At 44.5% G+C, this 144,179-nt stretch overlaps 1 protein-coding gene across 1 annotated transcript; it reads left to right on the top strand.

The window, feature by feature from the left end:
* Positions 1-80,482: 80,482 nt before the first annotated feature.
* ADAMTS8 (ADAM metallopeptidase with thrombospondin type 1 motif 8) lies at positions 80,483-123,611 on the top strand. Its single transcript, XM_040432149.1, has 9 exons — positions 80,483-81,737; positions 103,298-103,537; positions 110,240-110,372; positions 111,142-111,309; positions 114,732-115,030; positions 115,495-115,678; positions 115,821-115,984; positions 116,687-116,862; positions 122,067-123,611. The coding sequence occupies exons 1-9, from the start codon at positions 81,027-81,029 to the stop codon at positions 122,791-122,793; spliced, it is 2,802 nt and encodes a 933-aa protein (XP_040288083.1). The 5' UTR covers positions 80,483-81,026; the 3' UTR covers positions 122,794-123,611.
* The last annotated feature ends 20,568 nt before the right edge of the window (positions 123,612-144,179 follow it).

Below are 144,179 nucleotides of genomic sequence, written 5' to 3'. Positions count from 1 at the left end.
AAAAATAAAAAGTTCTATGAACTCACTATGCCCATCAGCGAATACCTTAGGGTGTGTACTTTCCGAAATGGGGTCATTTGTGGGGTGTTTGTACTGTCTGGCCATTGTAGAACCTCAGGAAACATGACAGGTGCTCAGAAAGTCAGAGCTGCTTCAAAAAGCGGAAATTCACATTTTTGTACCATAGTTTGTAAACGCTATAACTTTTACCCAAACCATTTTTTTTTTACCCAAACATTTTTTTTTTATCAAAGACATGTAGAACTATAAATTTAGAGCAAAATTTCTATATGGATCTCGTTTTTTTTGCAAAATTTTACAACTGAAAGTGAAAAATGTCATTTTTTTGCAAAGAAATCGTTAAATTTCGATTAATAACAAAAAAAGTAAAAATGTCAGCAGCAATGAAATACCACCAAATGAAAGCTCTATTAGTGAGAAGAAAAGGAGGTAAAATTCATTTGGGTGGTAAGTTGCATGACCGAGCAATAAACGGTGAAAGTAGTGTAGGTCAGAAGTGTAAAAAGTGGCCTGGTCTTTCAGGGTGTTTAAGCACTGGGGGCTGAGATGGTTAAAGGGGTTCTGCAGTTTTTTTAAACTGATGATCTATCCTCTGGATAGATCATCAGCATCTGATCGGCAGGGATCCGACACCCGGGACCCCTGTCGATCAGCTGTTTGAGAAGGCAATAGCGCCGCGGCCTTCTCGCTGTTTACCGCAGGCCCAGTGACGTCACAACTAGTATGAATGGCCTGGGCGGGGCTAAGCTCTGTTCACTTGAATGAAGCTTAGCCGCGCCCAGGCCAGTGATACTAGTCGTGACATCACTGGGCCTGTGGTAAACAGCGAGAAGGCCGCGGCGCTACGGCCAGCGCCGCTGCCTTCTCAAACAGCTGATCGGCGGGGATCCCGGGTGTCGGACCCCCGCCAATCAGATGCTGATGATCTATCCAGAGGATAGATCATCAGTTTAAAAAACTGCAGAACCCCTTTAAGGTGGGATGGGGAGGCGGTATGTCTTCTCCCTGTGGATTGGTTAAAGATCATGTGTTAGGGACGGGTTTAGTTATAAAAGCCTATGCTGCGCAGTCCTCTTCCTCTTTGGACCGGCTGCAGCTTGGTTTTACATTCCCATTCACCCCTTCTTGTTTTTATGGCATCTAGCTTGTTTCATCATTTGTTTTTTATCTTTGTAATATTTATGGTCCTTATTTGTGTTTCTTCATTGTATTATTTTCATTGGTTCATGTTGTTTTCCTCTTTTCTTCATAGATGTCACAGCTGGTGGTTAGGAGGATCTTGTCCCACTTGTTTTGTGATGTCACTCAGAAGATCATGGACCACATACTCATCATGGCTGCAATTATATGATATGACATCCAGGGGGTGATGTATGTAATATTAATGGTCCCCTACTGCGGCCAAGGTCTTATAACTAGTTGTTTTTATTAATAAAGCGGTAGCTGCACACCTTTTCAACCATATATGGGCTTGGTGTCTATTTATTTACATAGATATAATTGGTTTTGTGTACATATAGTCAGGAAGGGATGCAGTACTGATATCTTGCCAGTCTTGTATTCTTTACAAACCACCCTCTATGGAGTACATTCACTGGAGTGATAATGGTAAGATTTTCATAAAATAACTATTTTTACTTTTACTTTACTTTCTATTTTTATACTGTAATGATTCTTTTCAAAGTACCCCCCCCCCCACCCCCTTTTAAAAGCATTGTCATTACAAGTTCTAGTTGGACAAATATGAGTAAAACATTATTTTACTTAAAGCCATTCAAACTCAGCGAGGGGGTGTCCAGAGATATTTCCGAAGGACTTCTTTGTTTTTCTTTTCTTCTTATATCTGAACCCCACTAAAATCCCACACAAAAAAAAAACAACATTTTAATAAAGATCTAATGGAGTCTCTGGCAGAGAAATTAAGGCTGGGTTCACACTTGAGCGTTTTACAGCGCGTTCAAACGCGCAACACATGAAAACCAATGCTTCCCTATGGCCCTGGTTCTCACTTGAGCGTTTTACAGCGCGTTTAAACGCGCTGAAAAACGCCCTAAGCTCAAACAAGTTCTTGAGCTTCTTTGGGGCGTTTTGACGCGCGTTTGTGGCCATAGGACACTGCAGTCAATCACACAAACGCGCGTCAAACGCGCGTTTACTATTGCAAAAAACGCGCGACAAAAACGCGCGTTAAACGCGCATATCAAATACGCTCAGGTCTGAACCCAGCCTAAGAGAGTTCTGCAGCTTTCCAGCCTGAGGCACCAGCCAAGGGCTGCATTGTAAAAAAGCAGCAAATGTCCATGGGCCTGTGCCACCCTCTTCTGGACAATTATTATTTGGATAATGACAGTTTTTTTTAAGTCAGCTGATGTGATTGTGCCGTATATTGTATTTTTTGTTTGTTTTTATTATGGATCTGAACAATAAAATATAACAAACTGCATGGGAAAAACTCCCACATAAAAAGAGCAGTGTCAGACCATATGTTTGTGTTTTGAATGCTACTCAATTTCTAATATTTACTCAAGTAAGAAAAATAAAAAATTTACTGCATCCTATAAGAATAAAAGAAGGGAAAAAAAGGGTTAAGAAAAAAAGAAAAAGAAGGGAGAGGTGGGAAACTTGGGTATCTTTAATCTTCACATTTCATGTGATCCACCGTGTCAGCATAGCGGCACCCTGTTCACAATCCAGGAAGAAAACAGCTTTGAAGAACAGAACTGAGACCAGGGCTGCCATGCTTCACTATAGGCTACCATCCTCAGATGCCTTTAATTCATCAATTCTTATCATAAGGTTCACGCCATCAGCCCATTGAGCGCTGGAGGGGGCTTAGGAGACCTCCATTGCCTAAGGATGACCTGTTGTGTAGCCTCTATAAAGTGATGTAAAAGGCCCTCTGAAGACTGTCAATCCCTGGAGGAAAAGATAAAACTGCAATCTCGGGCATAAGGTTCAGGGACTCATGACATAGGAAATTATACAGAAAAGTAACATCATGCTATAAAGGTGAAAACAAAGGGCAATTCCACCAAGAATGTGTCATGGTGCTCAGGGCTAAAGAGCACCTCCAACACTCCGCGGAGGTCGAGGGGGATATACGGTGTAATTTAACCAGGGTTATATACCAGCCCGTGAGAATTTTATAATTGAGTTCCTGAATCCAAGTAGACACAGAGAGCTTATGTTATGAAATAAATGACCAATTCCATTGTTATAATGAGTTAGTCCTTCTCAATTCCCTCTCCCAACTTAATATAAATTCTGGACTTTAATCCCCCATCTCTTCTTCAAGTAACAATTTATAAATACAGGAAATGGTACGAGTTGGTGCTAGTTCTGCAAAGCACAGACATTCAACGGGCTTAGAGTTTGAAGATAGAACAGACATTGGGGCCAATTTCAACAATCTCCCCCAAAGGCGAAAATATTGAAGCCAAGCTCCGGGTGGTAACCTATCTGGGCCTACCAGTTCCTGAAGGGACAGCAACAAGGTACCACATAGCACATCCTTCACCCTTGGAACAGGATAAATGCCTAACATCCGATTGTGGCAGAGAAATATTAGGACACCGTTTACCCGTACTCGGCAGAGGGGTTACAGTAAAGCATCATAATTCTTTCCTGCATGTGGCAGCCTAGGCCAATCTGGACCAACGTGGATTCCAAAAATTCACATCTAATGATTTTCAGTGGAGTCACTGTTGGATTTTTAGTTGTGTCACACGCAACTTTGCCATCACAGACCACAATGCAAGTCACATATGACTTGCTGGCGACTTTTCTGCCACTTGGCTGTTGTGACGGACTGAACCGTCACTGGGGCTGCTGAAGAAGCCTGAGGGCCAGCCTCCTTCCTACAGACTATGGACCGAGAACTATGGAGACCCCCTAAGACCTTTTGGGGTTACAAGGAACTATGAACCCTGATTTATGTGTGTAATTTATATGCCACATATTTCCTATGGCCCATTAAAAAGGCATGGTGTGGATTCAGCAACACAAAAAAGGGTTAACTCTGCACCAAGACTCCCACTGATTGTGTTAGTGATGGGATTAAGATAGTTGATTATAATAGCAGCCAACTCGTAGATGAATAGATCACCATATGATACACTAAGGAGATAATCCCATCACATGTGTCTCCTCATCCCATTCATTAATTATGGAGGGGGTGAAGATGTCTGTTTGCATGCTCATTGTTGATTGCGTCAAAGACAATGCCAGTGTGTTTGTTAATTGCGTCACAGACAATGCCATTGTGTTTGTTGAATAGGGTTAGTTTTTGTGTTTAAACTGTACAGGATTGGCTGCTATGTCATGTCCTCAGTTCCCAACCAGGTCCACGGGGGTGGTACCCTTGTTGTAAAATGTGTATATAAGTCAATACTGTGTGTTCAATAAACAGTTCCTGTTTTACCCTTCATCATGTTGAGGCTGGTGTTTGGGTAACTGATCGACACTGGGGATTGCTATATGCTGAAGATTTGCTATACTCCTATGGCTATAACTACTAGCTCTTGTAAGAGCTGTTCCTGCTGTCTGCATTTAGGAGAGGTTCACCCACTGGAGCCTGGAGCCTTGTCGTAGGTCAAGGGTGGGTAGGAGACGGCGAGACCTCAACCAAGCTTCGGCGGTTCGTGGGGTCTGTGGCGGTTATGGTGTCAAGTGGAGTGCTTGGAGTCCTCGGGAAGCGCTAGGAGCATCCATCGACGGAGGTACCCGGTCGGGGTGCCAGGAGATCCGTTACAGCTGTGTTTTTACATCCAAATCACAGCTGTTAAATAGCCACGCAACAGCAAGTGGCAGACATGCCACAGAAATGTTTTTTGGTCGCACAACATATGTCACCATGTAGTCCCAGCTTAGGGTTGTCTGGTTTCAGGAGAAAAACAGATTCCAATAAAGGACCAGTAAGAACTTACCTGACAGATCCAGCACCACAGCTCTGGTCCTCCTGGCCTGGCTGCAGTGGTGACATCACGCTGACGACTCGTGACCACTGCAGCCAATTACTGGCTTCAGCAGTGCACCCAAGAAGCCAGTGATTGGCTGCAGCTGGGGAAATACATGGAGAAACGCAGCGCAGGGCAGGATCTGCCAGATAAGTACTCACCAGTTGTTTGTTGCAGGCTGATCTTAAGGGTTATTTGGTTTCCTCCATTAATAATAAGTGTCTGAGATTGTAAGCCCTCACCAGCAGGGTCCCCCCCCCTCCCCCCGTACGAGTTAGTTCATGCTTATTGAACTTATATTATGTATGAAAAGCCCTTTTCATATGTACAGCACCCTGGGATTAATGGCGCTTTAAAGGAAATAATAATTTAGAAAAATAACTAACATTGTTCTTTATAGGCATTTACTAATATTCTTGCCTTACTTCCATGATAGATGGCACAGTGACAAAAAAAAAGTTTAAGAAACACATATTATTACAGACATTACATTACAGAGGCCCAGGAGGTGGCTGCTAAATCACCCTTTGGTGATGGTGAACCCCTTAGGGAAAGAATCACAAGTCTGGGAATGCTGTGTGAGTAACAGGGCCAACATTAATGTTACATTAGTGTGGGGTGAGTGAATTAATGAGATGGCAAATTAAATAGAAAAACCGCACACAGACCATTTAATCCCTAGTCTAATTGCTCAATTACGGAAAAATTACACAAAAATAAACAAAACAACCTTTTTTTTTATTTGTTTTTTTTGGCTCCTGCCCATGTTTGCTTATGTTCTGTGTAAATCAAACAACATTTGGAGGCAATTTAGAAAGTTTATGTGTATATTGGAAAAACATTAAAAGAGACCATTATCCTCTCCCCACCCCTTCCCCGGGAACTGAAAGAGGCTCATATTGTGCCAAACTTGTAGACTGTCTAAAAGTACGTGTTTGTGCTCCATGATACCTTTAGGTCTCAGGCACATGACTGTATTTTCCATCCGTGTGCTACCTGCATTTTTTGCAGATGGTATACTGACCCATTCATTTCTATGGGGCCATGCACATATCAGCAATTTCTGCGAATCCGTGTAGCTGTTCCGCACATTATAGAATGTGATTATTCTGGTCTGCATTACAGAAGAGTATAGTCGTCTCTATTGATGGGGTGAGAAAAAATCCAGAATGCATATAGAAGATATCTCCTGGATTCCCATAGAGATGAATGGTTGGGGGGCTGCAGGAGGTACGAGTGTTAGGAACCCCACCGATCTAATAGTTAGGATAGGATGTTACTACACCTGCACAGGTGCATAAATGTATGGAGAAAATCCACATGAAATATGCACCAAAGTCACACAAAAAACACACATAATTCTGCACTATTTATCACAGTTTTGGTGCATTTTTTGTGCAGTTATTTGGTTTTTGGTGCAGATTTTCTATTTATGTAAACAACCCAATTGAGGTCTGTAGGGAAAACCACTTTACAAAATCACACAAACAATTGACATGCTGGAGATTATAAAATCCATAAAACTAAGTTTACAAAAGACATGTAAAATCTCATGCACTTTGCTAGTACAGTATTAGGCCACATGCACGACTATTGTGTGTTTTGCGGTCCGCAAATCGCGGATTCGCAAAACACGGATGGTGTCCTTTTGTCCGCAATTTGCAGAACGGCACCGACAGCCTTTAATATAACTGCCTATTCTTGTCCGCAAATAGGACAGGTTATATTTTTTGCGGGGCCACGGAATGGAGCAACGGATGGGGACAGCACACGGAGTGCTGTCCGCATCTTTAGCGGCCCCATTGAAGTGAATGGGTCTGCATCCGAGCCGCCAAAACTGCGTCTCGTATGCGGACCAAAACAATGGCCGTGTGCATGTAGCCTTACACTGTGTTTTTTCCACATAAAAATCTATGCAGAGTCTCTGTAACCCGCAGTATTGCCGTGACTTGTGGGCCCTAGCATGGAGCCCTAGTCTGATGACAGAATTGGCCCCCGAATGAAAACAGAAAGCAAGGCTGAGGACGGCAAAACAACGCTCAGGATGTACTCAGGTAAGGGTGCCCACACATATGGCAGATTTTGTTGCAGACAATTCCTATGGTTCCAGCCAAACAACCCCATTCAGATAAAAAGAACAGATTGGCCACTTTCACACGGTCAGTATATGGTCAGTATTTTGCATCAGTATTTGTGAGCCAAAATCAAGAGTGGAAACTACAGAGAAGAAGTCTAATAGAAATATATGTGCCTCTTCTGAGTTTTGGACCCACTCCTGGTTTTGGCTTGTGTTATCACTGCCTACTTGTATTATAATAATAATAATAATATATATTTATATAGCGCCACCATATTCCGCAGCGCTTTACAAATTCATAGGGTTCATGTACAAAACAAAAGTAACTGGGTAATATACAACTGAAACACTAGGAGTCAGCGCCCTGCTCGTAAGAGCTTACAATCTATGAGGAATTGGGGGTGACACATAAGGTAGTTGGTTGTGATAAGTAGGATTTGAGCCATTATTGAACTGGCAGGAGTGGTGCCGGCCGATCTGCTTCGGGTTTGGGACTGCTAGAGGTTCGAGTTCAGGCCAGAGGAGTTGGTGAGGGGAGGTTTAGTCGGGGAAAAGTCATTTTAGGTAGCTTGATAAGCCTGCCTGAAAAGGTGTGTTTTTAAGGCACATTTGAAGGTGGAGAAGTTGTGAATTGACCTGATATTCCGGGGCAGAGTATTCCAGAGAGTAGGTGCAGCTCGAGAAAATTTTTATCTTAGGTCGCTAACAGAACGGAGAGCACGAGTAGGGTGGTAGATGGAGATGAGGGAGGAGATGTATGGAGGTGCGGCACTGTGGAGAGCTTTGTGGGTGAGAAGTTTGAACTGTATTCTGTGGTGGGTGGGCAACCAGTAAAGCGACTGGCACAGACTAGTAGCATCAGTGTAGCAGTTGGATGGATGGATGATCCTGGCTGCAGCATTTAGGACAGACTGAAGGGGGGAGAGTTTAGTGAAAGGGAGACCGATTAGTAATGCGTTGCAGTAGTCAAGACGAGAATGAATAAAGGCAACAATAAGAATTTTTGCTGTTTCCACCGTAAGAAAAGGACGGATTGCTCTACCTTACGTTTTTTCCAGGGCCACTTTAGGGTGCTGCCACACAGCCAGGTTTTTTATTTATTTTTTGAAGCCCAAACAAGAAGTGGATTAAAAAAAAAGGGGAAGACGTTGTATCTGTCCTTAATACTTTCTCTCCTGTCGTGATCCACTCCTGATTTGGGGTTCAAAAACTGCATCAAAAAGCCTGAAACTTTGGCAGCAGCCTTAAATTCCCTGTCCGCCCCTGTAGGCTAGGATCACATATGTGTTGGAGGCTTCGGCTACTTTCACACCAGCGCTTTTGCTTGAACCGTCATGGATCAGCAGAAACGCTTCTGTCATGATAATACAACCGTCTGCATCCGTTATGAACGGATCTGATTGTATTATCTTTAACAATGCCAAGACGTATCCGTCATGAACACCACTGACGGATCCGCTTTCTATCATGTCAGATTGTGTCAGAGAAAACGGATCCGTCTCCACTGACTTAGATCCCTGCTTGGAGCGCTTTTGTGTGCGTCATGTCAACGCAATAAAAAAGAACAGAATGCATTCTGGTGCACTTCGTTCCCTTCAGTTCAGTTTTGTCCCCATTCACAATAATTGGGGACAAAACTGAAGCGTTTTCCTCCGCAATTGAGATCCTTTGACGGATCTCAATAGCGGAAACGGAAAACGCTGGTGTGAAAGTAGCCTTCCTCTGTTCAGAGCCTCCATTGCAGATTTTTGTGCATTAGACAATTGTACAAAATTCTGCAACTTTTGTACGCACAACCCCCACTAAACACCTAAAATATGTTAGAACCGTAGTAAACTCAACCACAATCTCTCTGAAATCTCTCTGAAAATCAGCATTAAACAAACTGCAGGAACAAGTTTCAAAAGAATGTTTTTACGGAAACACTTTATCAACAGTGTAATTATCTACCCCCCATGTCTGCGATTTCCTGCATTTCCCATTGTTAATCCCAAAACTAAGAGCATTTAGAGATGAAACTCTGCTGGGCGCTTAGGAATCGCTGACAAGAATATCAATGTACAAACAGCAGCAGGATTGTTATAGCAGAGCAAAGATTCGGATCGTTTGTATAAACGTGCACAGGGTTCAGATCCATTATCAAGGAATACAGTTCAGGACTTTTTTATTATAATGAAAATAATTTAAAGGGTAACTACACTTTTTTTCAATTGTTAATATGTCATAGGGACATATCAGAAGTGTTGATCGGCGAGGGTCCCAGCTCTGAGACCCCCACCAATCGCTAGAACGAGGGGTCAGAAGCGCTCAGCTGAGCGCAGCTTCTCCTGCTGCTGCGCGCGAGGCTGTAGACGAACTCAATAGAAAGTCTATGAAAAAAAGGCGCCTGATTTCAGCTGCAGGAAAGAATGATGTCACAAAGATACAGGACTGGCCCGAAGATACAAAGGGGAGGAGTTAAGTGCGAGTAATGCCAGGGGGGGGGGGGCCTGGACACTTGCAGCAAAAGCGGAAAGCGCTGCCCCTGGGCACTTGCAATGGCTCATTTGCATATCTTAAAAACTTCATTTTTTATGCTTTGGTATCATCAGGCAACATCTGTGCCATGTATTTCTGTCCCACAGAGCTTTATAATCAGTTTAAAACGTGTGAAGTAGGTGACAGACTCCCTTGAAGTGTACGTTCACAGCCAGCGGATTCGGCAGGCTGTTCCAGAAGTGAGAGCCCACTGCCAGAACAGCCTGCCAGATATTACCGGATTTGGCATTGCCGGATTCTACAGTTCACAACCAGAGCCCCATTGACTGTAATGGGATCCGGTGATGATCTGGGGCTTTCTGGCATAAATGCCTGGTTTCGGCGGGACAAAAACTCTTGCATGCAGCGTTTTTTATCAGTCCGACAGCCAGCATTTGTATCAGATCAGGCATGCCGCAGATGCAAATGTACCCTAACATGGACTTTAGATTGTGAACCCCAATAGGTCAAGGACTGATGTGCAAATGCTATATAAATGAAAAAAATAAATAAATGCAAGCCCATCACAATGATAATATAGTACCGTATTGGTTATCTTCACATATGGCTACATCATGTAAACAGCAGGGACCAGGATAAGTTAGGCTTTAGAAATGTACCCATATTCTTTATTTACTAAGTTTAAAATCATTAATTACCAAAAAGATTTTTTTTTTTTTTTATAAGTGAGATGAGACCGCCACCTGGTGGCCAACTGATGCTATAATCATACACGTATTTCAGGACAAGTTCTACTTTGCCTCATACATTACATAAATTTTATTTCTGTAACAGAAAAAAATATGTTGTGAAAATGATTGCACGGGTCAATGTGATTAATGCAGTCACATATGTGGATGCAAATAATCCTTGTCCGTGTCCTCTTAGGCTAAAATGCTGCAGATTTGCATGCAGCAAGTCCACAGAGTTTTATAGTACCAGCAATGTGGATGACATTTCAAGAAATCTCATTCACAATGCAGCGTAATTTGACCAGCAGTGAGGATTTAAAATGAATTTATTTAATTTATGCTGCAAATTTTCCACTTCCAATTTCACACTTCGCCAGACGCAAATCTGCAGCATTTTACGGTATCAGAAATGTGGATCAGATTTTAAGAGATAAAAAAAATGACCCACAACTGACCCACAATACAGATTTTAAATCCAGAAATCTGCCGTGGAAAAACTGCTACAGAAAATCTGCCCCGTGCACTTACAATGTATACGGTGAAATCTACAGTGGGTTTTCAGCACATTTTACCCTATGTATTGCATGGGTACAGCTACATGTTCATTCTTGGGGAAGATTCCGTATGGAAAATCACACTGAAACCAATGAGAAGTCTAAAAACTAACTCACAATATGCACCAAAAAACACTTTAAATGGAAAACTGCATTTTAATAAGAAAAGACAGATAACACATGGAACTTTTTTGGGTGTGAGAACATACTCTTATTCTATTGTTCTATTTAGACCCTTGTGCTGTGTTTTATTATACTTTACATACAGTATGTAGCTACACTACCATAGAGAAAGTCCGTTCCGTATATAGGACACACATCTGGTCGTGTACTGTATAACTTTTACATATGGACATGCACATACATCTCAATAACACTGATGCTGATGGAGCCGTGCATGACACATAATGGGTGGTCATATGGCCAGAGTTATACGCGGTGTACAGGTAGAGTTACCACCTGGCCAGTAAACCACAATAGCTGGTATTGTCATCAGGAGACCAGTGGAGGTATTTTAGTTTTACTGACACCTTAAAGTGCTGGTAATTTTCAGTACCCAAGGAGCTATCAGACACCATCTTGACACTAAGGCTAGGGCTACATGCGGTATGCCAGACCTTGCAGGGGAATTATGTGTGAGGTCACGGTGTGAGCAATAGGTGGGCCAAGGTAAATACAGTTCTGGTTACTCATGGTTACGTCGTCCCTGGGTAGGCTCGCATAAGTAAAAAGGAGAATGGCACAAGGATTCTCTGGGGCACAGTCTGGTGTAAGGGACACTGGCCAGATGTTGGTTTGAGGTGCCCTTGGTGGTCTGTATTAATGTGCCAGTGGCAAGGTCCCTTGTAGTCGTGACGCCAGTACCTTTTATATGGAGGTACAACCATTTACTATAGTGTTAATAGAGGAACTGAGTCTGAGGCAAGCAGGGTGAAACTCCAAATGGCACTTTACTGATGATGACTCTTGATTACAATACATCCATAGGCATTAAACAGTCTCTTGATACAATCCGGCATTAAGCACAATCTCCCATGCATATGGGGAAAGGGAAATGCAAATCCTCAATGGAGTACAGGCTCTTGTAATACATAAGAAACTACTGCTCAGACTAGGCTGGTAATAATGAAAGTCTTAAACTGGTAACAACTCCGGCCTGATTCTAATCCTTGAATAAAAAGGTGCTTTTCTGAATCCTGAAACTTCTACTCCAACGCTGTTCTGACAGTTGGCCTGACTGTCCTCAGGATTTAAACTGGAGATGTAGATGCTTCAAGCTATCTCCTACACCTATTACAAAGGTGCTTAATAACTCCTCAGGTAATGATTATCTTGCTAATCCTCTGTCTTGCATAAACGTGATAATTCCTTATATACTCGGCTGCATACAGTTTAGACATTGGTCACCCTGGAAGAGCGATCTATAGTAGTGGATTGCTCACCTCTAGGAAGAATACTTGCAGGCCTTAACCCTGGGTTATGGAACTGACAGGGACAGAGCAGAGAGGCTAGAAAGAGGCCTCCCTCCAGATATTCAGCTACATCGCTGTTGCTTTCTTGAAGGCTCATGAGAGAACTGCATTCAACTGAACTCTCACTTGGATTTACCTGAGCTCATCTGCACTGGTTTGGATTTACCTAAACCAGGAACTGAACTGCTCTGCACAGCACACAACTGCACAGGACTGGACACACGGCACATGACTGCACAGCCTAACTTAGGTCTGAACTAAGCTATTTATACACACTGACACTGCTCCATCCTGTGGAGAATCGAGTGTAGTGCACCCTGACTAGGCCTGTATAAAGGATACTTGCATGTAAAATCACATTGTGACATGAAGAATATGATAGGACATAAAATACAAAATACAGGCATATCACATGACATTAATACATGATAAAAACACGTTTGCGACTTCCGGTTCCGGCGCCACCATGCGCGGCAACAGGCGATAAGAGCTCCGCTTCACCTCCCCGAAAAAAGCAGACGGCACCCCCGCAAAAGGAACCGCAAGCCCCATAAATACATCGGGCGATAGTAAAGCACGCCCAGAGGTGTATGGACCGCTTCCTGGTCAGCATGGGGAGCAAAAATAAAGCGAGAGCCCCAGATAAGGCGCCGACGCACGTGGAGGAAGCGCCGGATGCTCTGAGCAGCAGGTCAGTAATGGCCACCGGGATGGAGCTCTCACAGCCCATAGCAGGAGAAAGAGATGAAATGGGCTCACATCAGATTGACTACCTGGAGGTAGCGGCGCGCATATTACCTGACCTACAGAGTTCACTGGCCTCTACGGTGACACAGTCACTCCAACAGTTGCAGGCGGAGGTTACTTACAACACGCAGCGCCTGGATACGTTAGAAGCCAGGCATACAGACATAACATCGGAGGTGGAAGCATCAGGTGCGGCTTTAAGATCTGCAGAAAGAGAGATTAGGAGGCTGGGGGAGAAAATAGATGATTTGGAGAACAGATCGAGGAGAAGCAACCTGCGTATAGTGGGCCTTCCAGAGGATATACCGCAGCGGGACTTAATACAAATATGTGAAGAAGAACTACCAGCAGCTCTGAATTTACAAAAGGAGTGCACTGTCGATAGAGCCCACAGAGTGGGCCCTGACCTCAGATCAGCACGAGCCCCAAAGCAGCATGAAAGTGAGGCTCAAGCCCTGCGCCACAGACCCAGACAAGTTATCACAAAATATCTCAACTTTACAGAAAAAGCTGAAATGTTGAGAGCATACAAGGCACTCAAGGCGGATATCAAGATTAGAGGCCATAAAGTCCTTATCTTCAATGACTTCTCTGCAGAAGTGCTAAAACGCAGACGGGCATTTTCATCCATTTGTTCTGAGCTGTACAACAGAGGAACGAGATTTACCCTACTCTATCCAGCAACTCTCCGGGTCTCCCTGAAAGATGGCACCGTAGAGACTTATCTCACGCCAAGGGAGGCAGCCGCCATATTGGATATAGAGCAGGAAGAAAGAAGCGCAAAATCACTGCCACTATCTCAACGGACGCGCAAGAAAACAGCACCAGCATTCTCGTCAACCACTGCTCCCTCCTCACAGTCTGATGAACTACGCAAAGCTCCCAGAAGCCAAGCGACATGACATGACATGGAGAAGATCTATATCTACATCTATGCAAGTTATGCAAGGATGACGAGGAGGATTAACAAACGCGTGAGACTTGTATAATATGCTGAAATTTTCACGGAGATAAGGGGGATAATGTGATCTCATGATTAAATACCGTGTGGGGGGGGTACAATAGCCTGGTATGCGCCAAGATCTGATCAAGGGACATGACTAAATGCCTTGGCGGCGGCATTGATAAACAGTAAGCCTGATATAGGACGGCCCAAGGAGATAGCAAAGAATTTAACACAGTTGCTTATAAGTAGAAGAAAAGGGAACAACGCCAGCCGCCAATGCATTGGTCATTATAGAAGGGATGACAAGGGATTGTAGTTGGTCAAAGAATAAAAGGGGCATACCTGAATAACTCAAGAGGGGAAGTGAGGGGAGTAGGTATAAGCTGATGTATGGTGGGAAGAAGAGGAGTCACAAAGCAAGAGGCAGCAACCATAGAGAGTAGTTGGGGTACTACCTATGTTGGGATTGTAATGTGGTTGTTATCGCTGACAGTTATAGTCAGCCCATGTTATGTGTTAATGTTAGTTAAGTATATTAAGTTGGGGTACAGTTATGCAAGATTGAACTCCCTCAGCATGCTATCGCCAGGACCTATAAATATCTCTAAGATAGAAAAGCAATATAAAGCACCAGTTATATTAGAGAAATCTCTTGGAACGTAAAAGGGCTACGCTCGCCCCACAAGCGCATGATGATCCTCAGGCAATTGCAGCGTTTGGGGGCGGACATAGCAATGTTGCAGGAGACTCACCTCCTAGTGGATGATTTTGACAGAATGAAAAAGCTATGGGTAGGAGAAGTATTTGGAGAACCAGCAGTAGGACGCAAGGCAGGGGTACTTACCCTGATAAAGAAAAACCTCTCATTAGAGGTTTGCCATCAAGAGGCAGACATGGAAGGCAGGTGGCACAGATTGGGAATAAGAAAACACAATGAGTCGATAAGCTTATACAATGTATATGGCCCTAATATATCAAATAAGTGCTTTTTCCAAAACCTGACCCAAATTATCCTTACAGATGCCACACCAATTAAAATCTTGGCAGGAGATTTAAATACTGTAAAAAGTATAACCGCAGACAGGAAGACCACTCAGCCACATAGCCCAACTCTGAGAAGTTCTGACCAAGTGTTAGCACCCATGCTGCGTACGCTAGGCATGCAAGATGTATGGCGCTTGCTACACCCTGAAGACAGGGAGTATACGTATTACTCCCACTCACACAAGTCATGGTCAAGAATTGACTATGTCTGCATGTCTAGCCACTACACAACCAGGGTAATCTCCGCAAAAATAGGTGAAATGGTGATATCAGACCACTCACTGGTCATGATAACCTTAAGAGACACTGTCCCGAGAGGTACAGATCGTATATGGAGATTTCCTGCATATCTGACCAAAAGTGACACATTCTGTGACAAACTCAAACAATGGTGGCAGGAAAATAAAGATGATAACGAGGCCACGACAGATACTCAACTTCTCTGGGATGCCCGGAAGGCGGTGGTTCGAGGTAAAATAATTTCACACGTGTCACATCAAAAAAAGAGTAGCCTATCGAAATTCAAGACCTTAGTCAAAAGTTAGAACTAGCATACACAAAATATAAAAGTGATCCTGCAATACTAAATAGGAAGGCCTGGGAGAGTGCAAAGAGAGACTATGACGATTGGCTATACCAGAAAGAGGTAAACAGTCTTACAAAAATGGAAGCGATTTACTACAGACACGGGAATAGGGCAGGGAAATTATTGGCGAGACTAGCAAAGGGACGCACCTCCAACCCTCCAATACTGGCCCTGAAAGATGCAAAAGGTGTGACGCACAACAATCCACAACAGATAAACAAAATACTACAAGAATTCTATGTCCAATTATATACCGACACTCCCGAAGCGAACACCCAGGAAAAAATGTGGTTGAATTCAGCGCCCCTCCCGAAAATAAGCCAGGAGGAATTAGTAATGCTAAATGCACCTGTAATGAAGGAAGAAGTAACAGATTGTATAAAAAAAACTATCGAATGGCAAAGCACCAGGCCCAGATGGGTTTATGGGCGAGTTCTACAAAATCATGAGTGAGTCGGTAGTCCCCATTTTGGTAACCTTGTATAATGGATATATGTCTGGTAAAGGCATACCCTCGCAGGCAAATACGGCGTATATTAAAGTATTGCCGAAACCTGGAAAAGACCCAGTATCACCGTCATCTTATAGGCCCATATCACTTATTAATGTGGACTTAAAAATAATATCAAAGATATTGGCAGACAGACTGGCCAAGATCCTTCCACGATTAATTTCCACTCACCAGGCGGGCTTTATACAGGGTAGGGCGGCAGTCTCAAACATACGCAAGGTATTGGCAGTGTTGGAATACGGTTCAGGTAAACCCCACAGTTCACTCGCGGCCAGGAATATTAAGTATAGATGCGGAAAAATCTGTGGCCAGTTCAGGAATTTTATTAAGACGCTATATGCCAATCCACAAGCTAGGATATTTACCCAAGGATTTTACTCACCATGCATTCACCTACAGAAGGGAACGAGACAAGGCTGCCCATTATCGCCCCTATTATTTAACATAGCCTTGGAACCATTATCGAGAGCAATAGAAAAGAATAAAGACATAAAAGGCATAAAAATAGGAAAGAGGGAAGTAAAGCACGCTCTTTTTGCGGATGATATCCTCTTTTTTTTAGAGAATCATGAGGCACAAGTAAAGGGGATTCTTCAACAATTGGAACATTTTGGTAAGGTCTCTGGGCTGAAAATAAACAAACAAAAATGTGAACTCCTTGACATAACGCCCCACACGCAAAAACAAAAAAAGGACCGCAAAGACCACAAAATTCTCAAGAATAGCCCGGTAATCATTGCAAAAGAGTATATTAAATACTTAGGAATATTAGTAGGGAAAACCCCGAGCACGATTAACACACTTAATTATCCTCCATTAATAAAAAAGATAGCAGGGGAACTGAACAAATGGGCAAAACTTCCTCTGTCATTGGTAGGGAGATGTAATTTGCTCAAAATGATGAGTGTCCCTAAAATATTATATTTAATGCAGACTATACCGTTATTAATAAAACACTCGGATATTAAACTGGTGGAATCAGCTTTCAGAGATTTTATTTGGGCTTCAAAGCGACCGAGAATAATCCTAGAGACTCTACAGGTGGACAGGCAGAATGGAGGACTCAATTTCCCGGATATACGCACATACAACCTGGCCAGTTTGATGCGCCACTGTATTGATTGGATAAAAAGAAAAAGCAGGTACTCAAACTATGAGCTAGAGCAAGAAAAGTTGGGTCCTTGGAACCTGACCACTTTGCTACATATGGGATTTTCTGAGTTGCCAATAAAACCTAGACTGAGCCTTCTTTTTAGAGACACATATGCAGCTTGGAAAGCAGTTAGGAAAAAACTAGGACTCTCCTGGCAATGCTCAAAATATCTAAACCCATTGACGCTCATTCGGTCTGGCATACCAAACACCTCCATATTGAAGGGCCCTAAACAAATAAAGGATTTTTGGAATCAAGCTGAAGGGAGATATTATTCATATGCAGAATTTAAACAAAATATAGGCATTAGTAAGACCTCGTTTCTGACATACCATGGACTAGTGGGGAAGCTCAGAGGAAAACTAGCAGACTACTCTCAAGAATATACACACAATGCATTCGACTCCCTGATGGGTAATACAGGCACAGTACCCAACCTGTCAGATATATATAAAGGCATCAAAAGATACACGTCTGAGAAACAGGTGCATCGTTTATTAAAAAAATGGGAAAAAGATATTCCAAATATAAAGACACCAAAAGATATACTAAGGGGGTGGGAGATGGTGTGCAGTTCCACGGTCAGTGAGGTATGGAGAGAAACCCAGTTCCGCATCGCTCACCAAGCAATATATGGGTTCTATACCAGGAACAAAGTGACTGATAAGCTTGTCCTAAATGTAATAAAGAAAACACAGATATGATCCATGGTTTGTGGTCATGTCCCCAAGTGCAGAAGTTTGGGGAAGAATTAGAAGTGCATATGAAAGATAAGCTTGGTCTCAAAATAAAACACGACCCAGCACAAACTTTGTTACAGGCAGGGACAATAGATACGGAAAAGTCTAAACTCAAGCTCGCACACCTAACATTACTAGCATCTAAAAGATGCCTGCTGAGCAAATGGTTAGACCCGCTATGCCCCACAGTGATGGAAGTAATCCTGCAACTAAAACAATGTTTAAAGCTAGAGGTAATTGAAGTAGAACAAACAAGAACTAAGATGACCATGCCCTTCTTCAGAAAGTGGAAGCCCTTTATGGAAGCTTTCATGTCAGATGAGGAGATTCAGAAAACTGTAAAACCATTCACAGACACAGAATGGTATCTCAAAGGGCTAGTTTCAAACTCATTGGGGAGGCTGGATCTGAGAAGAGGAGATAGATAGGGGTACAGCTCGTTGAAAAGTATAACGAGGTTAGTTGCAAACCATGGAGATAAATGACAGTTGCAATATCTGATGCATGCTGAGAGGAAATGAGGGAAGGGGGAAATGTTTTGGGGATCCGTTCTAGAAAGATGTTTGCAAACAAATGCGAAGATAATTATCATACAGACATTGGATAATATGATCACAAATGGTAGATGTAATCAATGTCAATTATGAAGTTGTACTTTACCTTTTCTTTTATTATGACAAGACATCTGAAAATGTTCGAAAAGGCATGTTATATGATTAATTCTGTATGTTAAACATGCTATGAAAATTAATAAACAGATAAAAAAAATAAAAAAAACACGTTTGCGGGGCCCACGGTTACTTGAGTGGGACACTGCATACCCCTGTAGTATAACATGTGTCGCCCCGACACATCTAGTAGTAGGAAGACGGTCATCTGAAAAACACCAATACATACGCCATATACAATCACCTCCAAAAAGAAAGCAAATATAAAATATTGACTTTGCAAATGTAATACAAATACATTATAGGCAAATATGTCACATAATACATATCAGTAGTTTGGGTGAATAATGGGCGTTGATATCTTTCAGTGCTTGATGGGGAAATATGGGCGAAGATCATAAGTAAGAGCAATAAAAGAGTCCATGGCAGGCAATAAAGAGTCCTTAGAAGCATTGCCATATATCAAAGTGCAAATATAATATTATAGCATATAAAACTTTTTTAAATAGTTTAGTGCAATAATCACAGAAAATGTCTTTCTGGGCATTTGGCTTAAAACATTATAAAACACGGTCCATTGCAAAAATCCCTAATCAACCTGAAAAGGGGGGTTGAAAGGGAAAAATGTGCAAAAATAAACAGGCACAATGGTGATTAAGAATATTGTAGTGTTCAGTAGGGAATCCTGAAACAGGCACAATGTGGCATTGGATCAAAAGAGTGACTTCAGGAACTTGTCACTAGCCGTGGTGAACTGGCAGCAGCTAAACATTGTAGCAACAATGGAAATCCCAAACTGGAAAAGTCATGACAAATTGGATTAAAGGGTTTCTATCACTTCATATGACATAATTAGCTCTCAGACACTAGCGATCCGCTAGTGTCTGCTCTGGCCAACCATCCTAATATAACAGCTTTTGTGGCAGCCGTTTTGCTAAAAAAATAACTTTTATAAATATGCTAATGAGCCTCTAGGTGCTATGGGGGCGTCATTAGCACCTAGAGGCTTCGTCTACCTTCATACACAGCCACCGCCCAGCGCGTCCCTCCAGCCCGCCCATCTCCTGCTGAATGCGATCCTCCGTGTGACGCAACGGACGAATTCTCGCGCATGCGCCGTGCGCGGCTGTATTCGGCGCATGCGCAGTGAATGTCTGACCGCTTCCCTGCTCAGACATCTCCACTGCGCCTGTTCCTTGGAGCACTATGACGTCATCGGCGCAGGCGCAGTGGAGATGTCTGAGCAGGGAAGCGGTCAGACATTCACTGCGCATGCGCCGAATACAGCCGCGCACGGCGCATGCGCAAGAATTCGTCCGTTGCGTCACACGGAGGATCGCTTTCAGCAGGAGATGGGCGGGCTGGAGGGACGCGCTGGGCGGTGGCTGTGTATGAAGGTAGACGGAGCCTCTAGGTGCTAATGACGCCCCCATAGCACCTAGAGGCTCATTAGCATATTTATAAAAGTTATTTTTTTTGCAAAACGGCTGCCACAAAAGCTGTTATATTAGGATGGTTGGCCAGAGCAGACACTAGCGGATCGCTAGTGTCTGAGAGCTAATTATGTCATACGAAGTGATAGAAACCCTTTAAGTGAGCAGGCCTATTCATAAAAAAGTATCCATTCTTCCTTGGTCATCAAAGATGGTGAATCCAGGCTCTGCTTTTAGCTGTGGTCGGTAATTTGGATCAAATAAAGGGTTAACCTTTGTAATGGCATTTGCTGGTAAGTAAATTGGGAAAGGACCTACCCATTGCATTGACTCTTTAGGTTGTGGGGCAGGTGCTTCTGGTAGACGGACCCTGCTGGTAGCATAGGATAATTTTCTTGCAGATGCTAAAATCATAGGCTCAGGAATAGCTTTTGTATTTAAAGGTACAGTGTCAATTGGCTCTGATGTAGCAGAGTCCATAGGAGTGCGGTTTTTCTCATGTGACTGCATTTGTTCACACTCACCATGTCGAGTCTGGTCTGCTTGGAGTGCAGCAATGTGGCGTAGATCTTCTAGATGTACAGTCGTGGCCAAAAGTTTTGAGAATGACACAAATATTAGTTTTCACAAAGTTTGCTGAACTGCTTTTAGATCTTTGTTTCAGTTGTTTCTGTGATGTAGTGAAATATAATTACACGCACTTCATACGTTTCAAAGGCTTTTATCAACAATTACATGACATTTATGCAAAGAGTCAGTATTTGCAGTGTTGGCCCTTCTTTTTCAGGACCTCTGCAATTCGACTGGGCATGCTCTCAATCAACTTCTGGGCCAATTCCTGACTGATAGCAACCCATTCTTTCATAATCACTTCTTGGAGTTTGTCAGAATTAGTGGGTTTTTGTTTGTCCACCCGCCTCTTGAGGATTGACCACAAGTTCTCAATGGGATTAAGATCTGGGGAGTTTCCAGGCCATGGACCCAAAATGTCAACGTTTTGGTCCCCGAGCCACTTAGTTATCACTTTTGCCTTATGGTGCTCCATCGTGCTAGAAAATGCATTGTTCTTCACCAAACTGTTGTTGGATTGTTGGAAGAAGTTGCTGTTGGAGGGTGTTTTGGTACCATTCTTTATTCATGGCTGTGTTTTTGGGCAAAATTGTGAGTGAGCCCACTCCCTTGGATGAGAAGCAACCCCACACATGAATGGTCTCATGTTGGCATGACACAGGACTGATGGTAGCGCTCACCTTTTCTTCTTTGGACAAGCCTTTTTCCAGATGCCCCAAACAATCGGAAAGAGGCTTCATCGGAGAATATGACTTTGCCCCAGTCCTCAGCAGTCCATTCACCAAACTTTCTGCAGAAGATCAATCTGTCCCTGATGTTTTTTTTGAAGAGAAGTGGCTTCTTTGCTGGCCTTCTTGACACCAGGCCATCTTCCAAAAGTCTTCGCCTCACCGTGCGTGCAGATGCGCTCACACCTGCCTGCTGCCATTCCTGAGCAAGCTCTGCACTGGTGGCACTCCGATCCCGCAGCTGAATCCTCTTTAGGAGACGATCCTGGCGCTTGCTGGACTTTCTTCGACACCCTGAAGCCTTCTTAACAAGAATTGAACCTCTTTCCTTGAAGTTCTTGATGATCCTATAAATTGTTCATTGAGGTGCAATCTTAGTAGCCACAATATCCTTGCCTGTGAAGCCATTTTTATGCAACGCAATAATGGCTGCACGCGTTTCTTTGCAGGTCACCATGGTTAACAATGGAAGAACAATGATTTCAAGCATCATCCTCCTTTTAACATGTCAAGTCTGCCATTTTAACCCAATCAGCCTGACATAATGATCTCCAGCCTTGTGCTCGTCAACATTCTCACCTGAGTTAACAAGACGATTACTGAAATGATCCCAGCAGGTCCTTTAATGACAGCAATGAAATGCAGTGGAAAGGTTTTTTTGGGATTAAGTTAATTTTCATGGCAAAGAAGGACTATGCAATTCATCTGATTACTCTTCATAACATTCTGGAGTATATGCAAATTGCTATTATAAAAACTTAAACAGCAACTTTTCCAATTTCCAATATTTATGTAAATCTCAAAACTTTTGGCCACGACTGTACCTCTAGACTGGCAATTCTTTCTTGTAGAAATTGGGTTTGGATAGCAGGCTCTGTAGCAGCAGTTTTCATTTTGTCTTGACGCATTTGGTCTAAGTAAGCGCTAAACCGTTCTTGGTTTACAATGTCCTCAGGCGTTTGGACTTTGCGCGGCAGCTCCGGTGATGGATATGGGCTGATAGGGCGCTCCAACACAGGTTGCCAGAATATATTAGGTCCAATAAAGGTGGCTTTCTCTTGGTTGGTGTTATGGATCGGTTTACTGGGAACCTCTGGGGTAGTTTCAGATAGTTCATCAGCGTCCTCCCAGTTTTCTTGTTTAGGCCGCGGGCGCGTCAAAGCAGTGGCATACGGACCTCTCAGGCCCTCCGCAGGGGTAAATTCAACGAGCTCACCTTCTCGGAGATTGTGCATGTATCCCAGCAAGTAGCTCCACTTTACCGATCTGCGGTTTACGAATAAATCACGGCCAGTGGTAAGATCTTTAATAAAGCCGAACCTACGATCTTTGTCAAAGGTGATTACGGTGCCCGACCTCCGTTCCAGGGGGGGCTGACATTCTCTTGGGTCCTTATGTATGGCTTTGGCAACTTCTTCAAAGTAGATTTTAGCTTGTGTCGTTTTGTTTACAGCAGCGGCACGTATTTCTTGCATTAAAGTAGGCCATAAAGGATTCGGCCTAGGGAAATCTCTGTCCATACTTAAAGGGGTATTCTCATCTTAATGATCACTGTTAAATCTGTTAATGATTTAACAGTGATCATTTTTCCAAATATATTTAATTAACAAATTCCCACCCCTTAGAAGTAAATAAACATATACTTACCTGACTGTTGTCTTCCGTCTCCCCTGGTTACGGCCACCGCTCTTCTCAAGACTTCTTCTCTTCTTCTTCTCTTCTCCCGGCCGGCCGCGCGCTGTACTGAACGCGCTTGCCGAGGCCGCGCATGCGTTATGGTGATTTCTTCCTGGCCAGTATAGTATACTTGCCAGGAAGAAGTCACCAGGGCGCAGGCGCGGCCTCGGCGTGCGCGTTCAGTACAGCGCGCGGCCCGGCCGGGAGAAGACTTCAATCAAGATGGAGCCCGCCCCCTGCCGAGTGCCGAAACCAGGAAGTGGACAGCGCGCCGAGAGCAGGTAAGTATCAAATAGCGTGTTGAGAATACCCCTTTAAGCAGGGGCAGGGCGGCCTCTCCGATCCCGTTCACCCATTTTAAATGCTGCGGCTCCGGGCTGTGCATCGGCAGATTCTGGAGTTTCGGTAATTGTTCCGGTGCCAGTCACTCTTGGGAGCGCAGTCTCTGACATGCTTGCAGACCGCAGGACATTCAACAACCCATTCCATTGCTCCGTCAGACTTCCTCTCTGTTTGGGCACGCCCCCTAGGCAATCCAGTATAGAGGAGGTGGTGCACACATGTAATCCATGCTAATGAGGCTTGGTCTGTGGCGCAGCAGAAATATTTCTACCGTTTTCTTTCAAAATGCAGTGGCGCCAAATTTTCACGCTTTGAGAGGGGGAGTGTCTTTAGTTTTTACCGCCAAGCTGCTCAGTGATGGCGCAGCAAACAATTACAAGTCCTTCGGGGGCCATTTTTAAATGCAAAACAGCAAGCAGCGCTACTGACTTCAAAAATCCACAATTTTGCAGTTTTAACGATGCAGTTTTGTAGTAGATGAATAGCGCAACACATGCAGACAGTATTTAAGCAGTTTTAATAGTTCCTTGGCCCAATAGAAGCAATAAACAGTTGGGGCTCATTCGCAATCGGCAATCCACAATAAAGCAGGGTTTTGCAAGTCCAGTTCACACACAGCGCCAATTTCAATTATTGCAGTGCACAACAATACAACAATGCAGAAGTCCAGTTCATTAAAACACATAGGATATTTATCAGAAATCCTGTTCTATAAGGCTCAAAGGCTATTGATCCTGCTCGTAGTGACGCCAATTTTAATTATGCGGTATGCCAGACCTTGCAGGGAAATTATGTGTGAGGTCACGGTGTGAGCTATAGGTGGGCCGAGGTAAATACAGTTCTGGTTACTCACGGTTATGTCGTCCCTGGGTAGGCTCGCATAAGTGAAAAGGAGAATGGCACAAGGATTCTCTGGGGCACACTCTGGTGTAAGGGACACTGGCCAGATGTGGGTTTGAGGTGCCCTTGGTGGTCTGTATTAATGTGCCAGTGGCAATGTTCCTTGTAGTCGTGATGCCAGTACCTTTTATATGGAGGTACAACCATTTACTGTAGTATTAATAGAGGAACTGAGTCTGAGGCAAGCAGGGTGAAACTCCAAATGGCACTTTACTGATGATGACCCTTGATTACAATACATCCATAGGCATTAAGCAGTCTCTTGATACAATCCGGCATTAAGCACAATCTCCCATGCATATGGGGAAAGGGAAATGCAAATCCTCAATGGAGTACAGGCTCTTGTAATACATAAGAAAACTACTGCTCAGACTAGACTGGTAATAATGAAAGTCTTACACTGGTAACAGCTCCGGCCTGATTCTAATCCTTGAATAAAAAGGTGCTTTTCTGAATCCTGAAACTTCTATTCCAATGCTGTTCTGACAGTTGGCCTGACTGTCCTCAGGATTTAAACTGGAGATGCTTCAAGCTATCTCCTACACCTATTACAAAGGTGCATAATAAGTCCTCAGGTAATGACTATCTTGCTAATCCTTTGTCTTGCATAAACGTGATAATTCCTTATATACTCGGCTGCATACAATTTAGACATTGGTCACCCTGGAAGAGCGATCTATAGTAGTGGATTGCTCACCTCTAGGAAGAATACTTGCAGGCCTTAACCCTGGGCTATGGAACCGACAGGGACAGAGTAGAGAGGCTAGAAAGAGGCCTCCCTCCAGATATTCAGCTACATCGCTGTTGCTTTCTTGAAGGCTCATGAGAGAACTGCATTCAACTGAACTCTCACTTGGATTTACCTGAGCTCAACTGCACTGGTTTGGATTGTTACGATCCTCTCGGCAGGAGAGAGTGAAACCGCCGTTCAGAAGAACTCCCCCCCCCCCCCCCCCAAAAAAAAAAAAAAAAACGAGACCAAGCCTGTGTTGAGGGTCGGCACCCCGGGCATAAAAGGGGGTAAACGCCGTTTAAGAGATATTCCCTTTTCCAAATGCAAAGGCAGCTACTAAAGACGCCAATCTCTTGAACTGGAAACCATATGAATACTGCATACAGCCGAATAGGAAAAACCATAGGAAAGGTTTACACTCCTAGCAGTCGAACTAGAACAGCATACAATCCCCCCAGGAACGAGACCAAGCTCTGTGTTGAGGGAAAAGCAGTGGACAGCCAGAGCTGTGTGTTTATTGTTCTTATATACACATTCTTACACATTAGTACCACTCACAGGATTTTGTAAAACAACCAGTAACCCCGTACAATACACTCAGACACTCCCACACAAAATCCTCCCCTCTGCCTGTGATACAATTACATTACACAATGGGTTAATGTAATTATCACAGGCAGGAGAATACACAGTTTTACACAATGTCTTCTGTCCTGGAGACAATTGGGAAGTAATCCAATTTATCTCCAAGGGCAATGGCAAAACTTCATTAGCCACATGGTAGCAAAAGACAATAAAAGACATAAGAATATTTAACTGTGCAGCTATGGCATAAAACAGACATTTAACATATCCCCAGATAGCTCAGGTCTGAGTGCATTCAATTATTAGGTGAATGGCACTCAGACTACACGAATACAGTTCAATTGCCATGGAGCCAAATTCTTTCACATAGTCTTTGCAGGAGAAAATCAAGCGTTTCAACATGGGGCCATGGTCTAAAGGAAGCAGGCGGGCAACCAGGCTTCTCCAATGCAATGTGGCGAGATTGGTCTCGTCACATGGATTTACCTCAACCAGGAACTGAACTGCTCTGCACAGCACACAACTGCACACACGCCACATGACTGCACAGCCTAACTTAGGTCTGAGCTAAGCTATTTATACAAACTGACACTGCTCCATCCTGTGGAGAATTGAGTGTAGTGCACCCTGACTAGGCCTGTATAAAGGATACTTGCATGTAAAATCACATTGTGACATGGAGAATATGACAGGAGATAAAATACAAAATACAGGCATATCACATGACATTAATACATGATAAAAACACGTTTGCGGCGCCCACGGTTACTTGAGTGGGACACTGCATACATGGCGAAATGCGTTGCGTGACATTCATGACACACCAATGTCACATGATATTTATTGTACAAAGGGTACAACTACAGTCGTGGCCAAAAGTTTTGAGAATGACAAAAATATTAGTTTTCACAAAGTTTGCTGCTAAACTGCTTTTAGATCTTTGTTTCAGTTGTTTCAGTGATGTAGTGAAATATAATTACACGCACTTCATACATTTCAAAGGCTTTTATCGACAATTACATGACATTTATGCAAAGAGTCAGTATTTGCAGTGTTGGCCCTTCTTTTTCAGGACCTCTGCAATTCGACTGGGCATGCTCTCAATCAACTTCTGGGCCAATTCCTGACTGATAGCAACCCATTCTTTCATAATCACTTCTTGGAGTTTGTCAGAATTAGTGGGTTTTTGTTTGTCCACCCGCCTCTTGAGGATTGACCACAAGTTCTCAATGGGATTAAGATCTGGAGAGTTTCCAGGCCATGGACCCAAAATGTCAACGTTTTGGTCCCCGAGCCACTTAGTTATCACTTTTGCCTTATGGCACGGTGCGCCATCGTGCTGGAAAATGCATTGTTCTTCACCAATGGATTGTTGGAAGAAGTTGCTGTTGGAGGGTGTTTTGGTACCATTCTTTATTCATGGCTGTGTTTTTGGGCAAAATTGTGAGTGAGCCCACTCCCTTGGATGAGAAGCAACCCCACACATGAATGGTTTCAGGATGCTTTACTGTTGGCATGACACAGGACTGATGGTAGCGCTCACCTTTTCTTCTCCGGACAAGCCTTTTTCCAGATGCCCCAAACAATCGGAAAGAGGCTTCATCGGAGAATATGACTTTTCCCCAGTCCTCAGCAGTCCATTCACCATACTTTCTGCAGAAGATCAATCTGTCCCTGATGTTTTTTTTGTTTTTTTGGAGAGAAGTGGCTTCTTTGCTGGCCTTCTTGACACCAGGCCATCTTCCAAAAGTCTTCGCCTCACTGTGCATGCAGATGCGCTCACACCTGCCTGCTGCCATTCCTGAGCAAGCTCTGCACTGGTGGCACTCTGATCCCGCAGCTGAATCCTCTTTAGGAGACGATCCTGGCGCTTTCTTGGATGCCCTGAAGCCTTCTTAACAAGAATTGAACCTCTTTCCTTGAAGTTCTTGATGATCCTATAAATTGTTGATTGAGGTGCAATCTTAGTAGCCACAATATCCTTGCCTGTGAAGCCATTTTTATGCAACGCAATGATGGCTGCACGCGTTTCTTTGCAGGTCACCATGGTTAACCATGGAAGAACAATTATTTCAAGCATCACCCTCCTTTTAACATGTCAAGTCTGCCATTTTAACCCAATCAGCCTGACATAATGATCTCCAGCCTTGTGCTCGTCAACATTCTCACCTGAGTTAACAAGACGATTACTGAAATGATCCCAGCAGGTCCTTTAATGACAGCAATGAAATGCAGTGGAAAGTTTTTTTTGGGGATTAAGTTAATTTTCATGGCAAAGAAGGACTATGCAATTCATCTGATCACTCTTCATAACATTCTGGAGTATATGCAAATTGCTATTATAAAAACGTAAGCAGCAACTTTTCCAATATTTATGTCATTCTCAAAACTTTTGGCCACGACTGTACATTGCAACATGTGTCACGCAACATTTATTGTAATGATAGTCTATGGTGTGGCAATGCGACGTGCTGAAACTTCGACAAGTCGTAAAAAATCCATCCAAGTTGTATTTTTGTGCAACCATCATGTTGTAGTGGCAGCATGTCGCAATGTAGTTGTACCTTTTTGATGCACGACACATGGCGCCATGTAGCCCTAACCATAGCGCTATAGCTCAGGTTGTTTAGCACTTAAGTAGGGCTGCGGAATTAAACAAATTAATTTGATTCACTTTCTTTCAGCCTGACGATGTTCATTTTTTAATTATTGTGATATTGATTTTTTTTTTTTCTTTGACTGCTGAATCAGCACAGCCCCTGCGGGTCATTTAAGTTCCTGCGCAGACAGTGCAGGCAGTGGGGCTTGATACTTCCTGCTTCCTTGTTAGCCAATAGGTACTGGTTTAGGGAGATGTGGGCCGGCGGGGCTGAGGGGATATTGGTGGTCGGAGCACCGGGAGACATTGGTGGAAACACTTATAAGGTTAATCCACGGCAGTCCAATTTATGTGCAAATTTTTACATTTTATTGTTTAATCCACTATTGGTGCCCGTGAGAGTTGTAGAACAGATATAAGGTTAGTCCACGGCACTCCAATTTATGTTAAAAATTTTAATTTTTACATTTTATTGTTTAATCCACTATGGGTGCCCGTGAGAGTTGTAGAACAGATATAAGGTTAATCCACGGCACTCCAATTTATGTGCAAATTTTTACATTTGATTGTTTAATCCACTACGGGTGCCCGTGAGAGTAGTAGAAGGTGTGCGGAGTACACATCTCTTCAATTGATGGAAACACTGGCATGAACCACAAAAGTAAAAAGCAGATCAAGGGGGTGAAGCACCACACCTGGCCAAAGCTCAAAGGCTCTCAGGAATGGAGCTGGCGTAACTACGCCGAGGTGTACTGCCTCCCGCCTCTCCATCATATATTGTGTCACTATCAGGCAGTGCGTGACCCCCATCTGTTTACTGTGAACCCGGAGCGTGAAGGTGCAATACCTGGTGTACTTACCTGCAGCTTGGCCTACTTTACTGTAATGAGGACTGAAGGAGGACATATAATGTATATAGAGGGAGGACTGGAGGAAGATATATAGTATATATCCCATTTTTTATATATCCCTCTATATATGTACGTTATATACCCTCCTCAAGTCCTCCCTCTATCTATGTACATTATATACCCTCCTCCAGTCCTTTATCTGTATACATCAACTTATTGTCTGCTGAGGCATGGCATCCCACTCTTCTTGAAGGGTGGCCCTCAGGTAATGAGTATCTGAGGTACAGAGTTACGAACCTCTACACGGCAACTCAGATGATCTCATAGATTTTCAGTGGGATTCAGGTCTGGAGAAAGCGCAGACCACTCTATTTGAGGTACCCCAGTCTCCAGCAGCCGTTCCCTAATGATGCGACCTCGATGAACCGGTGATTGTCGTCCATGAAGAGGAAATTAGGCCTGTGTTGTTCATGCAGAGGCACAATGACTGGATTAATAAAGTTATTCATGTAGTATGGGCTTGTCACTGTACCATTCACAAAGTGTAGGGCAGTTCTGTATTGAGTAGACACACCTGCCCACACTGTAACACCACACCCACCAAACGCTCAGTGGCCTGATACATAGCGCTCTCCTTGACGTCTCCAACATCGTTGGTGGCCATCATTTCTGCTCAGTGTGAATCAACTTTCATCAGTGAACAGCACTAAGGCCCAACAGTTCCTCATCCAGTGTAGATGCTCCCTGGCTCATGCAAGACAATGATGCCTGTTCCTGGTGGTATGGTGAGGTACCCTTGCAGGTCATCTAGCATGCAGACCATGCTGATGTAAACAGTTTCAAATGGTCTGACGTGACACTTGGGTTCCTGTCACCTCCCTTTGAATGTGCCTGGAGTTGTGTGGCATTCATCATCCGGTTCCGCAGGGCATTGTTCACAATGAAGCGGTCATCAGTGTGGGATATGGCCAAAGGACGTCCACTTCTATGCCTTTCTGTGACTCTTCTAGTCTCTCTGTTTCTCTTTTGCAACCTGCTGATGACACTCTGTGACACCTTATGCTCAGTGGCCACTTCCGTCTGAGAACATCCCGCTTGAAGCCTCGCAATGGCGGGGTACTGTAGAACAATTGTTAGGGGTCGTCTTGGTCTCCATGATGTCAAAATAGGAACAGCATGATGAGGAGGACCGTTTAAATACCAATTTTAATTGAAACAGGAAATTTGATTGGGCGATTCACGGATCAAACACCTGTTGTGAATTTTGCAGTTAAACGCATTGTTAGAGAACAGTTTGACATGTGCATTCCAAAGTTTAGAGAAGGTCACATTAAGTTCACCTGTAAAGGTTCTAGTGCATGTTAGGTTCATCCTGAATTTTCACCTACAAGCCAAATATCTAACTTTTTGTGAGTAGACCCTCCTCCAGTCCTCTATCTATATACATCATATACCTTCCTCCAGTCGTCCCTCTAAATACACTATATACCCTGCTCTGGTCTTCCCTCTATATACACTATATACCCTCCTCCAGTCCTCCCTTTATATACACTATATACCCTCCTCCAGTCCTCCCTTTATATACACTATGTACCCACCTCCAGTCTTCCCTCTATATACACTATGGAGGTCATTTATCATCCAGAAACACGCCTATATTAGGTGTATTTCTTGTGCAGATTGTGGCACAATGGTTAGTTGTGCTGCAATCTGCGACTTTTCCCTCCTCAAGCCAGGTCTAAAATAGTGAGCGTGGCGTGGGCGGGGAAGGGGATGGGCCGACATGCCCTTCTCATTAATCATTTTCTATGCCTGTTTTAGGCGTAGAAAATGGTCTAAATGTAAGACAGAAAGTTATGTAGAAGCCAGCGCCTCTTCATAACTTTGACGGATCCACCGCTATATAGGGCGTCTAAAACGCCAGTTTTAATAAATGACCACCTATATTCCCTCCTCCAGTCTTCCCTCTATATACTCTATATATTCTCCTCCAGTCCTCCCTCTAGATACACTATATACCATCCTCCAGTCCTCCCTCTATATAAATTACATACCCTCCTCCAGTCATTTATCTATATAAACTATATACTCTCCTCCAAACCTTCCTGTATATACCGTCCTCCAATATTCCCTTTGTATACTCTAAATATACTCTCCTCCAGTCCTCCCTCTATATACACTCCTCCCTTTATATACCCACCTCCAGTCCTACCTCTATATATAATATATACCCTCCTCCAGTCCTCTATCTATATACATTATATACCCTCCTCCAGTCCTCTATCTATATACATTATATACCCTCCTCCAGTTCTCTATATAAATGATATACCCTCCTCTAGTCCTCTATCTATAAACATTATATACCCTCCTCCAGTCCTCCCCCTGTATACACTATATACCCTCCTCCAGTCCTCCCTCTATATACATTATATATCTTCCTCCAGTCCTCCCTCTATATACACTATATATCTTCCTCCAGTCCTCCCTCTATATACACTATATACCCTCCTCGAGTCCACCCTCTATATACATTATATACCCTGCTCCAGTCCTCCCTCTATATACACTAGATACCCTTCTCCAGTCATTCCTTTATATACACTGTATACTCTCCTCCAGTCCTCTATCTATATACACTATATACCCTTCTCCAGTCGTCCCTCTATATACATTATATACCCTCGTCCAGTTCTCCCCTATATACATTATATACCATGCTCCAGTCCTCCCTCTATATACATTATATACCCTCCTGCAGTCCTCTCTCTATACACACTATATACCCTTCTCCAGTCCTCTATCTATATACATTATATTCCGTCCTACAGTCCTCTGTCTATATACACTATATACCCTCCTCTAGTCCTCCCTCTATATACATTATATACCCTCCTCCAGTCCTCTCTCTATGTACACTATATACCCTTCTCCAGTCATCCCTCTATATACACTATATACCCTCCTCCAGTCCTCTACATACATTATATACCCTCCTCCAGTCCTCCCTCTATATACATTATATACCCTTATCCATTCGTCCCTCTATATACACTATATATCCTCCTCCAGTCATCCCTGTATATACCTACCTCCATCCTTCCCTCTCTATACTCTGTCACAAAATAATATTTTGTGAGACAAAATTACATTCTGTGTCACAAAACGATATTTGGTCCCACAAAATGAATTCTGTGTCACAAAATGACATTCTGTGAGAAATTTCTAATTTCTTATATCTTGGGCTGTGGCAGATAGCCCCACAATCCTTTCCCTGTTTAACTGTACATGACAACACAGGAGGGGATTCACATTGGCACTTTTATTTCTGTTGCTCTGATCCATTATAGGAGAAGAAAAATAAAAATCACTGTAGTATTTCCATCAAATTACAGAATCCAACGCCACCTGACAGACCCCAATAAATACAATGGCATCTGGTTTCCATTATAAAGCCCAGCATTTTACAGGAAAAAAGTGCAGCATTCTACGCTATTTTGTCTCATATTTTTGATAGAATTTGCAACGGAGAACACTAAGGCCTCTTTCACACGGGGGGCGAGTTTTCCGCGCGGGTGCAATACGTGAGGTGAACGCATTGCACCCACACTGAATCCGGACCCATTAATTTCTATGGGACTGTGCACATGAGCGGTGATTTTCACGCATCACTTGTGCGTTGCGTGAAAATTGCAGCATGTTCTATATTGTGCGTTTTTCACGCCATGTGATGGATCATGTGATGAAGAAGACAGAAGAGAAGCTGGGCTGCGCGAACAAGTGGATGAGGTGAGTTTAATTATTTTTTTGATTTTTTTTAACCCCTCCAGCCCTATTGTACTATGCATTCTGTATTAAGAATGCTATTATTTTCCCTTATAACCATGTTATAACCATGTTATAATGGAAAATAATAATCTACACAACACCTAACCCAAACCCGAACTTCTGTGAAGAAGTCTGGGTTCGGGTCTGGGTACCAAACATGCCGATTTTTCTCACGTGCGTGCAAAACGCATTAAAACGTTTTGCACTCGCTCAGAAAAATCGTGCATTTTCCCGTGACACACCCGCATCCTATCCGGCCCTCACACGCGACGCCCGTGTGAAAGAGGCCTAAGGCTTCTTTCAGACCAGTGTGTCCAGTGCGGAAATCCCGTTCCATGTGTGAGCGCGATTTCCCGTTATTGACACTGCTCTTTTCGCAGGAGCGCACAGTATTAGGCCTCATGCACACGACCGTTGTTGTGTTCCGTTCCGCAAAATGGGGTTCCGTTGTTCCGTGATCCGTTTCCATTTTTGTTTCCGTGTGTCTTCCTTTATTATTGGAGGATCACCAGACATGAAGGAAAGTAAAAAAAAGTCTAAGTCAAGTATTTTTTTGACGGACTGGAACCACGTATCACGGACGCGGATGACAAACGGTGCATTAGCCGAGTTTTCAACGGACCCATTGAAAGTCAATGGGTCCGCAGAAAATAACGAAAAACTGAACAACAGACACGGAATAAAACAACGGTCGTGTGCATGAGGCCTTATACTGATTTATAATGCTGTGTGTCTCTGAATTACCTGTATCTACTGAATTATATGCAAATGAGCTCTTAACAAGCTCTGCCTCTAATGCCGCAAGATGTAAGGCAGCTATCCTATAAGTCAATGTTCGACCCTATAAATAGGCCTTGAGACATGACTTGGATAATAAATTAGCCAGCACCTTGTTTGCCATGTCTCTAAGCCTATTTCAAGGGTTGAATATTGACTTATAGCAGGGATTCCTAACCTGCTGCCCTCCAGCTGTTGCAAAACTACAACTCCCAGCATTTCCTGATAGCTGTAGGCTGTCCAGGCATGATGAAAGTTGTGGTTTGGCAACAGCTGGAGGGCTGCAGGTTGGGTATCCCTGACTTATAGGATAGCTACCTTACATCTGGTGGCATTAGAGGCAGAGCTTGTTAACATCTCATTTGCATCCTTTCTCCTCAGAATTCCAGAGGAGCATGTATGGCCTATAAGTCTCCTTAAATGGGTTGTGTCACTTGAGCAAATAGCATTTATTATGTAGAGAAACTTAATACAAGGCACTTACTAATGTATTGTGATTGTCCATATTGCCTTCTTTGCTGGCTGGATTCATTTTTCCATCACATTAGACACTGCTCGTTTCCACGGTTACGGCCACCCACAGTTCCAGCCAGAAAAGCGGCTGGCAGGGGCATTACTAGGTTAAAACATTCGGAGCCTGGGCCCCTGATGTTTAGTCCCAGGCCCTGAATGTCCTGCCAGCCAGCTAGATACAACTGTATTGCCGTCCTCAGAACGGCAATACAATTGAATCTAATGCACTGGAAGAGTCATGTGACCAGTAAAACAGGCAGTGGTTGAGAAGGACCTGCGATGATGTCAACATCATGTGACCAGTGAAGGAGAGGAGGGCAGTGAAGAGGAGAAATTCTGGGGAAGAAGCTGTGGTGATGTCTGCTACATGAGGAGAGGTAAGTGAAGGGAGAGGCAGAGCAATGCTGGGAGTGTATGTTAGGGCTGAAGGGAGGGATGTTATTTACATGGGATTGTACAGTCGTGGCCAAAAGTTTTGAGAATTACATAAATATTGGAAATTGGAAAAGTTGCTGCTTAAGTTTTTATAATAGCAATTTGCATATACTCCAGAATGTTATGAAGAGTGATCAGATGAATTGCATAGTCCTTCTTTGCCATGAAAATTAACTTAATCCCCAAAAAAAACTTTCCACTGCATTTCATTGCTGTCATTAAAGGACCTGCTGGGATCATTTCAGTAATCGTCTTGTTAACTCAGGTGAGAATGTTGACGAGCACAAGGCTGGAGATCATTATGTCAGGCTGATTGGGTTAAAATGGCAGACTTGACATGTTAAAAGGAGGGTGATGCTTGAAATCATTGTTCTTCCATTGTTAACCATGGTGACCTGCAAAGAAATGCATGCAGCCATCATTGCGTTGCATAAAAATGGCTTCACAGGCAAGGATATTGTGGCTACTAAGATTGCACCTCAATCAACAATTTATAGGATCATCAAGAACTTCAAGGAAAGAGGTTCAATTCTTGTTAACCGCCTCACGTCCGCCCATAGACTATAAACGTCCTATGGGTGGACGTCTATTTCTGACAGCACGTTTTAGAACGTCCTGGCAGAAATAGCAGCTGCACGCTAATCGTGCAGCTGCTGATCGGGTTGCCCGCTGTCAGTGACAGCAGGGCAACCCTAAGACAAGGCAGGGACAGTTCCCAGGTGTCCCTGCCTTCACGATCGCTGCAGACACAGCGCTCACCGAGCGCTGTGTCTGCAGAGAAGGAAGCGCTGTGCGCTTCCTGTTCCGGCCCGGCGGTCATGTGACCGCCGTGACCGGAGAGTGCAGGGGCTGTGTGAGGTCTCTCAGAGCTGCTCTGAGGCTGTACAGCGCTGGATTGCTGCTGTACAGCCTCTCTAGGGGTGCATTTCTTCTGTAACTGGGGCTACTATGTCAGCCCCAGTTACAGGAGAAATCAACTGTGAAAAAAAAAAGAAAAAGTGAAGCAAATGTCCCCCAGAGGTCTTGTATGACCTTATGGGGGACGAAAAGTGTAAAAAAAAATAAAAAAAAATTTAAAATAGAAAAAATAAAATAAAATAGACATATTAGGTATCGCCGCGTCTGTAAAAACCAGCTCTATAAAAGTATCACATGACCTAACCCCTCGGGTGAACACCGTAAAAAAAAAAAAAAAAACTGTCAAAACAAGCAATTTTTGTCACCTTGCATCACAAAAGGTGTAACACCAAGTGATCAAAAATGCGTATGTCCCACAAAATAGTACCAATAAAACCGTCACCTCATCCCGCAAAAAATGAGCCCTTACATAAGAAAATCTCTCAAAAAATAAAAAAACTATAGCTCTCAGAACATGGACACATTAAAACATAATTTTTTTGTTTCAAAAATGCTATTATTGTGTAAAACTTTAATAAATGAGAAAAAGTATACATTTTAGGTGTCGCCACGTCCGTAACAATCTGCTCTATAAAAATGTCACTTGACTGAACCCCTCAGGTGAACGCTGTAAAAATAAATAAATAGAAACTGTGCTAAAACAACCAATTTTTTGGTCACCTTGCCCATAAAGTGTTATAATGAATGATCAAAAAATCATATGTACCCAAAAATAGTACTAATAAAACTGGCACCTTATCCCCTAGTTTCCAAAATGGGGTCACTTCTTGGGAGTTTCTACTGTAAGGGTGCATCAGGGGGCTTCAAATGGGACATGGCATCTAAAAACCATGTGGAGTTCCTTTTCTTCTGCGTCCTGCCGTGTGCCCATACAGCAGTTTATGACCACATGTGGGGTGTTTCTGTAAACCGCAGAATCTGGGTAATAAATATTGAGTTTTGTTTGGCTGTTAACCATCGATGTGTTAAAGAAAAAAATTGATTAAAATGGAAAATCTGCCAAAAAAGTGAAATTTAAAAATTTGATCTCCATTTTCCTTTAATTCTTGTGGAACGCCTAAAGGGTTAACAAAGTTTATAAAAACGGTTTTGAATACCTTGAGGGGTGTAGTTTCTACAATGGGGTCATTTATGGGGGTATCCACTATGTAGGCCCCACAAAGTGACTTCAGACCTGAACTGGTCCTTATAAAGTGGATTTTGACAATTTTCTTAAAAATTTTAAGAATTCCTTCTAAACTTCTAAGCCTTCTAACGTCCTAAAAAAATAAAATGACATTTCCAAAATGATGCCAACATAAAGTAGACATATGGGGAATGTTAAATAATAAATATTTTATGAGGTATCACTTTCTGTTTTAAAAGCAGAGAAATTGAAATTTAGAAAATTGCAAATTTTTCAAATTTTTGGGTAAATTTGGGATTTTTTCATAAATAAAGGTGAAATATTTTGACTCAAATTTATGACTATCATGAAGTACAATGTGTCACGAGAAAACAATCTCTGAATGACTTGGATAAATAAAGGCGTTCCAAAGTTATCACCACATAAAGTGAGATATGTCAGTTTTGCAAAATTTGGCCTGGTCAGGAAGGGGGCAAAGGGCCCAGATGGGAAGTGGTTAAGAAGACTTCAGGGCGTCCAAGAAAGTCCAGCAAGTGCCAGGATCGTCTCCTAAAGAGGATTCAGCTGCGGGATCGGAGTGCCACCAGTGCAGAGCTTGCTCAGGAATGGCAGCAGGCAGGTGTGAGCGCATCTGCACGCACAGTGAGGCAAAGACTTTTGGAAGATGGCCTGGTGTCAAGAAGGGCAGCAAAGAAGCCACTTCTCTCCAAAAAAAACATCAGGGACAGATTGATCTTCTGCAGTAAGTATGGTGAATGGACTGCTGAGGACTGGGGCAAAGTCATATTCTCCGATGAAGCCTCTTTCCGATTGTTTGGGGCATCTGGAAAAAGGCTTGTCCTGAGAAGAAAAGGTGAGCGCTACCATCAGTCCTGTGTCATGCCAACAGTAAAGCATCCTGAGACCATTCATGTGTGGGGTTGCTTCTCATCCAAGGGAGTGGGCTCACTCACAATTTTGCCCAAAAACACAGCCATGAATAAAGAATGGTACCAAAACACCCTCCAACAGCAACTTCTTCCAACAATCCAACAACAGTTTAGGTGAAGAACAATGCATTTTCCAGCACGATGGAGCACCGTGCCATAAGGCAAAAGTGATAACTAAGTGGCTCAGGGACCAAAACGTTGACATTTTGGGTCCATGGCCTGGAAACTCGGAAAATTATGATTTTTTATTTTTATTTTTTTTCTTACAAAGTCTCATATTCCACTAACTTGTGACAAAAAATAAAAACTTCCATGAACTCACTATGCCCATCACGAAATACCTTGGGGTGTCTTCTTTCCAAAATGGGGTCACTTGTGGGGTAGTTATACTGCCCTGGCATTCTAGGGGCCCTAATGTGTGGTAAGTAGTTTGAAATCAAAATCTGTAAAAAATGGCCGGTGAAATCCGAAAGGGGCTCTTTGGAATGTGGGACCCTTTGCCCACCTAGGCTGCAAAAAAGTGTCACACATCTGGTATTGCCGTACTCAGGAGAAGTTGGGCAATGTGTTTTGGGGTGTCATTTTACATATACCCATGCTGGGTGAGAGAAATATCTTGGTCAAATGCCAACTTTGTATAAAAAAAATGGGAAAAGTTGTCTTTTGCCAAGATATTTCTCTCACCCAGCATGGGTATATGTAAAATGACACCACAAAACACATTTCCCAACTTCTCCTGAGTACGGCAATACCACATGTGTGACACTTTTTTGCAGCCTAGGTGGGCAAAGGGGCCCACATTCCAAAGAGCACCTTTCGGATTTCACCGGCCATTTTTTACAGATTTTGATTTCAAACTACTTACCACACATTAGGGCCCCTAGAATGCCAGGGCAGTATAACTACCCCACAAGTGACCAATTTTCGAAAGAAGACACCCCAAGGTATTTCGTGATGGGCATAGTGAGTTCATGGAAGTTTTTATTTTTTGTCACAAGTTAGTGGAATATGAGACTTTGTAAGAAAAAAAAAAATCATCATTTTCCGCTAACTTGTGACAAAAAATAAAAAGTTCTATGAACTCACTATGTCATCAGTGAATACCTTAGGGTGTCTACTTTCCGAAATGGGGTCACTTTTGGGGTAGTTATACTGCCCTGGTATTCTAGGGGCCCTAATGTGTGGTAAGTAGTTTGAAATCAAAATCTATAAAAAATGGCCGGTGAAATCCGAAAGGGGCTCTTTGGAATGTGGGCCCCTTTGCCCACCTAGGCTGCAAAAAAGTGTCACACATGTGGTATTGCCGTACTTAGGAGAAGTTGGGCAATGTGTTTTGGGGTGTCATTTTACATATACCCATGCTGGGTGAGATACATATCTTGGTCAAATGCCAACTTTGTATAAAAAAATTGGAAAAGTTGTCTTTTGCCAAGATATTTCTCTCACCCAGCATGGGTATATGTAAAATGACACCGCAAAACACATTCCCCAACTTCTCCTGAGTACGGCAATACCAGATGTGTGACTCTTTTCTGCAGCCTAGGTGGGCAAAGGGGCCCACATTCCAAAGAGCACCTTTCGGATTTCACCGGCCATTTTTTACAGATTTTGATTTCAAACTACTTACCATACATTAGGGCCCCTAGAATGCCAGGGCAGTATAACTACCCCACAAGTGACCCCATTTTGGAAAGAAGACACCCCAAGGTATTTCGTGATGGGCATAGTGAGTTCATGGAAGTTTTTATTTTTTGTCAGAAGTTAGTGGAATATGAGACTTTGTAAGAAAAAAAAAAATCATCATTTTCCGCTAACTTGTGACAAAAAATTAAAAATTATAGGAACTCGCCATGCCCCTCACGGAATACCTTGGGGTGTCTTCTTTCCAAAATGGGGTCACTTGTGGGGTAGTTATACTGCCCTGGCATTCTAGGGGCCCTAATGTGTAGTAAGTAGTTTGAAATCAAAATGTGTAAAAAATGACCTGTGAAATCCGAAAGGTGCTCTTTGGAATGTGGGCCCCTTTGCCCACCTAGGCTGCAAAAAAGTCTCACACATGTGGTATTTCCGTACTCAGAAGAAGTTGGGCAATGTGTTTTGGGGTGTCATTTTACATATACCCATGCTGTGTGAGATAAATATCTCGGCAAAAGACACCTTTTCCAATTTTTTTATACAAAGTTGGCATTTGACCGAGATATTTCTCTCACCCAGCATGGGTATATGTAAAATGACACCCCAAAACACATTCCCCAAATTCTCCTGAGTATGGCGATACCAGATGTGTGACACTTTTTTGCAGCCTAGATGCGCAAAGGGGCCCACATTCCTTTTAGGAGGGCATTTTTAGACATTTGGATCCCAGACTTCTTCTCACGCTTTAGGGCCCCTAAAATGCCAGGGCAGTATAATTGCCCCACATGTGACCCCATTTTGGAAAGAAGACACCCCAAGGTATTCAATGAGGGGCATGGCGAGTTCATAATTTTTTTTTTTTTTTTGCCACAAGTTAGCGGAAATTGATTTTTTATTATTGTTTCTCACAAAGTCTCCCTTTCCGCTAACTTGGGACAAAAATTTCAATCTTTCATGGACTCAATATGCCCCTCAGCGAATACCTTGGGGTGTCTACTTTCCGAAATGGGGTCACATGTGGGGTATTTATACTGCCCTGGCATTTTAGGGGCCCTAAAGCGTGAGAAGAAGTCTGGAATATAAATGTCTAAAAAAAATTACGCATTTGGATTCCGCGAGGGGTATGAGTTCATGTGAGATTTTATTTTTTGACACAAGTTAGTGGAATATGAGACTTTGTAAGAAAAAAAATAAAAATAAAAATTTCCGCTAACTTGGGCCAAAAAATGTCTGAATGGAGCCTTACAGGGGGGTGATCAATGACAGGGGGGTGATCAGGGAGTGTATATGGGGTTATCACCCCCCTGTCATTGATCACCCCCCTGTAAGGCTCCATTCAGATGTCCGTATCTGTTTTGCGGATCCGATCCATGTATCCGTGGATCCGTAAAAAACATACGGACATCTGAATGGAGCCTTACAGACTCCCTGATCACCCCCCTGTCATTGATCACCCCCCTGTCATTGATCACCGCCCTGTAAGGCTCCATTCAGATGTCCGTATGTTTTTTACGGATCCACGGATACATGGATCGGATCCGCAAAACACATACGGACATCTGAATGGAGCCTTACAGGGTGGTGATCAATGACAGGGCGGTGATCAATGACAGGGGGGTGATCAGGGAGTCTATATGGGGTGATCACCCCCCTGTCATTGATCACCCCCTTGTAAGGCTCCATTCAGATGTCCGTATGTGTTTTGCGGATCCATGTATCCGTGGATCCGTAAAAAACAGACGGACGTCTGAATGGAGCCTTACAGGGGGTGATCAATGACAGGGGGTGATCAATGACAGGGGGGTGATCAGGGAGTCTATATGGGGTGATCACTCCCATGTCATTGATAACCCCCCTGTAAGGCTCCATTCAGATGTCCGTTTGTGTTTTGCAGATCCGATCCATGTATCCGTGGATCCGTAAAAAAACAGACGGACGTCTGAATGGAGCCTTACAGGGGGGTGATCAATGACAGGGGGGTGATCAGGGAGTCTATATGGGGTGATCACCCCCCTGTCATTGATCACCCCCCTGTAAGGCTCCATTCAGATGTCCGTATGTGTTTTGCGGATCCGATCCATGTATCCGTGGATCCGTGAAAAACATACGGACGTCTGAATGGAGCCTTACTGGGGGTGATCAATGACAGGGGGGTGATCCATGACAGGGGGGGTGATCAGGGAGTCTATATGGGGTGATCACCCCCCTGTCATTGATCACCCCCCTGTAAGGCTACATTCAGATGTCCGTATGTGTTTTGCGGATCCGATCCATGTATCCGTGGATCTGTAAAAAACATACGGACGTCTGAATGGAGCCTTACAGGGGGGTGATCAATGACAGGGGCGTGATCAATGACAGGGGGCTGATCAGGGAGTCTATATGGGGTGATCACCCTCCTGTAAGGCTCCAGTCAGATGTCTGTATGTGTTTTGCGGATCCGATCCATGTATCCGTGGATCCGTAAAAAACATACGGACATCTGAATGGAGCCTTACAGGGGGTGATCAATGACAGGGGGGTGATCAATGACAGGAGGGTGATCAGGGAGTCTATATGGGGTGATCACCCCCCTGTCATTGATCACCCCCCTGTAAGGCTCCATTCAGACGTCCGTATGTGTTTTGCGGATCCGATCCATGTATCAGTTGATCCGTAAAAAACATACGGACGTCTGAATGAAGCCTTACAAGAAGGTGATCAATGACAGGGGGGTGATCAATGACAGGGGGGTGATCAGGGAGTCTATATGGGGTGATCAGGGGTGATCAGGGGTTAATAAGTGACAGGGGGGGTGTAGTGTAGTGATGTTTGGTGCTACTTATTACTGAGCTGCCTGTGTCCTCTGGTGGTCGATCCAAGCAAAGGGGACCACCAGAGGACCAGGTAGCAGGTATATTAGACACTGTTATCAAAACAGCGTCTAATATGCCTGTTAGGGGTTAAAAAAATCGCATCTCTAGCCTGCCAGCGAACGATCGCCGCTGGCAGGCTGGAGATCCACTCGCTTACCTTCCGATCCTGTGAACGCGCGCGCCTGTGTGCGCGCGTTCACAGGAAATCTCGCCTCTCGCGAGAGGACGCGTATATGCGTCTACCCAGAATAGCAGGGCCGCCGCCAGGACGCAATCCTGCGTACGGCGGTCCTGAGGCGGTTAATACTGGAGAGCTCCTCTACTAATGGGGGCACTCTTGGGGAGTGTTATCAAGGTTGGGGGGTAATGTAGGGGACAGTATTACTAATGAGGGCATTCTAGAAGAGAATTACTATTGGTGGGACTATGAGGAGCACTATTACTATGGGGGCGCAAATTTTTCTTCAGGATAGTATTTGGGGGTATTGGGGAGCACAGTGAGCAGCAGAATAAAACTGTGGGGACTCCAGGTTGGGGGATGATGATAGAAATGTGAGGAAGCTAAGATGTCTGTGTGTCACACTCTGCAGAGACGAGGCGGCTGAAAGAAGTTTTACGGACCAAATGGAGAAGATGATGACAGAGAAGATCTACATCGGAGGAGACGCCACCTGGAGGCTCTGGATGTGACAGGTATGTGCTGCTGTATAGCAAGTACAGAAAAATGTGGTGTGTGGGGGGAGGGGGGAAGGCGACTTAGAGAACTGGGCCATATTCATTGGGGCTTGGGCCCCAGATCTTTTGTGACCCTAGCAACACCCCTGGTGGCTGGTGCTATTTCCTATACTATGCAAGCACAATTACCATTGATGGATTGCAGGGTTGTCGTAACCATGGAAACAAGCAGCGTATAATTCGATGGAAGAATGAATCTAACTGGCAAAAGAGACAATATGGATAATCACCATACATTAGTAAGTGCCTTGTATTAACTTTCTCCACATGATAAATACTACTTGCTAAAGTGAGACAACCCCTTTTTGTCGATTAAGGTGCTCTCTCTGTAAGGAGAGATAGTACGCCCCCCTTCCCCAAATACCGAATTATAGGCTCGGTTCTCATTGTGTTTTTCCCATCTGTTTAACTTATACAAAAAACATATGTGTTAAATGGATGCTTCAGATGGATGCCATACAGTTGCATCCGTTCACCATAGAGTTCCATTGTAAAAAAAAAATATATAAGTTGTTGTTATTTTACTGGACCATACTGATAGCAGAGGACCTTTCACTGGTCCGAATATTATCATATAACTAGCGGGTTGTGTAGGGCCTACTGATGGCATGTTACAGAGCTTACTATTTTCTCTATGCGCCGCTCCATTCGCCCGCTGAGCTCCCTCGTATTGGTTTCCCGCTTGGTATGTAAATTCATACCATCGGTACAGGGAGGAGAAGACGGTCCTGTTTCTCAAGGGACATGTCCTTCTCCCTGGCTGTGAGCTGTCCAATCGCAGCGGAGCGCATCTGCAGCGTACTCAAGTTGTGTGCAATAGGTGTTTCTGGGTGATGTAGTGCAATAGACACTAACCTGGTACGGCTGACTCTCTGCAAGGGCAGGTATAGGTAAGGAATAGTTCGTGACGCCAGTGCCAAGTAAACGGTGGCACGCCGTTTGCAGATGCAGGAATAAATTGAGGAAACGTAGCTTTAAAACAGAACTCCAACTTTAGTAGTTTTGCAAGCAGAGACAATAGTGGAAATGCAGTTCCTAAGCATACAGTCGATTTTGCAATTCGGTCGATGCAGGCAATTCAGTTATAGCAGGGTAATTACAGAGTGTTGAACACAGGACTTGCAGCACAGGAGCTTGCACTCTAATTCTGTCTGATCCTGGAATACAGCAATTCTTCACCAAGGCCCATTAACCTAGTTCTGGCTTTATATCCTTGGCTATGGCTTTTATCAGTACCTCCTCTGTCTTTCTGAGTACCTCTGGCTTTCCTGATCTTTGCCTCTGTCTCTCTCAGCTTCTGGACACTTCCTCAGGCTCTAGAAACTTCTGAGCTGTGGTCTAGACTGACTTCTGCACTCCACACTAGATCAGGTTACACTGACTTTCCCTTCCTTGTCTGGCCCTTATATAAACTAGGGCTCCCTAGCTCCCTCTAATGCCTAAGAGCTGGAATGACACCCCTAGCCGGCCTGTACTTGCAAGTTTCATAGCAACAGGGAAATACATAGCATTGCATTACATGACATTTTATAAAACTGACATATACCAACTTCTCCATAACTAAGGAGGGACGACAGCACACCAAGTGACACTTTGGTAGTGACGGGTATTACAGTCCCCGTACACTACATACCCCACTGCTTTAAGCTGAGTACGACCTCGTACTCCATCATGGGTCGCCCAACTGGAATCTCTACCTGAAATAGAAAATAGAGACATGCAGGCATACATACATGTAATTCATCTGCATTTACATTTACATCAGGTCCAATTGGCAAAGGTGAAGGGTAGTGACAAGGGGCGTCGTTCTCTTCTCTCAGGATAGTGAATGGAACGGGGGCGCTGACCTGGCACAGCGTAACATTAGAACCAGGATAGTCCATGACAATGAATAAGTCCATGATAAAACAGTAGAAAATGGTATAAAAGTTCTTGGAGGCTCAAATAACAAACATGAGTCCGTACCCAGGTAATTTCTTATTAATCACAGAGGCTCTCATGCGGTGGAGTCCATCTCTGGGCACAATACTTTTAAAAGAATAAGAATCTCAGAGGCTCAGGTACTTTTGAGTCTGTCTCCGGGCACGGTTCCTTAGTAACAGGTTGCACAATAAAATGGACAGCCAAGACAAGTGCTGTAATACCCCTGATCAACCTGAAAAGGGGGTGAAGGGTAAAAGGTGCAACAAAGGAACAGGCACAACTTGGTGTGGGGTAACAAAAGCAGGCAGGAGGTCCTGGAAACAAACGTGGCCTTGCTGACTTTGTGATTTCAGTGGTCAACACCTACCACTGAGCCGTGGACAAACTGGCAGCTGCAACAAAGGACCAGCAACATAGGACTCCTGTCCTGGAAGGGTTAACATTAACTTCTTTGGAAATAAATCAAAGGCCTAGCAGGCTGATTACAGTGGCACATCATATCCACTTGGCTCCGCTGGCAAGTACCGTCTGTAGTATTCTTCTACAGGAGGATGTGCCCACATAACAGTGTCAGGGGGCAGCTGTAGGGTAAAGGGGCCCCTAATAGGTATTGGCCCCATAGGCCTAGGGGTGAACCCTCTGATGGACCGTGCCGGCCCTGGCATGATCACTGCAGGGTGTGACGTGCTTGGCACCGCCGCAGCAAGCGGTCCGGTGCTCGGGGTGCAGCAATTTACGGCAATCGCGGGTCCGGTCTGGGGCACTGACGGAGCGGTGACAACAGAAGGCGGTCGGCGGGTGGTGACAGGCACCCTTACCTCATCCTTCCTCGGCGGTGTCTGGATCCTGGCGGTGTAGGTCTTCCGCAACTCCCGCAACTTCTCCTCCAGCCGGACGATCTGCTCACCGATGCTCTCTGTGTCGGAGTCGCTGTCCTCTGCTGGCGCCGCCGGCGCAGGTACAGTCACCGATGATGCGGACTCGGCCTCTTCAGGTTCTGGACTTGCATCTGGTCTCCGTCCCATCCGGATGTTCTCAAAGGTAGCACTAAGTCCTTTTAACTGCTCCAGCTCAGATATTGTCTTCTCCCGACGAGGCAGCTCGGGGGAAGGATAGGGGCTCACCCATTTCTCCAACACGGTTGGCTGCCAGAAGACGTTCGGCCCGATGAAGGAGCTCCGCTCCTGAAAGGCGTGATGGGCCGGCTCTGGAGAGCGTTCCGGTTCTCGCTCGCAGCCAGAGTAGTCTTCTCCTTCTTCTGCCTCCCAATCCTCAGGTGCTCGCTTGGGACGGGTCACAGCAGTCGCATAAGGGCCTCGCAGGCCCTCGGCAGGGGTGTATTCCACTTCCTCTCCCTCGCGGAGGCTGTGCTGGTACGAAGGGAGGTAGTCTCTTTTGACAGACCTTCGATTGACATAGAGGTCTCTGCCAGTAAGATAGTCTTGAATAAACCCGTAGCCACGGGATTTGTCAAACGACAGCACCACTCCCTTTCTCCTTTCCAGGCGGGGTTGGGTGTGTGTATGCTTCTCGTGGATGGTCTTGGTCAATTCCTCATACACGATCTTAGTCTTTATGTTCCGCTTGATAGCGGCCTCTCGGATCTCCGCCATCAGGGAAGACCATTTGAACGATGGCTGAAAAAAGTCCCTCCATGAGCCATAGTAGGGCTCGGGTTCTCTCTCCCTGGTGCGGCAGGCGGGTTGCTCCGGTCCCGGAGCGTAGGCCGGTGGAGCCTCCTCTGGCTCTACACCGATGTCAGTCATTTCTTTAATCCTTGGTGCGGACGCTGCAGCAACACTCTGCTCACAATCCAACATGCTCGATCCTTCTGAGGAGAGCGATAGGGTCGCGTCAATTAGAGTAGCCAGCTCCTCCCACTGCACTGGGGAGCCGCCCCCCAGGTATTCCAGTATATGGAAGGCGGTGTCCATGCTGGCAGACATGCAAATGTCCAGATAAGCCGTGGCGCCTGCCCTTGACCTTCTTCCCGCTTTTTCCTCAGAAAGGCGCCAATTTTTCCCGCCTTTTCGGGATGAAGGTGACGCAGCAGTAAATTCAGCAAGCTCAGCGGCCATCTTTAGGTACAAACGCTGTCTATTCACTGACAGCAAGCAGGATTGCAAAAAGTCCACAAAACCACACTCCAATGCGGCGATTTTCTTCCTCTGGGTAGCGCAACACTGCACAGCGCTTTTTAGAGGTTTTTGGTACACTTTGGGTACGATTTTTAATCCACAAAGTCCACTTGAATAAAACAGGAAAATGTCACTTTGGTCACAGGGCAACGGTATAAGGCACAAAGTTCACGCTTCTTGCACTAGAAAGCGTGCGTATCCTGTTCGTGACGCCAAAAGAGAGGTGCAGCGTACTCAAGTTGTGTGCAATAGGTGTTTCTGGGTGATGTAGTGCAATAGACACTAACCTGGTACGGCTGACTCTCTGCAAGGGCAGGTATAGGTAAGGAATAGTTCGTGACGCCAGTGCCAAGTAAACGTTGGCACGCCGTTTGCAGATGCAGGAATAAATTGAGGAAACGTAGCTTTAAAACAGAACTCCAACTTTAGTAGTTTTGCAAGCAGAGACAATAGTGGAAATGCAGTTCCTAAGCATACAGTCGATTTTGCAATTCGGTCGATGCAGGCAATTCAGTTATAGCAGGGTAATTACAGAGTGTTGAACACAGGACTTGCAGCACAGGAGCTTGCACTCTAATTCTGTCTGATCCTGGAATACAGCAATTCTTCACCAAGGCCCATTAACCTAATTCTGGCTTTATATCCTTGGCTATGGCTTTTATCAGTACCTCCTCTGTCTTTCTGAGTACCTCTGGCTTTCCTGATCTTTGCCTCTGTCTCTCTCAGCTTCTGGACACTTCCTCAGGCTCTAGAAACTTCTGAGCTGTGGTCTAGACTGACTTCTGCACTCCACACTAGATCAGGTTACACTGACTTTCCCTTCCTTGTCTGGCCCTTATATAAACTAGGGCTCCCTAGCTCCCTCTAATGCCTAAGAGCTGGAATGACACCCCTAGCCGGCCTGTACTTGCAAGTTTCATAGCAACAGGGAAATACATAGCATTGCATTACATGACATTTTATAAAACTGACATATACCAACTTCTCCATAACTAAGGAGGGACGACAGCACACCAAGTGACACTTTGGTAGTGACGGGTATTACAGTCCCCGTACACTACACATCTCAGTATATGCGCCAGTGCCACCATGTTTGATCTACACTTTGGCCGGACACCAGCCTTCATGTTGGGCAGCCACCTGTATCCAGGCCATTATTTATGGAACGTGAAAAAAGCATCACCACTGAACCTAACATCCGCCACTGTACCGCCCAGATCAGCTCACATGTAGGTTGGGCATCTTCATCAATGTGTGCAGGTTTATTAAGGGTGTGTTCACACATAGAGCAATTGTACACCATAGGCAAATCTGCCACAAAATACACAAATATGCGGGCCACTGCTGCCATTATTCTAACACTTAACATTCCATTTCTCTAGCTCTTTTATTAGGTAATTGTCCTATCTGGGTGAATATAGAATATCCCCCTATGGTTCACAGTATTTTCAGTCTCAGCCCTGTGCACACATCATCTTCTGAGACGTTCACATGATTATAAATGTCTGAGACGTAGCTCGGAGATCTGCAGCTTAAGATGCCTGAGGCTACGCCTGGCACCACCACTAACGGGGCAGCTTCAGCAGAACCGCAGACCTGGCCCTAATCACGTACTATACTTCCTAGTTTCCCTGTTCTCCTAGTTACAAGAAATAATACGAAGATCTGAGATTACATAAAATAATGGAACGTACAGGCCATTATACTGATGTAGAGCTACTGACTGGCACAGGATTGGCGCACTTTTATGATTGTGAGTTGTATTAGGAGAGTCTTTTTGGCAGGTCCATGTACCATCTCTGAAGGCACAGGTGTATTTACTATGATTTTAATACATATGATCACTTGGATCCAGGCTGGAAGGAAAGAAAATGTGCAATGGCGGTTCCTAAACAGAAACATTGTGGGGTGATACTACTGATATTCTGAGGACTGTTCTTCCTGCAAGATTTTGTCATCATACATGTGCAGGACCTTATACAAGTAAACAACTGGAAAATGAAAAAAGAACATAATTAGGAAGGAGTTAAAGGAGTTATCCAATCCCTATAATGACCCCCATAATGCCCGGGCCCCTCCTCTAGAGCATACTTACTTGCTCCCCGGCACCCGCGTCCCTCCGGATCCCTGCACGGCCGCTGCTGCATCTCCCCTTTTTGATCCAGCTCCTTCTCCCTAGATGTGATGCTAGAGAACCGCTCCACAGCCAGGGAGAAGGAGACGGTCACTTAGGAAACCAAATGTCTCCTCCTCCCTGAGACTGCTGGTATCCAGGTAAACAGGGGAGGGAGTACCACCTTTAACTCACCCATGGCCCCTTTACCCAACCTTGACCCATAACAAAAGACACCGACAATTGTATCATTTTATTGCTGGGTGATGATCGGCCACAGCTTCTTTATTAAAACGGCAAACCTTAATAAACCAAAGGCTGGACTCCCAGCGGCCAAGTTAAACCGTAATCATCAGAGCGGTCTGCCAACCGCTGGACTCCCAGCGGGCAGTTACGCCATCTGCTACCACCATATCTCCGCTGTACTCAAATGCCGCCAGCTGTGACTTCATAAACTCGACCAGAATTCACAGCTCTCAAAAGCCGTAATCATTGGAGCGATATCCAAAACCGCTGGACTCCCAGCGGAGGCTCTTAAGAATAGAAAAAACAAAACAGAATAACCAAGTATCCATAACTGATCATAACCGTGCACCTCGACCCACCTACCAAAAATAACCGCAAAGGGAAGGAGGGAGGGCTAATCTGCTTCCACTTGCAAGAGGAAGTGACCAGAACAGAGAGGAGCTATATGTGACCTTCAGGATTTCTTGCACCGCCCCCATCCTGTCTAAGGAGGATCCCCAGTGAATTAACACTTAATGACCCTAATCTGCAACCTACTTAACCATTACCGAGACGGGGCCAGACTCCCTAAACGCCCCTAAGGGGAAAAGGGGGAGGGGGAGGACCATCAGTCCCTGAGCACCCTCCCTGTACAGTCGGGCGCTTGCCATACTCTGAATTATCGTATCAGGCACCAAAAAGAGCGGGGGGCACAACGACAGAACAAAGGGGTATTTAAAAAAAAAAAGTGTTTGCATCTAGTTTGTGATACATAAACCCATGAAAGGTCCCCTTTAAGATATTAAGCCCATTTTACAATATGACAAAGCTGGAAGTTGTTACATGTAGTGATCACAGTTAATAGATCCTTACTTTACATACAGATGCTCCACTCCAAAGACTTTTTTTTGTCTGACATCACTGTTGTTTTTTGTCGGACATCACTTTTGTTTTTTGTCTGATAGCACTGTTTTGCATCTTCTCCCTTACAAAACTGTTGGGTGTTGTTGAATTGTTTACTATGTTTACTAGACAAAGGTATGCCCATGCACCATTTCTGCAATTAGCTGAGTTCAAAAAGGGTCTAATAGTGGGACTTTAAGAAGCTGGATGGTCTATCTGTCAAATCTCGGAAAGAGTTGGAGCAGGACTTTCTGTAGTGCATCGGTGGTGCCGACAGTGGTAAGAGGAGGGCACTCACTCACGTAGAGAGGGGTCTTGACTGTCAAGACAAACAGATGCCTTGATGTAATACTTATTAGTCTCATATAGCAGAGTAATATGCACTAAGGGGATTGCCTGCTCCCCACTCTGCTCGAAGTAGTTTTGGGAAAAGAGGCAAGCGGGGCTTAAAACCCCTTAAAAGTTGGTAAATTTTGCACAAGTCATGTTTGCAACGTTTTTATGTCCGTATTCTGATGTTCAGGGGTTGACAAATGTCCCTCAATGTATCTGAGCAATGTTTGCCATTACATGTGCACTATATGCAGTCAAACTCTTCAGCGGGGGATTGGGAACTTAAACTGACCTGGGAAAAAATCTAAATGTAGCTTCATGTTGTAGGTGGGTATAAATTGGCAGCAGGCGAGGTCTGCAAGAGTAGGCAGGCTCAGCAAATTGCCAATACAATGGTATACCCCTTTTAAGTGTTTGTCTGGCCTAGGAGCAGACCAATCCAGTGCTCTGAACCTATGGCCAATCAAACACATGTGACCGCCAAGGCCTCTCATTGGTTGGTCACATTGGTCACAGGAACAAGCCATTTCCGGACCAGAAGAAGATGGGAACCTGACAGCTGCCTGGGATGGTGGGACTGTGGACAGTTTTTTATTTTTACTGGGCACGGGTTCAGAGCAATGGGTTGGTCGGCTCCTAGGTCAGACAACCCCTTCAAGACAACAGAATATAGTTACCAGGCCTTATAGGCCTTGTACTAAAAAAAAAAAAGTCTTCCCCATCAATCTGCAAAGTGAAAACAAAATGTTAGAAATCTTTCCTAATTTGTTGAAAAGGATAAACAAAACCCCTACATTGACATAAGTATTCAGACCCTTTACCCAGTACATAGTTAAAGCTCCTTTGGCTGCGATTACAGCCTCCAGTATTCTTGGGTGTGATGCCACAAGATTTGCACACCTGCATCTGGGGATTTTCTGCCATTGTTTTCTGCAGATCCTCTCAAGCTCTGTACGGTTGGATGAGGACCATCGGCGGACAGCCATGCTCTAATCGCATATGCTGGCCTGCTGGTGCTCGAATGGCTCGTTTAAAAAGTTTGTGTTTCCCTGGAACCACAGTACCGACGAACATAAGAAAGGTATTGTTTTACTCAGCTTGATCAAACCTACCAGGATATATGCCTGGTAGGGTAGGGTTGATCTCGGTGATCAACCACTCTTGCCACTTTATTTTAAAAGTGGGCAGAGCGTAGTGGAAGTCCAGTAAGGCCCGACACATTTAGTATAAATTATGCCAGAAAACTGACGTCAGTTATAACTGAAATCTACTAGTCTTAGGTATTCGTCTCTGGTGCAGGCATCTTTATTAAGAGGCCATTCACATCAGTGGGCTTTAGACTAGTAAATGACCCCCAATGCCCCAATTTTTTTCCATCACTGCATATTTATCATATTTTTTTAGCTGACCTGGAAAACCACGGAATAACATTATTCATGCTTCACCTTCTACTCAATACATTAATACTGCCCCTACCAGACAGGCCCCCTATGGCTGCAGGGCTGCTCAAAAAATCCACAATTTCTAACAGCGGTTTTTGGTGCGGATTTGATGCGATTTTGCCGCAGATCTTACCCTTTAGAAATCCACTCAAGAGGTCAATATCCACGCAGGAAAAATCTACAAAATGTACATGAGATTTGTGTAATCTGGTACAGTACTATGCTGCAGTTTTTCCGTACAATAACCCACGAGGAAAAAAAACGCACATATTCCGCAACGTGTGCAGGTGGCCTTAGGAGGAGTATTATTATCTCATGTTACCAGGCAGAGGTTGTGGCTTACATGTAGACTGTGTCCATTCTTACTATAATTTTAAATATGTGAGAAGAAAGGTTTCCGACACTGTGATACTTTTCTGTAGAAACGTCCTCTTTATTAATGTAACATAAATCCATGTACAGACAAATCCTTACAACATACGGTAGTTGGCGCGTTTCGGACCAATGTCCTTAATCGTAAGTCGTAAGTGGTTACGACTATGGACATTGGTCCGAAACGCGTCAACTACCGCATGTTGTAAGGATTTGTCTGTACATGGATTTATGTTACATTAATAAAGAGGAAGTTTCTACTGAAAAGTATCACAGTGTCGGAAACCTTTCTTCTCACATGCTATATGGACTACCTGTTTATTCCATGTACTGTACGTGGAGCATTTGTAAAAAGGTAAGCTGGAAATGTAACGTTTTGTAAAATTTTAAAAACCTAGATGATGTCTGTGCGGATGATGCCACGTAGTCTACTGGCTTCTGGGGTTTCACAATCATGCAGGCCCCAAATGCTGAGACACTGAATAGTTTTCAGGGTGTAACTGGCCTCGTGATGTCATAACTTCCTGGTTGACCTAATGCCAAATCTGCCCCTCCTCTTCAGAAAATGTGTGTAGTCAGGGGTGCACCTCCAATGAGGCCAGGTGAGGCGGCTGCCTCAGGCGGCGAGACATAGAGACGAGTGGGGGCAGTGGCAGTGCTATGAAAAATGTGCGCTTCCGTTGTAGAAGTGTTCATCTTTCTGTATTCACCTGTATGCCTTTAACAGGAGGGGGGAACCATTTAAATTTTCGCCTCAGGCAGCAGAAAGGCTAGGTGCACCCCAGTGTGTAGTCCCTATCTGGGCATGGCATTATTTATCCACAGACTGCATTGGCACTGTGGCTGTGTAATTATGGTGCACTGCACATTTTGTTTCTCATACATACATGAGGACGTATGGGGCAAATAATAGGAAAGTGACTTCCCACATTCCAATCACAGGCCGAGGGGGCCCATAGCAAAACTTGGAATGGGGCCCCTTTCTACCATGACCACTTTCAGCAACATTTTCAGAAAACCTTATAATTGGTCTCCCTAATGCACAGGGCTAAGGCCCACTTTGATGTCATAGTGTAGGGATAATGTAGATAGTGTACATAATGTAATAATAGTGGAATAATGCGCACAGTGAAGTCACAGTATAGTGCACATGTAAATGTCACAATATTGCCATAATACACAGTGATGTCATAGTGCAGGGATAATGTCCATAGTGATGTCACAGTACAGGGACAATATAGACAGTGATGTAAGGCTAGTTAGACACACAGCATGCAGCGGTTTGTGCCCGGCTCACTGTCTGCTAGAACAGCTTACGGATCTAAGAAGGACCCCATTATACTTAATGGGGCCTGCCGTTTGTATTCGGCAGCACCGGTACTGGAGGATTCTCTGCTGGAACAGCCTGGCGGAATTCACTACTGAGATGTGAAAGTAGCCTAATAATAGTGGAATAATGAGCACGGTGGAGTCACAGTGTAGTGCACATATAAATGTCACAATCTTGCCATAATACACAGTGATGTCATAGTACAGGGATCATTTACAGTGATAAAGTAGATAGGCACAACAGTGATGTCATATGCAAGTATAATGAAAATATGATGTCACAGTACAGGAATAATGTAGTGATGTCACAGCACAAAAAATGCAAAAAGTAATGATGAACAGAAAGTAACCATGAGGCTCCATAGTAAAAAAAAAAATTAGAATGGGGTCATATCAACCTTCCCATGGCACCTTATACAGTATATATTTTACCAGTAACTGCACTTTATGTCTGAGTGGATATGTACCTTAGTTGTTGTACCCCATAGCAGCTGCTATACCTACATGAAAAAAGGTTTGATCCTCCAGCACCGTTAAAAAAAAACTCCTTTTATTCACACTTCTAAAACATCACATATTCGACATGTTCAGCCAGAGAGACACTCACGCATTTCGAACAATCTGATGTACGCTCTTAATCATTGCACAATCTACTGAACAAAGTGTGACAATAAAAGGAAAACATTTTTAACAGCGTTGGGGGATCAAACCTTTTTTCATTGGAATGAAGAGCCTGCTCCGTGCACTATTAGGCCTCTTTCACACGGATGTCATGTTTTTGGGCCGGATGCGTTCAGGGTGCGTTCAGTGAAACCCGCACTATTTTGCAAGCAAGTTCAGTCAGTTTTGTCTGCGATTGCGTTCAGTTGTTCAGTTTTTTCCGCGCGGGTGCAATGCGTTTTGATGCGTTTTTCACGCGCGTGATAAAAAACTGAAGGTTTACAAACAACATCTCTTAGCAACCATCAGTGAAAAACGCATCGCACCCGCACTTGATTGCGGATGCAATGCGTTTTTCACGCAGCCCCATTCACTTCTATGGGGCCAGGGCTGCGTGAAAAACGCAGACTATAGAACATGCTGCGATTTTTACGCAACGCAGAACTGATGCGTGAAAAACAACGCTCATGTATACAGACCCATTGAAATGAATGGGTCAGGATTCAGTGCGGGTGCTATGCGTTCACGTCACGCATTGCACCCGCGCGGAAAACTCGCTCATGTGAAAGGGACCTTAGGGTTCATTCACACATCCGTGTGAGTTTTGCAGATCCACTGGCAATGTGCGTTCCGCAATTTGGGGACCTCACATCGCCGGCACTATAATAGAATATGCCTAATCTTGTCTGCAATTGCGGACAAGAATAGGACATGTTCTATTTTTTGGGGGAACGGAAATACGGACCCGGAAGTGCGGGTCCGCATTTCCGGATCCGGGCTGCACATCGTGCGGCCCCATAGAAATGAATGGGTCCGCAATTCCGTTCCGCAAAATGCGGAACAGAATTGCGGACGTGTGAATGGACCCTTATCAGCATAGATACTTGGAGTGGTGAGCTGACTATCTGCTTTTTTCTTCCATCATGGTTATTACCTCCATGCGATCCCCGTAATGTATATGTTTGGCTCTAGTCCCAGCTTCTGGCCTTCCTTATTCTGCTATAGGAATTAGGATTGTGCAGGTCCTGTCAGAGATTCCTCTGCATATTATATCATATTAGAATATTTATGCTGTGAGCTCAGCATCTGTAACCAGCCAGGAATGATTTTCTCTGATTCTGCTGAAACAAGGCTCAGAAATAGGATTTGATTCTGGAAATACCAAAGCTTCTAGTAATACTAGGCATCTACAGTATGTGGTCCACAAAACACTTATTTATGACCTGCATTAGGACGGTCACCCCGTGGGTCTGTCCCATATATTGTCACTTACAGGGGTTATGTCACGAAACATATTCTACATTTATCAAAGCAGCACCTGGATCTGAATATTTTTGTAATGAAAAATTTTGCATAGCCACTGAGCTATTCAATAAAATGTACCTGTATAGCGCCACCTGCTGTTTGAACGAACGTGCTCAGTTTAAATCTTCAACTTCCACCAGCCTAAGGCCTCATGCACACGACCGTTGTTGTGTTCCGTGTCCGTTGTTCCATTTTCCGTGATTTTCTGCGGACCCATTGACTTTCAATGGGTCCGTTGAAAACTCGGATAATGCACAGTTTGTCATCCGCGTCCGTGATCCGTGTTTCCAGTCCATCAAAAAAATAGGACCTGTCCTATTTTTTTCACAGACAACGGTTCGCGGACCCCTTCAAGTCAATGGGTCCGTGAAAAAACACGGAGGCACACAAGATTGTCATTCGCGTCCGTGCGTCCGCGTCCTTTTTTTCCTATCATTTGCAAGGCAAACTTGACTTAGATTTTTTTTTCACTTTTCATGTCTGGTGATCCTCCAAAAATCAAGGAAGACACACGAAAAAAAAAAACAGAAACGGATCACGGAACAACGGAACCCCGTTTTGCGGACCGCGAAAAAATACTGTCGTGTGCATGAGGGCTAAGGCCTATTGCACACAACCGTATGGCTTTTTCAGTGTTTTGCGGTTCGTTTTTCACGGATCCGTTGTTCTGTTTTTTGTTTCCATTGTGTTTCCGTTTCTGTTCCGTTTTTCCGTATGGCATATACAGTATACAGTAATTACATAGATAAAATTGGGCCGGGCATAACATTTTCAATAGATGGTTCAGCAAAAAATGGAACGGAAACGGAAGACATACGGATGCATTTCCGTATGTGTTCAGTTTGTTTGTGGACCCATTGACTTGAATGGAGCCACGGAACGTGATTTGCGGGCAATAATAGGACATGTTCTATCTTTAAACGGAACGGAAGAACGGAAATACGGAAACGGAATGCATACGGAGTACATTCATTTTTTTTTTGCGGAATCATTGAAATGAATGGTTCCGTATACGGACCGTATACGGAACGCAAAAAACGGTGAGTAAACGGGAAAAAAAACGGTCGTATGCAGGAGGCCTAAGGAACGGAAAAACGGAACAGAAACGGAAACACAACGGAAACAAAAAACGGAACAACGTATCTGTGAAAAACGGACCGCAAAACACTGAAAAAGCCATACGGTCGTGTGCAATAGGCCTAAGGGTCCATTCACACGTCCGTAGTGTATTGCAATACACCCGACCGGCACCCCCATAAGAAATGCCTAATCTTGTCCGCAATTGCGGACAAGAATAGGACATCTTCTATTTTTTTCCGGAGCCGCGGACCGGAAGATCGGGGGTGCGCTCCGGAAATGCGGATACGGAGAGTACACTGTTGTCCACATCCATTCCGTCCCCATAGAGAATGAATGGGTCCACACCCGCTCCGCAATTTGCGGAACGGACCCATTATACGGACGTGTGAATGGAACCTAAAGGACAGAAAGGACACAACCCCTGAGTTGCCAGGTTGAAGATAATAATCTAACAGAATAATTGGAGGAATGAATGTGAAGGTCTCTGGACCCATGTGAGGTACAGGACTAGTCCTAGTTTTGTTAGAAAGAGATTGTCATGTATTATATGTTTTCTGATTTTCATTTTTTACATCAATCATGTCATAACCCCTTTAACCACCTCAGCCCCCATAGCTTAAACACCCTTAATGACCAGGCCACTTTTTACACTTCTGTACGACACTATTATCACCGTTTATTACTCGGTCATGCAACTTACCACCCAAATGAATTTTACCTCCTTTTCTTCTCACTAATAGAGCTTTCATTTGGCGGTATTTCATTGCTGCTGACATTTTTACTTTTTTTGTTATTAATCGAAATTTTACGATTTTTTTAGCAAAAAAATGAAATTTTTCACTTTCAGTTGTAAAATTTTGCAAAAAAAACGACATCCATATATAAATTTTTCTCTAAATTTATTGTTCTACATGTCTTTGACAAAAAAAAATGTTTGGGTAAAAAAAAAAAATGGTTTGGGTAAAAGTTATAGCGTTTACAAACGATGGTACAAAAATGTGAATTTCCGCTTTTTGAAGCAGCTCTGACTTTCTGAGCACCTGTCATGTTTCCTGAGGTTCTACAATGGCCAGACAGTAGAAACACCCCACAAATGACCCCATTTCGGAAAGTAGACACCCTAAGGTATTCGCTGACGAGCATAGTGAGTTCATAGAACTTTTTATTTTTTGTCACAAGTTAGCGGAAAATTATGATTTTTTTATTTATTTATTTTTCTTACAAAGTCTCATATTCCACTAACTTGTGACAAAAAATAAAAACTTCCATGAACTCACTATGCCCATCACGAAATACCTTGGGGTGTTTTCTTTCCAAAATGGCGTCACTTGTGGGGTAGTTATACTGCCCTGGCATTTTAGGGGCCCAAATGCGTGCGAAGTAGTTTGAAATCAAAATGTGTAAAAAAATGGCCGGTGAAATCCGAAAGGTGCTCTTTGGAATGTGGGCCCCTTTGCCCACCTAGGCTGCAAAAAAGTGTCACACATGTGGTATTGCCGTACTCAGGAGAAGTTGGGCAATGTTTTTTGGGGTGTCATTTTACATATACCCATGCTGGGTGAGAGAAATATCTTGGCAAAAGACAACTTTTCCCATTTTTTTATACAAAGTTGGCATTTGACCAAGATATTTATCTCACCCAGCATGGGTATATGTAAAATGACACCCCAAAACACATTGCCCAACTTCTTCTGAGTACGGCGATACCACATGTGTGACACTTTTTTGCAGCCTAGGTGGGCAAAGGGGCCCACATTCCAAAGAGCACCTTTAGGATTTCACAGGTCATTTTTTACACATTTTGATTTCAAACTACTTACCACACATTAGGGCCCCTAGAATGCCAGGGCAGTATAACTACTCCACAAGTGACCCCATTTTGGAAAGAAGACACCCCAAGGTATTCCGTGAGGGGCATGGCGAGTTCCTAGAATTTTTTATTTTTTGTCACAAGTTAGCGGAAAATGATGATTTTTATTTTTTTTCTTACAAAGTCACATATTCCACTAACTTGTGACAAAAAATAAAAACTTCCATGAACTCACTATGCCCATCACGAAATACCTGGGGGTGTCTGCTTTCCAAAATGGAGTCACTTGTGGGGTAGTTATACTGCCCTGGCATTTTAGGGGTAGTTATATGTAAGAAAAAAAAAATCATCATTTTCCGCTAACTTGTGACAAAAAATAAAAAATTCTAGGAACTCGCCATGCCCCTCACGGAATACCTTGGGGTGTCTTCTTTCCAAAATGGGGTCACTTGTGGTGTAGTTATACTGCCCTGGCATTCTAGGGGCCCTAATGTGTGGTAAGTAGTTTGAAATCAAAATGTGTAAAAAATGACCTGTGAAATCCTAAAGGTGCTCTTTGGAATGTGGGCCCCTTTGCCCACCTAGGCTGCAAAAAAGTGTCACACATGTGGTATCGCCGTACTCAGGAGAAGTTGGGCAATGTGTTTTGGGGTGTTTTTTTACATATACTCATGCTGGGTGAGAGAAATATCTCGGCAAAAGACAACTTTTCCCATTTTTTATACAAAGTTGGCATTTGACCAAGATATTTATCTCACCCAGCATGGGTATATGTAAAATGACACCCCAAAACACATTGCCCAACTTCTCCTGACTACGGCGATACCAGATGTGTGACACTTTTTTGCAGCCTAGATGCGCAAAGGGGCCCTCATTCCTTTTATGAGGGCATTTTTAGACATTTGGATCCCAGACTTCCTCTCACGCTTTAGGGCCCCTAAAATGCCAGGGCAGTATAAATACCCCACATGTGACCCCATTTTGGAAAGAAGACACCCCAAGGTATTCAATGAGGGGCATGGCGAGTTCATAGAATTTTTTTTTCTTTGGCACAAGTTAGCGGAAATATATATTTTTTTTCTCACAAAGTCTCCGTTTCCGTTAACTTGGGACACAAATTTAAATCTTTCATGGACTCAATATGCCCCTCACGGAATACCTTGGGGTGTCTTCTTTCCGAAATGGGGTCACATGTGGGGTATTTATACTGCCCTGGCATTTTAGGGGCCCTAAAGCGTGAGAAGAAGTCTGGAATATAAATGTCAAAAAATTTTGACGCATTTGGATTCCGTGAGGGGTATGGTGAGTTCATGTGAGATTTTATTTTTTGACACAAGTTAGTGGAATATGAGACTTTGTAAGAAAAAAAAAAATAATTTCCGCTAACTTGGGCCAAAAAAATGTCTGAATGGAGCCTTACAGGGGGGTGATCAATGACAGGGGGGTGATCAATGACAGGGGGGTGATCAGGGAGTCTATATGGGGTGATCACCCCCTGTCATTGATCACCCCCCTGTAAGGCTCCATTAAGATGTCCGTATGTGTTTTGCGGATCCGATCCATGTATCCGTGGATCCGTAAAAAACATACGGACGTCTGAATGGAGCCTTACAGGGAGGTGATCAATGACAGGGGGGTGATCAATGACAGGGGGCTGATCAGGGAGTCTATATGGGGTGATCACCCCCCTGTCATTGATCACCCCCCTGTAAGGCTCCATTCAGACGTCCTTATATTTTTTACAGATCCACGGATACATGGATCGGATCCGCAAAACACATACGGACGTCTGAATGGATCCTTACAGGGGGGTGATCAATGACAGGGGGGTGATCAATGACAGGGGGGTGATCAGGGAGTCTATATGGGGTGATCACCCCCCTGTCATTGATCACCCCCCTGTAAGGCTCCATTCAGACGTCTGCATGTGTTTTGCGGATCCGATCCATGTATCCGTGGATCCGTAAATAACATACGGACATCTGAATGGAGCCTTACAGGGGGGTGATCAATGACAGGGGGGTAATCAATGACAAGGGGGTGATCAGGGAGTCTATATGGGGGGATCACCCCCCTGTCATTGATCACCCCCCTATAAGGTTCCATTCAGATGTCCGTATGTGTTTTGTGGATCCGATCCATGTATCCGTGGATCCGTAAAAAACATACGGACGTCTGAATGGAGCTTTACAGGGGGTGATCAATGACAGGGGGGTGATCAGGGAGTCTATATGGGGTGATTACCCCCCTGTAAGGCTCCATTCAGACGTCTGTATGTGTTTTGCGGATCCGATCCATGTATCCGTGGATCCGTAAAAAACATACGGACGTCTGAAGGGAGCCTTACAGGGGGGTGATTAATGACAGGGGGGTGATCAGGGAGTCTATATGGGGTGATCACCCCCCTGTCATTGATCACCCCCCTGTAAGGCTCCATTCAGACGTCCGTATGTGTTTTGCGGATCCGATCCATGTATCGGTGGATCCGTAAAAAACATACGGACGTCTGAATGGAGCCTTACAAGGGGGTGATCAATGACAGGGGGTGATAAATGACAGGGGGGTGATCAGGGAGTCTATAAGGGTTGATCAGGGGTGATCAGGGGTTAATAAGGGGTTAATAAGTGACAGGGGGGGTGTAGTTTAGTGGTGTTTGGTGCTACTTATTACTGAGCTGCCTGTGTCCTCTGGTGGTCGATCCAAACAAAAGGGACCACCAGAGGACCAGGTAGCAGGTATATTAGACGCTGTTATCAAAACAGCGTCTAATATACCTGTTAGGGGTTAAAAAAATCGCATCTCCAGCCTGCCAGCGAACGATCGCTGCTGGCAGGCTGGAGATCCACTCGCTTACCTTCCGATCCTGTGAACGCGCACGCCTGTGTGCGCGCGTTCACAGGAAATCTCGCGTCTCGCGAGATGACGCATATATGCGTGACTGTGCGCTGAGCTGCCGCCTCCGGAACGCGATCCTGCGTTAGGCGGTCCGGAGGCGGTTAAAGTAGTTTTCTAGTAATTAGATATTAATGAACTATCTTCAGCTGGAACTGGAAGTCCTACAGTGGACAGTCCACTGTGTGGTTTCCCACGATGGGTTAGGGTACTTTCACACTTTTGTTGTATGATTCCGGCAGGCAGTTTAGTCGCCGGAACTGCCTGCCGGATCCAGCAATCTGTATGCAAACGGATACCATTTGTAGATGGATCCGTCTCACAAATGCATTGCAATACCGGATCCATCTCTCTGGTTGTCATCCAGAAAAACGGATCCGGTATTTATCTTTTTCACATTTTTAAAGGTCTGTGCATGTGCAGACCCCAAAACCGGATCCGTTTTTCCGGAACACTTGGGGCCGGATCCGGCATTAATGCATTTCAATGGAAAATAATGCCGGATCCGGCATTCTGGCAAGTGTTCCGGAATTTTAGATGGAGAGAAAACTGCAGCATGCTGCGGTATTTTCTCAGTCAAAAAACCGTACAGTGACTGAACTGAAGACATCCTGATGCATCCTGAACGGATTGCTCTCCATTCAGAATGCATTGGGATAAAACTGATCTTTTTTTTTCAGGTATTGAGCCCCTAGGACGGAACTCTATGCTGGAAAAGTGTGAAAGTACCCTTACTAAGCTGCAGTACCCTGGCACGACCAATATAGTGTGAACAGAACCTTGTGCTTCTGACTCTGTTCACTGTATAGTTTCAAGCATTTACCCAAAACAACTGATTGGTGGGGGTGCTAGGTGTCAGACCCTCCTGATCTATTTTTTGTGACCTATCCTTAGGGCAGACCATCAGTATCTAAGTTCTGGAAATCCCTTTTGATGTAAAGAAATATGTAAGCACAGGACTGCATCTCTGGTCATCCATAAAGTCCTTACAGGGGTCTTCAGTAAATGGTCATATGGCAAAGGACACCTCTCAAAGCCTCATGAACTTATGAATCTAAAATGAATAAAAACACCACATCGCTTTTGTTAATGGATTAAAAAGGGTAAACGTAAAATTGGGAAAATAATAAACGTAAAGGATAAACAATAAATAATTTAAATAGGTTAATAAATAATTAAAACCAAGAAATTTCGTAACTCTAATCCAATATTAAATCCAGCCTTATTCACCAAGATCCACTCAGCACCAGCTGAGCGATACAGCCCCGATAATAAAGCAAAGCGACAAAAATAAAAAATAAAAGTTAGGGGAGGGAAGGGCGCAGATCAAATCTTCAAATGGCCCCGAACCAATGAGAGAAAGGTGGTGGGGGGGAGAAGAGGACCACATACCTAACATACAATAATAATGGTGTCACTGCCATGTGTTCCCCAAGCTAAAAGCTCTATTGGGCCTATACTGTACATTGAGTTGCTTTCGTTATACCCCCTGTATAAAATGAATATGGATGTGTATGAATCAGGCACTAAATGTGCTCTATGCTTGTGATAGAGGAATGTGTCAAAGTGTCTGTGGACCCCAGGCTGAAGCAGCTCTACAGTCCTCATCAAGTAAAGTTATTTACTTGCTGTTCCAGCACTCAGCCAGTAGGGGTCACTGCTGTTGTTTCCTCCGCTGGTCTTTGTGTGAGGCTGTTGGCATGAGATGTGGATGTGACGTGTCTCTGTGATGACACATGAGTTTGAGAAATATAAAGTACTTGTATTATCCACACTGCCCAATCCAGATAAATTAAGAGGGCGCTCCTCAGACACGATTCATTGTGTATTTCCTGTAAGAGAAAGTCGTGGAAGTATGGAGGCCAAATACGTGAAGTTCCAGAGACCCAACACACCTGTCCACAGACATAGGCAGGCTTCCCACAGCTGCCCCAACCAGTACCCAGTCTCCAGACCTGGGCTCCCTCTGACAGCCCACCCAGCGCTCTCCCCATAGAAGAGAATGGGAGCGCACCTCGCATGACCAGCCACCGCTCCCATTTACTTCTATTAACCCGACGGAAATAGCCGAGCCAGCGCATGGCTATTTTCCGGGGCCCCATAGGAATGAATGGAGGTCAGCTGCACATGCGCAGTGCGCCCTCCACCACTTTCGGGTTTCTGTTTAGGACCCGCACCTATCAGACAATGGGGGCACTTCCGGATCCGCACTTCCGTTCCGCAAAAAAATAGAACATGTCCTATTCTTGTCCACAATTGCAGACAAGAAAAGGCATTTTCTATGAGAGTGCCGGCGATGTGCGGAACGTACATTGCCGGTGTCTGTGTTTTGCAGATCCGCAAAACACATACGGACGTGTGAATGGACCCTTAAAGGGGTTTTCCAGGAGTTTTATACTGATGACCTATCCTCTGGATAGGTTATTAGTATCCGATTAGTGGGGGTCCGTTACCGGCCCTCCTGTGAGCAACACACACACTTTCTCACTCCTCTATTCCAAACGTGCATAACTGATGCACAGGATACATTTTTTTTAAAGGATCCGTTTTTTACAGGATCAATATTTTACAGGATCCCGTTTTTCTTCAGTTTTTCTGATGGATCAGAAGAACGTAAAATGAAATGGTGATGTGAACTCTCCTTCTCGCCTACACAATTGTGACTGTAATAAAACTGGGGAAACAGGTACTGAAAAACCAGTGTAGATCCGCACTATCCGGACCTACATTGATGATGTTACACACAGAACGTGGGTTAACATTTCATGGATAGATGGATCATGCGTGACGCTGCAAGGAAGTGCAGGTTCAGTAACTATAAGGGTCCATTCACATGTCCGTGTGTGTTTTGCGGATCCACGGCACATCGCGGGCACTTAATAGAAAATGCCTAATCCTGTCCGCAATTGCGGACAAGAATAGGACATGTTCTATTTTTATCGGGAACGGAATTGCGGACCCGGAAGTGTGGATCCGCAATTCCGGATCCGGGCAGCACATCGTGCGGCCCCATAGAAATGAATGGGTCCGCAATTCTATTCTGCAAAATGCGGAACGAAATTGCGGACGTGTGAATGGACCCTTAGATGTTATTTAGCAGTGTTGAGCGGTGAGAGGAGGACCAGTGGAGTTTGGACTTGCTTCTCCCTTCCCTGAAGGATTTGTGGTTCCTTAGGCCTCTTTCACACTACCGTTTGGCTATTTCAGTGTTTTGCGGTCCGTTTTTCACGGATCCGTTGTTTCATTTTTTTGTTTCCGTTGTGTTTCTGTTTCAGTTCTGTTTTTCCGTTCCGTTTTTCCGTATGGCATATACAGTAATTACATAGAACAAATTGGTCTGGGCATAACATTTTCAATAGATGGTTCCGCAAAAACGGAACGGATACGGAAGACATACGGATGCATTTCCGTATGCATTCCATTTTTTTTGCGGACCCATTGACTTTAATGGAGCCACGGAACGTGATTTGCGGCTAAATATAGGACATATTCTATCTTTGCACGGAACGGAGATACAGAAACACGGAAACGGAATACATATGGAGTACATTCCGTTTTTTGGGCGGTAACATTGAAATGAATGGTTCCGTATACGGCCCGCAAAACTGAAAAAAAAAAAACGGTAGTGTGAAAGAGGCCTTATTAAGAGGTAATGCCGATGTTTATGTACGGCTGATCTTTCAGTTTTTTACACTTTTTTTGCATCAGCATTTGTAAGCCAAAACCAGGAGTGTAACCTGTTCTACCACTGATTTACATGAGAGAAGTCTCTGCTGAGTGTGAGTGGCAATCTCTTGTACAAGTAATGGAAGATAGCGAACTGTACTCATTCCCCTAGCAACACCAGTTGCATGTAGAACTCCAGTGGGGTGGATGCAATGGATATGCCTTTAGGTAATTTATTTACCTTGAGAAATGACGATTGAGGTAAAAGGAAAATCTTTCCGGCTGTTATGAATGTCCGACAACCAGGAAAAAAACTGAAAGACACAGGATGTGAGCTCACAGAAAAGGAGGAGTCACAAGATGTAAGACATAACGAAAACAATCATAGATAACTTCTTAAAACCAAATATAACCTGGCAGCAAAGTACAGTGTTCAACAAATATACAACAGAATACAATAATGAATTCATGTTGAAAGCCATAGGTGGGACAGCAAACAATCTATAGAAAAAAGGTATAATGGAAAGATTTGTGCCTCTTCTCTGTTTTGGATTCACTCATAGTTACCCAATGATGTAGTTAATAGAAGATGGCGACTGATGAAGAGTTGAGAGAAAATATTTGAAACCCAATAAGCTGGAGAAATATTAACAACAGTAAAGATAATATACTGAGTGCACCAGGCTGGAGTCACATTAGGTAGGGAACAGTGTAGCCCTGAACTCCACCCACACGACTGCCCCTAACTACTTGGACGATCCACCTTAAATACCAGCACCCAACTGGGCAAAGGCCCCTAGCCTAACTAAGTACATGGAACCTAAACTAGGAAAAGGGATAGTCAGACAAACTGGGTGAAAACCTGACAATTACAGAACCAAAGGAGAGACAACACGCAGGTCAAATACCAGGAGATAACATCAAAGACAAAGCAGACAGAGGCAAGGTCACAAACGGCCAGCATGTCATTGATACAGAATCCAGAGAGCATACAACAAAGTTTGTGAGACAGGATGAACAATCCCAGGCAACTGTGGCCGGCAGTTGCCTGTTTAAATACTCCATCGACAGGAAGCACATGACATTGGTGTCAAGCCTGATCGACCCAGCGTCCCTGCGCCAATTGGCCAATCATCCCCACTGTCAGCTAATGGAGTGATGCCGGTGGTGGCACATTACAGAGGCCAGACTCACTGCAGGAGCGCGGATGGGTAAGTACATGACAACTGAACTGTGTAGTACAATACAAACCTGTTCATTCCTTTCATATATCTGGATTTTGGATGCTGCTGTCCCACACCATCATTATGCGTGTGCAGTGTCATTACCTACCAGGGGCTCTGCAGGTGCTATCGGTGAAGCTGAGCTGGAATTGATCCATCCTGATTTTGAATCTATAACTTCAATATGAGGAGCACACTTCGGCCTGTCTAAGGCTACTTTAACACTCGCGTTTTGTGCGGATCAGTCATAGACGGATCCGTTCAGATAATACAACCGTCTACATCCGTTCAGAACGGATCCGTTTGTATTATCTTTAACATAGCCAATACGGATCCGTCTTGAACACCATTGAAAGTCAATAGAGGAAGGATCCATTTTCTATTGTGCCATATTGTGTCAGTAAAAACGGATCCGTCCCCATTGACTTACATTGTAAGTCAGGACGGATCCGTTTGGCTCAGTTTTATCAGACGGAATGGAGACTGAACTGATGCAAACTGATGCATTCTAAGCGGATCCTTTTCCATTCAGAATGCATTAGAATGCAAACTGATCCATTTTGGACCGCTTATGAGAGCCCTGAACGGAAATCACAAATGGAAAGCCAAAACGCAAGTGTGAAAGCAGCCTTACACATCACTCCATTATGCATTCACACATCAGTGGTTTTGCATGGTCTACAGGTCCTTGGAAACCACAGACAGACCATGCATGTCATCCGCATTTGGTCCATGGTTTTGATGGACCATTGGTAGCAGATTCTCTGAAAATTAATTTCTAGCCTAACATGTTTGTGGAATATGTAAAACGCACAAAAGACAAAGAACAACACATAGATTTTTCACAGACATCTTTTACTGAATCTATGACCATCTTGTCATGGACTTTTTAATGGACGTGTGAAAAAGGCCTTGATCTGTCTATACCAGCGGTGGGGAACCATTTTGCCGCCAAGGGCCATTTGGATATTTGTAACATCATTCGGGGGCCATACAAAATTCTCAATAAAAAATTTTTACTGCTGTATTTGGTCAAACATATAATTGACTTAGGGATAAGTTACAGAAATTGCACTTCAATTAAAATAATCTAGAGGGCTGTATTTTTGCAGCACAAAATAGCGCCTGCACTATATATATACAGTATATTACATACAATACAGGCGCCATATTGACCACACATAGCAGTCTAATTTTTAAGTTCAGAATGTTACTTATTTGACATTAATGGCAGGAAGCTAAACCCAGGGGGTCCAGAGAGGGGTTCACCCAGCTTTCACTCTCCCTGCCTCTTTCTTCGCAACTGTCCCTGCCTTTGTCCCTTTCTCAGCAAAATATCTGCCCCCACCTCCATCAGCCTGAAATCAGCCTCCTATCAGACCCCCCAGGCCTACATCAGCCTCAGATCAGACTCCCATCAGACCTCTAAGCCTCAGATTAGACCCCAATCAGACCCTTCCTAGCTTCAGATCAGACTCCCATCAGACCCCCAGCCTCAGACCAGACCCGGATCAGACGCCCAGCCTCAGATCAGCCCCCATCAGACCCCCCAGGGTCAGATCAGCCCCTATAAGACCCCCCAGCCTCAGATCAGACCTTCATAATACCCTCCCTAGCCTCAGATCAGCCCCCATCAGACCCTCCCCAGCCTCAGATCAGCCCCCATCAGACCCTCCCCAGCCTCAGATCAGACCCCTATCAAACCCCAGCCTCAGATCAGACACCCCCAGCCTCAGATCAGACCCTCCCAAGCCTCAGATCAGACCCCCATCAGACCCTCCCCACCCTCCTTTAGCCTCAGATCAGCCCCAATCAGACATCAGATCAGATACTGTATTTAAGATAAACAAATAAACTTACCTCTCCAGCTCCGTACGGCGCTGCCTCTTGGCAGATTCACTTACCCTCCCTGTTCTTCTTCCTGCCGCACTATATTGTCACCTCACACCGCACAGCGTCAGGTCATAGTGCACGTCTACGTGCACTGCGTCCTGACGCTGGATGTGTCAGGACACAGTGTGGGGCTGAAAGAAGACCAGGGAAGGTGAGGACAGCCAGTGCAGTGCTGTTCTCACCTTCCTGTGCCTCCCGTATGCTAATGACCGCTTCCATAATGGAAGGGGTCATAAGCATTTTCACATTATGTTCTGGCAGGGGGCCGGGGGCCACATGAAATGATACCGTGGGCCGCATACGGCCCTCGGGCCGGAGGTTCCCCACCCCTGGTCTATACGTAATAATGAAAAAAAGTTCTTATGCAGATAGCTCTTACTAGCACTGATACATTGTAACAGGGTATGAGGTCAAGGTAACTTTCAGCCTCTGAGTGTGAATAAGATTTTTTTTTTCATTCACTGACAGCAAGCTGTCAATGAATTTTAACACATCAGGGCAATTTCTAAAAATGTTATTTTTTTCTGCACAATATACCAGATGTGTCCCAAATTCACAAAACTGTCAGTTGGATGGATATATGGGGACCTGAAATTCTATATGATGGAGAAGTACCATTAGTAAGAAGGAGCTGTCTTGTTGGTTGCCAGAAGGGGAAGGAGACTGTTTCTATCCAGAGTCCATCCCCAGCAGCACAGATTAGCAGCAGCAGCAAGGGGGACACTTGATGAGAGCAAATTATGAGAATTTTATTTTCTTTATACTAGAAACACCATAAATTACTTCACAGCAGCTATTAACAGCCTCTCTGGACTTTTGGTATAAAAATATTTTGTGAGATAACCCCTTGTGTTACTTTGCAGTGATGTATTAGCATGCAGATTTACATGCAGTGGATTTCACTCAATACATCACAAAAAGGGGCACTTTCACTACAGTGTTTTTATTTTATTTTATTTTGCCCTTTTCAATGTTTTAAGAGTACTTTCACACTTGCATTGTGCAAACGGATAGCATTTGTAGACGGATCTGGATGCGGATGCGTCTAACAAATGCATTGAAGCACCAGATCCGTCTCTTCGGTGTCATCCAGAAAAACGGATCCAGTATTAATTTTTTTTGCATTTTTAAAGGTCTGCGCATGCGCAGACTGGAAAACCGGATCCGTTTTGCCAGAACACATGGTGCCGGATCCGGCATTAATGCATTTCAATGGAAAATAATGCCGGATCCGGCATTCCGGCAAGTGTTCCGGACTTTTGGACGAAGAAAATACAGCAGCATGCTGTGGTATTTTCTCCGGATAAATACCGTAAGAGGGACTAAACTGAAGACATCCTGATGCATCGTGAACGGATTGCTCTCCATTCAGAATGCATTAGGATAAAACTGATCAGTTTTTTTCCGGTATTGAGCCCCTAGGACGGAACTCAATACCAGAAAACTTTAACGCTAGTGTGAAAGTACCCTTAGAATTACAACATCATCCTGGCACTCCCTGCAGATTTTCACCACTGACTCTCAGGGTACTATACAGGGCAGATTTTTCGCTGAATCGCATGTGTTACATGTTGTTTGGATTGGATTTTTCATCAGACATCTATGCACAGCAAAGGGTAAATTCCACAGCATAAATTGGCATGCTGTAGATAAAAAATTTGCACTGGGATTTTTTTTTCCTGCAGTGTGTGGGTGAGATTTTCTAAAATGTCATCCACTGTGCTGGTACTGTAATACACTACAAATGTTCTGCCATCAGTTCTGTAGTGGAAAATCTCAAGCATATACACCACATGTGTCCTACAGTGAAATTGCTTCATTAATAACCACATTCAAAAACTGGCAAGCACAGTCATGTGATACTAACCATCTCTGCCTACTTCTTGCTGGTAGCTCCCTTAAGGTGTGCACGCTGTCCCCTGCACTTGAAAGCCCAGCGCACAAGTGGTCTAATCTGTCCCCATCCAATTGCAGCATTTCTAGAGTTACAGGTGAAACTCAAAAAATGTGAATATTGTGCAAAAGTCCATTTATTTCAGTAATGCAAATTAAAAGGAATTGCAGTAATGCAGCTTAAAATTAGAATTTTGTGAAAAGGTTCAATATTCTGGGCTCAAAGTGTCACACTCTAGTCAGCTAATGAATCCATACCCCCTGGGCAAAGGGTACCTGAAAATTGTGACTTTGGGGTTTCATAAACTGTAAGCAATAATCATCCAAATTATAACAAATAAAGGCTTGAAATATCTCGCTTTGCATGTAATGAGTCTATCTCATATATTAGTTTCACCTTTTAAGTTGCATTACTGAAATAAATGAACTTTGCACGATATTCCAATTTTTCGACTTTCACCAGTATATAGGCCATTTTCTCCTATGGGAAGAGACCGGAGCTATAGTTTCCAAGCTAGTCTAGCCCTGCTAAGGTGCACTATAGTATTGTTCTGACCTTCCGAGGCAGACCTCACCTTGTTTACCAGAATGACCCTGTGTCGCCTGCCCTGACCTGTTGCTGACTACCATACTGCATGAACTCTGCCTGTCCTGACCTCAGCTTATCCCACTGCTTGTCCTCTTGGTGCCATGCATCACAACCGGTTCAGACCTGAGCGTTTTACAGCGCGTTCCTACGTATCTTGATTTTAGGCTGTTATGCCATCCAGTTCCACACACTGTCCTCAGAGTTGTGGAACAACAAGTGTAGTGTACGGGGACTGTAATGCCCGTCACTACAGAAGGGTCACTTGTGTGCTGTCGTCTCCCTTATTTATGGGGAAGTTGGTATAAGTCATCTTTATAAAATGTAATGTAATGTAATGCAATGTATGTCCCTGTTGCTGTAAAATGTGCATGTACAGGCCTGCTAGGGGTGTCATTCTAGCTCTTAGTCACTAGAGGGAGCTAGGGAGCCCTAGTCTATATAAGGCCCAGTCAGGGAAGGAAAAGTCAGTCTAGAGTTGTAGTTGGAGTCTGGAGTTGGAGACTAGACAATGTCAGAGTCAAGTCCAGGCCTGAAGCCTGCGGACCAGGAGAGGGTATTGCAGTCCCTGTAACCGGGTTCCAGATCCAAGGAGAAGGTTCCCCTCCTGAATTTATATATGCAGAAGCAGGAAGACCACTGTTAAACAGCCTGGGAATTCAGAAGTTTCTAGAGCCTGAGGAAACTGAGAGAGGGACAGAGGCAAGTCAAGAAAAGCAAGAGGTACTCAAGACTACAGAGGAGGTACTTGATAGAGATAAAACCAAGGATATACGCCAGAGCTAGGGCATTGGACCTTGGAGAAGAGTTTCTATGTTCCAGGATCAGTCAGGAATAGAGTGCAAGCTGCCTGTACTGCAAGTCCTGTGTTTAACACTCTAAAGTTACCTTGCTATATATATATATATATATATATATTGCCTGCATCAACTGTATTGAAAATCAACTATCTTCAAAGGAACTGCGCTTCCGTCAATGTCCCTATATGATGACTACTAAAGTTTGAATTCTGTTTTAACATCACGTGGTTCCTCAGTTATTCCTGCTATCAGCAAACGGCGTGCCACCGTTTAATTGGCACTGGCGTCACGAACATTTCTCATCATCACCTGCCCTTGCAGAGAGTCAGCCGTCTCAGGTTAGTGTCTATTGCACTACAACACCCAGGAACATTTTTAAATCTAACTTGAGTACGCTGCACCTCTCTTTTGGCGTCACGAACAGGATACGCACGCTTTCTAGTGCAAGAAGCGTGAACTTTGTGCCTTATACAGTTGCCCTGTGACCAAAGTGACAAATTGCCTGTTTTATTAAAGTGGACTTTGTGGACTGAAAAACATACCCAAAGTGTGCCTAAAACCTCCAAAAAGCGCTGTGCAGTGTTGCGCTATCAAGAGGAAGAAAATCGCCACATCGGAGTGTGGTTTTATGGACTTTTCATCATCCTGCTTGCTGTCAGTGAATAGACAGCGCTTCTACCAAAGATGGCCGCTGAGGCTACTGAAATACCTGCTGCGTCATCTTCATCCCGAAAAAGCGGGAAAAATTGGCGCCTTTTTGAGGAAATAGCGGGAAGGAGTTCAAGGTCAGGCGCCACTGCTTATCTGGACATTTGCATGTCGGCCAGCATGGACTCCGCCTTCCATATACTGGAATACCTGGGGGGCGGCCTCCCAGTGCAATGGGAGGATCTGGCTGATCTTATTGGCGCCACCCTGTCGCTATCCAGAGAAGGATCGAGCATGTTGGAGAGTGAGCACAGCTTTGCTGCAACGTCCGCGCCTGAAACACAAAAGATGACTGATATTGGTGTAGAGCCAGAGGAGGCTCCACCGGCCTACTCTCCGGGACCGGAGGAACCCGCCTGCCCGCCACGGGAGAAAGAACCAGAGCCCTGCTATGGCTCTTGGAGAGACTTCTTTCAGCCCTCTTTCAAGTGGTCCTCACTAATGGCAGAGATCCGGGAGGCCGCTATAAAGCGGAATACAAAGACTAAAATATATTATGAGGAACTGACCAAGACTATCCATGAACGACACACCAACACCCAACCCCGCCTGGAAAGGAGAAAGGGGTTGGTGGTGTCCTTTGACAAAACCCGGGCTACGGGTTCATCCAAGATTATCTAACGGGCAGAGACTTATATGTTAACAGAAGATCTGTCAAGAGAGACTACCTCCCTTCCTATCAGCACAGCCTCCGCGAGGGAGAGGAAGTGGAGTTCACCCCTGCCGAGAGCCTGAGAGGCCCTTATGCAACTGCCGTGACCCGTCCCAAGCGAGAACCTGAGGACTGGGAGGCAGAAGAAGACTACTCTGGCTGCGAGCGGGAACCTGAACGCTCTCCAGAGCCGGCCCATCACGCCTTCCAAGAGCGGGGCTCCTTCATTGGGCCTAATGTCTTCTGGCAGCCAACCGTGTTGGAAAAATGGGTGAGCCCCTATCCTTCCCCCGAGCTGCCTCGTCGGGAGAAGACCGTACAGGACATGGAGAACTTAAAAGGACTTCGGGTTACCTTGGAGAATATCCGGAAGGGTAGGAGACCCGATGCGCCACCGGAGCCTGACGCGGCCGCGTCCGACGCATCGTTGACTGTACCTGCGCCGGCGGCGCCAGCAGAGGACAGCGATTCCGACACAAAAAGCATCGGTGACCAGATCGTCCGGCTGAAGGAAAAGTTGCGGGAGCTGCGCAAGATTGCCACCGCCAGGATCCGGACGCCGCCTAAGAAGGATGAGGTAAGGGTGCCTGTCTCCACCCGTAGACCACCTTCTGTCACCCCCGCTCCGTTGCGGCCCCAAAGAGGACCCGCTATTGCTGTGAACTGCTGCACAGAGCCCACCGGACCGCTTGCGGCGGCGGTACCCAATGCAGCACCACCCACAATCAGTATGCCGGGACCGATACGGTCCACCCGAGGGTTTACCCCTAGGCCCATGGGGCCAATACCTATTAGGGGCCCCTTTACCTTGCAGCTGCCCCCTGACACCGTTATGTGGGCACATCCTCCTGTAGAGGACTACTACAGGCCGTACTTGCCTGCAGAGCCGGGTAATTATGACATACCCCTGTGAATCAGCCTGCTAGGCCTTTGATTTATTTCACCAAAGAACGATGTTGTCAACCCTTCCAGGACAGGAGTCCTATGTTTCCTGGTCATTTGTTGCTGCTGCCAGTTTATCCACGGCTCAGTGGTAGGTGTTAACTACTGAAGTATTAAAGTCAACAAAGCCAAGTTTGTTTCCAGGATCTCCTGCCTGCTTTTGCTATCCCACGCCAAGTTGTGCCTGTTCCTTTGTTGCACCTTTTACCCTTAACCCCCTTTTCAGGTTGATCAGGGGTATTACAGCACTTGTTTTATATTATACAATTTTATTGTGCAACTTGATACTAAGGAACCGTGCCCGGAGATAGACTCAATAGAACCTGAGCCTCTGAGATTTTTGCTCTTTTAAAAGGAAATGTGCCCAGAGATGGACTCCACCGCATGAGAGCCTCTGTGATTTATAGGAAAATAACCTGGGTACGGACTCATATTTGTTCTTTGAGCCTCCAAGAACTTTTATACTGTTTTACCGTTTCTTGCTGTTCTATTATGGACTTATTCATTGTCATGGACTATCCTGGTATTAATGTCACGCTGTGCCAGGTCAGCGCCCCAGTTCCATTCACTATCCTGAGAGAAGAGAACGACGCCCCTTGTCACCACCCTTCACCTTTGCCAATTGGACCTGATATGAATGTAAATGCAGATGAATTACATATATGTATGCCTGCATGTCTCTTTTTCTGTTTCAGGTAGAAATTCCAGTTGGGTGGGCCCTGATGGAGTACGAGGTCGTACTCAGCTTAAAGCAGTGGGGTATGTAGTGTACGGGGACTGTAATGCCCGTCACTACAGAAGGGTCACTTGTGTGCTGTCGTCTCCCTTATTTATGGGGAAGTTGGTATAAGTCATCTTTATAAAATGTAATGTAATGTAATGCTATGTATGTCCCTGTTGCTGTAAAATGTGCATGTACAGGCCTGCTAGGGGTGTCATTCTAGCTCTTAGTCACTAGAGGGAGCTAGGGAGCCCTAGTCTATATAAGGCCCAGTCAGGGAAGGAAAAGTCAGTCTAGAGTTGTAGTTGGAGTCTGGAGTTGGAGACTAGACAATGTCAGAGTCAAGTCCAGGCCTGAAGCCTGCGGACCAGGAGAGGGTATTGCAGTCCCTGTAACCGGGTTCCAGATCCAAGGAGAAGGTTCCCCTCCTGAATTTATATATGCAGAAGCAGGAAGACCACTGTTAAACAGCCTGGGAATTCAGAAGTTTCTAGAGCCTGAGGAAACTGAGAGAGGGACAGAGGCAAGTCAAGAAAAGCAAGAGGTACTCAAGACTACAGAGGAGGTACTTGATAGAGATAAAACCAAGGATATACGCCAGAGCTAGGGCATTGGACCTTGGAGAAGAGTTTCTATGTTCCAGGATCAGTCAGGAATAGAGTGCAAGCTGCCTGTACTGCAAGTCCTGTGTTTAACACTCTAAAGTCACCTTGCTATATATATATATATTGCCTGCATCAACTGTATTGAAAATCAACTGTCTTCAAAGGAACTGCGCTTCCGTCAATGTCCCTATATGATGACTACTAAAGTTTGAATTCTGTTTTAACATCACGTGGTTCCTCAGTTATTCCTGCTATCAGCAAACGGCGTGCCACCGTTTAATTGGCACTGGCGTCACGAACATTTCTCATCATCACCTGCCCTTGCAGAGAGTCAGCCGTCTCAGGTTAGTGTCTATTGCACTACAACACCCAGGAACATTTTTAAATCTAACTTGAGTACGCTGCACCTCTCTTTTGGCGTCACGAACAGGATACGCACGCTTTCTAGTGCAAGAAGCGTGAACTTTGTGCCTTATACAGTTGCCCTGTGACCAAAGTGACAAATTGCCTGTTTTATTAAAGTGGACTTTGTGGACTGAAAAACATACCCAAAGTGTGCCTAAAACCTCCAAAAAGCGCTGTGCAGTGTTGCGCTATCAAGAGGAAGAAAATCGCCACATCGGAGTGTGGTTTTATGGACTTTTCATCATCCTGCTTGCTGTCAGTGAATAGACAGCGCTTCTACCAAAGATGGCCGCTGAGGCTACTGAAATACCTGCTGCGTCATCTTCATCCCGAAAAAGCGGGAAAAATTGGCGCCTTTTTGAGGAAATAGCGGGAAGGAGTTCAAGGTCAGGCGCCACTGCTTATCTGGACATTTGCATGTCGGCCAGCATGGACTCCGCCTTAGCAGCTCAATTCTCGTCAAGCCACATCTCTATTCTTTGATGGCTTCAGTTTTGTTCTCCGCTTTCATACTGCATAGAAGAACATCAAGGCAGATGCCCTCTTGTGTTCCTTTGACCTAACAGACCAGGTTGCTGAGCCTCAACAAATCATTGCTCCAACCCGAATTATATATGTTGCTCCTGTCTTGGTTGAGGACATTCCCTCATGAAAAATATTTGTTCCTACGGCCAACAAGAAGTACATCCTTGCTTGGGGACATAAGTCTTAATCGGCTGGGCACCCAGGAGTTTGCAAGATGTTGAACTTCATTTCCTGGCACTATTGGTAGCCTATTTTTTCCTGAGATGTCTGTCACTATATTGCCTCCTGTTACACATGTGCACAAAACAAGTTCGCTCAGCAGACACCTGCTGTTCTTCAACTTCCTTTGTCTGTGGCAACATATCGCTATGGACTTTATCACGGATCGTCCTCCATCCTCTGGTTGTACCATGATCTGGGTAATTGTGGACGGTTTCTTCAAAATGGCTATTTTTTTCCCCTCTGACTGGTCTTTCTACTGCTGTTCATCTTGCCAACCTATTCATCAAGTACATTTTCCAACTGCTTGATTTGCCTCAGAACATTGTCTCTGATTGCGGAGTTCAGTTCACATCCAGGTTCTGGAGGTCTGTTTGTAGACTGTTAAATATCAAGTTGGATTTCTTGCCTGAGTATTATATTCCAATAGACAGGTGAAACATATTAGCTGGAGAACAATCTGCGCCATTTCATTTCTGCTCGCCATCAACTGGGTACTTTTACTTCCCTGGGTCGAATTCTCTTATTCTACATTATAAACAAAAACACATCTGTGGTTTCTACTTCCTGTTTTAGGTTCCAGCTTCCAGTTCTATCCTCAAAGACTTCCTCTAGATCTGATTACATTTTCCCTGATCCAGGTGACTGCTCGCATGAAGAGATCTGCACACTGGAGACACAGGTTATCACTGCACGTCTGTCCTGGGGCTATCCTCCAGAATCATTTGATTGAGGGTACCTTTCTAAAAGTACATTCCTCGATACTTGGGTTATTTTGAAATCCTGAAAACAAATCAATCCTGTCTGCTACTAATTACTCCTTCTACCTTCTCTTTGTATTCCCAATTCCATTGTAATGACCGGCGTCACGCAAAGGGAGGGAAATGGGAAGGCCCTGTCCAAGGGATAGGGAAAGATGGTGACCCCTGACTCACCTTGCGGCTGCCCTGACGTCCCTAGACGGGTTCCTCACCCGTACACCGATCACGTGCCTAAACCCTGGCTTTCCCTAAGATGAGCCCTATGTAGTGAACGGGGCGGTGGGATCACTAGTCCGCACCACTGACACTAAGAGGAAAACACCAAGGAGAGGACAGACAATACAGACAAACATATAATCCCAGGTGGGCGACAACAGCAGACCACCAAGGCCCAACAGGGATCCGGAGGGTAACGTTCTGGAACAACAACCAGGGAACACAGCTACACAGCTCCAGTGGGTCAGTATAGAAGTCCAGGCAGGAAGCTCTATATCTGGCAACCAGAGAAGTGAGAGATGGGAATATAAGGAGGTTGGGATTGCTGGACAAGAAACAGCTGAGGAGGAGAAGCTACGGATCCCTGAGTGAGCCAAAAGGATTGCAACGCAAACCCAGAAAGCTACCATTAATAAACAGCACTGTCTTTAGACACAGAGCGCGCAGCCACCCGCTGCGACTTCCTGACCCCGGGTATAACGGAGTCAGGCGTGGCTCTTGACACCCTCGTGACATCCATCCACATAATCGTTCCCCATTCTTTCTGAAACCATTGGTGCTTAACTGCTTCTCCAGGTTTTCAGTCTCTGTTCCCACTTAAGTTCATTCTCAAGATATGTATGAGGTAAAGAGCATTCTGGATGTCAAGAAGATTAGGAAGAAAACTTTATCTAGGGGATTTGGTCCTGAGGATTTCTTGCCATTCTCTTGCTCTTCTCAGAAAATTCCATCTTCAGTCTGGACCAATGAAGAGAAGGCATAAGGGAGCCTACTGTGATACTGGGGGTCCATGCCAGCAGACATCTCGCAGCGGACACAGCTAACAGAATACTCACACTCCCCACCGCTCTTTGCTGTGTGCTGCTTCAGGTCATGCCCATCTTCTTCCTGCTGCTCTTTCCATTTGGGTGCGTATATATTCTCTTAAAGGACCAGCACACAGGCTAATCTGTCCCCATCCAATTGCAGCTATCTGTGGAGTTTATATGGCATCTTCCCCTATGGAAAGGTGCCTGAGCTATAGGTTCCTAGCTTTTTTACTCCTGCGAAGATGAAGTATATTATTGTTCTGACCTACAATGCTTGACCTCTGCCTGATTACTTGATTTACCCTGTAACGCCTGCCTTGACCCATTGACTGACTACCATACTGCACTGCCTGTCCTGACGTTGACTTGTCCCACTGACCATGCTTTTGCCTGTCCGCTTGGTGGCACACATTGGTCTCTCTTGACCCAACTGGCTCAGCTGTCACTGAACAAGACTACTCCAAGAGGTAGCAGCCATATCTCTGTATAGTGATGACAGGCTGACAACCAAGGGAACATTATGGGTGCCTTCACACATTGCATAATTTTCCACAACAAAATACACAGGTGTGGATCTTACAGAGCTGCATATTTTGTTGTGGATTATGCTGTGGATTTTTCTGCAGCAGAATAGGATGGGTATTAGTTTGTGAGGTATATTTCGGATTACATCTCCATCCTGCTATAGGAAATCCCCAACAAAACATTATTTGTGTTCAGTTCCGCTGAATTATTATTCCACAGTGGAATAGAACGCAGGTATTGACTCTTTTCATCCCCATAGGTTAGCATAGGAGATGTCTTTATGTTGTGGATTTTGTTGTGGAAAATTCTGCAATGTGTGAGGTCACCCTTAGTTGATGCCCTAGGTCAAATCAGTTCAGTGACCCAGTATGTCCACACCCTCAGTGTTACGTAGCATTTAACTGCGACTTATCATCATCATGCAATAGAACAGTATGAAGAAATTATAATAGGTTAATTAAGTCTGTGTCACAAGAGTCTGTAATAATTCACTGCTAAGAAATAAACTGCACCTGTCACAGATGCAGTACCAAATTGATGGCCCATAAGGTTCAAAGGTTCACCTCAGAGACTTGGGATGGAAGATCAGGGATTAAATAGAAAGTTGTGATTGCTACCTGAGTATTGGTACAGTCCTGGCGGGATGATGGGTAAGGGCGCTTTATATAGTCAGGGTTGATCAATGATCATTGGTTGTCAGCCAAAACCAGGTGCGGGTCCAAAACACAGAACAGGTGCAAATCGGTCTATTATACCAATCCTGATTTTGGATCACAATCACTGATGGAAATCACTGACCAGACATCAACTGTGTGAAAGCAGCCTAAGGGCTGTATAACACTGGCCGATAGTGATCATCTTGCAGTGTAAATACTGCCGCTGATTGCCCGATGAACGAGCAAACGATAATTCATCGGGCAATTCTGATTTTAAGCATGCAGATTGTGCTGTCTAATGACAATCTGCCACCAGCAAACCACTAGACACCACGGGGACAAGCAATGGCATAGCGACCGCTTCTCCCCATGCTGCGGAGGAGATTGCTACATGTAATAGCAGAGGTCTCCTCCACTAGTTAGCAGGCGATTGACCGGAGGGAACTTTTCCTTCCTGCCAATCGCTTGCTCAGTCGGCCTGTGTAATACAGGCTTTAGTTGTCCTTGGAGATGGAAATGATGTCCTATCTTATCTCCAAAGCTGAACTCCCAGGCACAGCCCCTGTTACTGATGGCAGAGCAAGGAACCTGGATCCTTTGGCAGTGTGCACCTTTACTTTAGATTTACTGTACTCCAGGGCATCAGTGCTAGAAGATAAATGATTGACTATCCTCAGTATAACAGAGCTGCCAGCGTTGGTGCTACCCAGCATCAAGAACCCAAGACTCATGACTTCTCAATTATTCACTCACGATCTGGAAAAATAACAGTTAATTATCCATCGTCATTCCTACATAATCAAGGCGACTTTGGCCGACGCCTTACTTCAGTCCCTGGAATAAAAGTTACATTAGTTGTTATAGACAAATGTGCAACTCATTGATTCCCTGCAAATGAACTGCAGCTCTGTCATGCAGACATTAACCCTTCATATGTCATGAAAAGCCTCTCCGCAGGAAACAGACTGTGCTGATCACTGAGACTGGAGGATACACATGTTGGGACGCAGACCTAATTGCCTTCGGTTCACTGTCCCTGATTAACCCTTTGCTGATGAGAAGTGCATAACTTGGACACTAGGATCTTACGCCAACACCTGATCCAAAGATAGACCGGGCACACACTCATCTTATGGGAACCTGACGTGTCAAGGAAAGAGTTAAGTGGCTCAATGATCCTCTCTTTTTTGCCTCCATGTCTCCCCTCCTTCTCCTGTATGACAAGGAGGAGAGGAGGGAGGGACAGAGGAGCTAAAGATCAAAAATAAACCTCTTGGGGGGTGGAGGGAGCTCAGTGTGTGTATATATACCGGGATCTCTCCCCAGCAGCTCTGGTGCTCCAACTATTTCTGGGAATAGAAGGAAAGGAGACAAGGGGTGGAATAGCAGATACAGGACAAGGAGATTCCCTCTGAACACACAACTCTGCCCCTCGCTTCTATCAGACCGCTGCTTTTTGGGGGTGCACTACGGATAAGAACCCCTCATATCTCTTCAGTCCAGCTTGAAATGGATCTGTCTGGATGACGTCCACTCGCTATTTCCCACAATTGGAGCCACATGTCACCTTTTATTACATTACCTTCAGCTTGGAATCCTAACGCTGCAGTCATATATTCTGCATGGGGTGCTAGAAGGTTTCATTTGTAAATGATTAACGTATGCAGAAGTTTTAGGGAAACTCTGGCATATTCTCACTCCTGGAGACGCTGCAGCTTACATGCTTAGTTATTTATTGCACAATCCGTATAGTTTCATATACTTATCACAGTTATCCATCTTGCAGTCCCACTTGGAGTCATTGACACCTGTCAGACTGATACATCCCACAGGACATTGCCGCTATGGTTGCCTTGTGTCTCCAGGGATCTAGGCTGATTTTGGTCCTATGGTTTCTTGGCAGCCATTCATTGCCCCATGGAGAAGTGACAACCCCAGTGCTCATTCCTGGTCATGATGGAAAGGTCACCTTGAGTTTCTCTGCTGTAGGTGAGCAAATGTCATTCCATCTTTCTCCAGATGATGAGTTCCTTGCCCCGGGTCTTCTCATCAGACACTTAGGCAGAGGCAATGTTGAGGATGAAAGGACATCCAGCATTAGGAACTGCTTCTACTCCAGCCAGGAACCGTTAGCCGCCTTCAGTGTATGTAAAGGTATTCAGGGGGCTTTCCTAAAAGGCAGCGAAAGGTTCGTTATCCAGCCCATAAATGAATGGACAGGTAACGAGACACTTGGTCAACACCTTGTAATAAAAGCTCATAGAGTGGGCAGGAAATCTGATGACCACAAAGAAGACGTTATCACTTCTAAACAGAGACAACAGGGCAGTAGAAGAGTAAAAGACAGCCCATCAGAAAAACAGAAGAGGGTAGATGCAGAGAGGCAACAGAGCATCTTGCAGGTATCTGCCAACAACTGGAGAAGTGATTTTTCCTCGCAAGATGTTACAATTGAGCACCACCGACACAGGAGGTTTGTGTCTGAAGAACGTTTTGTGGAAATTTTGTTGGTGGCCGATGTCTCCATGGTCCAATTCTACGGTGATGATTTAAAGGTACGGGTGAATATTCTGCTCCTTTTATTCTCTAAGAGAAACTCAGTTCAGTTTCAGTTCAAACCTGCATAGAGATTTTAAGGATTTTACACATACTTTCTTTTTTTAATCTTTAGTCACTTCATGTCATATACCAGTCACAAACAGAGTTGCGGTGTAAGATGTAACACAAGATCAGTACACGCAAAACATTTACACTGTATAAATTCAGTACAATGACGTGGAGGTATACCTTAGGAACACTACAGCTTTGCCGGATGCCTGTTCACTTTCTGCCCAAACACCGGGCAAGAAACGGGTAAAAGGCACATACGCTGCTTCCATTCAGCAAGCTTTACAACTTGTATTGAATGTCCAACGGGGTCAAGTAAATATCTTACAGTGATAATGTGAACCAACCAATTTATCTGCAAAGGTTGGGGGCACTATCTGGAGACGGACTCTGCTGACGTTTCCTTCTTTTATATCCTTTATCCACTGATTCATTAAATCACAGATTACATTGGGCAGACTTTGCTCACCTCTGTAACAGGAATATCTTGAGCAGCAGGTGGAAGATGCTGTGATGTGGTATTGGCTATGAGCCTGTAAGGGAAGGGATCAGTGTCCTCCATACAGGGTTCACATCCAGGCTCGTGAGATTGGGAGATAAGCAGTGCCTGAGAAGGGGCAATGACATAATATTAGAATACAATACAATCATTGTACACAGCTGTTTTTGTCAGCACTGACACTAGGTGGTGAGCCAAATAGTATCATATTTTAAAGCCCAGAAGTTTAAAGCTTGAATTACACAGGGTGATTGAGCAAGCCATTGACAGGAGGGAAGCGTTCCTTCCCGGCAATAGCCTGCTAGCTAGTGGAGGAGACCACTGCTTTTATATGCAGCGATCTCCTCCGCAGCATCAGGAGAAGCAATCGTTATACCATCGCTTGTCCCCATACTGTCTAGTGGTTTGCCATTGGCAGGTCGGAATTAAACAGCACGATCTGCCGCCAGCAAACTGTGATTTTTAAGAGTTTGCTCGTTCATCAGGCAATCAGTGGCAGTATTACACTGCAAGATGATCATGCGAACGCTCGTTAGCGATTATCTGCCGAAAAATCGGGCAGTGTAATACAGCCTTTAGGCTGCCCATGTGAAGTGTGCAGAATTATGTCTTACTCCTTTAAAAGGGTATTCTGCTTATGTAAAGTTATCCCCTATCCACAGGACAAGGGATAAATATTAGATTGGTGGGGGTCCTACCACTGAGACCCCAACCGATCACGAGAATGGGGATCCCATACCCTGTGCAGCCCCCTTAAATGAACAGAGTGCCCAGAAGGGCATGCACACAGCCTCTCCCCTTACTTATATGGGAGTAGAAATGAATGGAGCCGCCATGTGCATGCCCGAACGGCCACTTAACCGTTCATTTTGGGGAGATCACCACAGGTTATGGTATTAGATTGTTGGGGATCCTACCACTGGGACCCAATAGTTATCCCCCAGGATAGGGGAAAACTTTACATAACTGGAATAACCCTTTTAAAATTTCCACCTGAGTGTGCAAAGCGTTGTAGAATCTACATCTGGTCACTGGGGGAGACTTTTGAGTGAACTTTTTAAAGTCAGCTTTTCAGGAGTCTGCTATACTATAATCAGTGGCAAATTTATTAAAAGCCACACAATAGGTGTCAATTATCATCATTGTTTGTGCCTTTAGGTCTAATTTTGAGTGTTTTGGGCAGTCTTTATTTCTTAGTTGCATTTTTCCTGGCTTTTTTCTGTCTTTTTTGTATTAGGGGGCATGATTTGGTTAGCGTGTATGTTTTAGGGTCCATTCAGACGTCCGTAGAATGGGTCCGGATCCGTTCCGCAGTTTATTTTCAATGGGGCCGGAAAAGATGAGGACAGCACACAGTGTGCTGTCCGCATCCGAATTTCCAGTCCGTGGCCCCGAACTTCAGGTCCGCGGCTCCGGAAAAAAATAGCAGCAACTGCGGACAAGAATAGAAATCCTCTATTAAGTGCCGGCGAAGTGGGGCGTTAGTGTTTTTCGGTCCGTAATATGTGGACTGCAAAAGACTACGGACGTCTGAATGGACCCTTAGACTGATTTATGTATTTGCACCTTTTTTCCACCAGAATTAGTCTCAAATTTGGACTAATTTCTATTGGGGAGATTTATCAAACTTGTGTAAATGAAAACTGGCTTAGTTACCCATAGCAACCAATCAGATTCTACCTTTCATTTTCCAAAGGACCTCTAAAAATGTAAGGGTGAATCTGATTGGTTGCTATACATCCATTCAATGGTGGCATAGTTTTGTTTGTCAGTGATGTATGGGGGCCTGGGATCATTTTATTAAAATGGTCGCATCGACGGGTAGATATGCGATTTTTTACAAACATACTGAGTAATTGTGTAAAGGGGCGGTTGGGACTATGCATATGGCTGCGACTTTTTATCTAATCTGCAACTATTTTGTTGTACTTTTGCACCTAATTTGTGAGCCGACCAACGAGTAGTCTAATTGCACACCATGTACCTGCGCCCTAACGAATAAGATGCATCGCCTAATTCAACACCTCACCTGCTGTGCGCCTCTTTATAAATATTATGCAAAATACTGACAGGCTAATCCACTATGTTGTCTAATCGCACTCAGGGGCTGCCTGGCGTAGGATGCAACTTTTCTGCAAAATTTGAAGTCGCAGGTCCAGGTCTGATCTCACTTAGGGCTCAAGCACACGACCCTAAGTGTTTTGCGGTCCGCAAATCGCGGATCCGCAAAACATAGATTCCGCCCGAGGGCATGCCACCATTTATTTTTGGCTCCTGCAGAAATATCCTATACTTGTCCGCAAAATGGACAAAATAGGGCATGTTCTATTTTTTTGCGGAATGGACATGCAGATATACGGACAAGATAGATTTTTGTGCGACTGTCGTGTCGCAGTCGCAGCATGTACCATGTCGCAATGCGACACTATAGGCTACTATTATAAAATATGTCACGTGACATTACTGCGACACAAATGTCGCACGACCCATGTTGCAGTGTAGTTGTACGACATTTGTCGCAGTGTAGCCCTAGTCTTAGAGTAGGAGAAAGAACAAATCGGCTCAGTCAGAGCATCCCCTTAAGGCCTCTTTCCCAAGGGCGTGTGCGCACCGTGGTCGTGCTGCGGCCCGCAAATGCACAAGCACAGTCCGTGGGGCAGCCGCAGCGGATCGCGGACCCATTCACTTGAATGGGTCCGCGCGATCCTGCCGTTCCGCAAAAAGATAGGACATGTTCTATCTTTTTACGGGACGAAACGTAGGGTTCCGTTCCGTGCTTCCGTTCCGCACCAGTCCGCATCTCCGGATTTGCGAACCTATTGAAATGAATGGGTCCGCATCCGTGATGCAGAATGCCCACGGAATGGCACCCGTGTATTGAGGATCCGCAAATGCGATCCGCAATACGGCAACGGGGCGCACATGCCCGTGGGAAAGTGGCCTAATTTTTGTGGGAATAGCTAAACTGGATTCAATAACACAGAATCCCCTATCTGTGAGAAGTGTTCGTTCTGTGTAGGTTTTAGGTGCACATGGGTAAAATCTCTAGCTGATTAAAGGTGGGGTCACACTAGCGTTAGGCATTCCGTTATGGCTTTCCGTTAACACATGGTTATAACGGAAAATAACGGAATGCTCAGACAGAATGCAAAACGGAAGCCTTTAAAAGGCAGTCCGTTTGATTTCCGTCCTAATAGAAGTCTTGTGCAGTCCTCTCGCTTGGAACTTGCTCTCCGGTTAGTTCCTCCTGCTTGCGGTTTACCCTGCTACCTCCTGTTGCTGACCCGGATTGCCTGACTACGTTCCTGTGCCGCCTGCTCTGAACCATTGCTCGTCTGACCTCGACTATGCTTCATCCTTCAATCCTGCATCGTTGCTACTGTTAATGGCTCCGCCTGCCTGGCTTTGCTTCATCCTTCTATCCTGCTACCTCCTGTTCAAGACTCCGGTGCTTCCTGTGTTCAGGCCTTGTCCCTGCCATTGGATTCCAGCAGTATTCCACTAGTATCGTGACATAATACTCAAGCCTAAAAAGAAGTCCGCCGGGACTGGGAGTTCAGAGGTTTGTATTAAGCAGCTGCAGACTGCTATGGCTAATATGCGCACCGAGATGCAGACTTAATATAACGCCTTTGAATGACAGACTTCCCACAACATCCAAATTTATGGACAAATGATTCACCAGCTATGTGGTACTGTGCAGACATTATCCGACCGGATAGTCCACTTGGAGAATCAAGTTTCTGTACCACCCGCTACAGTGCCTGCAATGACCCCAAGTTACCACCATTCAGATTTGGCAGAGACTGCAACAAATTCCGGGGGTTCCTTAATCAATGTAGGTTATACTTTGATGCAAATTCATCTCAGTTTCCTACTGATAGATCTAAAGTCCTATGTATTATTATGCTGCTGACACATAAAGCCATTGCCTGGGCTGGTCCGTTGATTGAGACTCAAGACACCCGGTTAAATCACTTAGAGGACTTTATCGATGCTATGAGTCAAACGTTTGATGATCCCAATCGAGGTGCTACAGCTGAAGCAGCATTACTAGCATTGCTCCAGGGCAGACGCCCTGTCACAGAGTATGCAATGGAGTTCAAGAGGTGGGCTGTCGACACCGATTGGAACGACGCAGCGAAAATGTCTTTTTTTAGGAAAGGACTATGCAGCGCATTAAAAGATGAACTTGCCCGTGCAGAGGCCCCTTTAGGTTTGGATCCCTTTATTAACCATTGCATTCGTACCGATACCTGACTGTCTGAATGACGACAAGAGAGATGGGCTACCTTGAATTATGATACTAAGCAGTCCCCCTCTTTCCCTGTCTCAATTTCTAAGGAACCCCAAGGAAAAATTTACAAAGAATCAGGAAGTGAGCCTATGCAAGTAGATTCCATACTAAGATGTGAAAGCGTTGATCGAAGAGAGCACAGGCTTCAGGAAAGTCTATGCTTTTACTGTGGAAAGTCTGACCACTTCCTTATCAACTGCCCTAGCCTTCCACAGAGGTTGGTGGCAGCTATTACAGATCCTGACTTTTTAGATGGAGAATTAATTGCTTCTAAAACAGAATTATCTGAGAAAGCAGTTATCCATTCCATTTCATCGGTGGCTCATCATATCATGAAAGAGAATAAAGACTCCCATTGCTTCCTTCCCATTAAGTTCCTGATTAACTCTCAGTGGATATCCACCTCTGCTATGGTAGACTCCGGGGCTAGTGGCAATTTCATAGACCTTTCTTTTGCTCAAAGGCATGGGGTTAAATTTCAGAAAAAACTTGTGGTAATGGAGACCGTAGATGGATCTCCACTGAGCTCAGGGCCAGTGGATCAAGAGATGGAACCACTTGAAATCATTATAACACCCCATCACCGTGAAGTCCTATAGTTTCTATTGATCTCTTCTCCACATTTCCCTGTCATTCTAGGCCTACCCTGGTTGCAAGCACAGAACCCTGTTATCAACTGGGAAACCAAAGAAATAAGCTTCCCAGCGGAGGATGTTTTCTCGACAGCTCAGTCTGAACAAGGTTCAGAAAATCCAGCTCAAGATAATAAGATAATAGAGTTACCCTCTGTATACAATGAATTTGCGGATGTTTGCGATAAACAAAATGCGGACAAGCTCCCCCCACACCGACCCTACAATGGTCCTATATAATTTCTTCCTGGTGCATCTATACCTTTTGGAAATATCTACACTTTGGCAGGCCCTGAACTAAAAGCCCTCAAAGACTACATAGAAGAAAATCGGGCTTAGGGGTTTATCTGCCCATCTTCCTCACCGGCGGGGTCTCCCATATTCTTTGCTAAGAAGAAGGACGGTTCTCTAAGACCTTGCATTGATTACCAATAACTTAACACAATTACAATTAAAAAAACGTTATCCTTTACCATTAATCGCCGAGCTTTTGGAGAGAGTGCAACATGCAAAAATTTTTACCAAGTTAGACCTGCTAGGCGCCTATAACTTGGTCCGTATCAGATCTGGAGATAAATGGAAAACAGCTTATAGGTCACGTTACGGACATTTCGAATATCTTGTTATGCCTTTTGGTCTTTGCAATGCCCCGGCCACTTTTCAACATCTCGTCAATGATATCTTCAGAGATCTTCTGGACAAGTTCGTAGTCATCTATTTGGGCGATATCTTGATCTTCTCTCACTCTATGGAAGAAAATCAGAGACATGTGAGACTCATTTTGGAACGTCTAAGAAAGTATCAACTTTGCATTAAGATTGAAAAATGTGAATTTCACCAGACTGAGATCCAATTCATTGGCTATATAATTTCACCTTATGGTCTACACATGGACCAAAGATTAAAGCAATAGTGGACTGGCCTACCCCCCAGGAGCATAAAAGATGTTCAACGTTTTATAGGTTTTGTAAATTTTTATAGACGCTTCATTAATTTCTCAGAAATAATTACTCCTATTACACAGTTGACTAAGAAAAAAAAATGCTTTAGTCTGGTCTCCCCAAGCACAGAAATCCTTTTGTCTCCTAAAGTCCAAGTTCACTACAGCCCCTGTATTAGTTCATCCCGACCCAGAACTCGCCTTCATTGTGGAAGTAGATGCTTCAGACTGTGCTATAGGGGCTATTCTGTCTCAGAGAACGGGAGACAAGGGTTTATTGCATCCGTGCGCTTTTTTCTCCAACGTTTATCCCCTGCTGAGAAGAATTATGATGTGGGGAATAAAGAACTGTTAGCGATTATTGCAGCTTTTAAGGAATGGAGACATCATTTTCAAGGAACCTCACAGCAAATAATAGTTCTGACTGATCACCGTAATTTGGAATTCGTTAGATCTGCCAAATGTCTATCCCCTCGCCAAGCTCGTTGGAGTCTCTTCCTCAATCAATTCAACGTCATAATCTCGTACAGGCCCGGTTCCCATAACGGCAAGGCAGATGCTTTATCTAAAATTTTTCTACGATTCCGCCCAAGACCATTGTTCCTGAGTCTAATTTTGTGGGAGTAATCCATAATAAGGACTTGCTTGAAGAAATAAAAGAGGCCTATGACACCGACTCCTTGCTGTCTCGACCACCTGATGATGTGCATTTGGTGCTTAAGAACAAGGTGTGGACCCATGGGCAGCAGCTAGCAATAAGACTAAAAATTCTAAAATGAGTCCATGATTCCAAGATCATAGGTCACAAAGGAGTGCAGAAGACACAGGAATTTTTATCCTATTTCTTTTGGTGGCCCAATTATCAACAGGATGTAAAGAAATATGTCATGTCATGTGACGTTTGTGCTAAATGCAAGACTCCACGTTCTTCACCCATGGGTTTATTACAGCCTTTGCCGGTCCCCTCTCGTCCCTGGGGTTCTATTTCCATGGACTTTATTGTAGATCTACCTACCTCTAAAGGAAAAAACACAATTTTGGTAGTAGTTGACCGGCTCACCAAGGCTGCACATTTTATTCCATGTACCGGCCTACCCTCTGCTAAAGATACTGCTGACCTTGTAGTTCAGAATGTGTTTTGTTTTCATGGAGTTCCTGATGAGGTTATCTCTGATCGTGGGGTGCAGTTTACATCAAAATTTGGGCTTAGTTTTTGCACAGCACTTGAGAGTGATATTAATCTATTAACCACCTTTCACCCACAATCTAATGGACAAACTAAACGCACAAATCAGACTCTGGAACAGTATTTTCGGTGCTATATCTGCCATTTACAAGATGATTGGGTCGATCTGCTTCCTGTCTTTCTGTGGCTGGGTTCTCTTACAATAGCTCCCAAAGGAAAGGAAAGGATCTCTGCATTACAGCAAAATTTAGAACTACTAAAAGGAACATTAGAGAGGGCTCAAAAAAAATTACAAGAAGGTGGCAGATAAATTTCGTAGACCAGCACCAATTTTTAAAGTGGGGGATAAAGTATGGCTTTCCACCAGAAATTTGAAACTTAAGGTTCCTTCACCAAAACTAGGACAGAAGTTTTTTGGGCCTTTTGAGATTATCGGGATAATTAGTCCAGTAGCTATTCTGCTCAAACTCCCACGATCTATGAAGATTCAACCTCTTTTTCATGTTTCTCTATTAAAGCCTGCCGTGCCCAACCCTTTTCTGGAACATCTCCCTCCTCCTCCCGATGCGGTGGAGATAGATGGGCAAGAACACTTTGTTGTAGACAGGGCCGGCCTTAGGTGTTCAGGCGCCCTGTGCGAGATAATCTTGTGGCGCCCCCCCCCCCCCCCCCCCCCACCGTTTCACCTAAACATACACAAAGAGGAAAACAATCTTTGTAACAAACAGTTTCCCAGACAGTGACAGTGCCACTTTAATAGTATAATCCACAAGGTCAGTTTATGTATTGTAGAAACAAGAGCAATGTTGTCAGTACACTATATTTAACCATTTTTCAACACTAAGCATGTATAGCCGCTCCCTCATTTCTTCAACTCAAGTCTTTGTTTGGCCCCCTCTAGACAATTTCAGGCACACCATATGCCGCCTTCACCCCCTTCACCAAAACCCTTGGCCACTCCTTCAATAAAACCCCTGCCCCCTTCATCAGACACTGGCCCCCCTTCAACATATACTGCCTCTATTCATCAGACCCTGTCCCCTTCATCAATCCCCAGGCTGCACCCCTTCATCAACCATTTGCACCCCTTAATCAGTCCCCTGCCCCCCTTAATCATACCCAGTGTCAACCAGAGCCAGTCCCCTGCCCCCTTAATCATACCCTGTCACCCTTACTCAGTCCCCTGCCTTTCTTAATCATACCCAGTGTCATCCATAGCCAGTCCCCTGCCCCCCTTAATCATACCCTGTCACCTTTGCCCAGTCCCCTGCCCCCCTTAATCATACCCAGTGTCTGTCACCCACCTTATCCAGTCCCCTGCCCCCTCAATTAGACCCTTCACCCCCTAATCATACTCAGTGTCACCCACATAGCCAGTCCCCTGCCGCAGGGTCTAATTAAGGGGGGCAGCCGGGCAGGGGACTACTGGATAAGGGTGACAGACACTGCGGTATGATTAAGGGGGCAGGGGACTGGAAAAGGTCTAAGGGTGACACTGGGTATGATTAAGCCGCAGGGGACTGGCTATATGGGTGACACTGGGTATGATTAGGGGGTGAAGGGTCTAATTGAGTGGGCATGGGACTGGATAAGGGGGGGTGACAGACATTGGGTATGATTAAGGGGCAGGGGACTGGTTTTGGTTGACACTGGGTATGATTAAGAATGGCAGGGGACTGGGTAAAGGTGACAGGGTATTATTAAGGGGGGCAGGGGACTGGCTCTGGGTGACACTGGGTATGATTAAGAGCCTTAATCATACCCTGTCACCTTTACCAAGTCCCCTACCCACCTTAATCATACCCAGTGTCAACCAAAGCCACTCCCCTGCCCCTTAATCATACCCAGTGTCACCCTTAGGCCTTATCCAGTCCCCTGCCCCTTAATCATACCCAGTGTCACCCTTAGGCCTTATCCAGTCCCCTGCCCCCTTAATCATGCCCAGTGACTGTCACCCTTATCCAGTAGTCCTGCCCGGCTGCCCCCCTTAATTAGACCCTGCCCCCATTTAATGAAAGTCTTTCAAGATATTTGGTTTAAAAAAAAAAACACAATAAGAACAGCCAGGTAGGTACTCACTGACACTGTCTGTCTTCTGCGACTGCTCCCTCCCACCTGTCTGCAGAGGCGCACCGCCGGTCCGGCCACAGTCACACATTGAGCGGCGGATCATTCCGCGGCTAGTCTCTGTGAAGGCGCAGGCTGCAGCACTTGGACGCTGCGCCTGCGCCCCTAAGCTACTCCTCCACGCTCCAGAACCAGCGGCTCAGCCTCAGCTCGCCACTCACCAGGCCCAGGCTCACCTAGTCTCCTCACCGCTAACACAATCTCGGGTCGGGCCGGCTGGCTGCTGTAGCCTGTGTAAGAGAGAGTAGAGAGTGACCAACTGCGAGCTGTGTCGGCCGCCGGGCGCCCCTGTTGCCATGGCGCCCTGTGCGGCCGCACAGCTCGCACACCCCAAAGGCCGGCCCTGGTTGTAGAGAAAATCTCGGACTCTAGAATTTTCAGGAACCACCTACAATACCTCATTAAGTGGCAGGGTTATGGGTCTGAAGATAATTCTTAGGAACCTGTGAGTAACAATAATGCTCCTTCGACTGATCAAACTGTTTCATCAAAGACATCCTGGGAGATCGAGTTAGGTCTCGTCCAGAGGCCGCTGTTGAGGTGGGAGTAATGTCAGGAATCATCCTGCTATGTCTGTTTAGTTCAGATTGTCTTGCCCTCAAGTTTTCCCTTAGTTAAGATGGTGGATTGTGTCTCAGCTGGGTGTCATCTTACTTCCTGTTTCACATTTAAACCTCTCAAGCCTAGTACTAATTGCTTGAGTATTGTGTTTGAGCTCCTGCTTGTGCAGTCCTCTTGCTTGGATCTTGCTCTCCGGTTTGTTCCTCCTCCTTGCGATTTACCCTGCTACCTCCTGTTGCCGACTCGGATTGCCTGACTACATTCCTGTGCCGCCTGCCCTGACCCATTGCTCGTCTGACCTTGGCTCTGCTTCATCCTTCAATCCTGCATCGTTGCTACTGGTAACGGCTTCGCCTGCCTGGCTCTGCTTCATCCTTCTATCCTGCTACCTCCTGTTCAAGACTCTGCTGCTTCTTGTGTTCATGCCTTGTCCCTGCCATTGGATTCCAGTAGTATTCCACTAGTAACGTGACACAAATCTGCTTGAGAAGAGTCAGAGTTATTCATAATCTCCTGCTCTCTCACCCATCTGCTAAGGATTGGCAGTTCTCTTCTAGGGAGAAAACTAGGTAGAAGACTAATCCAAACTGAATGTCAGAATGGGAAAGAAAGGTGATTTAAGCATGGCATGGTTGTTGGTGCCAGACGGGCCAGTCTGAGTATTTCACAATCTGCTCAGTTACTGGGATTTTCACCCACAACCATTTCTAGGGTTTACAAAGAATGGTGTGAAAAGGGAAAAACATCTAGTATGCGGCAGTCCTGTGGGCAAAAATGCTTTGTGGATGCTAGAGGTCAGAGGAGAATGGGCCGACTGATTCAAGCTGATAGAAGAGCAATGTTGACTGAAATAACCACTCGTTAAAACCGAGGTATGCAGCAAAGCATTTGTGAAGCCACAACACGCACAACCTTGAGGCGGATGGGCTACAACAGCAGAAGACCCCACCGGGTACCACTCATCTCCACTACAAATAGGAAAAAGAGGCTACAATTTGCACGAGCTCACCAAAATTGGACTGTTGAAGACTGGAAAAATGTTGCCTGGTCTGATGAGTCTCGATTTCTGTTGAGACATTCAAATGGTAGAGTCCGAATTTGGCGTAAACAGAATGAGAACATGTATCCATCCTCTGATGGCTACTTCCAGCAGGATAATGCACCATGTCACAAAGCTCGAATCATTTCAAATTGGTTTCTTGAACATGACAATGAGTTCACTGTGCTAAAATGGCCCCCACAGTCACCGGATCTCAACCCAATAGAGCATCTTTGGGATGTGGTGGAACGGGAGCTTCGTGCCCTGGATGTGCATCCCTCAAATCTCCAACTGCAAGATGCTATCCTATCAATATGGGCCAACATTTCTAAAGAATGCTATCAGCACCTTGTTGAATCAATGCCACGTAGAATTAAGGCAGTTCTAAAGGCAAAAGGGGGTCCAACACCGTATTAGTATGGTGTTCCTAATAATTCTTTAGGTGAGTGTATAATGAATTTTCTTTTAATGAAAGCAGAAAACCCTTTTAACAACGGAATGGAAATTGTTCAGTGATAGATGTAATAGGGGATACTTACTAAAATCGCTACACTAGTTTTTGTAGTAAAAAAAAGTCATAACACTCCTTTTTGCAACTTTTTAAACATCCATGCAACGATAGTTTGTTTCACAAACCAGGGGCGTTGCTAGGGTCTCAAAAGTCGACAAATATTCCTCCGTTTACTGTCCTCAGAAATTATAATTCCTCAGCCCCTCCACTATACAGTCCCATGTAAATAACATTATTTCCCTCCTCCGCCATAGAGTCCCATGTAAATACCATCCCTCTCTATCTACAGCCCCGTCAAAATACAGTCCCATGTAAATAACATCACACCATGTCTCCTGCCCCCTCCAATATACAGTCCCACATAAATAACATTACCCCCTCCCTAGCCGCCTTCAACATACAGTCCCATGTAAATAACATCACCCCCTCAATATTCAGTCCCATGTAAATAAAATCGCCCCCTCACCAGCCACCTTCAACATGCATACCAAAGTAAATAGCATTACCCCTCAACATTCAGTCCTATGTAAACAACATCACAACCTCCCACAGCCGCCTTCAACATATAGTCCCATGTAAATACCATCACCCTGCCCCAGCCACCTCCAACACACTGTCCCATGTAAATAACATCCCTCCCTTGAGCCCTAACATACACTCCCAGCATTGTTCTGCCTCTCCCTTCACTTACCTCTCCTCATGTAGCAGACCTCACCACAGCTTCTTCCAATGACTTCTCTTCATTGCTGAGCCGTCCTCTCCTGCACTGGTCACATGATGGTGACATCTTCGCAGGTCCTTTTCAGCTACTGCATTTAGAACTGATCACATGGACTGTGATGTCATCACAGGTCCTTCAGCTCTTGCAGGGCATTAGATTCAATTGTATTGCCGTCCTGAGGATGGCAATACAGTTATATCTAACAGGCAGGCAGGACATTCCGGGGCCTGGGACAAAACATCAGGGGCCCATGCCCCAAATGCTTTAACTTAACGACGCCCCTGTGTCACCGCCAGTTCTGTGAGAAGATCTGGCAGACGTTCTTCTCTACCTCTTGTATGATGTTCTTTGTTTTGGTTTCACTTTTTCATCTCCTTTCCTTCTGCCAGGTGTCACTTATTTCACTAATCGTCTTCCTTTATAATCCCTCCCATACTGCCTCACTTTGCGGTTTATACTACTTCCTGGATGAGGTGTTCACTGCTGGAGGCTGCTTCTGCTGTTTGTTCAGATAAGTCTTTTACTTTATTGTGTTTCCTTGCTGGCTTGATTCTAGGTGACCCTGACTCCGTCCGTATTAAGTGCAGGGAGCTGGTGGTCGTGTCCCCTCACTGTTATAGGGTTTTCAGGTGTCACACAGGATTAGGTACGCGGGCATGCAATCGTCTACCATACAGACCCTTGCATGTGCATAGCAGTCAGGGAGAGCTCTTAGGGTTTTATAGGGCTCACCTATAAGCTCCTTAGTTTGGGATCAAGCCAGTCGCTTGTTTATTTATATGTTCCAGCTATCTGCTAACTTCAACCGTGACACCCTGGCACAAGTGTTTTTACGCTGTCGTCATCACTTGCGAGTGGCAGAGGCCAGGACATTGGCCCCGCCTGTTTTTAGGGTAAAATTAGACTGGTGTATTTCATTCATGTGTCTTTCTTTTGCCAAGTATTTATTAAAAGTTGCACAGCCGTTGATGATTTAGACTAGGTGTATTTTTATTAGTCTGACATCTGGTGGTTGTTTTTCAGTTAGATAGGTTCATATTCACTAAGGGGTTAATTTACTATCAGATATATGCCAGTTTTCTGCCATATATCTAGCGCAGATTGCGGCGCAAAGGTTATTTGCGCTTTAATATGCGATTTTTCCAGCTCACACCAGGTCTAAAAAAAGGGGTGGGGCGGGGCGGGGAAGGGGACAGGCCAGCAGGCCCTTCTCATTTATCATTTTCTTCCCCTATTTCTGACAAATTCAAATGCAAAAAAGGCACACCTACAGTCGTGGCCAAAAGTTTTGAGAATGACAAAAATATTAGTTTTCACAAAGTTTGCTGCTAAACTGCTTTTAGAGCTTTGTTTCAGTTGTTTCTGTGATGTAGTGAAATATAATTACACGCACTTCATACGTTTCAAAGGCTTTTATCGACAATTACATGACATTTATGCAAAGAGTCAGTATTTGCAGTGTTGGCCCTTCTTTTTCAGGACCTCTGCAATTCGACTGGGCATGCTCTCAATCAACTTCTGGGCCAATTCCTGACTGATAGCAACCCATTCTTTCATAATCACTTCTTGGAGTTTGTCAGAATTAGTGGGTTTTTGTTTGTCCACCCGCTTCTTGAGGATTGACCACAAGTTCTCAATGGGATTAAGAGCTGGGGAGTTTCCAGGCCATGGACCCAAAATATCAACGTTTTGGTCCCCGAGCCACTTAGTTATCACTTTTGCCTTATGGCACGGTGCTCCATCGTGCTGGAAAATGCATTGTTCACCAAACTGTTGTTGGATTGTTGGAAGAAGTTGCTGTTGGAGGGTGTTTTGGTACTATTCTTTATTCATGTCTGTGTTTTTGGGCAAAATTGTGAGTGAGCCCACTCCCTTGGATGAGAAGCAACCCCACACATGAATGGTCTCAGGATGCTTTACTGTTGGCATGACACAGGACTGATTGTAGCGCTCACCTTTTCTTCTCCGGACAAGCCTTTTTCCAGATGCCCCAAGCAATCGGAAAGAGGCTTCATCGGAGAATATGACTTTGCCCCAGTCCTCATTAGTCCATTCACCATACTTTCTGCAGAAGATCAATCTGTCCCTGATGTTTTTTTTGGAGAGAAGTGGCTTCTTTGCTGCCCTTCTTGACACCAGGCCATCTTCCAAAAGTCTTCGCCTCACTGTGCGTGCAGATGCGCTCACACTTGCCTGCTGCCATTCCTGAGCAAGCTCTGCACTGGTGGCACTCCGATCCCGCAGCTGAATCCTCTTTAGGAGACGATGCTGGCACTTGCTGGACTTTCTTGGATGCCCTGAAGCCTTCTTAACAAGAATTGAACCTCTTTCCTTGAAGTTCTTGATGATCCTATACATTGTTGATTGAGGTGCAATCTTAGTAGCCACAATATCCTTGCCTGTGAAGCCATTTTTATACAACGCAATGATGGCTGCACGCGTTTCTTTGCAGGTCACCATGGTTAACAATGGAAGAACAATGATTTCAAGCATCACCCTCCTTTTAACATGTCAAGTCTGCCATTTTAACCCAATCAGCCTGACATAATGATCTCCAGCCTTGTGCTCGTCAACATTCTCACCTGAGTTAACAAGACAATTACTGAAATGATCTCAGCAGGTCCTTTAATGACAGCAATGAAATGCAGTGGAAAGTTTTTTTTGGGATTAAGTTAATTTTCATGGCAAAGAAGGACTATGCAATTCATCTGATCACTCTTCATAACATTCTGGAGTATATGCAAATTGCTATTATAAAAACTTAGGCAGCAACTTTTCCAATTTCCAATATTTATGTAATTCTCAAAACTTTTGGCCACGACTGTACATAAATAGGTTTGAAAAAAGTCACAAAAGTTAGAAAACTTCAGAATTAGTCAAAAAAATCTAAATAGCCTCCAAAACAGGCGCAATTTCAGTAGTAAAGGTTACTACTAAAGGATAATTTTTTAGACTAAAAACAGGCGCAAACACTTTAGCAAATGTGCCCCCAGGCATACGAACTGCCGGAGAGGCACCTAATTTATGATGAGGCCTTAGCCTTGTCATAAATCAGATGCATCCACTGGCAGTGCAGGAGCTATCAAAGACCGGCGTAAAAAGCTGACTGGGAAAGGAGATAAAAGGGGAGATTTATCAAAACTGGTGTAAAGGAAAGCTGGTTTAGTTGGCCCTAGCAACCAATCAGATTCCACCTTTCATTTTCCAAAGGAGCTCTGAAAAATGAAAGGTGAAATCTGATTGGTTGCTATCGGCAACTAAGCTAGTTTTCCTTTTCACCAGTTTTGATAAATTTCCCCCAAGGGGTGTCCGCTGCTCTGCTCCAGACACCTGTTACGTATTGCAGTGTTTCTGAAATTGCTCCCTGCATCTGTAATTCCCCTTGGGCAGACCGGCTTATGGTGCTTTACTTCATGTGGTCAGAGCTCATACTGTGCGGTCGCTGATGTATCACATCTGGCAGTTAGGAAGGAAATAACACTTCCCCTCACAACGGACGCTGCTCTATCATGACAGCGCTAGCTGAGCGGGGTAGAAGTGTGTAGTGTAAAAATGATTGCCAGAAGCAACAATACACTTAATAAATACACAAAAAAATTGGACACCATGGTCTTCATCGAGGTACTTCTCATTATTAGGGCTCATGCACATGACCGTTGTTGTTTTGCGGTCTGTTTTTCACGGATCTGTTGTTCTGTATCTGACGTTTTTTTTTTCTCTCCCGTTATTCCACAAAACATATCCGTATGGTTTCCATAGGCGATCCGTTTTTTGCGGATCGGAAACGGAAACAGTAACTTATTAATCACCAAACGCATGAGCAATATGGGCTGGGTATAGCATTTCTACAGTATGGATCCCCAAAATATGGATGAAATATGGATGACATACGGATGTGTTCCATGTGCGTTCCGTATTTTTTGCGGACCCCTTAACTTGAATGGGGCCTCGGACCGTGATTTGCGGACAATAATAGGACATGCACTACTTTTTTGCGGAACGGAAATACGGAAATGGAATGCACACGGAGTACCTTCTGTTGTTTTTGCGGACCCACTGAAGTAAATGGTTCTGCATACTGTCCGCAAAAAAAAGGAACGGAAAAGGAAAGAAAATACGTTTGTGTGCATGACCCCTTAGACAGCTAAATTAGGTTGTGATGCACATTTTTTCCGTGCTACATGCACATGACCGTATGTGTTTTGCAGTCCGCAAAAAAAAAACGGATGACATCCGTATGCCATCCTTTTTTTTTTCTGCAGATCCATTGTAACAATGCCTAAAACGGACAAGAATAGGACAGGTTCTATTTTTTTTGTGGGACTACGGAACGGACATATTGATGCGGAAAGCACACGGTGTTCTGTCCGCATTTTTTGCGGACCCATTGAAATGAATGGGTTCGCATCCTATCCGCAAAAAAAACGGAACAGACACAGAAACAAACAACGTTCGTGTAGCCTCGGGGACCTAAATAGGTTTTCTAAGTTCTCTCTAGTTACCCATCTTTTTGTTGATTTCATCTCTGTCCTCATATATCAGTTTATTTTTTCTTCTACACTTTACATGCAGTACACAATACTTTTTGGCCACACGAAGCGGGCTCCAAGCACCAACTAGAAGGTGGCTTCATTAAAGCACAATAAAGAATAGGATGATGCTTTACACAAAATAATGTTATCAGAATAATTGTATTATATTGGAACGTATATTCTCCTTTGATTACCTGATTATAATGGTATTCTGCTTGACACTGTAACAAATCAAACTGTAATGGACTTTCTTTAACCGTTTGAAATGAAAAACTCAATAAACACTATTGCAACAGAAGTGTGTAGTGTAGAGTCATGCTTTTTATATGAATTTTACTTGGAAAACAATAATCAAATGTGACATTAGAGAGATGAAGGAAATATTCGGGTGGTGATGCTTATACACATTACAGCTGTGGTCATAGTAAGGGCTCATGCACACAACCTGCAAACTGCAAAACACGGATTCTGGCGGTGTGCATTGTGCATTTTGCAGTATGGAACGTCCTTTCATCTACAGAACAGTCCTATCCTTGTCTGTAAAACAGACAAGTATAGTACATGTTCTATTTTTGTGTGGGTTCCACAGAGCAGACATACGGACGCGGACAGAACACGGTGTGTGTTCCTGTCCTTATCCGCTCAAAAAACGGCGTTGTGGTTTTTATGGCATTTGGGGGTTATTATAACTACTGGGGGCATTAGGGGGGCAATATCTTTATTAGGGGCCATTATAACTACTGGGGGCACAAAGGGGTGCATTAGTTATACTGGGGGCACTATAGGGGGCATTAGTTATACTGAGGGCACTGCAGGGGTTAACTAAAAATCCAATGAAATGCATTAGTTTTTAATGTAACGGATACACAGCCAGAAAATGGATCCACACACTGATGCAAAATGGCCTTGAAAAATCAACAGCGCTTCCGTTTTTAATGGCCGTTTTTTTTTCTTCATGTGGATGCAGACGACTGGCCGGGACCGTGCTGTGGACCTCAAATTGTGGTCCACAATGCACGGGCACTGACCCTGGGGCCGCCGCATACGGATCGAGGACCCGTTCACTTGAATGGGGTCCGCCATCCGCATCCGACTGTCCGCACCGCAAAAAAGTAGTGCATTCCGATCCGTGCCTCCATTCCGCAGCGCATCTCTCGAATTGCAGACCCATTCAAGTGAATGGGTCCGCATCTGTGATGCGGGGAGCGCATGGGTGGTGCCAGTGTATTGCGGACCCACTGATTGTGGGCCGTGTGCATGAGCCCTTATAGTGTTATCACTGAAGGGACAAAGTACTTGGTGGATATATTTATTGCCCCGTATCCTCGGTGACTGATTTCCCTAGTCAGGCGTATTAAAATTATAGCACCATGTAGCCATTTAAAGGGAATAAAAAAGATTTGTCATCACAGATCACTCCAGAAAATTGGCTTCCAAAAGTTTCCTTTAATCCCATAACAAAGCTTCCAGTGAACTGCTTGGTCTTCCTTTATGGCGTCCCACCCCCTACCTGTGCGTCTATAGTTTCAGAGTCAGGCAGTTCCCAGACACAGTGGGCCGACCACCCCAGAAGGCTCCTTTATGACCAAAGTAGTCCTCCCTCCCTCTTTCTATTGCAGCTCTGTGGGAAATGTTATAGCAAGGCTAGTGGGTGGCAAGGTAGGTCAAAGCTCTTGGCTTCTGTCCTGGCACTTAACTCTATCACTGCTGGGCAAATATGGAAAGACTAGCCTGGCAGTGATCAGCTTTACAGAGGAAACATGACAGCTCCATTTACTGGGTACATCAATGTTAGGGCTCGTTCACACAAACGTAAGGGTTCCAGGCCTGTGCTGCGGACTGCAAAGAGCGGTCCGCAATGCATGGGCGCTGACTGTGTGCACTCCGTGCTGCACATGCGGGCCCATTGACCTGAATGGATCCACCTTCCACAAGATAGGGCAAGTCTAATCTTTTGCAGTGCTGAGGCACAGAGCCTCAAGTCCACAGAAGCGCTTTGTAGTGTTTCCGTGGGTTTCCGATCCATGCCTCTGCTCCACAAAAGATAGGACATGTCCCATCTTTGGCCGTATCTTGAGGATCACGGAGCCATTCAAGTCAATGGGTTTGCAGTCTGCAATACGGGCACAGAGCCATTATGTTCGTGTGTATGAGCCCTTAGGGAGAGTTTACATCACCGTTATTTTTCTGTTCTCCTGATCCGTCAGAATAGTCAAATAAAGAACAAAAAAATTGATCCTGTAAAAAGAAGGATCGTGTGTATCAGTTATAAACATTTGTCTGAGATCCATTTTTTGACAAAAAAGGTAATGCATGCAGAACTTTTTTTTTTTCCATTAAAAAAAAATGGATTTTAGACATAAATGGCTCCAATGGATGCCAAATGAGTATAACTGATGCACAGGAACCGTTTTTGGCTTTATTTTTCTGTTTTTATAGATCAGAAGAACAGAAAATAACAGTGATGTGATCTCTCCCTTACCTGTTCTCTGTAGAGGGGGTGCATAGTAGGACTAAATTCTTCTCTTTCTCCAGAAAGTGCCCATTGAACACTATTGCAGCAGCCCACTGCCAGCGTCTGGGTTTCTACAAAATATGTCCCTCTTATAGAGCAAGTAAACGTGACGCCAGTTGCAGCTAAGCAACGAGGACATGGAGTCCCCTTTGTAGATGGTAGTGTTGGTACCTGGGGTAGGATTGCCAGAGTGGTGTAGAGTGGCCTACAATGTCTCTGTAGATGTTGTATGCACGTGTCACGGTGCTTCTACCTGGATATCCCTAGATCCCAGACGTGGTGTAGTCCGAAGCAAGTGCAAAAGGGATGAATAACTTGGATAATGAAGGAATAATTGAGTCTAGACTTGTAATAACGTAGAACACAGCTTTGCTTGGCATAAACCGGTAATCCAAACAGTTTCCAAACGGTATCTTGGTCATCAGCAGGTATTGGCTTAACTTTGGCAGGCAAACACTTCTGCAACATTCTCAGCACTGCTATGCGGTAGCTCTGTCTCAGCTATGCTATGTTAGCTGGTTTAAATAGGAACTTCTCCTCTTCTGCTGGAACTTAGTTTTGCTGTAGTCTCTTTATCTTTAGTCCTAGGAACTTCTTGTCCTGGCTTTGAGTACCTCAAGCTCTAGCTTCAGCTTGGATGAAGGCAGTGCAAGCCCTGGAGGGGACAAGCAACCGTGTAGGCTTTAGAGGCAGGGCCCCTGGGCACAGCAGAGAAGACAGAGCTCTGCTGGCCAACACACAACCTCTCCCTGAGGAGGGTAGGCTAGACTACTCACTAACACTAAAACTCCTCCCTCTTTAAAGTGGGCTGGAATGGAACCAGAAGGTTCCTCTCCATCGAAACTAACTCTCTGCCAATGTTTCTGCCACCTGCTGGTGAACCAGGCACATTACATGTTAACATTGTTTTACAAGGAAATACATATACACATTGCAGGAAATGACAGTAAATATATATGAAATGACACTTGCTGCACCAACCAAGATAGTGGGGGTATAAAAGAGGTAGTAATGCCACTCTGGGGTATTACATTATCATCATCCGTCTGTATATTCATATTATTTATGGTGTGCTTCTATACTGTGCAGATTTTGGAGCAAATGTTAAAGTGCTGAAGAACTGTGTGCGCCATTTCATAAACTCTTTTAGCGGCTATGTGTTAAGGTGAATGCTGACTTCATATATTGCACTGACAATCTATGTCCTGTAGGACACGCCAAGCTCTCCTAGGACCGCTATAATGTGTAATAGGATCCTATACAATATATTGGTATCTAAACCTGGGTTGGGATTAACGTTTTTCGTGAGCAATGCACTTTGTCAGTACAAGTCAATAAAGTTTGATTTCGGTGATGCACGTATGACTGATTCAGTGTACACGTGACACATGGTTTGTAGGTTATTATTGTGAACCCCTTTATAACGCGTCAGGTACTTTGTAGGTTTAGGTCGGAACCGAAATCATCTTGTCTATAAGTATATGTTATTAATATAGCACTCTCCCACTCCTGTTGACTGACTTTTGATTACAGTAAAATTTAATTACCATTTTACATCTTATTGTGCATGAATTTTATTGTTGTGTCCGATATAAGAATAAAAGTTGTAGTTGATCTCCTTTGTTTAGTCCAGTGGACTCCTATAGTTATCTGCAGCACTATATTCTGGGGGATATAGCAGGCAGACACCGAACCAGAAAGGGTTCGTTGGAGTTTAGAAGTCAGTAAAATTATAATTGCAGCTCTGAACGTGAGTGGAGCATCAGAACTGATCTAACTCCAGTTTAATCCAAGATAATTAGAGCAACCAATATATAGAGATTCTAGGTATTGGTACAAATGAAATGATGTGCATCTACTTCCATCGCACACAAGATGCATGCAATGGTGGCATCTTCCTGCTGTATTATTACTTCTGTTTCACTAACAATCTCCTGTCCCGTTCCAGCTTCATCTCTTGACTCTGATGTCTGTGGCTGCTCGGATCTACAAGCACCCCAGCTTGAAGAACTTTGTCAACCTGGTAGTGGTGAAGGTGTTGATAGCTCAAGATGAGGACTTGGGTCCTGAGGTCTCAGACAATGGAGGCCTCATCCTACGCAACTTCTGCAAGTGGCAGCAAAGTTACAACCCGGCCAGTGACCGTCACCCGGATCACTATGACACAGCGATCCTCATCACCCGACAGGTCTGTGACCCCTTGAAATGACACTTCCTAATGTCTGAGCATCTAGAGTACGACACCTCTTCCCATAAATATCTCTCGCAGCTATTCCTGGCTTCTCTAGTTACAACCTTTGTACAGCCACAAGGGGAAACGGTGTCTCATAGACTGAATATTTCCTGTAGGCAGCATGCATGCAGATGGAGTGACAACCAAATCAAAAGTCCAGCCCTGAAGGATCACATATTCCCAGGGTTCTTCAGCTGTGGTACGTGTACCCAAAGGGTACAGTCTATGGCCCACATTTTATGCCAGGTTCGATGTAAAAAAATAAATAAGTGAATGACATGCAGCATTTTAGTGGTGAAATGCACCAAATGTATAATTGCTTGTCAAATTTGAAAATCAGAGTAGTCTGCCCAAGAGACGTAGTTTATTCCAGATTCATTATGGAATGGTAGGGAATGGCCCAAATTTTGCTTTATAATTAAAGGGAACCCGTCACCTCCTAAATGCATGTAAACCTGCCAGCAGTACCTCAGGGTAGCCTGTAGTGTGATACTAATCAGACTTTTCATCCTGCAGTCAGATGCTGCCTAAGGTCAGAAAACGATCTTTTATCCTCCGTCCGTGCTAATTTGCCGGTCAGCTTGAAGTCAAGGGGGCAGCGGCCTCCTTGCTTCAAGTCAAGGTAACCATACCTCCTCTTGCCCTTGAGTGACAGCCCGCAATTCGGCTTTGCTTTCCGAAGTCTCGCGCATGCGCGGTGCCCTCTATTTTACAACAGAGGGCACCGCGCATGCGCGAGACTTCGGAAAAACGAAGCAGAATTGAGGTACTGCTGGCGGGTTTAAATGCATTTAGGAGGTGACAGGTTCCCTTTAAGGCTACTTTCACACTTGCGTTTCTATTTTCCGGTATTGAGATCCGTCATAGGATCTCAATACCGGAGAAAAACGCTTCCATTTTGTCCCCATTCATTGTCAATGGGGACAAAACGTAACTGAACAGAACGGAGTGCTCCAAAATGCATTCCATTCCGTTTGGTTGCGTTCCGATACTACAGAGCAAACTGCAGCATGCTACTGTTTTCTTTTCGTCATGGGATGCTGAGCAAAACAGATCTGGCATGGACCACAATGCAAGTCAATGGGGACGGATCCGTTTTCTCAGACACAATAGAAAACAGATCCGTCCCCCTTTGACTTTCAATGGAGTTAATGACGGATCAGTTTTGGCAATGTTAAAGATAATACAACCGGATCCGTTCATAACAGGTGCAGATGGTTGTATTATCAGTAACGGAAGCGGTTTTGCTGATCCCCGCCAGATCAGGCAAAAACACAAGTGTGAAAGTAGTCTTACTTGCTTTACTGATTCTTAGAGCTCATGCACACGAATGTATTTTCTTTCCGTGTCCATTCCGTTTTTTTTGCGGACTGTATGCGGAACCATTCACTTCAATGGGTCCGCCAAAAAAATGGAAGTTACTCCGTGTGCATTCCGTTGACATATGTCTGTATTTCCATTCTGCAAAAAAATAGAACATGTCCTATTATTGTCCAAATTATGGACAAGGATACTACTGTTCTGTTAAGGGCCAGCTGTTCCGTTCCGCAAAATACGGAATGCACACGGACGTCATCTGTATTTTTTGGGGATCCGTTTGGTGCGGACCGCAAAATACATATGGTCGTGTGCATGAGGCCTAAGTTACATTACGTATACTGCTCCAGTCACCTCCATAGCAGCTTTGCTTTCAAGTTTCAGAACTTCCTATTTCAATGCTGTACACAGGTTATGGCGCACTGTAGGGTGGCCTGGCGGACAAATATACTTCAACTCTTGCAAAGCAAAACAAATAGAGTGCAATATGAGGATTTACACATTTTATTAGTATTATATGGAGGCAGTGGGGGTCGTTTATCAAAGACTGGTGTTTTACGCCGTTCTTAGATATCCCCTGAACTGCTGAAGGATGCGCTTAATTTATGATGAGGTGCAGGCATAGTCATAAATTAGGTATATCCTCTTGCAGAAAAGATGTTATCCAGCAACTGCAGGAATAAATAAAATCATGTAAGAGTTATTTATAGAAAAAAAATTAAAAACATGGTGTGCACATCAAGATAAGGCATCTTGCACACAAACGTTTTTTTTCCTGTTTCCGTTCCGTTTTCGCGGATTCCGTTTGTGGTCCGTATGCGGAACCATTCATTTCAATGGTTCCGCAAAAAAAACTAAATGTACTCCATATGCATTCCGTTTACGTATTTCTGTTCCGCTGAAAGATAGAACTTATCCTATTATTGCCCGCAAATAACGATCCATGGCTCCATTCAAGTCAATAGGTCTACAAAAAAACTGAATGCATCCATATTTCTTCCGTATCCATTCCGTTTTTGCGGAACCATCTATTGAAAATTTTATTCCCAGCCCAATTTCTTTTATGTACCTACTGTTTAAACATTATTGTATGCTTCCGTTTCCGTTTGCGAGCCGCAAAAATCGGATCACAAACGGAAACCAAACGGAACGGCAAAACGGAACGGAAGCAGAAACACTACTGAAACAAAAAAACAGAAAAACGGATCCATGAAAAAACGGAACGCAAAAATACAGAAAAAGCCATGCGGTCGTGTGCAAGAGGTCTAACGCTGATGGGTTTCAGACTTACTTCAGTCCTTAGGCTCCATTCACACATCCGTGGTGTGTTGCGGACCCGCAAATTGCGGATCCGCAACACACCCGCCCAGCACCCCTATAGAAATGCCTATTCTTGTCCGCAAGCTGCGGACAAGAATAGGACATGTTCTATCTTTTGCGGAGCTGCGGACCTGAAGATCGGGGCCGTGCTTCGCAAATGCGGATGCTGGCAGCACACTGTGTGCTGTCCGCATCCATTCCGTCCCCATAGAAAATGAATGGGTCTGCACCCGTTCCGCAAAATTGCGGAACGAATGCGGACAAATTTGCGGAGGTGTGAATGGAGCCTTAGTCGTAGCATAAATGTGATGGCGAATGCCTACAAATAAATAGACACTGAGGGACATTTATTATATGCCGTTGCTATGTCTTAATGAAGTCATAAGTTATGGCGCACTCCATATTTGCACCAAAATTTGCAACTTTTTAGGCTTCTTGACACGTTTCCGAAGTGCAGAGAAAATGGGGATTAATGGGAAGGGTGGGACTTCACGCCACCTGCCACATTTACTATAACTTTTGCCAGAAAGTAGCGGAAGACTTCAGTTTCTGGCGCACAGCAGGACAAAGATGCACTTGATTTGTTAAGAGGCTTCTGCCTCTTAATAAATTAGAGGCATCTCATGCCAGCTCAGGGAGATCAAGACTGGTATACGGATACGCCAGTCTTGATATCTTCCCCTTTGAACACAATTTAAAAAAATCACTCCAAACATGGCTCCACCTCCACAGGGCCACCCACTTAATCAAGTGCTAGATTAATATCGCCGGGTTTCATAGCAAATAACATAACGTTCAAGGAGTAAACAAGAAAGTATAAACAGGAGACATTGGCATGATCATCATATAATTGATAACAGTTCAGCAAGTCTGATCTTTGATTAATACCATAAGTTGAAGATCCAAAATGCCTCGCGTGCGAGAAGCAATTTCCTCCAATCACTTCCTCACTGGGGTTTGTTAACTCTCTCAATAGCAATCACTTTTATATTACTCTGGTGTTTGTCCCTCAATGGCTGTGAGGCTCCAGAAAGATTGCCAGTAGAATCTGCAGAGTCTGAACAGACCCCTGTAATATGTTCACTAAGGCTACTTTCACACTAGCGTTGATTGAATCCAGCGTGCAATTCCGTTGCCGGAACTGCCCGCCGGATCCGGAAAAACGTGGGAAAACTGATTACATTTGAATCCTGATCAGGATTTTGATCACAATGAAAAAATGCATTGGAAAAAACGGATCCGCCATTTATGGACATTAACTTTTTTTTCCCACTTCTTTTATGTTTAACATGCAAAAGCCGGATCTGGTTTGACGGAACACACGGCGCCGGATCCGGCATTAATGCAAGTCAATGGGAAAAAGTCCGGATCCGGCGTTCAGTCAAAGTGTTCCGGATTTTTGGCCGGAGGTAAAAATACAACATGCTACGGTTTTCTGAAAAGCCTGATCAGTCAAAAAGACTGAACTGAAGACATCCTGATGCATCCTGAACGGATTGCTCTCCATTCAGAATGCATGGGGATAAAACTGATCAGTTCTTTTCCGGATTTGAGCCGCTAGGACGGAACTCAGCGCCGGAAAAGAAAAACACTAGTGTGAAAGTACCCTAATGCGTCTCTTTAGAGAATGGGAAGTGCAGCCTGTATAATGTAGGCTGCACTCCACATAAACAATCAGATATATGACATATGTGTTGTTAGTATTATATGGAGACAATGGGGGTCATTTACCAAAGACCAACGTTTTACACCAGTCTTTGATATCCCCTGCGCCACTGGAGGATGCACTTAATATATGACAAGACGCAAGAAAAGAGGGTATCCAGCAACCGCTTGAATAAATAAAATCATGAAGAATCATGTAAATAATACACACAACCACCTCCAAGTAACTTTTCAGCAAACAGTGCTTACAAGCAAAAATTGAAATATGCAACTATATGCGTACTCTAGCAGAGTCCTTATTCAAATGCATTATACTCTGCAACATACTGTAGATGTGAGGAATTCATGTATAACATAATGTATAACATAAAAAATGCAAAAATAGCAGCAATGTATCAAACAACATTTGCATGTAAGTATTGGGAATTATATAGTATATGAATGCTTTTTATAAATCCCTAAACCTAATATGCATTAACTTAGGCTACTTTCACACTTGCGGCAGAGTGATCCGGCAAGCAGTTCCCTCGCCGGCAAAACGTATGACAACTGATGGCATTAGTAAGACTGATCAGGATCATGATCAGTCTTAGAAATGCCTGATCAGTCAAAAAAATGCATTGAAATGCCGGATCCGTCTTTCCGGTGTCATCCGGCAAAATGGATCCGGCATTTACGTTTTTCACCTTTTTTTCGGTCTGCGCAAAATTCCGGAATTTTGAATGCCGGATCCGGCACTAATACATTCCTATGGGAAAAAATGCAGGCATTCAGGCAAGTCTTCAGTTTTTTTTGCCGTAGATAAAACCGTAGCATGCTGCGGTTTTCTCTTTTGCCTGATCAGTCAAAATGACTGAACTGAAGACATCCTGATGCATCCTGAACGGATTACTCTCCATTCAGAATACATGGGGATATGCCTGATCAGTTATTTTCCGGTATAGAGCCCCTGTGACGGAACTCTATGCTGGAAAAGAAAAACGCTAGTGTGAAAGTACCCTGTTTTTAGATGGGTTTAATGAGGTGCTTTATAACGCCTATATGATAGACACAACACCTGAACCTCCAGCGGTTCATGAGATAAAAGTTTGATACCATAGGTCTGTGGTGGCTAACTTTCGGAACTCCAGCTGTAGTAAAACCATGATTCCCAAGATGCACACGTGCTTGGCTGTTCTCAGAACTCCGTAGAAATGAATGGAGCATGCTGGGAGTTGTAGTTTCACCACAGCTGGAGTGCCGGAGGTTAGCCATCACTGCCATAGGTGGTTCTGATGAACTGTAAGAGGTCCAGGTTCATAATATAGGAACAAAAAGCCACCCAAATTACATTCACTTGAAAAGTGGTCAGACTTTTTTTGTAAAACTAATTGAAATTGAGCAAATATTTATTTTCTTACTGATTGAAATCTTTTCCATCTGTCAGATATATATTAGATATTTCTCTCTAGTAATAATCATCGCTACTACAGTAGCTTGTAAAGGGCATTGCTAGAGAAGCAATCTGTACATTTACAGGATAGGGACAATATAAACTATAAACTTTATTGATGTTTGTGTATGTGTGATGTGAATGTTTTATTATTTGAAGCTGTCAGCAGGACTCTGGTAAACTTCTGGTTCATGATGTCAATAAACGGACTAAGTAGGCACAGAAGGGTGAGGAGATGTACAAACACATCTTCATTCTCCTTTTCTGGATAAAAAGACTGATTGATGGAGGGATTGATAACATGCAAAGAAGTTTATGTTACCTCCACCCCCCCCCCCCCCCGGATCATGTACTGTTATACAGGGAGAGAGGAGGATCTGTGTCCTCTTCTCCCTGCATCCTGTCAGCTCCTCCTCTACTGTCCCCCTCCTCCTCCATGCTAGCTGACATTGCAGACGGCTGAAGGTGGGCTGCATCATAGTGGTATACCTCAGGCTGTATGGGAGCAAGAGATTTTAGCCAGGACTTGTTTTAAAGCTGATAATATAAGCATCTAGCTGTAATTACCCACTAACTGCCCCCTGTTCTTACACACTAGCTGAAATCACAGTCGATTGAAGAGGGGTTGACTGCTTCATCCTGGAATATCTCAGGCTGTATTGCAGCTAGACATATCAGCCGGCTTGCTTTAAATCCGACAAACTAAACATCTAGCCACAATTGGTCATTATCTGGATCACAGATAATTATTGGTTGATTTGTTGCAGGAATTGTCAAATTTTGATATATCCTTCTGCATTGACCCTGCAGGAAGCTAATGGATGTTATGTAACCACATACTTATGATACTGACCCAAGGGTCATGTCTTCTGTGAGGTGCTCTTCAGGTGGTTGGTGCTGACTGTTGTGTTCTTATGTGGTAGGATTTTTGCGGACATGACAGCTGCGATACACTGGGGGTGGCTGATATCGGAACAGTGTGTGAGCCAAGCAAGAGTTGCTCAGTGATTGAAGATGATGGACTGCAAGCTGCCTACACCCTAGCCCATGAACTTGGTATATTCAATACTTTCATGTCATATTTTATATTCTACAGTATGGATGGATAGAATAGAATAGACAGACAGAGACAGAGATAGACTAAAGTTAGGTTTATTGATCCAGCTCCAACTGATGTTCTATTCATTCTGCTGCAAACTGTTCTTGGGGTCTGATAGCAATCTCCAAAATATCAGCAAAGGCTGAGTATCAGTTACTTTGACTACGTTGCTCCCACTCTTCCCTTGCTCGGACACTCCCTGGTGCATCTTGTGCTCCTCAGCTCTGCATATAATACGCTATGTAATATATGATACTACCATTGAATATATCCCAACCCTGTACTATACATACAAACTATAGGTATACATAATATAAAATATTATATGCGTGGATTCTCCAACCTCTAATCTACATTTATCTACATTTATCACTATCCTTCATTACTTTATTTTATTCCAATATTTACCATTTGCTTTGGCAATGTTAGATGGAAGATAGATAGATAGACCCATAGATAAATAGATAGATAGATAGATAGATAGATAGACATACAGAGATAGATAGATAGATAGATAGATAGATAGATAGACATAGATAGATAAATAGAGAGATAGATAGAAAGACATATAGAGATAGATAGATAGATAGATAGATAGATAGATAGATAGATAGATAGATAGATAGATAGATAGACATAGATAGAACATGCCATTCATAGAAAGATAATTAGATATAGTTAGGAGATAAATGCTCAAGTAACTACTTGTTTCTTGCCTTTTCTCAGCTCATGTCCTCAGCATTCCACATGACAACTCTAACAACTGCAGGAAGGTGTTTGGCGACCTAGATAGGCACCACTTGATGGCTCCTCTGTTCCTGCAGCTGAACAAGTCCATGCCATGGTCCCCGTGCAGTGCCATGCACCTTACAGAATTCTTTGACAGTGGTCACGGTAAGAAGCCTCTGCAGCCTGCTACAGATAATATGTATGGCGCCATTATAGTTCCCGCCAATTACTCCTGCCATACACAGTAGATGCATTGTTTACAGTGATAAACTGTACCCTATTATGCAGGTGTGTGAAAAGCTGGGTGACAACCCCTATTGGCTGTGTCTTGGTTTTGGTGGGTCAGAGAGTATGTGAAGGTTTGTCAGGAAGTCACCATACACAGTAGATTGCCTTAGGGTACCTGCACATGTTGTGCCCGCTTTTTCGTAAAAACTACAGTGTAATACAGTACCAACAAAGTGAATGAGATTTGACAAAAATAATATCCACTTTGCATATATTTTCCATGCGGAAATTGACCTGCTATGTGGATTTTGAAATCCGAAGCATATCAATAGTTTCTGCTGATAATAGGTGCAGATTTCACCCTTTGCAATGCTTAGAAAACAGCTTGGAAGTCTCTAAAATAATAAGTGATATTCACCATACCAATGACCGGCTGCTCTGGTTATGAGTGACATTTTCTCTACTGTCTTTCTCTACTTCGTAAGGGTACTTTCACACTAACGTTTTTCTTTTCCGGCATAGAGTTCCGTCCTAGGGGCTCAATACCGGAAAAGAACTGATCAGTTTTATCCTAATGCATTCTGAATGGAGAGTAATCCGTTCAGGATGTCTTCAGTTCAGTCTTTTTGCCTTTTCAGAACGGAGATAATACCGCAGCATGCTACGGTTTTTTCTCCGTCCAAAATTCCGGAGCCTGCCGGAATCCTCTGCCGCAAGTGTGAAAGTACCCTAAACTGTTTTCTTGTGGTTGAACAGTAAGGTATGAGATTAGCGTGTAATTTATGAGGCAGTAATGTGAGACAGGTTCTTTTATGATCCAAACTCAGATATGTCTTCAGATTGACCTAGAAAAAGCTTCACGATGAGAACTGGTCACTGATTACCACCTACTCTAACATGTATAATGTAAGAACCAAGGTGTAACCTTCACCTGCCCCAGCCGTCAAATCTGCAATGGGTTTTTTGGTGCAGATACAGTATGGCTCCTAAAGAAAAGACAAGTATATTGTAAGATCCATTCTTCTCCTGGATCTAAAGACGTTTTGAGAAAATGTCAGCATTCAAGATACTGGGGGCAACAACATCCTCTGCACAGCGCTGGAAGGAATCTGCTCTCAGGGTATCTGCACACATGAATTTGGCTCTGTATTTTTTTTTTACCAGTAACAAAATGTCAGAATAAGTACAAAGAATTAGTTTGTGCCATCTGCGTTTTTTGGCATGGATTTTGTGTTTTGTTTGTTTTTTTGCATACAGTGTAGGTCATTTCCTAACATAAGACCGGAGTAGATTTTCACTCGAGGCACACAGACTGCTGTAGATGTACCTCCGAGACTTATGACCTATCCTCAGGATAGGTCATCAGTATCTGATCAGTGAGGGTCCGACCCCCGGGACCCCTGCCAATCAGTTGTTTGAGAAGGCATCGGTGCTTGCAGTAGCGCTGCGGCTTCTCTCTGCTTTTCCTAGACCAGTGACGTCCTCGTTCATATGGCCTGGGTGCAGCTCAGTCCCAATTGAAATGAATGGGGCTGAGTACAATACTAAGCTCAGCTGTTATACAATGTACGGCGCTGTGCTTGGTAAGCAGCTCTCACAGGAGCGCCAGTGCCTTCCTAAACAGCTGACCTGGGTGTCGGACCTCCACCAGTTAGATACTGAGGATAGGTCATCAGTTATAATGTCTCGGAAAACCCCTTTAAGAAATATGACCGTACAAAAAAAAGGACTTGTGTGTCCTGCATTTCATATGTCCCACCTTCTGCTGACATCCGGAGTTGGTGTTTTAACCACAAAAAGAACTAGTGCAAAAAAAAACTAAACAAAACGCAAATGTGCAGAAAAACGTCACTAAAGCCTACATGTGAAAGCGCCCTTATTGATGATGGAACATGTCTCTGTATCAAGATGTCTTGTCCCTGGCTGCTCCCACCGGAGGGAGAAGGTGGGGAGAGTGTATGGCTGTTCTCATCTCACACCACCACATAAATCTGTCAGGGCTGCAGATATGTGACCATGGAGCAGGTGGTCTATCTTTTTTTTCCAGGTTTTAATATAAATCATGAAACGAGATAAAGCTGCAGGGAAGTGGAATGAAACCTGCTTTATAAGGCATTGTTCACACCACGTTCAGTGTCTATGTCAGACATATCCATAGATTTACAAGTGCCCTTTGCCTATGTTTGCAAGTATACCTCAACATAATCAGCATACCAACTGGTTTGGTAAGTGTTCCTGTAGTTTTCCAGTACAAGGATATTATTAGGAGTGTTAACAGAGGGGCTTCTCTCTTTGGAAGACCCTGTGCATCCCTACATTAAACACACAGCATGTTGGGGGTCATTTACAAAGACCCCCATTGATTTTAAGGGGTTAGAAAAACATGTCTGTTTTCTGCTTTACAGCATCACACTTGTTCCCTGGTGGTATCTCAGCCATGTTCACGTCAATGAACTTGCAGTACCGGACATGACTTGTGGACTTGTGTGGTTATGCTTCTAATCATATACAAATCCTTCAGTTGGTCATCATGTAATACTTCATTTGCCCTCTGGTGGGGCGACAGAGATGTTGAAGCATTGCTTCTGAGTTCCCCTTCAGATTACACATGGCCACTTGGGTTGCCAGTAGCAAGACACTGTGTTATCAGTTCTTTGGGAAACCCCTCTAAAAGTCATTATTGTCATTCATTTCTTGTACATTATGTGATGCCACCCAAAGTTCCTCGTCACACAAGGGGGTGGGGGGTCATTTATCACGGCCCCTTATGCCAGTTTTTGGCATTAAAAGTTGCATGTCCTCATTGTGAGACTTTTTATATTACCCTGCATCTAGATTTAGGTACACGCAATGTTTTACACCATCCTCGTCACTGGAGACTGATGAGGGTGGGGTGGGGAGTAGAAGGTTTCAAGCTCATTGGCAACAGCAAATTCACCAACATTTACATCTGTTTCCAGGGTAAATAACAATTGAAATCTTTTCAGTCAGGGGTTTAAGTAGGTTTCAATCTAGGCGCACGGACTGCTGGAGGATGTGCCTAATTTATGATGAGGCATGTGCCTTGCCCTAAATTAAGAGCATCCTCCGGCAGCACAGGTGATATCAAAGATGGGTGTTTTACTTCAGACAGGCATGATACTCCAATATGTACATTTATGGGGTTTGATTAGGTTCACATTGATGCACTTTTTTCATGTATTGCTGCAGATAAATGATGCATCTGCTAAGCATTTCCCAGCAGGAAACTGTCAATCAGCTTTGTTACATGGCACCTGCAACCTTATTCATGAGAAGGAGTGAGTATCATAGTGGATGCCCATAGCATGTAGTCCAAATCTCTTTCTTTGCCTTATTAGGGAACTGCCTGCTGGATGCTCCAGGAACTTCTATCGACCTCCCCCTGGAGCTACCCGGAACATCAGCTCGCTACGACTTGGACAACCAGTGTCGTCAGGTGTTTGGGGAACAGTATTCACACTGTCCTAACACCAGGCAAGAAGACATCTGTTCTCAGCTGTGGTGCAAAGTGCAGGATGAGCTGGTTTGTCACACCAAGAATGGAAGCCTGCCATGGGCTGATGGAACATCGTGTGGAGAGCAGCATGTGTGCTGGGATGGAGTCTGCCAGGAAGAAGAAGAGGTTCTAAAGCCTCAGGTAAAGTCCTAGCTACAAAATTGCAACTGATTCCCAATGATACAATAGAAAAGAACAAATCATTTCTTTGTGTCATGATGTCATTTATTCCCTGCAATCACCGGACAGTCCAAAAGTGATTGATAAGCATTTATCTAACATTGGTCCAGTAAGAAGAAGGTACAAAACAATATGGCTGCCAATATGGTTCCCACAGGAGCTATAACCCAGCATCTACTGGTTCCAGAACAGATATGCCTCAGTATCTGAATGTGGTGTGTATCTCAGCAAAACTTCAGAGATTTGCTGTTTAGAACACTAGGAAAGCTAGGATTACTATGGGATACACAGAACCAAGCTCTAATTCCTCAATCAACTCTGTATAATTGACCTGAGAAATGTTGAACTTGATGGACCCATGTTTTTTTTTCTACCTACGAACCCGAAATATGTAAAAGCTCACTTTTGTTTTGTGTGTGTATCAGGTGCCTTTGGATGGGAACTGGGGCAGCTGGAGCCCATGGGGAGCATGTTCCCGGAGCTGTGGGGGAGGTGTTCGTTTCTCCTATAGAGAGTGTAATGACCCCCAACCTCAAAATGGAGGCAAATATTGTCAAGGTTTGAGAGCCAAGTATGAGTCATGCAACACACAGGAGTGTCCACCAGGAGGTAAGGACCGCTGATATCACAGGCCAGAGAGACTGCAGGTTTAGTGTCCGTTTAAGCACACTTGATCCCTCAGTGTTCTCAGACAGCTGCTCAATGTCCTGTGCGGCTTTACTTTCTAAAATCTTCTAATTCTCATCTTTAGAGAAGAGTTTCCGAGATATTCAGTGTGAAATATATAACTCCAGGGACAGGCATGGCAATCTCATAGAGTGGATTCCTAAGTACTCTGGTGTGTCTCCACGGGATAGATGCAAGCTCATGTGCCAAGCGCAAGGAGGGAGTGAATTTAAAGTTTTCCAGTCCAAGGTCAGTTAAAAAATTTGATGTTTTGTGGCATTTTGACATGTTTGAATATGACCTTCACCATCAATTAGTAAAATGGCTAAAAATATTAAGGCTGTTGGCGCAGAAGAAGCGCTTAGGGGGTTATTTATTAAATCCGGTTATTTATACGTACAGAACATGGAGCACATAAAAAGCGACATTGACTGGATCGTGGTTACAGCTCACATCAGTAATGTGTCATGAGCAGAACATTCTGACATCACTATTCAGTGTTGGACACATCACTGCTATTTTTGTGAGGTGTCCTTTAGGCTCAATTCACACCTGAGCGTTCTGAAAGGAGCGCTCTGTATGCGCGATTGTACGGACGTTTACAAGCGCGCATACAGAGACAAGTGTGCACACAGTGTCGCGCGTTCCCGAAAGTCTATGTACGGGAACGCGCGACAAGCGCCCAAAAAAACGCTCCTGTACTTGTGTGAGCGTCGGGCGTTTTACAGCGCGATCGTACGCGCTGTAAAACGCCCAGGTGAGAACCATTCCCATAGGGAAGCATTGGTTTCTCCTTGTTGAGCGTTTTACAGCGCGTAGGAACGCGCTGTAAAACGCTCAGGTGTGAATTGAGCCTAAGAGGAAAAATGGCCAAAAAGTTTGCTCAGCTGCTAAGCAATGAATGAGTGTCGATACATTCTCTCACTCATAATCTGGTCTTCTTACTTCCAGGTAGTGGATGGTACCCTGTGTTGGCCAGACAGCCTCTCCGTGTGTGTGCAGGGTCAGTGTTTCAAAGCTGGATGTGATCATATATTAAACTCCACAAAGAAATTGGACAAATGTGGAGTCTGTGGAGGTGATGGATCAAGCTGCAGAAAAATAACTGGGTCCCTCAGCAAGTTTAAGTATGATATATTAGTTCTGTATCTGTAAAGTGTTTCTCACCTGTTGCCATATTTTGTGTCGCAATCTACTATTAACCTCAAGACCCAGTGGTTTTTCCATTTTCACGTTTTCATTTTTTAACCTCCGCCTTCCCAAAGCCATAACTTTAAAATTTTTCCATTCAAATAGCCGTAGGAGGGCTTGTTTTTTGCAGAACAAGTTGCACTTTCTATTGGTGCCATTGAATATGGTATACAATGTAGTGGAAAGCTGGAAAAAATTCCAAATGGGGTGGAATTGGAAAAATACGCAACTCTGACGTAGTTTTATGGGTTTCATTTTTATGTGGTAAGACTGACCTGTTACCATCATTCTCCAGGTCAGTATGATTGCGGAGATACCACATTTTTATAGTTTTTCTTGTGTTTTAATATTTAAAAAGACATAAAAGCTTTAAAAAAATATTTTTTTTCTCTTTGAATTTCCACGTTCTGACCCCCATAACATTTTTATGGTTATGTCTACAGAACTGTGTCAGTCAGGGGTCAAATTTTTGTGAAGCAATCTGCAGTTTTATTGATACCATTTTGGAGTCTGTACGACTTGTTAGCACTCCCAGGAAAATGCCTCTCAGATGCCATGGTCAATTGTGAGGGGTTAAATGTTAGTGATAATTGTTATTGCGGATCACATTAGCTCTGGGTGCCGGCTGTTTAACACAGCAGAAACCTGGTGGCTATGGTGTCCACTCAGCTCCTGAGTGGGCGCCATGTTTAAAGACCCGACTTCTGTTGTACATGTAAAGGTTAAAGAGGTTGTCCGCTTTTTACCTTTGATGACCTAACCTCAGGATAGGTCATCAATATCACATGGCCAGGGGGACAATCAGCTGTTTGAAGTGAAGGCAGCACTCGTATGAGCGCTGCCTTCTCTGCTCTGTTTACTTGCTCACAGCAGCAATTGTAGCAGCAAGGATAGGTAATTAATAGTAAAAAGAGGACAACCCCTTTAAAGATAGGGTACCACCATGCTGAGTAGGTGACCTGAAACATAACCATGCCTTTCTTGTGAAAACCGACAGTTCCTGAAATTTCAGAGCTAGTGGCCATGGTATGGGGATCCAGGTGCACCAAATGGTGAAGCTGTCCCAATGATGCAATAAAAACCTTATTTGCATAAAAATAAAAGAAAGCATTTCTCTGGATTATAGGACTGGATTTTCACAAGAAAGGTATGATTATGTTTCGGGGACCTAGCCTACATGGCAGTAAACTTGTGGTAGGTTCACATCTGCAGTGGAAGTTCTAGCAGGAGCCGCCATCTCAGATTCCAGAAAAAGCTGCACGTGGCAGTATTTTGTCTAACAGAATGCCAGAATCCATAATAGAAACCCATTAGAGGCAGTTGGTCTCCTGTATGTCAGATACACTGCTGCAGTTTTCAGTTCCTATACTGGAACAGATAAACTGAATAGCACAGCAGATGTGAACCTAGCCTTGAAAATTATTTTGGAGGTGCCATACTCACTGCAATAGCTTCAGAATGAACGGTACATGGATAGAAAACCAGTAAATAGTTGTTGATGAACTGTAATTCCCATATTCTCAGACTTAGGCCTCATGCACACGAACGTTTTTTTTCACGGTCCGCAAAAACGGGGTCCGTAGGTCCGTGATCCGTGACCGTTTTTTCGTCCGTGGGTCTTCCTTGATTTTTGGAGGATCCACGGACATGAAAAAAAAGTCGTTTTGGTGTCCGCCTGGCCGTGCGGAGCCAAACGGATCCGTCCTGAATTACAATGCAAGTCAATGGGGACGGATCCGTTTGACGTTGACACAATATGGTGCCATTTCAAACGGATCCGTCCCCATTGACTTTCAATGTAAAGTCTGGAGTCCCTTTTATACCATCGGATCTGAGTTTCCTCCAATCCGATGGTATATTTTAACTTGAAGCGTCCCCATCACCATGGGAACGCCTCTATGTTAGAATATACTGTCGGATATGAGTTAGATCGTGAAACCTAATTTCCGACAGTATATTCTAACACAGAGGCGTTCCCATGGTGATGGGGACGCTTCTAGTTAGAATACACTACAAACTGTGTACATGACTGCCCCCTGCTGCCTAGCAGCATCCGATCTCTTACAGGGGGCCGTGATCAGCACAATTAACCCCTCAAGTGCCGCACCTGAAGGGGTTAATTGTACTATCATATCCCCCTGTAAGAGGTCAGGGCTGCCAGGCAGCAGGGGGCAGACCCCCCCTCCCCAGTTTAAATATCATTGGTGGCACAGTGTGCGCCCCCCCCCTTCCTCCCTCTATTGTAATAAATCGTTGGTGGCACAGTGTGCGCCCCCCATCGGCCCCCCTTCCTCCCTCTATTGTAATAAATCGTTGGTGGCACAGTGTGCGCCCCCCCCCCCCTTCCTCCCTCTATTGTAATAAATCGTTGGTGGCACAGTGTGCGCCCCCCCTCCCTCTATAGCATTAACAACATTGGTGGCCACCAATGTTGTTAATGCTATAGAGGGAGGGGGGGCCGATGGGGGGCGCACACTGTGCTACCAACAAATTATTACAATAGAGGGGGGGGGGCCTCACTGGCCATCAATGATATTCAAACTGGGGAGGGGGGGGGGGGGGTCTGCCCCCTGCTGCCTGGCAGCCCTGATCTCTTACAGGGGGATATGATAGTACAATTAACCCTTTCAGGTGCCGCACCTGAAGGGGTTAATTGTGCTGATCACGGCCCCCTGTAAGAGATCGGGTGCTGCCAGGCAGCAGGGGGCAGTCTTGTACACAGTTTGTAGTGTATTCTAACTAGAAGCGTCCCCATCACCATGGGAACGCTTCTGTGTTAGAATATACTGTCGGTTCTGAGTTTTCACGAAGTGAAAACTCAGCTTTGAAAAAGCTTTATGCAGACGGATCTTCGGATCCGTCTGTATAAAAACTAACCTACGGCCACGGATCACGGACACGGATGCCAATCTTGTGTGCATCCGTGTTCTTTCACGGACCCATTGACTTGAATGGGTCCGTGAACCGTTGACCGTGAAAAAAATAGGACAGGTCATATTTTTTTCACGGCCAGGAAACACGGATCACGGATGCGGCTGCAAAACGATTTTTCCACGGACCCATTGAAAGTCAATGGGTCCGCGAAAAAAAACGGAAAACGGCACAACGGCCACGGGTGCACACAACGGTCGTGTGCATGAGGCCTTAGGGCTGTTTCACACGAGCGAGTCCATTGCGGGAATCACGCTCCGTGTGTGAGTGTGATCCTCTGCTCTGGACATGCAGGAGCGCACGGCATTATCATGATTTATAATGCTATGTGCCTCTGCTTGACCTTATTTCTACAGAATCATACTGACAGCTTTATGTCACTAGGATTCTGTGGAAAAAAGGCCATGCAGAGACACATAGCATTATAAATCATGATAATGCCGTGCGCTCCTGCAAGTCCAGAGCGGAGGATCACACTCACACACGGAGCGTGATTCCCGCAATGGACTCGCTCGTGTGAAACAGCCCTAAGGCCTCCTGCACACGAACGTGTGCGCCCCGTGGTCGTGCTGCAATGCATGAACACCGTCCATGGGTCAGCCGCAGCGGATCGCGGACCCAGTCACTTTAATGGGTCCACGATCCGGCAGTTCCGCAAAAAGATAGGACATGTTCTAACTTTTTGCGGAACGGAAGTACGGGATGAAATCCCGCGGATGCACTCCGTAGTGCTCCTGTAGGGTTCCATTCCGTGCTTCCGTTCCGCATCTCCGGATTTTCGGACCCATTGAGGTGAATGGGTCGGCATCCGTGATGCGGAATGGCCACGGAACGGCGCCTGTGTATTGCGGATCCGCAAATGCGGTCCACAATACAGCAACGGTAAGCACACGTTCATGTGCAGGAGGCCTTAGACCATCTATGATAACATTATATACTGTTTGCACAATTATTAGGCAAGTGAGTACTTTGACCATATCATCATTTTTATGCATTTTTTCCAACTACAAGCTGTATAAACTTGAATGCTTATTGGTTTGAAGCATATCAGGGGATGTGTTGTTATCTTATGAAGGAGAGTGTGGCCTTAGGAGAGCAAAATTATTAGACAGCTTGTTTTCCTCAGGAAACATGGGCCAAAAAAAGAGATTTAACTGACCCTGAAAGGCCAAAAATCGTTAATACTGCACTCTTGAAATTGCTAAGATATTGGGGCATAATCATCAAATGTTTTGTTGCAAATAGTCAGCAGGGTCACAAGAAACGTGCTTCAGAAAAAAAGTTAACTTAAGTTAAATTAACCCCTTCCTGACTGCCATACGGCTACCGTATATAAGTGCTATTTGCACATGGCCCGTGCAGCTAGAACGTATATACACGTGCTGGCAGTGCTTCAATCCCAGCGCTGATCAGGCTCCTGCAATCTAGAAGGAGCAGTTCGGGACACGGCTGACAGACGCAGCAGGGACCCTGAGGAGAAGACAGGAGCGGTTTATTACCGCTTCGTCTTCTCCTGTGCCGGCAGGAGGACAGCGCTACATGAGGAGCGCAGGGGGGAGGAAGCCGCTTGCTCTGTTAGTCACGTGACCGCCGGGGGTGTCTAGAGCAGGGGCAGGAGAAGAGCTGCAGGGTCTAAGGAGACCCTGATCAGCTCTGCCTGCGTGTCATTCCCCCTCAGGGGGCTGTTTTCCCCTGTAACTGGGGCTCCTGTGGATTTTTAATGACCTTCTGTGGGACAGATTATGTGCCAAAAAATAGAAATAATTTCAATATAAGTAAAAAAAAATGTTTTTAAAAATACAAATAAAAAATGTAAAAAAAATATAAAAAATGCCGTCGCTAACAGAAATCGTCACCATAGTTGCCCCGTTCTCTCAAACGTATACATGTTATATATGAAAACAATCGTCACAAAATAGGTAACCCATTGCAGTAATTAATTTTTGTGTCAGTTTTAATATTTAAGAAATAATAATTAGCAGTTTATTAACATTTTGGTTTGATCAACAGCACTGTAATTGTTCAAGAATAAAATAAGCCCTCAAAAATACAACCTTCCTAATAATTGTGCACAAGGTCTACAGAATCCCCTGCGATGTGTAACATATAATTTATTGTTCTTTTATGTTCCATGTTAATAATAATCCTTAGAGAGTGACAATTTATTGTGTTATTACCACTTTTCAGCTAATGGTTTGTGTGTAAACAGGTACGGATACACGGATATTGTTACCATCCCGGCTGGTGCCACCGGTATAGATGTGAAGCAGCGCAGTCACCGCAGTGTCATCTATGACGGCATCTACTTGGCAATCAGGAGAGCAGATGGGAGCTATCTGCTCAACGGGGATTATGCAGTGTCTTCCATTGAACAAGATGTGCATTTAAGAGGAACCGTGCTTTTATATAGTGGCTCTAACACTACACTGGAAAGAATACAAAGCTTCCAACCCCTCCCAGAACCGCTGACGATACAACTCCTGCGAGTAGCTGGAGAGTCCGTCCCACCGAAAATTAAATATATATTCTATATCCCTAAGAGTATCCCATATGGCCAAAAGAAAGTCAAGTTATCCCATCATTTACTCAGACCACTCTTAACATCTCAGTGGGTCCTAGGAGACTGGTCTCAGTGCTCCAAGAGTTGTGGCTCCGGATGGAAAAGAAGGACAGTGGATTGTAGAGATATGGCTGGAGGGCCATCAGACCAGTGTCCTCAAGAACTGAAACCAGAGGACATTCGAGTTTGTGGGGACCTGCCATGTCCAATGTGGAGAGTAGGTAGCTGGTCACATTGTTCTCAGACCTGTGGGGAAGGAATAAGGACACAGAGGGTTTATTGTGTGGATTATATGGGGAAAGAGACAGAGGGAACATGTGACTCACGGAAACGACCTTCAGGAGCCATTGTGCCTTGTAAGCTGGAAGAATGCTGAACACTGTAAGTGATTTATGGCAGACAGGCAGCTACAAACATGGGCCCCATTGATGCTGAGGTCATGGGCATCTTTCTCTTAGATCTAAATGACTCATGTTTGATTCATGTTTAGTTTTTTCCAATGTGATAAACTTGTCCTTAATCAAGATCTAAGATACTGAGATGACCAGAGGATGACACCAGACTGAGGACCGGACTAAACTTGTCAAGACCTTGTAGAGCAGGTCCTCCTGGCAGCAGTGGGTGTAGGTGTACACTGTGTGACAAAAGCAGGATATTGCCCTGCTTCATTTACATTTACCTGCAGGACGGAGACACGTGTTGTGTCCCACATACATATTAGAACTAGAAATCTACCTCAGCAGCCAATGTGCAGCCTTCTCTATCAACTCAGTGCTCTTCATGTACTTTGTAAGCTATGAGGCGAGGTCAGACTTGGTGTTACAGTATGTTAAAAGCACATTGCATAATGATTTCAGTGTTCTCTTCTTCAAGCCAGCACGGTCTAAAAGGAATGTGTATGTAAACTGTGTTTCATCACTTTCTGAACTTTTACGTAATCGTTTGTTGATCTCCTACTCAATAGGACTCATCTGAGATATGGAATTTTACCAGTCTGGGGCAGAGATGCACATTTATGCTCCTGGGAGCGTGATGATTAAACAGATGCTTCTCATTAATCTTACCAGATGACAAAATATTAACCCACTATTTAATACCGCACTGCAAATAACTCCATCACAGGACTTCTCCTCTTAACATTAGGAAACAAGATAGAAGATCTGGCCTGAGTGTCTCTACACCCGATCTTACTACAAAGAAAGAAAGCAGGCGGGAAAAAAAATCCTCTTGTTCAGAATGGAGGTGGTGGCAGCATGCTATATGAGAGAATGGAGAGGGCATTTTTATTTTTGTCCTGTTTTGTACACCCATGTTCAAAATGTGTCTTGTGATATAAAATCCATACTTAGGGCCCTTTACACACTGGCGTTCTTTTCTTCCGGCATAGAGTTCCGTCGTCGGGGCTCTATGCCGGAAGAATCCTGATCAGGATTATCCTAATGCATTCTGAATGGAGAGAAATCCGTTCAGGATGCATCAGGATGTCTTCAGTTCCGGAACGGAATGCTTTTTGGCCGGAGAAAATACCGCAGCATGCTGCGCTTTTTGCTCCGGCCAAAAATCCTGAACACTTGCCGCAAGGCCGGATCCAGAATTAATGCCCATTAAAAGGCATTAATCCGGATCCGGCCTTAAGCTAAACGTCGTTTCGGCGCATTACCGGATCCGACGTTTAGCTTTTTCTGAATGGTTACCATGGCTGCCAGGACGCTAAAGTCCTGGTTGCCATGGTAAAGTGTAGTGGGGAGCGGGGGAGCAGTATACTTACTGTCCGTGCGGCTCCCGGGGCGCTTCAGAGTGATGTCAGGGCGCCCCACGCTCATGGGTGACGTGTCGCATGGATCACGTCATCCATGCGCATGGGGCGCTCTGACGTCATTCTGGAGCGCCCCGGGAGCCGCACGGACGGTAAGTATACTGCTCCCCCACTCCCCACTACTACTATGGCAGCCAGTACTTTAATCGCGTCCTGGGTGCCATAGTAACACTGAACGCATTTTGAAGACGGATCCGTCTTCAAATGCTTTCAGTTCACTTGCGGTGTTACGGAACCGGCGGGCTCCTCCGGCAAATGGAGTACACGACGGATCCGGACAACGCAAGTGTGAAAGAGGCGGTCTCCAGTAGATGACCTCCCTATAATGATTCGGAGACAATGCGGGGGTAGGGCACATAACAGTGGTGAGGGAACCTGCGGCCATTTGTGTAGGCTCAGGAAGTGATCCATCTGGTTTTATTGCTTTATTCACTTGTTCAGACTCCAAAATGCTTTATATCTTGTAGCTTTCTGCAGAAATATCTCCTAAATCTGAACATCCTCAGGGAGAATAAGGGTGGAGAAAATGTAGCTGTCTGGTAACCAGGGGGGTAGGAAAATGAGACGCCTCCTGTGATCTTATTCTGACAGAAATCACAACCTGTACCATGAATAGATCATATTTTGGATCTTCTTAAGAAATTATTAACTCAGGGAGTCTGCCGCTGACTATTCCTGGGACACAGCAAACATCAGGAGATGGTGCAGACATACTGTGACTTCTCCTTCTCTCTTGGGCTTGTAGAGGCATAACAGATATCGGCTACAAGACTTAGCATGACGTTTCTAGTTTCAACACCGATTAGTGCCTGTTACGTTCTGTCATTTTCTCTTCCATTACAGCTATAATTTCTTCTAAAATCAAAGAATCCTCCAAAAACTCTTAAATCATTCTCCTCTATAAAACTTTTAAAAATTAAAGCTACCACTGTACTTGTCATCAAATTTTCCCAGGCTCCACAATATTAGCACTTGTTATTCAGTATTAAAACCCCTAATCTTGTACCACCATATAGTCTTTGGACCACTGTCTGTTTACACACAGTTCTTTCCCCTCTTCTCACCCTATCGTGACCGATGATAGAGAGCCATAGATTGTATTCACCTGTTCTGCAGCCAGCCTCTTACCAGCTTGAAACTAATGATAATAGAGAGAAATTATATTATCCTGCCCTACAGTCTACCTTTCCCCATTCGGAAATGGCTGACAGGGAGTAATAGATTGTATTCATCAGTACTACAGGCTTGTTCACATCACCATTATGCATTCTTTTATGGTTTTCCGTTATAACATGGTTATAACGGAAAATAACGGAATCCATAAAACGGAAATCAAAGCGGAAGACTTTAAGAGGCATTCTGTTTTGATCCGTCATAATAGAATCCTATGGGAAAGCCTAACGGATCCGTCTGGTTTCTGTTATGCTGGACGGAAAACAAAGTCCTGTTGACTTTGTACCTCGGAACCAAAGCTGAGTTCGGTTTCAAGTTTTTAAAGTCAACTACCGAAGTTATTCAACAAAGTCACGTGCGACTTCGTGAATAACTAACTTCTGCTCATCAGAGCCCATACATTTTTATACTGTACGGAGACGGATCTCCGTACAGTATTAATCTGAAGTTTGGAACAAAGCGACTTCGGATGTAGCATCCAAAGCTTGCTTCGCTCAACACTAGAAGTAACTTCATGTATTCCACTTGCTGTCCAGAGTCTTCAACTATTTTCACTCAGACCATCAATGTAACCATAGTGAGTCCCCCGTAGTGGGACTTATCAATGCAGTGTTCTTCTGTATGCATCTTTATCTAGGCCTAACAACACAGCTGTTATCTCAGTTCTACACCTACTAATATAATGGGGATTACCTTGCAGATTACACCTTCCCCAAACAGCAGCAGTAAACTGGCAATGGATTACCTATCTATATGGGAGGTCTTATCATTTGTGCTAACTGCTACAGAAGACAATATTTTGTATTTTAATTGGTATAGTACTGTCAAAATGAAAACAGCCCAACAGTTCAAAAAATATGCCTTCTATGTATATTTAGTTTAAAGAAAAATACCCCTTTCCGATGAAAGTGTCCCTTTTAAGGCTTGTGCTCAATGGAACCTCATAGAGCCTAATAATGTGTTTACCGTATACGGCAGAGAAGACGTCTTGATTTGCGGCAGCTGGACGTTCTCTCCCTCCTGGTACCTCACATCCTGGCGCTGCTGTTGCAAATTTACTGAGAACACTAAAATAGACTTGTTGTGCAAGAATCTTGATGTCTTGTTGCCAAGTATGTGTTACAGTTACAGTGACTCTTGCAGTGCTGTATTCCAGGACCACAATGCACCATATAACGTGGAGCTAGTCCAGGCCTTGATCACAAAGGGCAGGTTGGGTACAGATCTTGAATGTGTTTTTTTCCATCGAAAAACCAGAAGTGGTTCCTGAACAGAGAAGAGGTATATAGAAATGTATCATACCTACCACCCTGTTTATGATCCACTGTTGAATGTACCTGAAGAAGCCACATTTTGTCATCTAAAATAATGCAATTGAAACCTGGCCTTATATTCAGTACCATGGCTGCAGCCGCAGGGCTGTAGGGTTTGCGGATCATAAAAGGTTAATTTGAAATAAGTCATCCTCTGATTGGAGGGAAATGGGGAGGTTCTGATTTTAAACAGCTGGTAAACATGTGAGGACTTGTCTGCAGATTTCCATAACAGACTGCCAAGCATGGGAATAAGGCCTTATGCACACGACTGTGCCGTTTTTTGCAAACGGAAGCCGCCCGTGTGCCTTCCGCAATTTGCGGAACGGAATGGGCGGCCCATTGTAGACATGCCTATTCTTGTCCGCAAAACAGACAAGAATAGGACATGCTATTATTTTTTTTGCAGGGCCTCGGAACGGAGCAACGGATGCGGACAGCACACGGAGTGCTGTCCGCATCTTTTGCGGCCCCATTGTAGTGAATGGGTCCGCACCCGAGCCGAAAAACGTGGTGAAGGCACAGTAGCTGGACACCTAAGTCATTACAGCTCAGGTGGACAATACAGTCCTGTCCGTGAGTCTCTTTCGCGCCTTCTCTATCGTCCTAAGCTGTTTGTCCATACACATAATATAAGCATTGGGCAATGAATTGTCCGTCATACCCCCCTGGTAGATCAGGGAGGGAACGGGGAAAAAACTGCAGAGTCAGCTTGCCGAAAGTGGCTAATGATCAGTCACATACACTTGCATTTTCATCCAAAAAACACCTTAAAGAAAACCTTGACAGATCATATATTTGGCAGTCAACATTCTGCCATTTGCATATGATTTTTTAGGCTACTTTCACACTAGCGTTCGGGGCTCCGCTTGTGAGCTCCGTTTGAAGGCTCTCACAAGCGGCCCCGAACGCATCCGTACTGCTCCAATGCATTCTGAGTGGATGCGGATCCGCTCAGAATGCATCAGTCTGGCAGCGTTCAGCCTCCACTCCGCTCAGCAGGCGGACACCCGAACGCTGCTTAAAGGGAACCTGTCGCCGTGATTTTGTGTATAGAGCTGAGGACATGGGTTACTAGATGGCCGCTAGCACATCTGCAATATCCAGACTCCATAGCTCTGGGTGCTTTTATTGTGTAAGAAAACGATTTGATACATATGCAAATTAACCTGAGATGAGTCCTGTCCCTGACTCATCTCACATACAGGACTCATCTCAGGTTAATTTGCATATGTATCAAATGGTTTTTTTACACAATAAAAGCACACAGAGCTATGGGGACTGGATATTGCAGATGTGCTAGCGGCCATCCAGCAACCCATGTCCTCAGCTCTATACCCAAAATCCCGGTGACAGGTTCCCTTTAAGCAATCATCGGCTGAAATAACCATTTATCTTACAGTATGTGTATGGGCAGTTTCATTGTCTGAAGAACTCTCTTAAATTGTCGCTTGACTGGAAGGGGCAAAACTAACTTAGTCTACTTTCACAGCAGCATTCCGTCATGGATCAGCAAAAACGCTTCTGTCATGAGAATACAACCGTCTGCATCCGTTATGAACGGATCCGGTTGTATTATCTCTAAAATAGCCATGACCGATCCGAAAGTCAATGGGGGACGGATGCGTTTTCTATTGTGTCAGAGAAAACGGATCCGTCCCCATTGACTTACATTTTAAGATCCGTGTTGCGCTGCATCCCAGGACACACTTCAAAAACGCTGCTTGCTGCGCTTTTGTGTGCATCATGGGAACGCAACCAAATGGAACGGAATGCATTCTGGTGCACTCCGTTTCATTCAGTTCAGTTTTGTCCCCATTGACTATGAATGGGGACAAAACTGAAGCATTTTCCTCCGCTATTGAGATCCTATTACGGATCTAAATAGCGGAAATGGAAAATGCTGGTGTGAAAGTAGCCTTAGGCCTCATTCACACAGGCGTCGCATGTGAGGGCTGGACAAGATGCGGGGGCGTTGCGGGAAAATGCACCTATTGTTAATTTACTGCTGCTGTGAAGGAAATATGTATAATATCCATTACTGACATAGTGGATTAGTAAAATTAAGAAAACAGTATGACATCTGCCCATTATAATGTGTGATGCTCTAATTGAGTCACTCATCCCCCTTCCTTTCCTGGTCAGAGTGAATGGTTTGACTGAGAATGTCAAGCGAGTTTGTATTCTGGGCTAAAAGTCCAAGCAAAGGAGGAAGTTAATGTGCCAGGACAGGAAGTAGAATACATGGAGTGACTTCAAAAAATGATATCCAAAAACCATCCACCTGTTTAAAAAAAATACATAGAATATTCACATATAGGCTGTTAATATATGAGAACAAAAATGTTTGATGGTAGTTTCCCTTTACAGCGACATGTTTAACACAACTTTTTGTTGCCGCAATGTAGCGTGACATTTTTGGACAAGTTGGATTTCTGTGCGACTGTCGCATCACAGTTGCAGCATGTCACAGTACGACACCATTGACTATCTTCACAAAAAATCTTGCGCGACATAAATGTTGCACGACACGTCCACTGTAGTTGTACCCTTTGGTTGCACATGTCGGTGTGTAGCCCTAGCCTTAGGCTACTTTCACACTAGCAGCAGCCTTCTCCTGCAGGCTGTTCCGGCGGGGTAACAGCCTGCAGGATCCGTGCTGCCGCTAGTGCACCGTGCCGCCGGAAGTCCACTCCGGCCCTATTAACTCTAATGGAGAGGCGAACGGACCTCCGCCCCCCTAATTATAGTCAATGGGGCCAAAGCGGACTTCCGGCGGCACGGTGCACTAGCGGCAGCACGAATCCGGCAGGCTGTTGCCCCGCCGTAACAGCTTGCCCGAGAAGGCTGCCGCTAGTGTGAAAGTAGCCTTAAAGGGATTTGCCACTTTCTGGCAACTGTTAACCAATCTGTATGTAAAATGACAATATGGCACTTACTAATATAGCCTTTGTTAAAATGTATTTATTTCATAAGGTATTCCCCCTTCTTTACCAAGTCTTTTGTGCTGACCACACAGAGGTCTTGTCTATAAAATAGCTGCTGATGGAGGGTCATGTGACCAGACAAATCACCTCCATGTGATATCACTGCACCTGCCATCTGCACCAGTACTGTTGAGAGTTTACGGTGGGTGCAGCGTATTTGGATGCAGGGGACACCACATAAAGGTGATCTGCCTGGTCACATGACCCTCCATCAGCGGCCATCTTATGGACAGGACCTCTATGTGCACAGCACAGAAGATTTGCCTAACAAGGGGACATGGCTTATGAAATATAGCAAATAGCACCGAATGTCAACAAAATCTACACTCACCTAAAGAATTATTAGGAACACCATACTAATACGGTGTTGGACCCCCTTTTGCCTTCAGAACTGCCTTAATTCTACGTGGCATTGATTCAACAAGGTGCTGATAGCATTCTTTAGAAATGTTGGCCCATATTGATAGGATAGCATCTTGCAGTTGATGGAGATTTGAGGGATACACATCCAGGACACGAAGCTCCCGTTCCACCACATCCCAAAGATGCTCTATTGGGTTGAGATCTGGTGACTGTGGGGGCCATTTTTGGTACAGTGAACTCATTGTCATGTTCAAGAAACCAATTTGAAATGATTCGAGCTTTGTGACATGGTGCATTATCCTGCTGGAAGTAGCCATCAGAGGATGGATACATGTTCTCATTCTGTTTACGCCAAATTCGGACTCTACCATTTGAATGTCTCAACAGAAATCGAGACTCATCAGACCAGGCAACATTTTTCCAGTCTTCAACAGTCCAATTTTGGTGAGCTCGTGCAAATTGTAGCCTCTTTTTCCTATTTGTAGTGGAGATGAGTGGTACCCGGTGGGGTCTTCTGCTGTTGTAGCCCATCCGCCTCAAGGTTGTGCGTGTTGTGGCTTCACAAATGCTTTGCTGCATACCTCGGTTGTAACGAGTGGTTATTTCAGTCAACATTGCTCTTCTATCAGCTTGAATCAGTCAGCCCATTCTCCTCTGACCTCTAGCATCCACAAGGCATTTTTGCCCACAGGACTGCCGCATACTGGATGTTTTTCCCTTTTCACACCATTCTTTGTAAACCCTAGAAATGGTTGTGCGTGAAAATCCCAGTAACTGAGCAGATTGTGAAATACTCAGACCGGCCCGTCTGGCACCAACAACCATGCCACGCTCAAAATTGCTTAAATCACCTTTCTTTCCCATTCTGACATTCAGTTTGGAGTTCAGGAAATTGTCTTGACCAGGACCACACCCCTAAATGCATTGAAGCAACTGCCATGTGATTGGTTGACTAGATAATTGCATTAATGAGAAATAGAACAGGTGTTCCTAATAATTCTTTAGGTGAGTGTATATTAGCAATTGCCATATAGTCATCTTACATATACATTGGGCGCAAGTAGCCAGAAAGTGGCCAACCCCTTTAAGGTTCAAAGTAAAAGAAATGCTGTCTACCTGGATATGTCTTAAAAAAGGATGCAGGGGGCCCAGAGTTACTGGTTTATAGTTTGGGTGGGAAGCAGATGTCCTTAGTGGGGAGGGGTTGTAAATGTCACATTCCTCCTATTCTTTGGCCAGTTATGACACTTCTGCTCACACTGTAATTGACTATGAATGAATTGGTTTGCTTCTCTTATAAGCTAAACTTGTTTTAAATGACATCTAAGTTGTCTCCCGAGCTTGGTTTCTACATTGGTCGCGTTTGGTCACCACCTTTCCTTCCAATATCACCTGGAGGTGCATACATATATCCATTTACAGAGAGATTACTAAAGTGAAGTTGTTTTCAATGTTACGTCTGGACCACGGATGGACACGAAACGCCCAATAATTTTACATATCTGTGCAGTCTCCTCTGTTATCCAGGACGCCTTTGGCCGTTTCACACCCCCGATCGCCTCTCCAGACTATAAATGTATTTGTGATAATTGATGCCAGTCCAAGTTTTGTAGTTAAAAAACATGAAGGTAAAATATCAATAAAACTTTCTAATTTTGTAGAAGCAATGCATCATTGTTGGATTATTCTTAAGTTGCTCATTGACTGAGAAAAAAAGCTGAAGATTCACTGCTGGTAGCAGAGTTGGAACATGTTGGGGGGAGTTGTAGTGCTGGAATACTGGGAGATCCTTGATTCATTACTATAACATAATACAGTTAGGTGTCCTAAATAATGTGTGATGCTGCATAGCTGTATATCATCGATGCAGTTTTATAACCTACAGCTACAATTATATTTACCATTCTATCAAAAGGTTATGTACAGGTGAAACTCGAAGAATTAGAATATTGTGCAAAGTTCATTTATTTCAGTAATGCAACTTAAAAAGTGAAACTAACATATGAGATAGACTCATTACATACAAAGCGAGATATTTCAAGCCTTTATTTGTTATAATTTGGATAATTATGGCTTATAGCTTATGAAACCCCAAAGTCTCAGTTTTGAGGTACCCTTTGCTCAGGGGTATGGATTAATTAGCTGACTAGAGTGTGACACTTTGAGCCTAGAATATTGAACCTTTTCACAGTATTCTAATTTTAGGTTGCATTACTGAAATAAATTAACTTTTTCACGATATTCTAATTTTTCGAGTTTCACCTGTATATATGGCTGCTGCTCCAAACTCCCTTGTAAGGAAAGACGGGTTAGAAGTGTGCACTCAACATGAATGACCTTCAACATTGATCTGGGCCTCATGAGTCTGTAACAACCTGCTCCTCCACCATTTCTTTCTTGTTGATGATATAAAGCTGAGGAGCCAAGTTATACAAGCCACGTGGTATTTACAAGTGCTGCAAGACAGAGTTTTGGCTCTCACTACCTACTAATGACGTTTTTGGTGATACTGATGTGCGTCAGGGCCCATTATAACAGCTGGTTTGAGAAGAACCTAAAGCTCAAGTAGGAGCTGAGTTATTTTCTCAAATTCTCTAGGAATGTGTGCTTGATCCAAAAGTATTAACTTTAAAGTCATGTACGAAGATTGACTGAAAAAATTGATTGTACTCTGTGTTGATCAGTGGCAATCACAGCATAGGGAATGCATTATATAATATGCCATGAAGGGTAATGGCCCTCTGTAACTATGGATTTGATGCTAGCAAGCAATGACAGATGAGCCTGAAGATTTTCGGCATGTAACCGTTCTTTCCTGACAATTGCCTGCTCTTCAGTGGAGGATGTCAGTATGGGCAATCTCATGAGCACCTCATTGCTCTTGTGAGCTTATCGTATGGGAGCTCACCATTGTGTGGTTGGGCTCATCCTGATGGGTGTAAACTCATAGTGTGTGTGAGCTAATCATCATGTGCGAACTGATCATCATGGGTGTGAGCTTATCAGTGCATATGTATTGGTTCATTATGTCTGAGGTCATCTTGAGCACAACATCACATGGGTGAGCTCATCATTACGTGCGTGATCTTAGCAGTGTATGTGTTGAAGCCAATCTGTGTTAATTTATCATTGTCTATATAAGCTCATTATCATATGGGTGATCTCGACATAGTGTGTGGGAGCTTATTGCGTGTGTGAGCTCATGATCACATGGATGAGCTCATCACCTTATGTGTGAGCTCATTGTGTGTGTTCATAGTGTGAGTTACCTCATGTGTGCTCATCACCTCATGTGTTACCTCATGTGTACTCCTCATCGCCAAGGTGACCTCGTCACATGGGTGAGCTAAATACTGTGTAAGTGATCTCATCCTAAATGTGGGTGAGCTCATCATCTTGTATGTGAGCTTATTGTGTGGGTGAGCTCAGAATCATATGTGATTTTGTCATTATCTGTCTTAGCTCATCATGTTGATAAGCTCATATCTGTGAAAGTGAGCTCTACGTCGTGCGTTTGAGCTCATTGTGCAGGTGAGCTCATACTCATTTGGGTGTGCTCATCATTTGTGTGAGCTCATCATCATCTGTGTAAATTCAAATCTGTGTGAGCTCATTGTGTGGATGAACTCAGCATGATATGTGTGAGCTCATTGCATGTGTAAACTCATCATTGCATGGTTGAGCTCATAACATAGGTAAGCTTGCTACCGTGTAGGTGTGAGCTCATCATTGTATGTGTGAGCTGATCATCATGTAGATTAGTTCATCATCAAGTGGGTGAACCCACAATCTTATGTGTTAGTTTATCATTGAGATCAGTGTGGGTGAGCTTATCAACTTGTTTGCAAGCTTGTGTGGCGGAGCTCTTCATCATGCATGAATTTGTCATCATCTGTGTGAGATCATCTTGTTTGGGGTGCTCATCTTTGCCAGAGTTAGCTCAACATGTGGTGAGCTAATTGTACAGTATGTGTGAGATATTCATCACGTGTATACATCATGATGAGAGTAGTATAAGTGTGTATTCACACAAGTGTGTTCGTCTGGCGGACCGCAAACCACAAATCTGCAAAACATAAACACTGGCCGTGTGCACCCTGCATCGCAGTGCGAACCCATTGACTTCAATGGGTTCACGATCAACAAGTTGCGATATATCCTTTTTTTTGCGGCCGCACAGACCCAGAAGCACAAAGTTTGTGGTTTTGCAGATCTGCAGTTTTCAGTCTGCAAAATAGACACGGTCGTGTGAATGCACCCTTATGGTGTGGGTGACCTCATCATATCTATAAATTAATAATTTTCTGTGTAAGCTCACTATTATGTCCATGACTAAGGCATAGACAGCAAGGGAGAAAGAGGGCAGCAGCCCCAGGCCCACATGCTGGGGTCCACCAGGGGAAGATTGCAGTCACCAGGTGAGCACCATTCTCAGCTATACTGGTGTTCAAAGGATGCCGATACAGTTAAAATCTGGTAGAGCAGAGAGCTGCCTTGCACTGTACCAACCTGTAGTCCAAAAGCCTTCGGTACACAGGGACCAAGTAGATGACATAATTGTCCCAGTATAATCAGCACGATGACATCATACTGCCTGCTCTGGAATGTGTTTGGGAGATCGTGATGAGTTGAATGCAACTATTCTGGGAGACCATCTGTAGCTGGCATACTACAATAGTGGAAAATGAAAAAAGAACACCTATGACAAATTATAAACTGCTAGTGGTAGGGTTCAATAATGACAAAACAAGGTGGTGCATCCTTTATTTTGGGTTCTGCAGCAGGATATATGTTGAGGCAGGGTCACATTAATATTGGTGTCATTTCCCCTTGCTGTGTTACCGGCAACCACTCTGGCATGGCAACAATTATACAGATGATGGATATCCTAGTGTGGTATGTCATTCCAAGTTTTTCAACTTGGGACCCATAGCGTTCAGTCAAGGTCCTTGTTGACTGCTATGCATGCAAAGGTGGAAAAAACCTAAAAGTGGCCTCAATATTGTACAGGTAGGTGGGTCTCACAATTAGATGGGACCAATATACACTCACCTAAAGAATTATTAGGAACACCATATTAATACGGTGTTGGACCCCCTTTTGCCTTCAGAACTGCCTTAATTCTACGTGGCATTGATTCAACAAGGTGCTGATAGCATTCTTTAGAAATGTTGGCCCATATTGATAGGATAGCATCTTGCAGTTGATGGAGATTTGAGGGATGCACATCCAGGGCACGAAGCTCCCGTTCCACCACATCCCAAAGATGCTCTATTGGGTTGAGATCTGGTGACTGTGGGGGCCATTTTAGTACAGTGAACTCATTGTCATGTTCAAGAAACCAATTTTAAATGATTCGAGCTTTGTGACATGGTGCATTATCCTGCTGGAAGTAGCCATCAGAGGATGGATACATGTTCTCATTCTGTTTACGCCAAATTCGGACTCTACCATTTGAATGTCTCAACAGAAATCGAGACTCATCAGACCAGGCAACATTTTTCCAGTCTTCAACAGTCCAATTTTGGTGAGCTCGTGCAAATTGTAGCCTCTTTTTCCTATTTGTAGTGGAGATGAGTGGTACCCGGTGGGGTCTTCTGCTGTTGTAGCCCATCCGCCTCAAGGTTGTGCGTGTTGTGGCTTCACAAATGCTTTGCTGCATACCTCGGTTTTAACGAGTGGTTATTTCAGTCAACATTGCTCTTCTATCAGCTTGAATCAGTCGGCCCATTCTCCTCTGACCTCTAGCATCCACAAGGCATTTTTGCCCACAGGACTGCCGCATACTGGATGTTTTTCCCTTTTCACACCATTCTTTGTAAACCATAGAAATGGTTGTGCGTGAAAATCCCAGTAACTGAGCAGATTGTGAAATACTCAGACCGGCCCGTCTGGCACTAACAACCATGCCACGCTCAAAATTGCTGAAATCACCTTTCTTTCCCATTCTGACATTCAGTTTGGAGTTCAGGAGATTGTCTTGACCAGGATCACCCCCCCTAAATGCATTAAAGCAACTGCCATGTGATTGGTTGACTAGATAATTGCATTAATGAGAAATAGAACAGGTGTTCCTAATAATTCTTTAGGTGAGTGTAAGTTGGCAGAGTCAGTAATGCCATAGTGCAGAACAGAATACCATCCCACAGAACCAAATAACACAGTGCAGCACAAAATACCTCATCAGATGCTGTCCTTCTGCGGTGGCCATCAATACCAACCACGTTATGTCCTCATCCTTCAATTGTCTATACTTTAGATATGGAGCAGGGGGCTTAGAAGGTGATATGTTAGCCACAGCACCAAGCCAGCTCCACCTATAGTTCCCCCAGTAGTATGTACCTTGCCGGCGGCAGTGAAGAGGGCTCATGTGGCCATATAGGCATTGTCCCACCATGAAAATTCCCTTTAGGGTCTATGGCGAATCTGCCCCTGTGTGCATGGGAGATTTGTCACTCCATCCAGTCCAAGGTATTCTCGATGAGGGAGAGATCTGGTGATGAAACTGGTGAAGAGAGCTGCTAGATACCCTAAGTAAACTGGCCAGAAGTTGAAAATAGACAAGTCTCTCTTTACAAACTTCAGAATGGGAGTTGTAGTACTGTACATTCAATGGTATTAAACACAGTTCCAAACAATTTGCAGTGCATAGCTTCCCATATAGCAATGTAAGGATATAAGCAAAGAAGTACTCCCTCTATCTCTCCAAAAGTTTCTTGCAAACTTGTTCATAATTCCCTGGGGTGCAGAATTAAGATACGGCTGGCCAGCACCATGTCAAAGTGTGGAAGGGTGTATTAGCAATGTTCCTCTTACTACAGTATAGTCTTTATAAGCCTAAGGCTTATAACAAATCTATGTCCGAGATTAAATCCATTATAAGATGGTCAGTGCTTCACTCATGAAGAATCTGTGTTTGGTCCATGTGTCCATTTTTTGCACTCCGCATGTTATCTGTGTTCCATGGACACCGCACAGCTGAAAATACATTTTCAAAGCATTTTCTATAATGGTCCGTGAAACATAGACAAAACATGGATGGCGTCCATGTTGAACCCAGTTTTTAGACTAATGGGCGTGATGGATCCATAAACAAGGACAAAAATAAGGCAGGCTTCTATGCTAAAACCACTGACTCACAGATGGTGCTAAAACACGGTTGTGTGAATACACACATTAAAATGAATGTGTACGTGCGCTATCTGTGGAGAACACGGACAGCACACATACGTGAATCACTGACATGTGAATAAGGTTTTAAACAGCAAATACCTTACTGCCTGACTGCAATGCTCGGCCATGCATAGCCTGGACCTTCCTGCTTCTTCCTTTCCTCTCTGGAGTACAGTAAAGTAGAGACGGCTTTCTTGATGCAAAGCTCCAAGGAGTGCGCACATTTAGCTACTCTCTCTTCCTCAGCTAACACTAGAGTGAGCTAAGTCCATCACCTAGCTTTCTACAAGGGTAAGTTCAGGGTTGATAAACCTGACTGATTCATAGAGAACTATACTTCGTAGTAAAATACATTAGAACATAAAAGGCAGGGCCAGCGTCAACACCCGGGCAAGTTTCGGGGCCCACTGTGCCCACTCTCTCCTGCAGCTGTGTCCTGGTCTTCATTAAACTGCCTGTTCTGAATTCTAGGGCAGCTTACACCAGCAATGCAGACAATTTTCGCCATGTGCACTGCTGGGGTGGGCGGCCCCAGGACTCCCGGGCTAAAGGACCTTCCTGATGTTATCCGCCCATGTGACCTGTCGGGGAAGAGCCGGAGGAGCAGAGAGCTGTGTTCCTGTAGGGAGAGGAGCCTGGCTGGAATATGGTGAGGCCTAGCTGTGTGTCTGTGTCTGTCCGTCCCTGTGTGTGTCTAAGGCATTGCTTAGACTCCATACCACAGTCTAGCTAGTTCCTAATGTGTTACAGTTTAGACCACCTTCTGGTACATGTTGATAATTCCCTTTTAAACCCCAGTCCATGTCCCCTCAGTACTGGGAATCAGTGGGAGTCATATTAGAAGGCAACAAAAGGTTGGAGCATAACTAAAGGTGGAATTCCTTTTTACTATCCCCTAAAGGTGGCCACACATTAGATAGAAGTTGGTTGACGATCTCACCATCACACAGGTGTCTGTGTATATGTATGTGTGTGTCTGTCCCTGTGTGTGTGTCTGTGTGGTTGTGTCTGTCCCTGTGTGTCTGTCCCTGTGTGGATGTGTGTCCCTGTGTGTGTCTGTCCCTGTGTGTGTGTGTGTGTCTGTGTGGTTGTGTCTGTCCCTGTGTGTATGTGTGTCCCTGTCTGTGTCCGTCCCTGTGTGTGTGTGTGTGTCTGTCCCTGTGTGTCTGTGTGTCCCTGTGTGTGTCTGTCCCTGTGTGTCTCCATCCTTGTGTGTATGTGACTGTCCCTGTGTTTGTGTCTGTCCCTGTGTGTGTGTCGGTGTGTGTCTGTCCCTGTGTGTGTGTCTGTGTGGTTGGGTCTGTCCCTGTGGGTCTGTCCCTGTGTGTATGTGTGTCCCTGTGTGTGTCCGTCCCTGTGTGTATGTGTGTCCCTGTGTGTGTCTGTCCCTGTGTGTGTCCGTCCCTGTGTGTATGTGACTGTCCCTGTGTTTGTGTCTGTCCCTGTGTGTGTGTCGGTGTGTGTCTGTCCCTGTGTGTGTGTCTGTTCCTGTGTGTGTGTCTGTCCTTATGTGTGTGTGTGTGTGTGTGTATCTGTCCCTGTGTGTATTTGACCGTCCCAGTGTGTGTCCTTGTATGAATGTTTCTGTCCTTGTGTATATGTGTCTCTCCCTGTGTGTGTGTGTGTGTGTGTGTGTGTCTCCCTGTGTGCGCGTGTCTCCCTGTGTGTGTCTCTCCTTGTGTGTGTGTGTGTATCTGTCCCTGTGTGTGTCCTTGTGTAAATGTTTCTGTCCTTGTGTGTATGTGTCTGTCCCTGTGTGTGTGTCTGTCCCTGTGTGTGTGTGTCTGTCCCTGTGTGTGTGTGTCTGTCCCTGTGTGTGTCTGTCCCTGTGTGTGTGTGTCTGTCCCTGTGTGTGTGTCTGTCCCTGTGTGTGTGTGTGTGTGTGTCTGTGTGTGTGTCTGTCCTTGTGTGTGTGTATCTGTCCCTGTGTGTATTTGACCGTCCCAGTGTGTGTCCTTGTATGAATGTTTCTGGCCTTGTGTATATGTGTCTCTCCCTGTGTGTGTCTCTCCCTGTGTGTGTGTGTGTGTGTATCTGTCCCTGTGTGTATTTGACCGTCCCAGTATGTGTCCTTGTGTGAATGTTTCTCTCCCTGTGTGTGCGTGTCTCTCTCCCTGTGTGTGTCTCTCTCCCTGTGTGTGTCTCTCTCCCTGTGTGTGACCATCACAATGCCCACAGTGTTCCTATGCCTTGAAGCAGCTGCATCAGGACATTCTGTGAGGGGCAAGAAGAAGAAGATGGAAGAGGAGGCAGCATAGCCAGCATGGAGTCCATGGGAGAGACACATGGAGGCACACTAAGGACGTAGGTAACACTACCACATGATCTACACTAGTGTTATCATTGGTTTTACATAGGACTGCAGGTAGCACTACCACATTATCAGCACTAGTGTTATCATTGGTTTTACATAGGACTGCAGGTAGCACTACCACATTATCAGCACTAGTGTTATCTGTGGTTTTACATAGGACTGCAGGTAACACTATCACATTATTAGCACTAGTGTCATCTGTGGTTTTACATAGGACTGCAGGTAACACTAACACATTATTAGCACTAGTGTGTTATCTGTGCTGTTACATAGGACTGCAGGTGATACAGTTGCAAGAAAAAGTATGTGAACCCTTTGGAATGATATGGATTTCTGCACAAATTGGTCATAAAATGTGATCTGATCTTCATCTAAGTCACAACAATAGACAATCACAGTCTGCTTAAACTAACAACACACAAAGAATTAAATGTCACCATGTTTTTATTGAACACACCATGTAAACATTCACAGTGCAGGTGGAAAAGTATGTGAACCCCTAGACTAATGACATCTCCAAGAGCTTATTGGAGTGAGGTGTCAGCCAACTGAAGTCCAATCAATGAGATGAGATTGGAGGTGTTGGTTACAGCTGCCCTGCCCTATAAAAAAACACACACAGTTCTGGGTTTGCTTTTCACAAGAAGCATTGCCTGATGTGAATGATGCCTTGCACAAAAGAGCTATCAGAAGACCTACGATTAAGAATGGTTGACTTGCATAAAGCTGGAAAGGGTTATAAAAGTATCTCCAAAAGCCTTGCTGTTCATCAGTCCACGGTAAGAGAAATTGTCTATAAATGGAGAAAGTTCAGCACTGCTTCTACTCTCCCTAGGAGTGGCCGTCCTGTAAAGATGACTGCAAGAGCACTGCGCAGACTGCTCAATGAGGTGAAGAAGAATCCTAGAGTGTCAGCTAAAGACTTACAAAAGTCTCTAGCATATGCTAACATCCCTGTTAGCGAATCTACGATACGTAAAACACTAAACAAGAATGGATTTCATGGGAGGATACCACAGAGAAAGGCACTGCTGTCCAGAAAAAATATTGCTGCACGTTTACAGTTTGCACAAGAGCACCTGGATGTTCCACAGCAGTACTGGCAAAATATTCTGTGAACAGATAAAACCAAAGTTGAGTTGTTTGGAAGAAACACACAACACTATGTGTTGAGAAAAAGAGGCACAGCACACCAACATCAAAACCTCATCCCAACTGTGAAGTATGGTGGTGGGGGCATCATGGTTTGGGGCTGCTTTGCTGCATCAAGGCCTGGACGGATTGCTATCATCGAAGGAAAAATGAATTCCCAAGTTTATCAAGACATTTTGCAGTAGAACTTAAGGCCATCTGTCCACCAGCTGAAGCTCAACAGAAGATGGTTGTTGCAACAGGGCAACGACCCAAAGCATTGAAGTAAATCAACAATAGAATGGCTTAAACAGAAGAAAATACGCCTTCTGGAGTGGCCCAGTCAGAGTCCTGACCTCAACCCGATTGAGATGCTGTGGCATGACCTCAAGAATGCGATTCACACAAGACATCCCAAGAATATTGCTGAACTAAAACAGTTCTGTAAAGAGGAATGCTCAAGAATTACTCCTGACTGTTGTGCACGTCTGATCTGCAACTACAGGAAACGTTTGGTTGAAGTTATTGCTGCCAAAGGAGGTTCAAACAGTTATTAAATCCAAGGGTTCACATACTTTTTCCACTTGCACTGTGAATGTTTACATGGTGTGTTCAATAAAAACATGGTAACATTTAATTCTTTGTGTGTTATTAGTTTAAGCAGACTGTGATTGTCTATTGTTGTGACTTAGATAAAGATCAGATCACATTTTATAACCAATTTGTGCAGAAATTCATATCATTCCAAAGGGTTCACATACTTTTTCTTGCAACTGTATCTACTATATTATCTGTACTCAGAGAGTTATCACTGTGTAAGGGGGCCCACTGAGATTTTATCGCCCAAGGGCCCACATGAACCTAGAGCCGGCCCTGATAAAAGGGCTTGTGCCGGATCCTAAAAAACATAATTTAGCTGTGATAATAGAATAATAGTGTACCTGTCAACTTTTCCTAAGTCTTCACTTCAATCTCCATGCTCTCGCTGCGCTCCACTGTTTATAACCCGAACTTCCAGGTTGTGGACATAGATGAGCTGCAGCCACAACATTTCCCATAGTGCTCTGTGCTGTAAGATCAGTCAGAAAAGTAAATGCCTATTACACCCTTCCCTGGGCCAAAAACTCCACCCACTACACCTTCCATCATCCCCTTGCTGACTCCTCCGAATGTTTCTTCCTGCACAGCTTCGATATGACAAGCAGTGGACTCCACCTACCCTGTTTATGGATTGAGAACATTGACCAGCACATTCCAAGATCACATTGGTCTTACATAATGACCATTTGGTTGGGGATTCTGACAGGACAGAGGGGACTATGGGAGGCCTAGTCATGATATCAGAGTAAATACAGTCTACACAGGGGGCACAGTCACATGACCACTCTCCAAATCTCCGGAGAGAGACAGAAAAAGTAGAGCAAGTACATTACTAAGTTGCAGGGCCTGGCAGGGGAAGCTCAGGGAAAGGGAAAAAAATTATACCTGGATAACCCCTGTAAATAGCATTAAAATTTTAAGAAACTATTTTGCGAGTTCCCTATACTGCAGCACTCCTGGCTGCTGGCATCTTAGATAAGTTCCTGCAGGCTGTGACCTGTAAGTTCCTGTCAGGCCTCTTGGCCTGTTCTATAGCACTCTATAGAGTCTCAGCTTCTTGAAGGGTCAGTGCGCGTGCAGCTAAATGTTTCCATAGCCTGTGGCTGGCTATCCCTGGGTATATAAGGCACCATTCTCTTGTCTACTCTGAAGGTGTATTTACTTAGTCTGCCCATCTACTGAACCTCAGCCTGCCTTATGATTCTAATACTCCACTGCCTACATTGACCATTGCCAGTTCTCTGTTCTCACCCACTGCAGCCTGCTCAGACCTCGGACTTGACCTACGGATATGCACAAACTCTGCCTGCCCGACCTTGGCTTGTCTCCTGACTACAAGTAATGTAGGACCCCTTGGTGCTTCACACTAGTGTCTGTGACCCCATGGATTAGCTACCAGCTACACCAGGACTACTGCATGAGGTAGCAGTCTGGTTCACTGCAACAAAGACCGGCCAGGAATAACCACTGGACTAAAGCCCACCATAAGAAATAACATTATTAATGTCAAAGACACCATGAGCCTAAACCCAAACCAAAAGGGGAAAGGGGAATGGAACATAGACAAAAACAATCGAATAGTAAGTACCAAATCCTGTTCCCAGTCCTGTATGAAATAAGAGAGTAAGGCCGAATGCACACGGCCGTGTTCCGTGGCCGAGAGCGGTCCGTGGTATGCCGGGCCTGATTCCTGTTCAGAGCAGGAGCGCACGGCGTCATTGGTTGCTATGACGCCGTGCGCTTCATGCCGCCGCTGCTGTACAGTAATACACTCGTATAGATCATACGAGTGTATTACTGTAGTGCAGCGGCGGCATGAAGCGCACGGCGTCATAGCAACCAATGACGCCGTGCGCTCCTGCTCTGAACAGGAATCCAGCCCGGCATACCACGGACCGCTCTCGGCCGCGGAACACGGCCGTGTGCATTTGGCCTAACAACGGAAAAATACCCATATATAATTGAATGAAGAACAACTGCATATAATGCCAAGACTGGACGAAGGAATCAGGTAACATTCAGATAAATGGTGATCATGAACACAATAATCAGTGTAAATTACCCATGGTGGACCAAAGAGTCCAGGGCTCCTGGCACAACTGCTACCTTGACGCGCATTTCGCCAACCCACTGGCTTCGTCAGGAGGCTGAAGTATAATGGTATATGTTGGGGTATATATATCAGACAATGCACCTGAAGTTAATAGAGGACGCATGCACGGCATGATTAGGAGGCCCGCATCACCGCAGCGCGCCGCTCATCACTCTGCGACAGATGCCGAGCGCGGCAACGCACCACAAAACGTACATCCCGGAAGTGGACGACGTGTGGTGCGGCGCCCCGCCCACGCTCGTCACCATGGAAACGAGCAACACAGAGCGTCCGATGATGCAGCCGTCCAGAGCATGTGCGGGATGCGTCCAACCCAGGGTAAGAAGCCTGAATCTGTGAGGAGAGAAGTTAGCGGGGACCAATCCAAAAAAAAGGATCACACCACACATGTGTGTGATAAAGGTATATAAGCCCCGGACTGCATGATGACCATGTGTAAACAACACATAAAAATACATGTCCAATAAAATACCATGATTAGGAGAGGTCATCTAAAACCAGCATAAAAACAGTGAGTATAATAATAATGTACACACAGTAGGATCCAATTGAAAAATACTAATTATAAACCACCCATTATATCAGATAATATATAAAAAAATATATTATAATAATATATAACAAACTCCTGAATGTATCAAAGTCCATAAAAGGGTGTGTGTAGTAAAAACCAAAAATACCAGAAAAGTGATAAATAAACTACAAACATATTGGATTGGTCCACGCTAACTTATCTCCTCACAGATTCAGGCTTCTTACCCTGGGTTGAACACATCCCG

The sequence above is a fragment of the Bufo bufo genome, chromosome 1 (assembly GCF_905171765.1).
Source record: "Bufo bufo chromosome 1, aBufBuf1.1, whole genome shotgun sequence".
In the NCBI taxonomy this organism is placed as follows: domain Eukaryota; kingdom Metazoa; phylum Chordata; class Amphibia; order Anura; family Bufonidae; genus Bufo; species Bufo bufo.
Note: the sequence above shows the minus strand (reverse complement) of the source record. Positions and strands in the feature narration are given on the sequence as shown.

Coding starts and splice junctions, on each gene's coding strand:
- ADAMTS8 (XM_040432149.1), top strand. CDS start 81,027: ATGGTTGCCTTGTGTCTCCAGGGATCTAGGCTGATTTTGGTCCTATGG. Junction 81,738..103,297: donor TCTACGGTGATGATTTAAAG/GTACGGGTGAAT, acceptor GTCCCGTTCCAG/CTTCATCTCTTGACTCTGAT. Junction 116,863..122,066: donor GGGTCCCTCAGCAAGTTTAA/GTATGATATATT, acceptor GTGTGTAAACAG/GTACGGATACACGGATATTG.